Source organism: Coregonus clupeaformis, chromosome 1, assembly GCF_020615455.1.
Source record: "Coregonus clupeaformis isolate EN_2021a chromosome 1, ASM2061545v1, whole genome shotgun sequence".
Lineage (NCBI taxonomy): Eukaryota > Metazoa > Chordata > Actinopteri > Salmoniformes > Salmonidae > Coregonus > Coregonus clupeaformis.
This window is the reverse complement of record NC_059192.1, coordinates 18,122,017-18,266,195: the sequence shown is the minus strand read 5'-3', so window position 1 is coordinate 18,266,195 and position 144,179 is coordinate 18,122,017. Positions and strand designations below refer to the sequence as shown.

At 43.9% G+C, this 144,179-nt stretch overlaps 6 protein-coding genes, 1 non-coding gene and 1 pseudogene across 8 annotated transcripts in view; 2 read left to right on the top strand and 6 right to left on the bottom strand.

Moving 5' to 3' along the window:
* Positions 1-11,277, bottom strand: part of LOC121538142 (MMS19 nucleotide excision repair protein homolog) — a 24,402-nt gene extending 13,125 nt beyond the window's left edge. The window contains exons 1-10 of one of the 2 annotated variants that reach the window (XM_041846126.2): positions 11,160-11,277; positions 10,620-10,668; positions 10,405-10,505; positions 10,220-10,305; positions 10,000-10,074; positions 9,804-9,873; positions 8,111-8,239; positions 601-662; positions 256-342; positions 1-37 (exon numbers count right to left, since the gene is read on the bottom strand). The exon at positions 1-37 is cut by the window's left edge and continues 38 nt beyond it. In XM_041846126.2, coding sequence (XP_041702060.2) covers positions 1-37; positions 256-342; positions 601-662; positions 8,111-8,239; positions 9,804-9,873; positions 10,000-10,074; positions 10,220-10,305; positions 10,405-10,505; positions 10,620-10,668; positions 11,160-11,250 — 787 coding nt within the window. In that variant the 5' untranslated portion in view covers positions 11,251-11,277. Of the gene's footprint in view, positions 38-255; positions 343-600; positions 663-8,110; positions 8,240-9,803; positions 9,874-9,999; positions 10,075-10,219; positions 10,506-10,619; positions 10,669-11,159 lie in introns of both variants that reach the window. The other variant, XM_041845967.2, reaches the window with a different exon arrangement.
* A 1,794-nt stretch (positions 11,278-13,071) lies between these two features.
* Positions 13,072-21,051, top strand: LOC121538581 (ubiquitin domain-containing protein 1). Its single transcript, XM_041846765.2, has 4 exons — positions 13,072-13,165; positions 13,700-13,841; positions 20,001-20,228; positions 20,492-21,051. The coding sequence occupies exons 2-4, from the start codon at positions 13,754-13,756 to the stop codon at positions 20,872-20,874; spliced, it is 699 nt and encodes a 232-aa protein (XP_041702699.1). The 5' UTR covers positions 13,072-13,165; positions 13,700-13,753; the 3' UTR covers positions 20,875-21,051.
* Positions 21,052-56,875: 35,824 nt separating this feature from the next.
* LOC121585198 lies at positions 56,876-57,004 on the top strand. Its single transcript, XR_006003816.1, has one exon. It is a non-coding gene; the product is annotated as a small nucleolar RNA ACA64 (small nucleolar RNA).
* Positions 57,005-59,174: 2,170 nt separating this feature from the next.
* On the bottom strand, positions 59,175-85,758 carry LOC121538726 (anthrax toxin receptor 1-like). The gene is made up of 18 exons (XM_045208286.1): positions 84,926-85,758; positions 75,835-75,906; positions 74,768-74,839; positions 74,498-74,579; positions 74,357-74,387; positions 73,994-74,067; positions 73,818-73,886; positions 72,970-73,050; positions 72,733-72,793; positions 71,858-71,956; positions 71,623-71,692; positions 68,963-69,041; positions 68,193-68,288; positions 66,815-66,853; positions 66,101-66,199; positions 65,748-65,915; positions 65,463-65,543; positions 59,175-61,415 (listed from the first exon to the last, which is right to left on the bottom strand). The coding sequence occupies exons 1-18, from the start codon at positions 85,084-85,086 to the stop codon at positions 61,152-61,154; spliced, it is 1,698 nt and encodes a 565-aa protein (XP_045064221.1). The 5' UTR covers positions 85,087-85,758; the 3' UTR covers positions 59,175-61,151.
* Positions 85,759-91,297: 5,539 nt separating this feature from the next.
* On the bottom strand, positions 91,298-94,744 carry LOC121538902 (retinol-binding protein 3). Its single transcript, XM_041847094.1, has 4 exons — positions 93,468-94,744; positions 93,073-93,263; positions 92,450-92,592; positions 91,298-92,331 (listed from the first exon to the last, which is right to left on the bottom strand). Exons 1-4 carry the CDS (start codon positions 94,650-94,652, stop codon positions 92,003-92,005), a joined length of 1,848 nt encoding a protein of 615 aa, XP_041703028.1. The 5' UTR covers positions 94,653-94,744; the 3' UTR covers positions 91,298-92,002.
* Positions 94,745-95,466: 722 nt separating this feature from the next.
* On the bottom strand, positions 95,467-101,701 carry LOC121538818 (retinol-binding protein 3-like). Its single transcript, XM_045224119.1, has 2 exons — positions 100,439-101,701; positions 95,467-98,048 (listed from the first exon to the last, which is right to left on the bottom strand). Exons 1-2 carry the CDS (start codon positions 101,699-101,701, stop codon positions 96,540-96,542), a joined length of 2,772 nt encoding a protein of 923 aa, XP_045080054.1. The 3' UTR covers positions 95,467-96,539.
* A 3,507-nt stretch (positions 101,702-105,208) lies between these two features.
* On the bottom strand, positions 105,209-108,349 carry LOC121582086 (annotated as a pseudogene).
* A 2,796-nt stretch (positions 108,350-111,145) lies between these two features.
* LOC121538988 (growth/differentiation factor 10) lies at positions 111,146-115,600 on the bottom strand. The gene is made up of 3 exons (XM_041847184.2): positions 114,935-115,600; positions 113,208-114,112; positions 111,146-111,794 (listed from the first exon to the last, which is right to left on the bottom strand). Exons 1-3 carry the CDS (start codon positions 115,191-115,193, stop codon positions 111,603-111,605), a joined length of 1,356 nt encoding a protein of 451 aa, XP_041703118.2. The 5' UTR covers positions 115,194-115,600; the 3' UTR covers positions 111,146-111,602.
* Between the last annotated feature and the right edge of the window lie 28,579 nt (positions 115,601-144,179).

The following is a 144,179-nucleotide window of genomic DNA, read 5'->3' as shown; positions in this document are numbered from 1 at the left end:
CTGAGTCCAGCTTCTCAATAATCAGCGGCAGCAGGAACTGTTGAAGCGAGACAATCAACAAATCATGACTACACGCACCCAAACTCTTTCACTTTCTGTCTCTCACAAACATACAACAATACACAAAGACTATATCTGATGTCCTTTAATGTTCTATAAAGGCTATGCATTGTGTAGTCTCGCTTGCCAGACACGGCAGATGTGGGAAGAGACTATGCATTGTGTATAGTGCGCAGTACAGTACATCTTCCCCACCTCTGCAAAGCGTGGTGTTCCAGTGAGCACGGCCCTCAGGGCCAGGATCAGCTCTTCCTGGGTGATGCCATGGGGGTCATTGGGCGGCTAGGTGGGGACACACACAGAGACAGTCATGGATGTCAACCATATCAAATCACAAAAAACTGTAATAACACAAGCTGTCTGTCAAAGTGTTCTGACTCGGGGCTTAACCATTTCCTATATTCCTCTGCCAGATGGTGGTCAGTGTCACATGGCTCAGGTATCAGAGCACACAGGACAGAGAGTCACATACGCATTGCCTCCTGCGTAGGTTCATCTGGCTGGTCTAAGTCCACAGCAGCTGCACAAACAAACACTTACAGGGCTGAAGTCTATGGGGAAATAGCAGGATGTAACTTCAAACAGCTCCTCTGTGAATTTACCTGAATAAAGAAACACAGACAGGATATTACCGTCTCCGGATTGAGGAATCATTAAATAATACATGATAATAATGCATGTACTAAATCTCAACCCAACTACTGGAATGCATAAAACAGGGCTTAAACCTGTCCTCGGTGTGTGTGTGTGTGCAGGGCTCCAGATTAACTCTTTCCACTGGTACAACTAACATTTTCAGTTGTTGGCACCAGCCCACCAAAATGTTGTTGCGGCTTGGGCTGTGGAGGTCACGAAATTTCGTCAGCCAGTGATTGTCAAGCTAATAACTGTCGGTCTCATGGTAATTGACCGTTAATTAACATAAAAACATTTAGCATCTCCTGGCTTCCACATATAACCTACAAGCCACTGATGCAGACCTTTGGAACATCTACATTTTAAAAAGTCTAATAAATCCATGTAATATAGCCTACACCTTCACAATAAATCTATTATTTATTTTAGACAGTTCTAAATAAGCATGATATGAAGAAAATGTAGTCTATTTCAGAAGAACAGAATAGCATATTCTGAGTTGTCCTTATGTTAGGTCCTGATCTGGCTATGTAAATGGCTGTGGGCTACACTAGTTCATTTAGCAGACAAGATTTGCTTAGAATTCCGTGGCATTGTTTTATAGTATGAAGAATACAATTGAACAAAGCTGAATAAAATAGAAAGGATATTTTCTACAAACGATCTGAGGGAGTGCGCACACGCGGCTATTCTGTATTGAGCGGTTAACAAAGAAATAGGTATTCCTATATGCTTAATTTAGAGTTATTAATGTAACTTTAGTTGTTCTACAAACGTTGGGCTATACGTTTTGATGATTTTAAAAATATCTTGAAAGGCATGAGCTCTGCTTTGTTTTTTTGCGCAGGCTGTACACAATACATCAGTCAATCATTCACAATTTGACAAGCACTTGACAATGCCTAGAATTTCACGGCGACATCCCCTTTGTGTGGCCGTAATGCACCCTAAAAAAATCCATGCCTTTTGCGGCCAGTGGCGGTTGTGCGCTTCTCCCTAAGTGCTGCGCGCTCCATCACGTGATCGGGTCTTTCTCACAGGCTACAAGTGAGGACAGACTCATCAGGGACACAACTGCGCGTGTCCTTATCCAATTCCGAGGAGCATATTGAAGATATTAGAAGAACTGTCCACATTTACTTTTCGTCAGCCAACAATATGAGTAGGCCTAATGAACAGCAAAAGCACTAGCCTATGTCAATCTACAATGGCGCCTGAGTGGATGGCTGCCGTTTTACGGGCTCCTAACCAACTGCGCTATTTTGTTAGTTTTTTTGCGTTGTTTGTAACTTATTTTGTATATAATGTTGCTGCTACCGTCTCTTATGACCGAAAATAGCTTCTGGATATCAGAATAGCGATTACTCACCTCGAACTGGACAAATATTTTTTCTTTAACGAGTCCGACACAAAGGATATACTGCTTTCTCGAGACCAGGCCCAAATCCCCGTAATTTGGGTGAAGAAAAGACGGAGAAAAAGGGGCCGGAGGTCGGGCTGCCTTCTGAGAATTCGTAGACGAGTGAGTGAACCTCCACTACCATCCGTACTATTAGCCAACGTGCAATCATTGGAAAATAAAATGGATGATCTACGATTAAGACTATCCTACCAACGGGACATTAAAAACTGTAATATCTTCTGTTTCACCGAGTTGTGGCTGAACGACGACACGGATAATATAGAGCTGGCTGGGTTTTCCATGCATCGGCAGGACAGAGCAGCTACGTCTGGTAAGACGAGGGGCGGGGGTGTGTGTCTATTTGTCAATAACAGCTGGTGCGCGATGTCTAATATTAAAAGAAGTCTTGAGGTAGAGTACCTCATGATAAGCTGTAGACCACACTATCTACCAAGAGAGTTCTCATCTATATTATTCGTAGCCGTCTGTTTACCGCCACAAACCGATACTGGCACTAAGACCGCACTCAACGAGCTGTATAAGGTTATAAGCAAACAAGAAAATGCTCATCCAGAAGCAACGCGCCAGAGGAATAAAAACTCTAGACTACCTTTACTCCACACAAAGGGACGCATACAAAGCTCTCCCTCGCCTTCCATTTGGTAAATCTGACCATCATTTATCCTCCTGATTCCTGCTTACAAGCTAAAGCTAAAGCAGGAAGTACCAGTGACTCGCTGAATATGGAAGTGGTCAGATGACGCGGATGCTATGCTACAGGACTGTTTTTCTAGGACAGACTGGAATATGTTCCGGGATTCATCCAATGGCATTGAGGAGTATACCACCACAGTCACCAGCTTCATCAATAAGTGCATCGAGGTCATCCCCTCAGTGACCGTACGTACATATCCCAACCAGAACCCATGGATTACAGGCAACATCCGCACCGAACTAAAGGCTAGAGCTGCCACTTTCAAGGAGCGGGACACTAATCCGGACGCTTATAAGAAATCCCGCTACGCCCTCAGACAAACCATCAAGCAGGCAAAGCATCAATACAGGACTAAGATTGAATCCTACTACACCGGCTTTGATGCTCGTCGGATGTGGCAGGGCTTGCAAACTATTACGGACTACAAAGGGAAACCCAGCCGCGAGCTGCCCAGTGACGCGAGCCTACCAGACGAGCTAAATGCCTTTTATGCTCGTTTCGAGGCAAGCAACACTGAAGCATGCATGAGAGCACCAGCTGTTCTGGACGACTGTGTGATCACGTTTTCTGTAGCCGATGTGAGGAAGACCTTTAAACAGGTCAACATTCACAAAGCTGCGGGGCCAGATGGATTACCAGGACGAGTACTCAAAGCATGCGCGGACCAACTGGCAAGTGTCTTCACTGACATTTTCAACCTCTCGCTGACTGAGTCTGTAATATCTACATGTTTAAAGCAGACCACCATAGTCCCTGTGCCCAAGGAAGCGTAGGTAACCTGCCTAAATGATTACCACCCCGTAGCAGTCACGTCGGTAGCCATGAAGTGCTTTGAAAGGCTGGTCATGGCTCATATCAACACCATCATCCCGGAAACCCTAGACCAACTCCAATTCGCATACCGCCCCAACAGATCCACAGATGACAATCTCGATCACACTCCACACTGCCCTTTCCCACCTGGACAAAAGGCACACCTATGTGAGAATGCTGTTCATTGACTACAGCTCAGCGTTCAACACCATAGTGCCCACAAAGCTCATCACTAAGCTAAGGACCCTGGGATCTAAACACCTCCCTCTGCAACTGGATCCTGGACTTCCTGATGGGCCACCCGCAGGTGGTAAGGGTAGGCAACAACACATCTGCCACTCTGATCCTCAACACTGGGGTCCCTCAGGGGTGCATACTTAGTCCCCTCCTGTACTCCCTGTTCACCCACGACTGCGTGGCCAAACATGACTCCAACACCATCATTCCTTCCAGTTCTCTGCTGCAAATGACTGGAACGAACTGCAAAAATCTCTGAAGCTGGAGACATTTATCTCCCTCACTAACTTTAAGCATCAGTTGTCAGAGCAGCTTACCGATCACTGCACCTGTACACAGCCCATCTGTAATTAGCCCACCCAACTCCCTCATCCCCATATTGTTATTTACATTGTTATTTATTTTGCTCATTTACACCCCAGTATCTCTATTTGCACATCATCTTCTGCACATCTATCACTCCAGTGTTAATACTAAATTGTAATTATTTTGCACTATGGCCTATTTATTGCCTTACCTCCATAACTTACTACATTTGCACACACTGTATATAGATTTTCTACTGTGTTATTGACTGTACGTTTTGTTTATTCCATATGTAACTCTGTGTTGTTGTTGTTTTTAATCGCACTGCTTTGCTTTATCTTGGCCAGGTCGCAGTTGTAAATGAGAATTTGTTCTCAACTGGCTTACCTGGTTAAATAAAGGTTAAATGAAAAACGTAATAAAAATACAAGTTTGCTGACGACAACAGTGGTAGGCCTGATCACCGACAACGATGAGACAGCCTATAGGGAGGAGGTCAGAGACCTGGCCGTGTGGTGCCAGGACTACAACCTCTCCCTCAATATGAGCAAGACAATGGAGCTGATCGTGGACTACAGGAAAATTGCGGACAGAACACGCCCCCATTAACATCAACAGGGCTGTAGTGGAGCGGGTCGAGAGTTTCAAGTTCCTTGGTGTCCACATCACCAACAAACTATCATGGTCCAAACACACCAAGACAGTCGTGAAGAGGGCACGACAACACCTTTCCCCCCTCAGGAGACTGAAAAGATTTGGTATGGGTCCCCAGATCCTCAAAAAGTTCTACAGCTGCACCATCAAGAGCATCCTGACCGGTTGCATCACCGCCTGGTATGGCAACTGCTCGGCATCTGACCGTAAGGCGCTACAGAGGGTAGTGCATACGGCCCAGTACATCACTGGGGCCAAGCTTCCTGCCATCCAGGACCTATATACTAGGCGGTGTCAGAGGAAGGCCCAAAGAATTGTCAATGACTCCAGTCACCCAAGTCATAGACTGTTCTCTCTGCTACCGCACGGCAAGCAGTACTGGAGCGCCAAGTCTAGGACCAAAAGGCTCCTTAACAGCTTCTACCCCCAAGCCATAAGACTGCTGAACAATTAATCAAATGATCACACAGACTATTTACATTGACCCCCCCCCCCCCTTGTTTTTACACTGCTGCTACTCGCTGTTTATTATCTATGCAGTCACTTTACCCCTACCTACATGTACAAATTACCTTGACTAACCTGTACCCCCGCACATTGACTTGGTACCGGTACCCCCTGTATATAGCCTCGTTATTGTTATTTGATTGTGTAAAATTTTTTTATTAATTAATTTTGTAAATATTTCCTTAACTCTATTTCTTGAACTTCATTGTTGGTTAAGGGCTTGTAAGTAAGCATTTCACGGTAAGGTCTACACCTGTTGTATTCGGCGCATGTGACAAATAAATTGTGATTTGATTTGATCCCTCATAGTACAAAGGTCGACCTATTCTACTCTGTGCGAGAAATAACTATTCCAAACATCGTCTGGGACAGTTGTGGGATGCGATAGATCCCAAATTAATACAGCCACTAGCATCAAACAACTTTTTTTAAGCAATGAGGCTGACGCAACAGATCAGAACGTTTAGCTTAAAATGTTGATAAACTATTAGACTATTTCTTCACATTATAAGTGCAGCAATGCGCACATGGTAGTAGGCTATAAGCCCAAAGGTTCCATTAGCGGAAAACACCATTATCAAAAGTGACCGCAAATGCAATTATGCATGTAATGCTTTTATTATAAAGGTGCATTTTTATGGTTAAAATTATCTTCCCTAAACTTGAAACTCACGTGCTGCTTATGTATGTCAGTTAGGCTCTACACCCATTTACATTTTACATTTTAGTCATTTAGCAGACGCTCTTATCCAGAGCGACTTACAGTTAGTGAGTGCATACATTTGTTTTTTTTCATACTGGCCCCCTGTGGGAATCGAACCCACAACCCTGGCGTTGCAAGCGCCATGCTCTACCAACTGAGCTACACCCCTTGTAAAGCGGATGAATGTGCTTAATTTTAAGAAGTTATTTGCCCACTTTAGTTGTGATACAAACCTTATTAAACATATAGGCCTATGGGCTATGCTACATGAGGTGTGCAACTATGATTCGAAAAAGTCGCAAGAAAAGGCATTGTTTCTTATGCTGGGCATCATTCACAAGTGATAATATATAATTCACAAGTGATAGGCTAATATTGTCACCCATCAGACTATTCTTGATTTAATCTTGTCTTTACATATACTAAATAATATATGTGTGAAATTTGTTTTGATTTATTATGGACCAATATTATGCCCCTGTATCGAAACAGGGTTAGCGGGAAAAAATACATGTCATCTATGCATTTAAATAGCGAATGGAGGACGCTTTTCCACGTGGTTTATTTTCATGCCAGCCAGGTAGGCTATACTCCTGTTCTAAATATAAGCAATGTGCTTAATATTAGGAAAGTTGAGAAAAATATATAGTAGGCCTAGCCTATAGAAAGCTGATCCTCCTATTTTTAGTAGAGGCCATCACTCTGTTTTCTCGCACAATTGCATAGCCTATAGAAATGTTGCGCAACATGAGCTCTCATGAAGTGTTCGATTAGATTTTCGAAAACATTTGCATTGATGTCAGAGTGATTAGAGGGACAATAGAGTGCTGAGTACCAGGCAGTTAGCAAGTTTGGTAGGCTACTAATGACCAGCAGCAGCATCAGAGCTTGGAGAAGCCTAATTACCGTGACTAAACGGTCACGTGCAATTTGACTGCCTTCATGACTCGTGACCGCCAGTGTGGCGGTAATACGGTCACTGCAACAGCCCTAGTTGCGGCGTCACGCAATAGAAAAAAAACGCGCAATCATCTTATGAAATCATTCACAGTGCTACTGAGATGGTATGCTTCAAGACATACGTTTCATCTAACATGTCCAAGCAGAAATGCATGAACAAGATGTTTTGATGTGCAACCTAAACCAGTGACTGTCATGAATTTTGTTCCATATGGCTAGCTCTCAGGAGAGCTGTTCTCAATAATGACATGCAGGTTTTTCCATGCCTCTGCGCATCCTAATCTCTCTGCAATTTACAGATACACTTTCATTACCGGAGAACGAGACACTGGCAGTTTAAACAACAGGAGCAGCACACGCGAGACTACACCAAGTTTTTTTTAGTCATTTAGCAGACGCTCTTATCCAGAGCGACTTACAGGAGCAATTAGGGTTAAGTGCCTTCCTTAAGGGCACATTGACAGATTTTTCACCTAGCCGGCTCGGGGATTAGAACCAGCAACCTTTCGGTTAGTGGCACAACGCTCTTACCCACTAAGCTACCTGCCGCCCCGGTAGTTCCGAAACGTGATTAGTCTCTGCCCATCTGTCACACACCACAGACTAAACCAGCAGAACCCAATGCTTCATTTCGAGCAACAGGACATGATAACAAAAAAAGTCAAGCGTTCATATCATGCCCTGACACCTTGTTGCTATTGTTACCTGACACCGTGTTGCTATTGTTACCTGACACTGTTGTTACCTGACACTGTTGCTGTTGTTACCTGACACAGTGTTGCGTTTTGGTCACCTGTGTGCCGCACACTTTTAGAGGGAAAATGACAATGCCTCAAGAGGGCAATGGGTATTTTTTCCCTGCTTGTCATCATAGCACATTTTCCTAAGACACAGCTGATCAATTTCCTCAAGCAATGTCATTTCCCTGTTCCTTATTGAATACAACCTGCCTTTACCTCATTACTGAGGAAGCAACTGAATTAAGATGGATGTGTTACAAGTTCACTCAATGCCCAGTAAACCTGTGCAACACTGAAAAACATGACAACACAACTAAAAGGTACATAAAACACGTTTGTAAAGTTTGGAATAACAATGTTTGTGTGTGTGTTCTCACCCAGATCATAGCCTCCATGGAGGATTTTTCTAGCGATCTGGAAGGCCAGGAGAAGATTACGTGGGTCCCTCTCCCCATCCACTGACTGGACAAACCCAAAGACAAAGTCTGCACCCAGGCCCTTCAGCTCTACGGGATGGGAAAAGTGGGAAATCAATTTAACAACATGCAGATAAGCAACATACAGATCATGCCGATTATTTCAAAGCTATTCAGTCTCAATGTTGACCACTCTCGACAAGGATCTCTACAATCCGCTGATTTCTCCATGATAGCTACCACTCTACCTCAGTGATTTCTCCATGATAGCTACCACTCTACCTCAGTGATTTCTCCATGATAGCTACCACTCTACCTCAGTGATTTCTCCATGATAGCTACCACTCTACCTCAGTGATTTCTCCATGATAGCTACCACTCTACCTCAGTGATTTCTCCATGATAGCTACCACTCTACCTCAGTGATTTCTCCATGATAGCTACCACTCTACCTCAGTGATTTCTCCATGATAGCTACCACTCTACCTCAGTGATTTCTCCATGATAGCTACCACTCTACCTCAGTGATTTCTCCATGATAGCTACCACTCTACCTCAGTGATTTCTCCATGATAGCTACCACTCTACCTCAGTGATTTCTCCATGATAGCTACCACTCTACCTCAGTGATTTCTCCATGATAGCTACCACTCTACCTCAGTGATTTCTCCATGATAGCTACCACTCTACCTCAGTGATTTCTCCATGATAGCTACCACTCTACCTCAGTGATTTCTCCATGATAGCTACCACTCTACCTCAGTGATTTCTCCATGATAGCTACCACTCTACCTCAGTGATTTCTCCATGATAGCTACCACTCTACCTCAGTGATTTCTCCATGATAGCTACCACTCTACCTCAGTGATTTCTCCATGATAGCTACCACTCTACCTCAGTGATTTCTCCATGATAGCTACCACTCTACCTCAGTGATTTCTCCATGATAGCTACCACTCTACCTCAGTGATTTCTCCATGATAGCTACCACTCTACCTCAGTGATTTCTCCATGATAGCTACCACTCTACCTCAGTGATTTCTCCATGATAGCTACCACTCTACCTCAGTGATTTCTCCATGATAGCTACCACTCTACCTCAGTGATTTCTCCATGATAGCTACCACTCTACCTCAGTGATTTCTCCATGATAGCTACCACTCTACCTCAGTGATTTCTCCATGATAGCTACCACTCTACCTCAGTGATTTCTCCATGATAGCTACCACTCTACCTCAGTGATTTCTCCATGATAGCTACCACTCTACCTCAGTGATTTCTCCATGATAGCTACCACTCTACCTCAGTGATTTCTCCATGATAGCTACCACTCTACCTCAGTGATTTCTCCATGATAGCTACCACTCTACCTCAGTGATTTCTCCATGATAGCTACCACTCTACCTCAGTGATTTCTCCATGATAGCTACCACTCTACCTCAGTGATTTCTCCATGATAGCTACCACTCTACCTCAGTGATTTCTCCATGATAGCTACCACTCTACCTCAGTGATTTCTCCATGATAGCTACCACTCTACCTCAGTGATTTCTCCATGATAGCTACCACTCTACCTCAGTGATTTCTCCATGATAGCTACCACTCTACCTCAGTGATTTCTCCATGATAGCTACCACTCTACCTCAGCTCTTACCTGACTCTCTGGATTCCATAAACTGGATGAGAATGTTGTAAACACATGACCGCTCCGCCAGCATCAGGGACTGTAGTGACACAGAAAGCAGATAAACAGGGTGAGGGTGTTGCAGTATAATAAGCATATAGGCCCCCTCTGTATGCTAATTATTTAGGAGAGTTGACACTTGACAGGGCAGGTTGGATGTGCTCACCTGCACATGAACGTCCTGGAAGAGTGATTTCAGAATGGACACTGCAGACCCAGGCGGCAACACTGAACATTTTGTCTGAGAGGGTATTTCAAGATGTTGGTGAGGATTAGGCAAGATATACTGTATCTGTCTGTCAGTTCAATATTCGCATTTCTATCTAATATTCACGTCCAATTTAACATGCTAGAACATGACAGAGGCTACTAAGCTTGAGACTTACCAGCGCTTTCAACCCCTGTAAGACATGTGGTGTGATGACATAGTGGTCCTTCAGTCTGTTCTCATAAAACACTATAAGGACTTCCACTGAGGACAAAACACATAAGAGAAGATAATCAATATCCATGGACAGGCCATATAGCACCCACAAAGCAAACGACAAAGATGTCTTATAGTGTGGTTTACCTTCTCTCTCTGTAAGGTCTCCATGGCGCTCCTGTAGGACATTGGAGAGGAGCTGGACACCACGGGCTCGGGTCTGGGGTTGGGAGCTGGCCAGATGCAAGCTGCACAGAGACAAAGTGGTCAGCTTGTTAGTGGAGGCTGGAACTGCATGACATTGAAGTTGATGACATTGATGGCGAATGGGACAATAATGATGAATGTAACTTAAACATTACCCCAATGCTTCAACCAACTGTAGTATTGTAAACTGTCCAGCCTTGAGTCCTAATAAAAGGAAAATTCATTTATTTAGCCAGAGGAAAGTGGTCAATGAGTAGGATATATAATGCAGACACTTTTAAGGGCCGGGGAAGTAGGTCCAGAGTCTAATGTCAAAGACAGTATACTTCGTGCTTAATATGTTGTGAAAGACCCTTTTCACAGCAGGCTAGTTAGAAAGTTAGCAAGCAGCATGCAGGTTGTGGCCAAGAACATATGTTAATTCGCTTGACTTCAAAGATATTGATTGCCACTTTGTATACGTTGATAGCTACTGAACAGGCTGTTGTTGTCAGTTTTTGTAGCATGCAGTTAAACCAGTGTCGGGTTGAACACAGAAAGTAACGTTAAGAGTTTTGATGGCCTGCTGCTAGCTAGCATGCTAGCCAGATGTCATGCTGGGCCACCAGTCACGCGCGATTTCTGTATCTTTCATTGACGTTCATCTCAAAAACCATATCAGAGAGAAAGGTGGCTGAAATACGTTTTGCAGCTACCTGTTGCGGTGTCTGCGGCCTTGCTGTCCTGTTGTCCCGAAACGAATTCTTCTACCAAGCCCACTAGCAAAGCACTATCCGCAGCCATCATGAACAGCCTTGGTTCAACCAGTCAAACTGAAATGAGCATGCGTGGAAAGTTCTTGCGGTTACCCTGAGAACAGCGTCACAAAAAACGTCAAGGTACTAACCAAAAAATACATAATCTGTTTGTTGTGCATGGCTATGTGCATATTCTAAAGAGAACTTTGTATGTTGGAAATGTTATATTTCTATTTATCATTTGACCAATCATCTGCAAAAAATATCAAGTTAGTTTCAGCATGGTTGAGGGGGGGGGGGTAGAAGGATTACTTTATCCTATCCCAGGTATTCCTTAAAGAGGTGGGGTTTCAAGTGTCTCCGGAAGGTGGTGAGTGACTCCGCTGTCCTGGCGTCGTGAGGGAGCTTGTTCCACCATTGGGGTGCCAGAGCAGCGAACAGTTTTGACTGGGCTGGTGCGGGAACTGTGCTTCCGCAGAGGTAGGGGGGCCAGCAGGCCAGAGGTGGATGAACGCAATGCCCTTGTTTGGGTGTAGGGACTGATCAGAGCCTGAAGGTACGGAGGTGCCGTTCCCCTCACAGCTCCGTAGGCAAGCACCATGGTCTTGTAGCAGATGCGAGCTTCAACTGGAAGCCAGTGGAGTGTGCGGAGGAGCGGGGTGACGTGAGAGAACTTGGGAAGGTTGAACACCAGACGGGCTGCGGCATTCTGGATGAGTTGTAGGGGTTTAATGGCACAGGCAGGGAGCCCAGCCAACAGCGAGTTGCAGTAATCCAGACGGGAGATGACAAGTGCCTGGATTAGGACCTGTGCCGCTTCCTGTGTAAGGCAGGGTCGTACTCTCCGAAAGTTGTAGAGCATGAACCTACAGGATCGGGTCACCGCCTTGATGTTAGCGGAGAACGACAGGGTGTTGTCCAGGGTCACGCCAAGGCTCTTCACACTCTGGGAGGAGGACACAACGGAGTTGTCAACCGTGATGGCGAGATCATGGAACGGGCAGTCCTTCCCCGGGAGGAAGAGCAGCTCCGTCTTGCCAAGGTTCAGCTTGAGGTGGTGATCCGTCATCCACACTGATATGTCTGCCAGACATGCAGAGATGCGATTCGCCACCTGGTTATCAGAAGGGGGAAAGGAGAAGATTAGTTGTGTGTCGTCTGCGTAGCAATGATGGGAGAGGCCATGTGAGGATATGACAGAGCCAAGTGACTTGGTGTATAGCGAGAATAGGAGAGGGCCTAGAACTGAGCCCTGGGGGACACCAGTGGTGAGAGCACGTGCTTCTCGCCATGCCACTTGGTAGGAGCGACCGGTCAGGTAGGACGCAATCCAAGAGTGAGCCGCACCGGAGATGCCCAGCTCGGAGAGGGTGGAGAGGAGGATCTGATGGTTCACATGGTCTGGAGAAGAGAGGAGGGGATAGGGTCAAGCGGGTAGGTTGTTGGGCGGCCGGCCGTCACAAATCGCAAGATTTTATCTGGAGAGAGAGGGGAGAAAGAAGTCAAAGCATAGGGTAGGGCAGTGTGAGCAGGACCAGCAGTGTCATTTGACTTAACAAACGGGGATCGGATGTCGTCAACCTTCTTTTCAAAATGGTTGATGCAGTCATCCACAGAGAGGGGGAATTAAGCAGGGAGGAGAAGGTGGCAAAGAGCTTCCTAGGGTTAGAGGCAGATGCTTGGAACATTAGTTCAAAGGATGCTCCCCACCCATTTTCTTTATTTTAAAAAATATATTGTATTCATTTTTTAATTTTGGTTTATTTTGTAATTAGTATTTTTTACTTCTTCTTTGTATTAAACAAATATATATCATTATGCTCCCCACCCCTGAAGGAAATCGTGACGTCCCATAATCTGACACCCCTTGCTTTGAGCACGCGCAGTCGTAAAAAGTTACTGTTGCTACCCGCACCAGGAAGGGAAGGGGGATTTAAAAACCTGGCTGAGAAAAAATGAGAAAGGTTTGAAATTGCCCACGGTGTTAAACGGAGAATCATATCAACAATCATTTATTGTTTAAAATCCAAGCTATCTGTTTAGAATACTTATGTGGTCGTGAGTGCGTGAAAGTTTGTTTACTAATGTTAGCTAGCTAGTTAGGGCTGTCTCGCGAAACGACGGCTGGCAGTGTGCGAGCTATCAAGCCAGCGATCTAATGTGAGCTTGCTAACAAGTTGCTTAGCAAATTGTTGGCTACGAAGCTATCTAGTTGGCACACTAACTTGTCTATGTAAAATTTATAGAGGGCAGTCTAGATATAATGCAATCCATTATTGTTGACATTTATCCAGTGTGAACTTGCTAGCCAGTCAGCACGTGACTACTTATTTTGGAACGTTGGATCGCATCAAACAATAATAAAGCAGAAATAGCTAGCTAGCGCTTCCGTGCTTACAATGTAGTTGTGCGACCAGTGTTCACATTACATCTACCGTTAACCTAGCGAGTTAAGTTTGTACAGCGGATCTAGCTATATCTATTTGTTTCGGAACTAGGATGCGGTTGGCTAATAATGGGGCCCCGACATAGTTAGCCAACTGATAATAATCATGGGAGGATGTGTTGGGAGAGAACGTGAGGACACACAGGGCCACGGTTCATCCAGGAGCGGTGGAAGGGCACACCGAAAACGTGGAGGTAAGTAATGTTAATTTGGTTGTCTGAGTGCATCGAATAGAAACCTAGTTCAACACATTACATGGTAAATGTTTACCATGTAGTAATGACATGGGTAGCTATGGCACTACAACGTACTAACCCCCAGTGAAATATGGATTTCCTCCTTAGGTTCTCATTCTAACACGGGTACCCAATCTGGACTGTGCCCAAATAACTGTAGGATAAATTTGTAATTTCCCCTCCCCCATCTTGCAGGACACATGGACACGACATGAGTTACTTCCTGTTACCTCTCTACCAGTACAGAAACAAGTATGAAAAATGTATGCACTCACTACTGTAAATCGCTCTGGATAAGAGCGTCTGCTAAATTACTAAAATGTAAAATGTACCAACGATGGCTGTATAAATAGCTACCAACGCAACTAGGCTAAACCTCATTTGATCAGGGAAAACAACATTGGTTATTGAGTGTCAATAATACATCATGGTAGTTCAGTTTGACTCTCTTTACCAACAACTTTATCTTGATTTTTCATGTGCAAGTCCATTACCTTGCTGAGATCAAATATAATTTTCTGCAGAAGAAAAATAGTGACAGACTGCCATGTTTCACCTGTTATAGTTTGTTGCCATTTTAAGTGACTGATGGAATGTAGATTGCTGCTAAAGCACTTTGCATAGAGACTGAAGCTACAGGCTCCAAATAGCTTAGGTCTAATTAAACATAAATTGGAAACTTCCAAGGGACACGGAAAGCAGTAAGATCCCTCTGCACATAGGACCTATCAACACCTTGGCCTAATTTAGAAAATGCAGTCTTACACTGGAGTTTCTAAACCCAGAGGCGCAACATCGCGAGACTTCCGGGAAAGCTTGCAAAACAGACCAAACAAACCAGCCCGGAGTTTGAGAAGTCAATGAGGGAAGTGAAAAATTATTCCTTAGATTTGAGCCAATGTCTTAAGTAGTTGAACATGTTATTACTCCAACCTCATGAAAGTGACAAACATTTTCGTCCAAAACAACTTTATATCGAAGGAGTGCCTTTGATTTGACAGCCTGCAGATAAATCACAGACAGTGTCACCAGCAAAGCACCTCCACACCATAACACCACCTCCTCCATGCTTTACAGTGTGAAATAAACATGCAGAGATCATCCGTTCACCCACACCGCGTCTCACAAAGCCACGGCGGTTGGAACGAAAAATCTTCAATTTGGACTCCAGACCAAAGGACAACTTTCCACCGGTCTAATGTCCATAGCTCGTGTTTCTTGGCCCAAGCAAGTCTCTTGTTCTTATTGGTGTCCTTTAGTAGTGGTTTCTTTGCAGCAATTCGACCATGAAGGCCTGATTCACACAGTCTCCTCTGAACAGTTGATGGTGAGATGTGTCTGTTACTTGAACTCTGTGAAGCATTTATTTGTGCTGCAATTTCTGAGGCTGGTAACTCTAATGAACTTATCCTCTGCAGCAGAGGTAACTCTGGGTCTTCCATTCCTGTGGCGGTCCTCATGACAGACTGTCGTTTCTCTTTTCTTATTTGAGCTGTTCTTGCCATAATATGGACTTGGTCTTTTACCAAATAGGGCTATCTTCTGTATACCTTGTCACAACACAACTGATTGTCACAACACAACTGATTGTCTCAAACGCATTAAGAAGGAAAGAAATTCCACAAATTAACTTTTAAGAAGGCACACCTGTTAATTGAAATCCATTCCAGGTGACTACCTCATGAAGCTGGTTGAGAGAATGCCAAGCGTGTGCAAAGCTGTCATCAAGGCAAAGGGTGGCTATTTGAAAAATCTCAAATATATTTTGATTTGTTTAACACTTTTTTGGTTACTACATGATTCCATATGTTATGTTATTTCATAGTTTTAATGTCTTCACTATTATTCTACAATGCAAAAATAAAGAAAAACCCTTGAGTGAGTAGGTGTGTCCAAACTTTTGACTGGAAGTGTATATTTATAAAAGTCACCTTGTCCATCACGCCAGTGTAAGCCTACACGAAACTCAAACCTTATTTTAAGTGTTTCTGAAATTCCCTATGGGAAAAATGAAGGGTGGAAAAACGATTTGAACCATTTTCCTGTTTGACCACTAGGTTTTATGGGTATTATGACACCTCCACTGTGGGGCTCTATATACTTTGTATCTCCCAAGTGTTTCCTTTTATTTTGGCAGTTACCTGTACATTGTCTTGCACCGGGGTTATTTTGAGAACGTTCTGTCTGTTGATAGGAAACCATGAGCTTGTTCCACATCAAAGTTGTCTAGCAACCGAGACTGGGGCTAAGCCTAGTTGATAGCTGTTTTCAAACATAGCTTTTTGGATCTTCCATGGAGGTTTGGCAGGCGAGGCCGAGTTTTATCTTTAGCAGCAGAATGTCGAGGAGGACTGTGTTTTGGAAAAGGCGATAAGATTGTCAATTACAGGGGTGACTGTATGTGTTCACAGTGAATTGGTGCTGAGCCAAGCCTAGTTTTGACTTTCATAGAATTCATTCCTACATGGCTGTTCTGAACTGTCTGTGAAAGGGATACTTCCTAGTCTTGCGGATATGCTTTTCACTTCCAATGTTGGTTCAGGGCTGAAATTGGCCTACTTCAACATTGACATTGTAGGGGTGAAAGCAGGCCGTAGGCCTCTAGGATCAGATCCGCCCTATATTTAGTATTATCGGGGGAGGTGAGATGCTATGACGTAAGATTGTAACCTATTATTTTGAACCCAAGTCCCAAGATTATACTTTTTAACAGCCACATACACTTGTGATGTAGCAGTGGGCTGTATCTTCATGTCCTGAAACAATACATAATGTGATCTGCGATGCAGTCATGTCTGTAAAATGCATTTCACCAACACCCCAGTATGGCATTATCTGCCCCTTCCTAACCTCAACAAGCCCCACATGAGGAGCACACCCTGCTATTGCATCATGTCTTTGGAATGCTTCTCTAATGCTGTGGCAACATGGATTCACGATGGGTGGAGATGCTCCATGGCCCAGTGCTGCAATATCTGCACACCTGGAAATAGGCCTGCATGTTTCCAAACAATTTGCTAGATTGTGTTGCCAAATCTGATGTTGAAAAGTTAGCTGGTATTCAAGACAACACATTAGACCTAGCCTACTCATCTCTATTTGCACATAATCTCTTGCACATCTAGCATTCCAGTGTTAATACTAATTGTAATTATTTTGCACTATAGCCTATTTATTGCCTTACCTCCATAACTTGCTACATTTGCACACACTGTATATATATTTTCTGTTGTATTTTTTTTTACTTTATGTTTTTTTTACCCCATATGTAACTCTGTGTTGTTGTTTTTATTGCACTGCTTTGCTTTATCTTGGCCAGGTCGCAGTTGTAAATGAGAACTTGTTCTCAACTGGCTTACCTGGTTAAATAAAGGTGAAAAATAAAATAAAAATAAATTCTATTTTTTCCAGAGGCCTAGTCTAGGGTATATGATGACTGCAAAGTCTACAAGTCCTTTTTCCCAAGACTTAGTCTGTATGTTGAGTTGAACATACAGTATATGATGTCCCTTACAACAGCGTTTCCCAAACTCGGTCCTGGGGCCTCCCCTGGGTGCACGTTTAGGTTTTTGCCCTAGGACTACACAACTGATTCAAATAACCAACTCATCATCAAGCTTGGATTATTTGAATCAGCTGTGTAGTGCTAGGGACGGAACCCAAACAGGCCCCAGGACCGAGTTTGGGAAACCCTGCCTTACGACATCACATAGCTGTGTTTTGGTCTTGTGTGCTGCCCAATCCAACAGCTCGTAGACTAGTCCACCACTCTGCCTGAGTGCCAGTATGAAGATCATTACACTGCACTCCCTGTAAATCCTACACTGTGTGTCCTACCCGACTACACCTCGTAAGCTACCTGCACTATAAATAATTAGTTTGGAGATACTTTTTTAGATACTTGGCAACTGTCTTTGTTGCCCCTCCTTGCTGCCCTTGGTTAGCCTAGTTGTCAATGAAGGCCAGCGAGACCTCTGATCATGTTAGGACAACAATCGCCGCCTCAGCAGACTCTTCTTCTTTGACCATTCAAACGCTCACTCGTTTGCTAGCTAACTGGGCCCGTTTAGAACTTCTCCAGACGGGCAGGCCCAAACACTCCATAAATGTCTCGTGAACTGTTGTATGCGTGCTAGTGAAACGTTTGGAGATGGGAACGCCCATCACACACTGTGTGTACCCAGTGCAACAGAGATTGCCAAACACTCACTCTCTACACTATCCGGACCGTGTATGGCACGGGAGGGGGAATTTTATTGTCCAAACAACTCCCCCCTGCTCAGAATGCCTCCTTTGCTCTGTCATGCAAATGTGCAGAGCCTAGATTGGTCTTGTTTATGTTGTGTGGCTCACCTGGCTGCCTTGATTCTGGCAGAGCGGGGAGGACTTTGGTCATGATGAGGAGGAATGGTTATAGCTGGGTGTACTAGTCCTCATGGAATACCAAACACTGCAAAGGCATGCTGTGGCATAGCCAGAGCAACGTAACGTCTATCAGTTTCCTGAGTATCTCTGTAGGGCTGTTTTTTAAGGGCTCTAGTCTTCTCAGTGTCTGGTACACCTATCTTATATGCTATTATGACCTTATTGAACGTATGCAATAGACTATCCTATTATAGTGTCATCATGATATTCCAGGCGTTGACAGACGCCACAACATTGTTGCACTAGCTTCGTACATGGTTATGACTGTGTCATGATGAAGCCCCCCCCCCACATTGTCTAAGCCCCCTCAAACATTCTTTAAAGGGTGTTATTCACCCTGCTTCGGAAATCATAGGATCGTTTTTGTAGAAATGTCAATGGCTGCTGGTAAGTCTCATTAGGTAATGGGTTATCTACTATCTAGTCTATTCTACTTGAACATTTCCATTTGAGTAATTTAGCAGACACTCTCATACAGAGCGAGGTGAGACGTATCGAGTACATTTAGGGGTGGGAGGGCCAAGAGGTGGTGGAACGGGTTTGAGCATAGCCTTGAGGTAAGTCGGGGCAGTTCCCCTTGCTTCTCCGTAGGCAAGCACCAGAGTCTTCAAGATGATGCGAGCTTCAACTGGAAGCCAGTGGAGTGTGCGGAGGAGCGGGGTGACATGGGAGAATTTCGGAAGGTTGAAAACCAGGCGGCTGCTGCGTTATGGATAAGCTGCAGGGGTTTGAGGGCACAAGTGGGGAGCCCAGCCAACAGAGTTGCAGTAGTCTAGACGGGAGATGGGATTAGGACATGTGCAGCTTACTGTGTGAGAAAGTCATACTCTACAGATGTTGTAGATCATGAACCTGCAGGCACAAGTCACTGCTTTGTCGTTTGCAGAGAACGACAGGATGTTATCCAGGGTCAGGCCAAAGTTCTTTGCACTCTGGGAGGGGGACACCATGAAGTTGTCAACCATGATGGCGAGGTCTTGGAGCGGGCAGGCCTTTCCCGGGAGGAAGAGCAGCTCCGTTTTGTTGAGCTTGAGGTGGTGGGCTGACATCCAAGCTGAGATGTCTGCCAGGTATGCAGAGATGCGTGTTGCCACCTGGGTGTCAGAAGGGAGGGAAGGAGAGTAGTTGAGTGTCATCCGCATAGCAATGATAGGAGAGCGAGACCATGTGAGGATATGACAGAGCCGAGTGACTTGGAATAGAAATCGCTTTGCGGTCAACAGTTAGTTGGAGAAAGGCAATGTACCTGGATTGCAGCCTTAACAGAAGGGATGATGTGGGAGGGACTCCCCTTGCCCTATCATGTCTTCCAGAACCATCAACAGGCCAGACCTATGCAGCAGACATTCCCTATCATGTGCTAGATTATATATACCCAGATAATCCCCATACCCAGAAAATAACCTAGACTTAACATGTTTATCATGTGGATGCCCTTGCCTTGGACATGCCTAGGATCTAACTTTGGGAGGTGTTGAAAACAATTATGTATAACTTAACTATATTGTGTAACAAATAGGCTAGAATGGGTATCTGGCACTATGACATTAGCCCTTAGTGTAACCATATGGGTTTTTAGATGGCTGTAACCCAGTATATATTGCTGTGTAGCAGTATTCTGGCACATAGTCTGTAGGTTGATATTAGAAAAGCCTTCTAACAATGTCATTTTTGTTGTGTCCCTCCCTGCAGGTCGCAATGAGCCCCTAAAGAAGGACAAGCCCAAGTGGAAGAGTGACTACCCCATGACCGAGGGCCAGCTCCGCAGTAAGAGGGATGAGTTCTGGGACACGGCCCCAGCCTTTGAGGGCCGCAAGGAGATCTGGGACGCTCTGAAGGCGGCCACCGTTGCCCTGGAATGCAACGACCACGAGCTGGCCCAGGCCATAGTGGACGGAGCCAGCATCACACTGCCCCATGGTGAGGCACACACACACACACGATATGGGGAAGCTATGGTAACCTGGGGGCACATTTGGAATCTGAATAGACTTGAACTGTCGGCACATTTGGAACAAGGGTAATATTACACCATTATGTTTTTGCACAACTATTGACCTGATTATGAAATCTGATTGATGTTTCTCTGATTCATGCCTGAGTCAAGACCACTCCCTGAGCAGTTGTGAAATAAAACCCATTTAGCAACAGAACATGTTTTTTCCTCTGTGTGTGTTTTCCAGGCTCCCTGACGGAGTGTTATGATGAGCTGGGTAGCCGCTACCAGCTGCCCGTCTACTGCCTGGCCCCTCCGGTCAACCTGATCTCCGAGCGCAGCGACGAGGACCCCAGCGACAGCCCCGAGCCCACCGCCGCCCCCAAGAAGGAGTTCCAGCTCAAGGTGCGCCTCTCCACGGGCAAGGACCTGCGCCTCAGCGCCAGCATGGCCGACTCCATCGGGCAGCTGAAGAAGCAGCTTCAAGCCCAGGAGGACATCGACACGGCCCACCAGCGCTGGTTCTTCTCGGGCAAGCTGCTCACGGACAAGACCCGCCTGCAGGACACTAAGATCCAGAAGGACTTTGTCATCCAGGTCATAGTCAACCCGCAGGCCCCCATTAACTAGGTCCCAGATGAGAGGAGGAACGATGGAGGAACCCTGGAGAATAGTTTTACCGCTGATCTGTAAAACGGAGAGGTGATTTGGGGAATTATAGCTAAGAGATGAACAACAGAAGGGAGAGACTCTGAAGTGCTGCTTTTCAATGTTTTCATTGTTTACCATTAAAGAGTGTGGCTCTTTTCAGTGTGTCAGTTCTCTGTAGGACGGACGGTTGGTCAGTCGATTGATTGATTCAGACGTTTCAGACCAGACCACTCACTCTAAGAAGGGTGTTCTCTGTGTCACTCACCACACTAACTTTGAAGTAAATCACAGCAGAATTGACCCCCAGATGTGAGACTGCAGGTGTGCACCGCACCGCACGGCACGTGCAAGGTGTCTGCACGAACATTAACCAAGTGCCAATAGAATTCGCAGTCTTTTACATTGTTTGTAAAGCACATCTTTTTCTGTCCCCTGGTCTCTACTCTGGTACTCTGCCATGGAGACTTCCCATGATCCTCCCTCAAGTGATATACAAAACTATTATTTTCATTCTTTTTTGAGTTAATCTCAAACAAAGCTTTTTTGCACACTTGATTTGTACTTGCGTGGTAGTTTGTGTGCCTTCAAGGAAGCAAACAAAACAGAATCATTAGGGGGGGAAGACGCTATTTTTACTGCTAAAGCCTTCTGTCTCTAGATTCAGGAATAATAATTAAATAGATCTATACAAATCCTAAATATACTGCTGCATTTTTCGATCATCTGTCTCTATCAGTTGTTGAATTTCAAATTGAATTTCAAATTTACTGCTGGTGTTTTCATGGATGTTAGCCACATGTTGTACCTAGTGGTTGTATGCACCCCCACACTTCCACTGTTAATGTACTGTAGAGTGACTATGATTAAAGAGCCTAGCCCTTGTATGCTGTGCCACATTACAATCCTGAGGTGAAATGTGAAGCTCAAGCTAACCGTTTCAGAGCTACAGTGAAGATGATAGGAGAATGTCTCTCTGTTTTAATATATAGTCATGGAGGAGGAGCAGTGGTTTTCTGGTTGTCTTGGAGCGCCTCACTGCCCCTGAGGTGCTCCTTTAACCTTCACGTCTGTCCTTTGCTTTTCCATCTTTCTCTAGGCGCTTGCGCTTCTTTTTTGGCCTCATCAAAAGAACATGGAAACAAGATACTCGGTGGTGAATGGTTAAGCTGGAGATGGGAAGACTTGTTACCAGTCTGTTGTCATCATAGTTATGCTATCATTTAAAGGGATACTTGGGGATTTTGGTAATGAGGTCCTTTATCTACTTCCCCAGTGTCAGATGAACTCGTGGATACTATTTTTATGTCTCTGTGACCAGTATGAAGGAAGTTAAAGGTAGTTTCACAAGCCAATGCTAACTAGTGTTAGCGCAATGACTGGAAGTCTGGGTATCTTCTAGCATGCTATGCCCTTTAATGATTTTAGGTTTGTTGTCTGAATAGGTATCATTTGAACTTTATCCAACTTTAGCTCAAACAGTTGATTTATGACTGCTGGGAATATATTTGTTAACCTTTATGCAAACTTGAATAAGTATATCTCTCAACTTACAATGGATGTGCAATACAAAATAGACCTCGTACCTTTTTGATTCTCCCCATATTTCATATATACAGTAGCATTAGCTATGACTATGTAAAGGTTCTCAGAAATGCAGAACATAGGAGCTTGCTATGTTCAGATTGCTTTGTCATTGTACAATAGACCTTTGACCTTGTTCAGAGTTTCATATTGCCTTCGTCTCTGTTTGAAATGTGGTCCCATCTATAAAAGCATTCAAATGGCCACTTCTTTATTTTAATGGGATGTCCTCACTATAACAATCATGTACCTTGCGTGAATTGGCTTGGCCCTTGTCCCCCCACTTTGTGTGAAGGTTAGCACATCCATTTGGACTCAGAAAAATACCAAACTTTGCAATAGAGCCTCTTTTTACAATCTCCCACCTCTTCTGTGTAAAACAGCAGAGACCCATGTTCTGTTAGCTGGGTTGCTACATCTTGTCTCAATCCCTCCTCGCAGAATGTGGCTGAAATGTTGGCTTCATCTATGGTAATTTAGTGCTATGAGAGGTAACAAGATACGTCGGTCTATCATCAATGTACAATCCCTACATGAGAGCACAAAAATAGAAACCTCAATGTAATCTATGTGAGGGAGCTGCACGATGTTGCCAGTAAGGACAAACCTGATACCACAGAGCAATGACATCACACAAGGGCTGTAGTGAGAGAGAAAGAGAGAGAGAGACCTCTGCTGTTCCTTCAGTTTTCTGAGGCCTGTGAACCTCCCATCACTGTCTAGGAATGTTCCCTTATACAGACAATTAATCAGACACTTTCTGTTTTAGTAAGAATGTACAAGGATGTTTTGTATGCATGATACGTGTTTGATCATATGGGGGTCAGGTCAGGAGTTTCATTTGTATGTTTTCTGTAATGTTCATCCGTCATATATTAGTCATGGTACACAGGTGGACTCATTCATACAGTGGACTAAAGCTGGTAATATGGCCATGGACATTTATTTTAGTTATTTAGTGGATTACTAAAGGACACAATGTAGACTGCTTTATTTTCCTCCCGAACCTCAGATACCAATAAGCCATTGCATTTTAATCAAGCATTTTCACCGGGGTGGATCAAGAGGCCTTGCTCAAAGCAGAAACATGCAAATTGTGTTTTTGATGACGTCCACAAGGATATAGATGTGTAAAGATATGTATATTTAGTTATTTTGAAAAATATAAGTGATTATTATATATGAGATTTCTGATAATTAAATATGCTTACAACAACTTATTTTACAAGTGACGTGTACATTTATAAACTGATTTCATTTTCAACCTTGTTTTTAACTGTCACAAAAATACAATTATTGTAAAAGGAAATCTCTCTTCATTTTATCCTGTAGCTAAATCTGTATGTGGTCTTGGACCGGAATATCCTAACTAGCCTCTGTAAATGAATAACAACCAAAGTGAATTTTGTTATTAGTTTAAATGTTTGTTCTCTTGTTCCTTTTGGTGAGTTCAATACTTATTAACTTTCCTGGACTCGCCCCACACAGTACAAGTTCAGGTAATTGATTTAGATCACACTGCCATCTTGTGGATATACAGTATAATTTAGTGTATTGATTATTGACTCAGTGACATTCTCTTGTGGCGCACTAAAGAAGCATGTTCAGGACGAGGGGATGACTGAAAAACACATGGAGACATGACACTGAAACAGAGCACAGAAAGATTGGCTACTCTTGGAATATAATGCAGAAGACTGGAGAGAATTAAGTTAAGTACTATGTAGAGTCGTCGATGATGGCATATGCTCCTCATGGGTCGACTAAGCAATCTATTCTACTCCCACGAATTCAAGTATTTCCAGTCTTATTCTCAGATCCCCAGCATCCAGCTTTACTCCCCATCTGTAACAATACTGCGAGACCATGCTGTTATCCTAAAGACCATAGGTATGTCTTTGCTGAAAGCCATATAAGGCTCTGATTTCCCTGACCTCTGTGTTGCAGAGTTTACAAAACCCCTGGATTACCTCTAAGAATGTTATTTTAATATGCTCTTCTCTTACATTATGTCAGTCATTTATTTCTGTTCTGTCCCAGAACGGGAACACTTACAGTACCAGTCAAAGGTTTGGACACTACTCATTCCAGGGTTTTCTTTATTTTTTCCTATTTTCTACATTGTAGAATAAAAGTGAAGACATCAAAACTATGAAATAACACATATGGAATCATGTAGTAACCAAAATAGTGTTAAACAAATCAAAATATATTTTATATTTGAGATTCTTCAAACAGCCACCCTTTGCCTTGATGACAGCTTTGCACACTCTTGGCATTCTCTCAACCAGCTTCACCTGGAATGCTTTTCCAACAGTCTTGAAGTAGTTCACACATACACTACCGTTCAAAAGTTTGGGGTCACTTAGAAATGTCCTTATGTTCGAAAGAAAAGCATTTTTTTTGTCCATTAAAAGAACATCAAATTCATCAGAAATACAGTGTAGACATTGTTAATGTTGTAAATGGCTATTGTAGCTGGAGAAGGCAGATTTTTAATGGAATATCTTCATAGGCGTACAGAGGCCCATTATCAGCAACCATCAGTCCTGTGTTTCAATGGCACGTTGCTAATCCAAGTTTATCATTTTAAAAGGATAATTGATCATTAGAAAACCCTTTTGCAATTATGTTTGCACAGCTGAAAACTGTTGTGCTGATTAAAGAACCAATAAAACGGGCCTTCTTGAGACTAGTTGAGTATCTGGAGCAACAGCAATTGTGGGTATGATTACAGGCTCAAAATGGCCAGAAACAAAGAACTTTCTTCTGAAACTTGTCAGTCTATTTTTGTTATGAGAAATGAAGGCAATTCCATGCGAGAAATTGCCAAGAAACTGAAGATCTCGTACAACGCTGTGTACTACTCCCTTCACAGAACAGCGCAAACTGGCTCTAACTAGAATAGAAAGAGGAGTGGGAGGCCCCGGTGCACAACTGAGCAAGAGGACAAATACATTAGAGTGTCTAGTTTGAGAAACAGACGCCTCACAGGTCCTCAACTGGCAGCTTCATTAAATAGTACCCGCAAAACCAGTCTCAACGTCAACAGTGAAGAGGCGACTCCGGGATATTGACCTTCTTGGCAGACTTGCAAAGAAAAAGCCATATCTCAGACTGCCCAGCTTAATCTTTTCTTTTTATTGGCCAGTCTGAGATATGGCTTTTTCTTTGCAACAGAAAGTTATTTGTTTCTGGCCATTTTGAGCCTGTAATCGAACCCACAATTGTTGATGCTCCAGATACTCAACTAGTCTCAAGAAGGCCAGTTTTATTGCTTCTTTAATCAACATAACAGTTTTCAGCTGTGCTAACATAATTGCAAAAGGGTTTTCTAATGATCAATTAGCCTTTTAAAATGATAAACTTGGATTAGCAAACACAACGTGCCATTGGAACACAGTACTGATGGTTGCTGATAATGGGCCTCTGTACGCCTATGTACAGTTGAAGTCGGAAGTTTACATATTTGGAGGATGACTATCAGGTTGGAGTCATTAAAACTTGTTTTTCAACCTCTCCACACATTTCTTGTTAACAAACTATAGTTTTGGCAAGTCGGTTAGGACATCTACTTTGTGCATGAAACAAGTAATTATTCCAACAATTGTTTACAGACAGATTATTTCACTGATAATTCACAGTATCACAATTCCAGTGGGTCAGAAGTTTACATACACTAAGTTGACTGTGCCTTTAAACAGCTTGGAAAATTCCATAAAATGATGTCATGGCTTTAGAAGCTTCTGATAGGCTAATTGACATAATTTGAGTCAATTGGAGGTGTACCTGTGGATGTATTTCAAGGCCTACCTTCAAACTCAGTGCCTCTTTGCTTGACATCATGGGAAAATCAAAAGAAATCAGCCAATACCTCAGAAAAAACATTGTAGACCTCCACAAGTCTGGTTCATCCTTGGGAAGCAATTTCCAAATGCCTGAAGATACCACGTTCATCTGTACAAACAATAGTACGCAAGTATAAACACCATGGGACCACGCAGCCGTCATACCGCTCAGGAAGGAGACGCGTTCTGTCTCCTAGAGATGAACGTACTTTGGTGCGAAAAGTGCAAATCAATTCCAGACAAAAGCAAAGGAAGATGCTGGAGGAAACAGGTACAAAAGTATCTATATCCACAGTAAAACGAGTCCTATATCGACATAACCTGAAAGGCCGCTCAGCAAGGAAGAAGCCACTGCTCCAAAACCGCCATAAAAAAGCCAGACTACGGTTTGCAACTGCACATGGGGACAAAGATCGTACTTTTTGGAGAAATGTCCGCTGGTCTGATGAAACAAAAATAGAACCGTTTGGCCATAATGACCATCATTATGTTTGGAGGAAAAAGGGGGTCGCTTGCAAGCCGAAGAACACCATCCCAACCGTGAAGCACGGGGGTGGCAGCATCATGCTGTGGGGGTGCTTTGCTGCAGGAGGGACTGGTGCACTTCACAAAATAGATGGCATCATGAAGAAGGAAAATTATGTGGATATATTGAAGCAACATCTCAAGACATCAGTCAGGAAGTTAAAGCTTTGTCGCAAATGGGTCTTCCAAATGGACAATGACCCCAAGAATACTTCTAAAGTTGTGGCAAAATGGCTTAAGGACAACAAAGTCAAGGTATTGGAGTGGCCATCACAAAGCCCTTACCTCAATCCTATAGAACATTTGTGGGCAGAACTCAAAAAGCGTGTGCAAGCAAGGAGGCCTACAAACCTGACTCAGTTACACCAGCTCTGTCAGGAGGAATGGGCCAAAATTCACCCAACTTATTGTGGGAAGCTTGTGGAAGGCTACCCGAAACGTTTGACCCAAGTTAAACAATTTAAAGGCAATGCTACCAAATACTAATTGAGTGTATGTAAACTTCTGACCCACTGGGAATGCGATGAAATAAATAAAAGCAGAAATAAATCATTCTCTCTACTATTATTCTGACATTTCACATTCTTAAAATAAAGTGGTGATCCTAACTGACCTAAGACAGGGGCTGCAGTTTCTGAGGCTGGTAACTCTAATGAACTTGTCCTCTGCAGCAGAGGTAACTCTGGGTCTTCCATTCCTGTGGCGGTCCTCATGAGAGCAAGTTTCATCATAGCGCTTGATGGTTTTTGCGACTGCACAAGTTCTTGAAATGTTCCGTATTGACTGACCTTCATGTCTTAAAGTAATGATGGACTGTCGTTTCTCAATGCTTATTTGAGCTGTTCTTGCCATTATATGGACTTGGTCTTTTACCAAATAGGGCTATCTTCTGTATACCACCCTACCTTGTCAGAACACAACTGATTGGCTCAAACGCATCAAGAAGGAAAGAAATTCCACAAATTAACTTTTAAGAAGGCACACCTGTTAATTGAAATGCATTCCAGGTGACACCTCATGAAGCTGGTTGAGAGAATGCCAAGTTTGTGCAAAGCTGTCATCAAGGCAAAGGGTGGCTATTTGAAGAATCTTAAATATAAAATATATATTTTGATATGTTTAACACTTTTTTTGGTTACTTCATGATTCCATATGTGTTATTTCATAGTTTTGATGTCTTCACTATTATTCTACAATGTAAAAATAAAGAAAAACCCTTGAATGAGTAGGTGTGTCCAAACTTTTGACTGGTAGTGTATTTGGGATCATATCTTCAACAAATGGAACTTTAATGGGCCAAAAAGAGCGAAGGATGTTGGTGGGCTACTGGACTGTCTGGATCTAACAAGGTATGTTTGGAGTCCCTGATGAGTACAGTGAGCCTCGCCCAGTGTGAAGGTATGACTGCTGAGCAGGCTCTGGTCTGGTTGACTGGGCTCGTCTGATCCGGAAGGAAATACCACCCACGTTAGTTAACTTCTTCCTCGATCCTCCACTACGCCCAAATTTGGTTGTGCTGAGTTACAGGATATGCAGCTTTCAATCGAGGCTCCTCAGAGGAGGAAGGGGAGGACCATCCTCCTCAGTGAATTTAATATAACATTGTGAAACATTAAAGTTATCCTTTTTAGATAAAACTATACAATATATATTCACATCACCAAATAATTGATTAAAACACACTGTTTTGCAATGGTCTACAGTAGCCTCAGCAGCACTCAGTAGGGTAGCACCGTGGTGTAGTCGGAGGACAGCTAGCTTCTGTCCTCCTCTCGGTACATTAACGTCAATACAAAACCTAGGAGGCTCATGGTTCTCACCCCCTTCCATAGACTTACACAGTAATTATGACAACTTCCGGAGGACGTCCTCCAACCTATCAGCTCATGCAGCATGAACTGACAATGTTGTCCACTCAAGGGAATCCAGTACTGAAAGCATAAGCTACAGCTATCTAGCACTGCAGTGCATAAAATGTGGTGAGTAGTTAAGTCAAAGAGAGAGAAAGACAATGAACAAATTTAACAGTTATGAACAAATTAATTTATTCCCAAATTAAGGAGAATCAAGAGAGCGAGAGAGAGCTAGCTACATTTGGTTGTATTTCTTTTTTGAACTTTCACTTAGCAAGCAGATGCAGCCAGCTAGTTTAGCCTACTCAAATACCTGGCTCAAACAGAGAGGGATGCTATGTTAGCTAGCTGGCTATGGCTATCCAACACTGGAAGTCAAGGTAAGCTTTTGGTTGTATTAATTTATTGCCACCGGGGCCCGCCGGTGTAACTGCTTTCTGACTGTTCAGTGTACTGCGTGATTGTAGCGGGTTTACTAACACGTTAGTTCTAGTAGTTCTAGTTGACTATGATGTGACAGCGATGTAGGCTGTGTGTAGCGGTTAGCTGTCATGATATGGATTTGGCTTGGAAAGGTTTTTTCGCCTGGTCACAGACAGCTGATGTGTTGTGCACAAGTCCACAAGTGAAGGGAAAAGGTGAGAGGAGGAGATTGCGTAGATAGTTGCGAGAAGGAATGATATAATAAGCAATCATGCTGTTTTTATGTGGCTGATTCTGTTGAAAAATGTTTCTCAAACGGAACGAAACGGGGATAAACATTCCAGAATACAGTGCATTCGGAAAGCATTCAGACCCCTTGACTTTTTCCACATTTTCCACATTTTGTTACTTTACAGCCTTATTCTAATATTGATTAAATTGTTTTTTTCCCTCATCAATCTACACACAATACCCCATAATGACAAAGCAGAAACAGGTTTTTAGAAACTTTTGCACGTTTATTACAAATACAAAACGGAAATATCACATTTACATGTATTCAGACACTTCACTCATTACTTTGTTGAAGCACCTTTGGCAGCGATTACAGCCTCGAGTCTGCTTGGGTATGACGCTACAAGCTTGCCACAACTATATTTGGGGAGTTTCTTCCATTCCTCTCTGCAGATCCTCTCAATCTCTGTCAGGTTGGATGGGGAGCGTTGCTGCACAGCTATTTTCAGGTCTCTCCAGAGATGTTCGATCGGATTCAAGTCCGGGCTCTGGTTGGGCCACTCAAGGACATTCAGAGACTTGTCCCAAAGCCACTCCTGCGTTGTCTTGGCTGTGTGTTAGGGTCGTTGTCCTGTTGGAAGGTGAACGTTTGCCCCAGTCTGAGGTCCTGAGCGCTCTGGAGCAGGGTTTCATCATGGATCTCTCTGTACTTTGCTCCGTTCATCTTTCCCTCGATCCTGACTAGTCTCCCAGTCCCTGCCGCTGAAAAACATCCCCACAGCATGATGCTGTCACCACCATGCTTCACCATAGGGATGGTGCCAGGTTTCCTTCAGACATGACGCTTGGCATTCAGGCCAAAGAGTTCAACCTTGGTTTCATCAGACAATAGAATCTTGTTTCTCATGGTCTGAGAGTCATTTAGGTGCCTTTTGGCAAACTCCAAACTGGCTGTCATGTTACTGAGGAGTGGCTTCCGTCTGGCCACTCTACCATAAAGCCCTGATTGTGGTGTGCTGCAGAGATGGTTGTCCTTCTGGAAGGTTCTCCCATCTCCACAGAGAAACACCATGGCCCTTCTCCCCCGATTGCTCAGTTTGGCCGTGCGGCCAGCTCTAGGAAGAGTCTTGGTGGTTCCAAACTTCTTCCATTTACAAATGACGGAGGCCACTTTGTTCTTGGGGACCTTCAATGCTGCAGAAAATGTTTGGTACCCTTCCCCAGATCTGTGCCTCAACACAATCCTGTCTCAGACAATTCCTTCGACCTCATGGCTTGGTTTCTGCTCTGACATGCACTGTCAACTGTGGGACCTTATATAGACAGGTGAGTGCCTTTCCAAATCATGTACAATCAATTCAATTTACCACAGGTGGACTCCAATCAAGTTGTAGAAACATCTTAAAGATGATCAATGGAAACAGGATGCACCTGAGCTCAATTTCGAGTCTCGTAGCAAAGGGTCTGAATACTTATGTAAATAAAGTATTTCAGTTTCTTATTTTTAATACATTTGCAAACATTTCTAAAAACGTGTTTTCAATTTGTCATTATGGGGTATTATGTGTAGATTGATGAAGATAAAAAAAAGTAATCCATTTTAGAATAAGGCTGTAACGTAACATTGTGGAAAAAGTCAAGGGGTCTGAATACTTTCCAAATGCACTCTATGTCCAATAGAAACTCTAATTTGATTACACCCTAGATCAGCTAGATTCACCTAAGCGTATGCAAGGCGAAATTGAATGTGTCACTGTCTGTCACCTTGATTACTAAAAATTCTCGCGACCTGTGGACCTACGTTGTAAACTTTCATTTATAGGCTAGGGTGTAGCGACCTCATGATGGGTACAGGGTAAATTCGAGAATCATGTACTAGCCTAAACCTATCGATGTTACATTGAACTGGGTGAATGGAATATGAATGACAGTCATCCAATATGCTGTAATAGAAATAAGGCCATGCATTTTTTAAATCATCCTCCCTCATCTTAACGGCACCGACCGCCACTGGCAGCATTATGCAGTTAGTTTAAAGCACATGCTCCCACTACTACTAAATAAAGGAAACACCAACATAAAGTTTTGGAGGGATTCGACACCATTCTTCCACGAGAAATTCCATCATTTGGTGTTTTGTTGATGGTGGTGGAAAATGCTGTCTCAGGTACCTCCCCAGAATCTCCCATAAGGGGTTAAATTGGGTTGAGATCTGGTGACTAAGACGGCCATGGCATATGGTTTAGATCGTTTTCATGCTCATAAAACCATTCAGTGACCACTTGTGCCCTGTGGATGGGGTATTGTCATCCTGGGGGCATAGCCATGGTAGTTAAAATAATGGGCAACTGGGCCTGCCCAGCATTTTAATACATGACCCTAAGCATGATGAGATGTTAATTGCTTTGGAATTTCTCTGGAACCACACCTGTGTGGAAGCACCTGCTTTCAATATATTTTGGCAGTTACCTGTACATATACAATGAACAAAAATATAAACGCAACATGCAACAATTTCAGATTTTACTGAGTTACAGTTCATGTAAGAATTAGTAAATTGGAATAAATTCATTAGGCCCTAATCTATGAATTTCACATGACTGGGAATACAAATATGCATATGTTGGTCACAGATACCTTAAAACCAGTCCGTATCTGGTGTGACCAACATTTGCTTCATGCAGCGCGACACATTTCCTTCGCATCTAGTTGATCAGGCTGTTAAATGTGGCCTCTGGAATGTTGTCCCACTCCTCTTCAATAGCTTTGCGATGTTGCTGGAAACTGGCGGGAACTGGAACACGCTGTCGTACGGGTCGATCCAGAGCATCCCAAACAAGCTGAATGGGTGACATGTCTGGTGAGTATGCAGGCCATGGAAGAACTGGGACATTTTCAGCTTCCATGAATTGTGTACAGATCCTTGCGACATGGGTCGTGCATTATCATGCTGGAACATGAGGTGATTGCGGCGGATGAAAGGCACAACAATAGGCCTTGTCATGGTATCTCTTCGCATTAACATTGCCATCGATAAAATGCAATTGTGTTCGTTGTCCGTAGCTTATTTGGTATTTTATTAGGATCCCCATTAGCTGTTGCAAAAGCTGCAGCTAATCTTCCTGGGGTCCACACAGAACATGGCCCGTGTAGCTCACTTGGTAGAGCATGGCGTTTGCAATGCCAGGGTTGTGGGTTCGATTCCCACGGGGGGCCAGTATGAAAATGTATGCACTCACTAACTGTAAGTTGCTCAGGATAAGAGCGTCTGCTAAATGACTAAAATGTCAAAATGAAACATGACATAATACGGAACATTAATAGACAAGAAAAAGCTGAATGACAGAACTACATACATTTAAAAATGGCCTACATGTCAATACATACACACAAAATATCTAGGTCAAATAGGGGAGAGGAGTTGTCCCGTGAGGTGTTGCTTTATGTATTTTTTAAATCAGGTTTGCTGTTAATTTGAGCAATATGAGATGGAAGGGAGTTCCATGCAATAATGGCTCTATATAATACTGTACGCTTTCTTGATTTTGTTCTGCATTTGGGGACTATGAAAAGACCCCTGGTGGCATATCTGGTGGGTTAAGTGTGTGTGTCAGAGCTGTGTGTAAGTTGACTATGCAAACAATTTTGCAACACATTAATGTTTCTTATAAAAATAAGTGATGCAGTCAGTCTCCTCAACACTTAGCCAAGAGAGACTGGCATGCATAGTATTTATATTAGCGCTCTGATTACAATGAAGGGCAAGACGTGCCGCTCTGTTCTGGGCCAGCTGCAGCTTAACTAAGTCTTTGTTAGCAGCACTAGACCACATGGCTGGACAATAATCAAGATAAGACAAAACTAGAGCTTGCAGGACTTTGTGGAGTGTGGTGTAAAAAAAGCAGAACATCTCTTGATTATGGACAGATCTCTCCCCATCTTTACAACCATTGAATCTATATGTTTTGACCATGACAGTTTACAATCTACGGTAACACCAAGTAATCTTAGTTTTAGAGATGTTCAGGACCAGTTTATTACTGGCCACCCATTCCAAAATTGACTGCAACTCCTTGTTAAGGCTTTCAGTGACTTCATTAGCTGTGGTTGCTGACACATATATGGTTGAATCATCAGCATACATGGACACACAGGCTTTGTTTTAATGCCAGTGGCATGTCATTGGTAAAAGTAGAAAGAAGTAGAGGGCCTAGAGAGCTGCCCTGCGGTACACCACACTTTACATGTTTGACATTAGAGAAGCTTCCATTAAAGAAAACCCTAGGAGTTCTATTAGATAGCTCTGAATCCACGATATGGCAGAGGTTGAAAAGCCATAACACATACGTTTTCTCAACAACAGGTTATGGTCAATAATGTCAAAGGCTGCACTGAAATCTAACAGTTCAGCTCCCTCAATCTTCTTATCCATTTCTTTCAACCAATCATCAGTCATTTGTGTCAGTGCAGTAAATGTTGAGAGCCCTTCTCTATAAGCATGCTGAATGTCTGTTGTCAATTTGTTTACAGAGAAATAGCATTGTATTTGGTCAAACACAATTTTTTCCAACAGTTTGCTAAGAACTGGCAGCAAGCTGATTGGTCTGCTGTTAGAACAAGTAAAGGCCGCTTTCCCACTCTTAGGTAGCGGAATGACTTTTGCTTCAGGCCTGAGGACAAACACCTTCCTCTAGACTCAGATAAAAGATATGACAGATAGGAGTGGCTATAGAGTCAGCTACCATCCTCAGTAGCTTTCCATCTAAGTTGTCAATGCCAGGAGGTTTCACATTATTGATTGAAAACAATAATTCTTCCACCTGTCCCACACTAACGTTACAAAGTTCAAACTTACAATGCTTTTCTTTCATCATTTGTTTTGTTATGCATGAATACGATGGCTCACTGTTCGTTGTTGGCATTTCCTGCTTAAGTTTGGCCACTTTGCCAATGAAGTAATAATACAAATAATTGCCAACATCAAATGGTTTTGTGATGACTAAGCCATCTGATTTGATGAAAGATGTAGTTGAATTGGTCTGAGAGAGAGAGAGAGAGAGAGAGAGAGAGAGAGAGAGAGCACACCGACTCCTGCTGGTAGAACTGGGTGATGCTCTACAAAGTCACATGCACGCACACACACACAGTTTATGTTCCACCCTCCTCCTCCCTTGTCCAGTGACAGAACAGGCCAGGAGAGACAGAAAACAGAGATAGATACTGTAAGAGGGGATACTAGCTGGGGAAACTAATTGGAAGTAGGCGCAGCACTGTGCCTCAGACGGCTCTGGCTAAGCTAGACTACTGGTTATGTTGACTCAAACGGTCGTCAGACGTTTTGTCAAATGGCCGCTGCCTGCTGGGTTAGACAGACTTTTTTTTCTCTGAGAAAAACAACCATAAGACTGCAGCATTTTGCCGTGGTATGACTTTACTGAATAACTCTTAAAACACACACACACACAGTGAATCAAATGCTGTGCACAAATGTGGATACTACCCATTGGGAGTAAAGAGGTCCACTGGGGAAACCATCAATTCAATCCCTCACCATAGTATGAAAAACACAGAATGGGTGATTTTGGGGTTGAAATTAATGTGATCTGATACATTGAAATGTTGACACAAACCTACAGGTAACTGCCAAAATAAAGGAAACACTTGAGCAAATGGAGGCAAAGTATATTGAAACCAGGTGCTTCCACACAGGTGTGGTTCCTCAATTAATTAAGCAATTAATATCCCATCATGCTTAGCGTCATGTTCCAGACGCTTGTAGAATCTATGCCAAGGTGCATTGAAGCTGTTCTGGCGGCTTGTGGTAGCCCAATGCCCTATTAAGACACTTTATGTTGGTGTTTCCTTTATTTTGGCAGTTACCTGTACATTTTCCACTATCCCCATCATGCAGTCTGTGAAGAAATATTTAGGCCAGTTGCAATTATGTTGTTTCCCCCTGAAGAATGTAACCCTCTACGGGCCCATTCCATCCAATGGTCTCGCAGTATCCTGGAAACAGCAGCACATCCCCAACCACAACACTGGAGGAAAAACCTGTGTGCGTCCCAAATGGCATCCTATTCCTTAATACATAGTGCGCTACTTTTGGCCAGGCTCTGGTAAAAGGTAGTGCACTATATAGGGAATAGGGTGCCATTTGGGATGTCGATTCTACCTTAATTCTACAGAAGAATATACTGTCACCCTATTAAAAACAACCACATTAACAGATCAGCTGGCAGAGTTTTAGCAAATGAATCCAGGGAACTCAGGATTCTCATAAGCCTCTGACCGTCAATAGCTCAGAGGGTGTTTGGGTTGGTTAGGGTTGACGTCAGAGCTGGAGCTGAAACGCAGCGTCCTCATTGGTCCATGGGGCCGGGATAGAGAGTGAGGAGAAGCTTTATTTGGCCTGGGGCAAGTGTATCATCGTGGGGGATATTATTGATGTTGTTTGTGTTGTTGGGTGTTGGGAGTGTTTGGCTGGCTGGCAGATTTGGCCAGCTTGCAGGGCAGGGGGCTCAAGACTTGGACATGGGGCTCAAGGCTTGGGCGGGGCTGGTGCCACAGCCTTAAGGGGATATCTGGCTCTCAGATAGAGCTAGGCCACAGTGAACTCACCAGCTTACTACAGTTAGGTGAGATGGACACCCTGTCCTACTGTCCCCTGTAATCCAGTGAAGGGACACAATGTGTGTCAGTGAAATATATGTTAAGTTCACAGGTGGTGATTCCTGTAATTGGCTAATTGGGATTGGGTAATGACTTTTGATGGTGTGATATTGTATTTTGTTGCATAGTGAGGGTGGATGGTTTACTTTAAACCTCTGTATGCTGATTTCATTGCTAAATTCAAAGAGATCTGTGTAGAGAGGTTAGGGAGTTTAAACCCGTTTAGGACTGGGGTTTGGTCATTGGGTCCACAGTCCACTTGCTAGAAAGACAAGGTGCCCGGCGTCTGCTGTAGTCCTCCCCTGGTGTCACTGAGACCATGTGACGTCATATCAGCCCATGGTATGCTGCTTTGTGTATGCACATTGTGTTGAGGTGAGCAGCATTATGAGGTGAGCAGCGTTAGGTAAGCGTTAGGTGAACATTAGGTGAACGTTCCAGGCAACTGGCCACCAGGAGATGACAGCAGATTAGCATTAAAGCCCCCTAACTCTCCGGGCCTCCAACCCTCCAAGCCCACACACACTGACTCACATGAACTGTGTTCTTTCTGCAAGGTCTGCTGCCCTGAGAGGATTGCTTCTTCTTTTCTGGTCAGAGCTTTCTGTTATTCTGGACAAAGAGCTACCCAGTTTGCACAATATCATGTGTCTTTGGAGCACCCCCTACCCGCCCTGCCCCATAGCCCTCCGCCGCGAACAGCTGTGACCTTAAAATCCTTTTTCCCATTGACGATGCATACTGATGACATTTGCTGTAAGTCGGCCCAAGCACAGAAGGGATCTATACAAGGAGTAAAACATGAATTGGTTGTGGGCACAATAAACAGAACCTGTCCACCATTATCCATCTTTTTAGAATCACTCAAATCCTTGCTGATTGTTTTTCAACATGCCTACAAGCTATCCCACAAGATCCAGTCAGAGTTCTTTCTCAGAAACTGCATAAATGTGTATCCCACTCCCTTAGCAACGTATGTTGATACTGCTCGTTCTGAGAAGCTGAGAAATTACTCAATTTCTAATGGGGTAAATTACAGTCAAAGATGCCTATGCAGACTCCAGATTGCTCAGCTGAGCACCTCAACGTATTGAAAACTGTTTTGAGCACGTTTGGGCAGTGTTGATAGGCTCATTCTGGGTCTGTAATGGCATACAGTGTAGAATGGGCTGATTCCACTCAGGTCCTGGCAGGGCAGCCAACCACAAACACCTCGGGAAATTCCATCAGTAGGGGCTTTTTCCAGGGATTTTCAGCCGCCCTGTAGACTGTATTTGCTTTGAGATAGAGAGAGAGTACTGTGTATAGTGTGTGTATGTTTTATTGTGCATATGTACATGGGTGTCAAACATTGGAAAAAATATGAAAAAACTTCAGTTGACTTGTGAAGAAATGTACTGTATGGTGTTACAGTACAGTCTACTGAGGATTACTCAAGCATCTCTCAAAAATCTCAATGATCTCTCACGTCAGGGTCAAATACTGTCTGTTGGAGTACTTTTGGGGCTGTGTAGTGACATTATGATATTATGTGTGACAGTAAGTTGAGTGGAGGGAGCCAAGCGGCAGATCTGGGGCCAGCAGAAATCACAGACGTCCTTGGCTGACCACCTCTCAAATCAAATCACATTTTATTTGTCACATGCGTCGAATACAACAGGTATAGACCTTACAGTGAAATGCTTACTTACAAGCCCTTAACCAATAATGCAGTTCAAGAAATAGAGTTAAGAAAATATTTACTAAATAAACATATAATTTAAAAAAGTAACACAATAAAATAACAATAACGAGGCTATATACAGGGGGTACCGGTACTGAGTCAATGTGCTGAGGTACAGGTTAGTCACAGTAGTGTGTACATGTAGGTAGGGGTAAAGTGACTATGCATAGATAATAAACAGCGAGTAGCAGCAGTGTAAAAGCAAATGGAGGGGGGTCAATGTAAATAGTCTGGGTGGCCATCAGCAGTCTTATGGCTTGGGGGTAGAAGCTGTTAAGGAGCCTTTTGGTCCTAGACTTGGCGCTCCGGTACCGCTTGCCATGTGGTAGCAGAGAGAACAGTCTATGATTTGGGTGACTGGAGTCTTTGACAATATTTTGGGCCTTCCTCTGACACCGTTTAGTATATAGGTCCTGGATGGCAGGAAGCTTGGCCCCAGAGATGTACTGGGCCGAACGCACTACCCTCTGTAGCACCTTACGGTCAGATGCCGAGCAGTTGCCATACCAGGCGGTGATGCAACCGGTCAGGATGCTCTCGATGGTGCAGCTGTATAACTTTTTGAGGATCTGGGGACCCATGCCAAATCTTTTCAGTTTTCTGAGGGGGAAAAGGTGTTGTGGTGCCCTCTTCACGACTGTCTTGGTGTGTTTGGACCATGATAGTTTGTTGGTGATGTGGACACCAAGGAACTTGAAACTCTCGACCAGCTCTGGTCCTGTCCTCAGGCCGTTCCCTAACATTGACTCACTTGCACATGGAGAAACCATGGGGAGGAGTCGGTGGTTCTGAACCCTTCATACCTCTGATGATAGCCATACCATTCAGAGGTCTATTAATTCATTGTCCATCAGCCTCATGCCTCAGATATATGTTCCTTATATGTTTTATCTCCAGCGAACACTTCTAATATAAGCTCTCTCAGTTGAAGGAATATGCCTGCAGCCTAATACTGTATACCCGTATCCGAGCCAAAAGTCCTCCTTGTTCTAACATCTATCTTGTGCACACCACCATCTAGTGGTGATGATAAACTAGTGACAGTTTATGAGTCAGGCTGTCTGTTGTGCATATTGGCTATTACACTGAACAAAAATATAAAGCCAACATGTAAAGTGTTGGTTTCATGAGCTGAAATAAAAGATGCCAGAAATTTTCCACATGCACAAAAAGCTTATTTCTCTCATTTTGTGCACAAATTTGTTGACATCCCTGTTAGTGAGCATTTCTCCTTTGCCAATATAATCCATACATCTGACAGGTGTCGCATATGAAGAAGCTGATTAAACAGTATAATAAAAGACCACTCTAAAATGTGCAGTTTTATCACACAACACAATGTCACAGATGTCTCAAGTTTTGAGGAAGCGTGCAGTTGGCATGCTGACTGCAGGAATGTCCACCAGAGCTGTTGCCAGATAATTGATTGTTAATTTCTCTACCATAAGCCGCCTCCAACGTCGTTTTAGAGAATTTGGCAGTACGTCCAACAGGCCTCACAGCCACAGACCATGCCAGCCCAGGACCGCCACATCTGGCTTCTTCACCTGGGGGAGTGTCTGAGACAAGCCACCCGGACAGCTGATTAAACTGTGAGTTTACACAACCGAAGGATTTCTGCACAAACTGTCAGAAACAGTCTCAGGGAAGCTCACCTGCGTGCTCATCGTCCTCACCAGGGTCTTGACCTGACTGCAGTTCGGCGTCGTAACCGACTTCAGTGGGCAAATGCTCACCATCATGGCCACTGGCACGCTGGAGAAGTGTGCTCTTCACGGATTAATCCCAGTTTCAACTGTACCGGGCAGATGGCAGACAGCGTGTATGGCGAACGGTTTGCTGATGTCAACGTTGTGAACAGAGTGCCCCATAGTGGCGGTGGGGTTATAGTATGGGCAGGCTTAAGCACAACGTCACTTCCTGTTGTACACGGAATGAGGCAGCACTCAGTCTATTGTTTTGTAAAATTTTGAAAGTTTCTGAAAAAGTATTCTATTGGAAAAGTTTGGTTACTAGCTAGCTACCTTTTGATTTTGGTTCCCGCGACGCGTTTCGCATCAGTTGCTAGGACCATTGCTATCTGTCCAAGGATCCTGCCAACCGAGGGTCTGATGAGCTGCTTGGCATAGCAGCTAGCTTAGCGGCCACTGTTAGCTGTCTATCAAGCTAGCGGGGTTTCCTTGAGGGTTTGAATGCAGCCTGCGACGCGGTTAGCCCTTGTGGGTGACCCCGCAGATGGTCCCGAGCTTGTGGCTGTCTAGATCCCTACTGTTTGTTGCTGTTTCCATCTTTCCTGCGACCTGCCCTGTCTGGAGTTGTGGGGAGTAACAGCGTAGCCTACATTACTACTACAACAAGTACCAAAGCCGGTGAGAGTACCGTTGAGGACAGTGGTGTCTCTCTATCATAGGTGAAGGATCTTTTAAACAAACAAAAATAGTTCTACAAGCAGTTGTTACAACAAGAAAATAGCTTCAAGTGTTGTGTCCAAATACTGGTGGAGTCAACTAATAAAAAGAATGGACAACCTGACCAGAGAGGTCCAGGACCTGAAGAATAGTTTGCAGTTCTCCCAGGGTCAGCTCGATGAGTTTAAACAGGAAAACGGCAAGATGACAACAATCTTTAAGTCATTGAGAGAGTACATTAATTCTATATGTGAATCCATGATAACAATGACAGAGAAATCAGATTATCTCGAGGGACAATCAAGGCGGAACAACATTGTTGTAGATGGAATTGTAGAATCTCCACATGAGACCTGGATGGAGTCTGAGGGCAAAAGTGAGGGAAATGATCTTGGAGAAACTGAAGATGGACCACAGGAAGATTGAGTTGGAGAGCTCCCACAGGAAAACCCACCACCGGCCCAGGTGACAGGCCCAGGCCAATAGTAGCCAAGTTCCTGAGGTTCAAGGACAAGGTAGCGGTTCTGGAAAGAGCCAAGAACTTGAGGGGAACATACATCTTCCTCAACGAGGACTATCCTGAAGCTGTGCGCCAGAATAGAAAATAACTTATCCCAGCCATGAAAGCTGCCAGAAAGCGTGGGGACATTGCTTACATCCGATATAAAAGGCTCATTGTCCACCCTCCCTCCCAATTGCCTGGAAGGGAGAAGAGAGCCAAGCCTATGGGTTCGTAGCTTTAACCCCGCAGCACACGCACACTTGTTTGTTATTTTCCATATTATGTCTATCTCTGAGAAGTTACCCAGGAAAGGGCTGAAAATAGCCCATATTAATATATGTAGACTTAGAAATAAGGTTAATGAAATCAATAACTTGCTAACATCAGATAACATTCATATATTAGCCATTTCTGAGACTCACTTAGCTAATTCCTTTGATGATACAGCAGTAGCAATACAAGGATATAACATCTATAGAATAGACAGGAATGCTTATGGAAGAGGTGTTGCAATATATACACACACACTACATGACCAAAAGTATTGAACACCTGCTTGTCAAACATCTCATTCAAAAATCATCAGCATTAATATGGAGTTGGACCCCCTTTGCTGCTATAACAGCCTCCACTCTTCTGGAAAGGCTTTCCACTAGATGTTGGAACATTGCTGCGGGGACTTGCTTATATTCAGCCACAAGAGCATTAGTGAGGTCGGGCACTAATGTTGGGTGATTAGGCCTGGCTCGCAGTCAGCGTTCCAATTCATCCCAAAGGTGTTCGATTGGGTTGAGGGCAGGGCTCTGTGCAGGCCAGTCAAGTTCTTCCACACCGATCTCGAAAAACAAGTCCAATGGCGGCGAGCTTTACACCACTCCAGCCGACGCTTGTTATTGCGCATGGTGATTTTAGGCTTGTGTGCGGCTGCTCGGCCATGGAAACCCATTTCATGAAGCTCCCGTCGAACAGTTCTTGTGCTGACGTTGCTTCCAGAGGCAGTTTGGATCTCGGTAGTGAGTGTTGCAACCGAGGACAGATTATTTTTACTCGCTACGTGCTTCAGCACTCTGCGGTCCCGTTCTGTGAGCTTGTGTGGCCTACCACTTCATGGCTGAGCCATTGTTGCTCCTAGATGTTTCCACTTCACAATAACAGCACTTACAGTTGACCGGGGCAGCTCTAGCAGGGAAGACATTTGACCAACTTACTTGTTGGAAAGTTGGCATCCTATGACGGTGCCACGTTGAAAGTCACTGAGCTCTTCAGTAAGGTCATTCTACTGCCAATGTTTGTCTATGGACATTGCATGGCTGTGTGCTCGATTTTATACACCTGTCAGCAACGGGTGTGGTTGAAATAGCTGAATCCACTAATTTGATGGGGTGTCCGCATACTTTTGTATATATAGTGTATATTCAGAGCCATATGCCAGTAATTCTTTGAGAAGATCTCATGTCAAGTGTTATTGAAGTACTGCAGGTTCACCTGCCTCATCTAAAGCCTATTCCTTTGGGGTGTTGCTATAGGCCACAAAGTTCTAACAGACACTATATAAATAATGTGTGTGAAATGCTTGATAGTGTATGTGATGTAAACAGAGATGTTTACTTTCTTGGTTTTCATCAAGCTCTCTGCTCAAGAGAAAGCGTCTCACTATAATCAGTGCCTGTCATCTGGTTCAGGTTATTAATCAACCTACCAGGGTGTTTACAAACACTACATTAACAAGATCATCCACATGTATTGATTACATTTTTACTAATACTGTAGAACTCTGTTCCAATGCGGTATCCGTACCCATTGGATGCAGTGATCACAATATAGTGGCTATATCTAGGAGAACCAAGGTTCCAAAAGCTGGGCCTAAAATAGAATCATACAAAAGTTTTTGCTGTCAAAATATTTTTTGGCGTAAAAAATATTTGTCGGTCTGTCGTGATTAATAAGGAGCATCCAGACGCTGCACTTGACTAATTTATTAAATTGCTTTTTCCAATTATGGATAAACATGCACCTGTTAAGAAATGGTCTGTTATAACTGTTATGCCCCAATGGATTGATAAGGAATTGCAAAACTGTATGGTTGAAAGAGATGGGGCAAAAGGAGAGGCTAATAAGTCTGGCTGCACTAGATGTTGGAACGGTCTTTTCAACGTGGCACCGTCATAGGATGCCACCTTTCCAACAAGTAAGTTGGTAAATTGTCTTCCCTGCTAGAGCTGCCCCGGTCAACTGTAAGTGCTGTTATTGTGAAGTGGAAACATCTAGGAGCAACAATGGCTCAGCCATGAAGTGGTAGGCCACACAAGCTCACAGAACGGGACCGCCGAGTGCTGAAGCACGTAGCGAGTAAAAATAATCTGTCCTCGGTTGCAACACTCACTACCGAGATCCAAACTGCCTCTGGAAGCAACGTCAGCACAAGAACTGTTCGACGGGAGCTTCATGAAATGGGTTTCCATGGCCGAGCAGCCGCACACAAGCCTAAAATCACCATGCGCAATAACAAGCGTCGGCTGGAGTGGTGTAAAGCTCGCCGCCATTGGACTTGTTTTTCGAGATCGGTGTGGAAGAACTTGACTGGCCTGCACAGAGCCCTGCCCTCAACCCAATCGAACACCTTTGGGATGAATTGGAACGCTGACTGCGAGCCAGGCCTAATCACCCAACATTAGTGCCCGACCTCACTAATGCTCTTGTGGCTGAATATAAGCAAGTCCCCGCAGCAATGTTCCAACATCTAGTGGAAAGCCTTTCCAGAAGAGTGGAGGCTGTTATAGCAGCAAAGGGGGGTCCAACTCCATATTAATGCTGATGATTTTTGAATGAGATGTTTGACAAGCAGGTGTTCAATACTTTTGGTCATGTAGTGTGTGTGTATATATTGCAACACCTCCTCCATAAGCATTCCTGTCTATTCTATAGATGTTATATCCTTGTATTGCTACTGCTGTATCATCAAAGGAATTAGCTAAGTGAGTCTCAGAAATGGCTAATATATGAATGTTATCTGATGTTAGCAAGTTATTGATTTCATTAACCTTATTTCTAAGTCTACATATATTAATATGGGCTATTTTCAGCCCTTTCCTGGGTAACTTCTCAGAGATAGACATAATATGGAAAATAACAAACAAGTGTGCGTGTGCTGCGGGGTTAAAGCTACGAACCCATAGGCTTGGCTCTCTTCTCCCTTCCAGGCAATTGGGAGGGGAGGGTGGACAATGAGCCTTTTATATCGGATGTAAGCAATGTCCCCACGCTTTCTGGCAGCTTTCATGGCTGGGATAAGTTATTTTCTATTCTGGCGCACAGCTTCAGGATAGTCCTCGTTGAGGAAGATGTATGTTCCCCTCAAGTTCTTGGCTCTTTCCAGAACCGCTACCTTGTCCTTGAACCTCAGGAACTTGGCTACTATTGGCCTGGGCCTGTCACCTGGGCCGGTGGTGGGTTTTCCTGTGGGAGCTCTCCAACTCAATCTTCCTGTGGTCCATCTTCAGTTTCTCCAAGATCATTTCCCTCACTTTTGCCCTCAGACTCCATCCAGGTCTCATGTGGAGATTCTACAATTCCATCTACAACAATGTTGTTCCGCCTTGATTGTCCCTCGAGATAATCTGATTTCTCTGTCATTGTTATCATGGATTCACATATAGAATTAATGTACTCTCTCAATGACTTAAAGATTGTTGTCATCTTGCCGTTTTCCTGTTTAAACTCATCGAGCTGACCCTGGGAGAACTGCAAACTATTCTTCAGGTCCTGGACCTCTCTGGTCAGGTTGTCCATTCTTTTATTAGTTGACTCCACCAGTATTTGGACACAACACTTGAAGCTATTTTCTTGTTGTAACAACTGCTTGTAGAACTATTTTTGTTTGTTTAAAAGATCCTTCACCTATGATAGAGAGACACCACTGTCCTCAACGGTACTCTCACCGGCTTTGGTACTTGTTGTAGTAGTAATGTAGGCTACGCTGTTACTCCCCACAACTCCAGACAGGGCAGGTCGCAGGAAAGATGGAAACAGCAACAAACAGTAGGGATCTAGACAGCCACAAGCTCGGGACCATCTGCGGGGTCACCCACAAGGGCTAACCGCGTCGCAGGCTGCATTCAAACCCTCAAGGAAACCCCGCTAGCTTGATAGACAGCTAACAGTGGCCGCTAAGCTAGCTGCTACGCCAAGCAGCTCATCAGACCCTCGGTTGGCAGGATCCTTGGACAGATAGCAATGGTCCTAGCAACTGCTCCTGTAAGTCGCTCTGGATAAGAGCGTCTGCTAAATGACTAAAATGTAAATGTAAATGATGCGAAACGCGTCGCGGGAACCAAAATCAAAAGGTAGCTAGCTAGTAACCAAACTTTTCCAATAGAATACTTTTTCAGAAACTTTCAAAATTTTACAAAACAATAGACTGAGTGCTGCCTCATTCCGTGTACAACAGGAAGTGACGTTGTGCTTAAGCCTGCCCATACTATAACCCCACCGCCACTATGGGGCACTCTGTTCACAACGTTGACATCAGCAAACCGTTCGCCATACACGCTGTCTGCCATCTGCCCGGTACAGTTGAAACTGGGATTAATCCGTGAAGAGCACACTTCTCCAGCGTGCCAGTGGCCATGATGGTGAGCATTTGCCCACTGAAGTCGGGTTACGACGCCGAACTGCAGTCAGGTCAAGACCCTGGTGAGGACGATGAGCACGCAGGTGAGCTTCCCTGAGACTGTTTCTGACAGTTTGTGCAGAAATCCTTCGGTTGTGTAAACTCACAGTTTAATCAGCTGTCCGGGTGGCTTGTCTCAGACACTCCCCCAGGTGAAGAAGCCAGATGTGGCGGTCCTGGGCTGGCATGGTCTGTGGCTGTGAGGCCTGTTGGTACTGCCAAATTCTCTAAAACGACGTTGGAGGCGGCTTATGGTAGAGAAATTAACAATCAATTCTCTGGCAACAGCTCTGGTGGACATTCCTGCAGTCAGCATGCCAACTGCATGCTTCCTCAAAACTTGAGACATCTGTGACATTGTGTTGTGTGATAAAACTGCACATTTTAGAGTGGTCTTTTATTATACTGTTTAATCAGCTTCTTCATATGCGACACCTGTCAGATGTATGGATTATATTGGCAAAGGAGAAATGCTCACTAACAGGGATGTCAACAAATTTGTGCACAAAATGAGAGAAATAAGCTTTTTGTGCATGTGGAAAATTTCTGGCATCTTTTATTTCAGCTCATGAAACCAACACTTTACATGTTGGCTTTATATTTTTGTTCAGTGTAATAGCCAATATGCACAACAGACACAGCCTGACTCATAAACTGTCACTAGTTTATCATCACCACTAGATGGTGGTGTGCACAAGATAGATGTTAGAACAAGGAGGACTTTTGGCTCGGATACGGGTATACAGTATTAGGCTGCAGGCATATTCCTTCAACTGAGAGAGCTTATATTAGAAGTGTTCCCTGGAGATAAAACATATAAGGAACATATATCTGAGGCATGAGGCTGATGGACAATGAATTAATAGACCTCTGAATGGTATGGCTATCATCAGAGGTCTGAAGGGTTCAGAACCACCGACTCCTCCCCATGGTTTCTCCATGTGCAAGTGAGTCAATGTTAGGGAACGGCCTGAGGACAGGACCAGAGCTGGTCGAGAGTTTCAAGTTCCTTGGTGTCCACATCACCAACAAACTATCATGGTCCAAACACACCAAGACAGTCGTGAAGAGGGCACCACAACACCTTTTCCCCCTCAGGAGACTGAAAAGATTTGGCATGGGTCCCCAGATCCTCAAAAAGTTATACAGCTGCACCATCGAGAGCATCCTGACCGGTTGCATCACCGCCTGGTATGGCAACTGCTCGGCATCTGACCGTAAGGTGCTACAGAGGGTAGTGCGTTCGGCCCAGTACATCTCTGGGGCCAAGCTTCCTGCCATCCAGGACCTATATACTAAATGGTGTCAGAGGAAGGCCCAAAATATTGTCAAAGACTCCAGTCACCCAAATCATAGACTGTTCTCTCTGCTACCACATGGCAAGCGGTACCGGAGCGCCAAGTCTAGGACCAAAAGGCTCCTTAACAGCTTCTACCCCCAAGCCATAAGACTGCTGATGGCCCCCCCTCCATTTGCTTTTACACTGCTGCTACTCGCTGTTTATTATCTATGCATAGTCACTTTACCCCTACCTACATGTACACACTACTGTGACTAACCTGTACCTCAGCACATTGACTCAGTACCGGTACCCCCTGTATATAGCCTCGTTATTGTTATTTTATTGTGTTACTTTTTTAAATTATATGTTTATTTAGTAAATATTTTCTTAACTCTATTTCTTGAACTGCATTATTGGTTAAGGGCTTGTAAGTAAGCATTTCACTGTAAGGTCTATACCTGTTGTATTCGACGCATGTGACAAATAAAATGTGATTTGATTTGAGAGGTGGTCAGCCAAGGACGTCTGTGATTTCTGCTGGCCCCAGATCTGCCGCTTGGCTCCCTCCACTCAACTTACTGTCACACATAATATCATAATGTCACTACACAGCCCCAAAAGTACTCCAACAGACAGTATTTGACCCTGACGTGAGAGATCATTGAGATTTTTGAGAGATGCTTGAGTAATCCTCAGTAGACTGTACTGTAACACCATACAGTACATTTCTTCACAAGTCAACTGAAGTTTTTTCATATTTTTTCCAATGTTTGACACCCATGTACATATGCACAATAAAACATACACACACTATACACAGTACTCTCTCTCTATCTCAAAGCAAATACAGTCTACAGGGCGGCTGAAAATCCCTGGAAAAAGCCCCTACTGATGGAATTTCCCGAGGTGTTTGTGGTTGGCTGCCCTGCCAGGACCTGAGTGGAATCAGCCCATTCTACACTGTATGCCATTACAGACCCAGAATGAGCCTATCAACACTGCCCAAACGTGCTCAAAACAGTTTTCAATACGTTGAGGTGCTCAGCTGAGCAATCTGGAGTCTGCATAGGCATCTTTGACTGTAATTTACCCCATTAGAAATTGAGTAATTTCTCAGCTTCTCAGAACGAGCAGTATCAACATACGTTGCTAAGGGAGTGGGATACACATTTATGCAGTTTCTGAGAAAGAACTCTGACTGGATCTTGTGGGATAGCTTGTAGGCATGTTGAAAAACAATCAGCAAGGATTTGAGTGATTCTAAAAAGATGGATAATGGTGGACAGGTTCTGTTTATTGTGCCCACAACCAATTCATGTTTTACTCCTTGTATAGATCCCTTCTGTGCTTGGGCCGACTTACAGCAAATGTCATCAGTATGCATCGTCAATGGGAAAAAGGATTTTAAGGTCACAGCTGTTCGCGGCGGAGGGCTATGGGGCAGGGCGGGTAGGGGTGCTCCAAAGACACATGATATTGTGCAAACTGGGTAGCTCTTTGTCCAGAATAACAGAAAGCTCTGACCAGAAAAGAAGAAGCAATCCTCTCAGGGCAGCAGACCTTGCAGAAAGAACACAGTTCATGTGAGTCAGTGTGTGTGGGCTTGGAGGGTTGGAGGCCCGGAGAGTTAGGGGGGCTTTAATGCTAATCTGCTGTCATCTCCTGGTGGCCAGTTGCCTGGAACGTTCACCTAATGTTCACCTAACGCTTACCTAACGCTGCTCACCTCATAATGCTGCTCACCTCAACACAATGTGCATACACAAAGCAGCATACCATGGGCTGATATGACGTCACATGGTCTCAGTGACACCAGGGGAGGACTACAGCAGACGCCGGGCACCTTGTCTTTCTAGCAAGTGGACTGTGGACCCAATGACCAAACCCCAGTCCTAAACGGGTTTAAACTCCCTAACCTCTCTACACAGATCTCTTTGAATTTAGCAATGAAATCAGCATACAGAGGTTTAAAGTAAACCATCCACCCTCACTATGCAACAAAATACAATATCACACCATCAAAAGTCATTACCCAATCCCAATTAGCCAATTACAGGAATCACCACCTGTGAACTTAACATATATTTCACTGACACACATTGTGTCCCTTCACTGGATTACAGGGGACAGTAGGACAGGGTGTCCATCTCACCTAACTGTAGTAAGCTGGTGAGTTCACTGTGGCCTAGCTCTATCTGAGAGCCAGATATCCCCTTAAGGCTGTGGCACCAGCCCCCGCCCAAGCCTTGAGCCCCATGTCCAAGTCTTGAGCCCCCTGCCCTGCAAGCTGGCCAAATCTGCCAGCCAGCCAAACACTCCCAACACCCAACAACACAAACAACATCAATAATATCCCCCACGATGATACACTTGCCCCAGGCCAAATAAAGCTTCTCCTCACTCTCTATCCCGGCCCCATGGACCAATGAGGACGCTGCGTTTCAGCTCCAGCTCTGACGTCAACCCTAACCAACCCAAACACCCTCTGAGCTATTGACGGTCAGAGGCTTATGAGAATCCTGAGTTCCCTGGATTCATTTGCTAAAACTCTGCCAGCTGATCTGTTAATGTGGTTGTTTTTAATAGGGTGACAGTATATTCTTCTGTAGAATTAAGGTAGGTCGACATCCCAAATGGCACCCTATTCCCTATATAGTGCACTACCTTTTACCAGAGCCTGGCCAAAAGTAGCGCACTATGTATTAAGGAATAGGATGCCATTTGGGACGCACACAGGGTTTTTCCTCCAGTGTTGTGGTTGGGGATGTGCTGCTGTTTCCAGGATACTGCGAGACCATTGGATGGAATGGGCCCGTAGAGGGTTACATTCTTCAGGGGGAAACAACATAATTGCAACTGGCCTAAATATTTCTTCACAGACCGCATGATGGGGATAGTGGAAAATGTACAGGTAACTGCCAAAATAAAGGAAACACCAACATAAAGTGTCTTAATAGGGCATTGGGCAACCACAAGCCGCCAGAACAGCTTCAATGCACCTTGGCATAGATTCTACATGCGTCTGGAACATGACGCTAAGCATGATGGGATATTAATTGCTTAATTAATTGAGGAACCACACCTGTGTGGAAGCACCTGGTTTCAATATACTTTGCCTCCTTCATTTGCTCAAGTGTTTCCTTTATTTTGGCAGTTACCTGTAGGTTTGTGTCAACATTTCAATGTATCAGATCACATTGAATTGATGGTTTCCCCAGTGGACCTCTTTACTCCCAATGGGTATTATCCACATTTGTGCACAGCATTTGATTCACTGTGTGTGTGTGTTTTAAGAGTTATTCAGTAAAGTCATACCACGGCAAAATGCTTTCTGCAGTCTTATGGTTGTTTTTCTCAGAGAAAAAAAAGTCTGTCTAACCCAGCAGGCAGCGGCCATTTGACAAAACGTCTGACGACCGTTTGAGTCAACATAACAAGTAGTCTAGCTTAGCCAGAGCCGTCTGAGGCACAGTGCTGCGCCTACTTCCAATTAGTTTCCCCAGCTAGTATCCCCTCTTACAGTATCTATCTCTGTTTTCTGTCTCTCCTGGCCTGTTCTGTCACTGGACAAGGGAGGAGGAGGGTGGAACATAAACTGTGTGTGTGTGCGTGCATGTGACTTTGTAGAGCATCACCCAGTTCTACCAGCAGGAGTCGGTGTTCTCTCTCTCTTTCTTTCTTTCTTTCTCTCTCTCTCTCTCTCTCTCTCTCTCTCTCTCTCTCTCTCACTGCCCTTTTGGCAGAAAGGAGAGGGGGAGTGAGAGAGGGGGCTGGGGGCAGATGAGGCTGCCACGTTTGCATCACAGAACTGTAATACTATTCACAGCCAAGCTGGCATTTTTGCTGCCTAACTTTTAGTCTGAGAAATCCTGCTCGTTACTAAACGCTCAATGTATAATCTCACTGACCAGAAAGACTCTTATTCATTCAAGTTAAGAGAGAGAGAAAAAACATAATTCTAACATTCAATAATTCAATAATTCAATATTCAATAACATTAGGCCTAGGCCTACTAGCCATGGGAATGGAACAGTGTCTGGACTGTTGCTCACACTTTTCTATAGGACAAAACAAAAATCACCCAATAGTGTGCTTCTACTCAGAGGTGGCTGTTGTTTCAGAGAGCGAACGAGAGAAATAGTAGGAAGAGAGAGAGAGTAGGGAGAGAGTAGAAAGAGGAAGAGAGAGAGAGTCGGAAGAGAGAGAGAGTAGGAAGAGAGAGAGAGTAGGAGGAGAGAGAGAGTAGGAAGAGAGAGAGAGAGAGTATGAAGAGAGAGAGAGTAGGAAGAGAGAGAGAGTAGGAAGAGAGAGAGAGTAGGAAGAGAGTAGAAAGAGGAAGAGAGAGAGAGTCGGAAGAGAGAGAGAGTAGGAGGAGAGAGAGAGTAGGAGGAGAGAGAGAGTATGAAGAGAGAGAGAGTAGGAAGAGAGAGAGAGTAGGAAGAGAGTAGAAAGAGGAAGAGAGAGAGAGTCGGAAGAGAGAGAGAGTAGGAAGAGAGAGAGAGTAGGAGGAGAGAGAGAGTAGGAAGAGAGAGAGAGAGAGTATGAAGAGAGAGAGAGTAGGAAGAGAGAGAGAGTAGGAAGAGAGAGCGAGTAGGACGAGAGAGAGAGTAGGAAGAGAGAGAGAGTAGGAGGAGAGAGAGAATAGGAGAGAGAGAGAGTAGGAGGAGAGAGAGAGTCGGAAGAGAGAGAGAGTAGGAGGAGAGAGAGAGTCGGAAGAGAGAGAGAGTATGAAGAGAGAAAGAGTCAGAAGAGAGAGAGAGCAGGAAGCACATGGTTGATTTGGCTGTGGCTTTGAAGTATTTAGGTTTTTCCAACTGATGATGCCCAAAACCTCATGAGCAAGTCATGCTATTCTGAAGAAAAAAGGAAGAAACAATATATTTTGAGAAGAGTTGCCAGACAGTAGTGAATTCAGGGAATTCAAAACTCAAATATTCCATCATTACTCTATTCAATGAAATTCAGCTTCAATCTATTGTCCTTTCATTACACCGTCTTTGTCACGGATGCCGCCGAGGCTGCTCCTCCTCCTTGCTCGGGCAGGCTTCGGCGTTCGTCGTCCCCGGAGTACTAGCTACTGCCGCTCGATGTTTCGATGTTTGTCTTGTATTGTCTAGTTGGTACGCCTGTTTCGTATTCTGTATTGATTATGTACCATATAAGTTCCCTTGTTTTATGTTTGCCTTTGTGTGCTATTGTCCGCGTCTCTTGTATGTATGTTCGGCATTGACCATCTTGTTTATTACGCACTCCGCGTACATTTCTCCTCTTGTGTTTGGAGGCTTTTGTTTTGTGCGTATTTTACTTTGGAAAGTAAAGTAGTCGTTACTGATCCTCTGTGTCCTGCGCCTGACTTCACCGCCGCATACACCTCAGCATTGACAGTCTTACCTGCACTAAACAGCAAGACACAAACAAAAACAGTTAATTCCCAGCATATTGAAATCTTGGAAGTTTGAATTGCTTTGGCGTTAAATCAGAGTGAGGCCACATAAGTTTGGCGAAAATAAGATGTTTTGAAGAAAGATTTATTTGACGAGAATAACGACTTTAATGTAGCCTACTGCCCAAACATTTCCTTCCTCATAAGTTAAACATAGAAAATGAACACTAACTTTTGCCTTTTTAAACACTGATTTGAATGCAAAGCACACTGTGCTCTCCCACTGGTTGAATCAACCTTGTTTCCACATCATTTCAACGAAAAAATTAAATGTGATGTTGAATGAATGTGCCACAGAACTGTAATACTATTCACAGCCAAGCTGGCATTTTTGCTGCCTAACTTTTAGTCGGAGAAATCCTGCTCGTTACTAAACGCTCGGTGTATAATCTCACTGACCAGAAAGACTCTTATTCATTCAAGTTAAGAGAGAGAGAAAAAACATAATTCTAACATTTAATAACATTAGGCCTAGGCCTACTAGCCGTGGGAATGGAACAGTGTCTGCACTGTTTCTCATGCTTTTCTATAGGACAAAACAAAAATCACCCAAGAGTGTGCTTCTACTCAGAGGTGGCTGTTGTTTCAGAGAGCGAGCGAGAGAAATAGTAGGAAGAGAGAGAGAGTAGAAAGAGGAAGAGAGAGAGAGTCGGAAGATAGAGAGAGAGTAGGAAGAGAGAGAGAGTAGGAGGAGAGAGAGAGTAGGAGGAAAGAGAGAGTAGGAGGAGAGAGAGAGTAGGAGGAGAGAGAGTCGGAAGAGAGAGAGAGTAGGAGGAGAGAGAGAGTAGGAGGAGAGAGAGAGTATGAAGAGAGAGAGAGAGAGTAGGAGGAGAGAGAGAGTAGGAGGAGAGAGAGAGTCGGAAGAGAGAGAGAGTAGGAGGAGAGAGAGAGTAGGAGGAGAGAGAGAGTCGGAAGAGAGAGAGAGTAGGAGGAGAGAGAGAGTAGGAGGAGAGAGAGAGTAGGAGGAGAGAGAGAGTCGGAAGAGAGAGAGAGTATGAAGAGAGAAAGAGTCAGAAGAGAGAGAGAGCAGGAAGCACATGGTTGATTTGGCTGTGGCTTTGAAGTATTTAGGTTTTTCCAACTGATGATGCCCAAAACCTCATGAGCAAGTCATGCTATTCTGAAGAAAAAAGGAAGAAACAATATATTCTGAGAAGAGTTGCCAGACAGTAGTGAATTCAGGGAATTCAAAACTCAAAGATTCCATCATTACTATATTCAATGAAATTCAGCTTAAATCTATTGTTCTTTCATTACACCGTCTTACCTGCACTAAACAGCAAGACACAAACAAAAACAGTTAATTCCCAGCATATTGAAATCTTGGAAGTTTGAATTGCTTTGGCGTTAAATCAGAGTGAGGCCACATAACCTTGGCGAAAAGAAGATGTTTTGAAGAAAGATTTATTTGACGAGAATAACGACTTTAATGTAGCCTACTGCCCAAACATTTCCTTCCTCATAAGTTAAACATAGAAAATGAACACTAACTTTTGCCTTTTTAAACACTGATATGAATGCAAAGCACACTGTGCTCTCCCACTGGTTGAATCAACCTTGTTTCCACATAATTTCAACAAAAAAAATTTTTTTTGATGTTGAATGAATGTGGAAAACTGAATGGATTTGAAAAAAGTAATCAACGTGAGGGAAATTTGTCTTTTTTTCACCCAACTTTTAACCTAAATCCAATGACATGGTGATTCTTATTTATAAAAAATGTTTACGTTGAATTCACTTTGGTTGACCATTAAACCAAATGTAAATCAAAACTAGATGTTGAACTGACATCTGTGCCCAGTGTTGAACTGACATCTGTGCCCAGTGCGCTGCTTACAAGACAGCTTTCCTTCTTCTCTTTGCACTCTGAAGTTATCCTGGATACAAGGGCATCAAAATAGAGGGTTAATGACAACACTAGCATAGGGAAGGAGGAGGCAGGAATAAGGATTGGGTCAGGGAGGTTCAGTCTTCAGTCTGGGCTGTAATGTGAGACGCTGAAGAAAAAAACAGAATCATCAGCACATTCCTCTCAGCCTGGGGTTTAGACTGAAAAAAAGACCACTGACTGTTCATGTACGTGGTTTCTCAGCTTGGTCTCGATGCATAAACAAAAAGCCAGGGAATTTACTGGTCCAACTGTTCTGAAACCGCAGGAGAGTTTGGGGTGAGGTTGGGGGTCTGCAATCGCCAACCCTCAGGGATAATTTCCCACAGTTTCATCACCTTGTCAGGTAATTATGGTAATCCATTTAAAACACTCCGATATCAGGAATAACAGGGAATAAACAGGAAATGGGAATTGTTTTTCAAATGCAGTATTTTTCCAGACAAAGGGCAGCCAAATCCACGACAAGAAAGCTATCTCAGAAACCTTTTTGGAATACTGGGCAGCTATTCAAGGATATTTTGCCAACAGATAGCACATGATAGTTTCACAGGGTATTTGATTTTACACTGAATGCAAATATAAATACAACATGTAAAGTGTTGGTCCAATGTTTCATGAGCTGAAATAAAAGATTCAAGAAATGTTCCATATGCACAAAAAGCTTATTTCTCTCAAATTCTGTGCACACATTTGTTTACATCCCTGTTAGTGAGCATTTCTCCATTGCCAAGATAATCCATCCACCTGACAGGTGTGGCATATCAAGAAGCTGATTAAACAGCATGATCATTAGACAGGTGCACCTTGTGCTGGGGACAATAAAAGGCCACTCTAAAATGTGTAATTTTGTCACAACACAATGCCACAGATGTCTCAAGTTTTGAGGGAGCGTGCAATTGGCATGCTGACTGCAGGAATGTCCACCAGAGCTGTTGCCAGAGAATTTAATGTTAATTTCTCTACCATAAGCCGCCTCCAACATTGTTTTAGAGAATTTGTCAGTACGTCCAACCGGCCTCACAACCGCAGACTACGCCAGCCCAGGATCTCCGCATCCAGCTTCTTCACCTGCAGGATCGTCTGAGGCCAGCCACCTGGGCAGCTGATGAAACTGTGGGTTTGCACAACCAAAGAATTTCTACACAAACTGTCAGAAACAGTCTCAGAGAAGCTCATCTGCTTGCTTGTCGTCCTCACCAGGGTCTTGACCTGACTGCAGTTCGGCATCGTAACCGACTTCAATGGCCACTGGCACGCTAGAGAAATGTGTTCTTCACGGATTAATCCCAGTTTCAACTATACCGGCAGATGGCATCATGTGGGCGAGCGGTTTGCTGATGTCAATGTTGTGAACAGAGTGCCCCATGGTGGTGGTGGGTTTATGGTATGGGCAGGCATAAGCTACGGACAACGAACACTATTGCATTTTATCAATGGCAATTTGAATGCGCAGAGATACTGTGACAAGAACCTGAGGCCCACTGTCGTGCCATTCATCCGCCGCCATCACCTCATGTTTCAGCATGATAATGCATGGCCCAATGTCGCAAGGATCTGTACACAATTTCTGCAAGCTGAAAATGTCCCAGTTCTTCCATGGCCTGCATACTCCTGACATGTCACCCATTGAGCATGTTTGGGATGCTCTGGATCGACGTGTACGACAGCGTGTTCCAGTTCCCGCCAATATCCAGCAACTTCACACAGCCGTTGAAGAGGAGTGAGACAACATTCCACAGGCCACAATCAACAGCCTGATCAACTCTATGCGAAGGAGATGTGTCGCGCTGCATGAGGCAAATGGTGGTCACACCAGATACTGACTGGTTTCCTGAGCCACACCTCTACCTTTTTTTAAGGTATCTGTGACCAACAGATGCATATCTGTATTCCCAGTCATGTGAAATCCATAGATTAGGGCCTAATGAATTCATTTCAATTGACTGATTTCCTTATATGAACTGTAACTCAGTAAAATCTTTGGAATTGTTGCATGTTGCATTTATATTTTTGTTCAGTGTAATTCACATCCTAGCAGTCCTCATCAATCACGTTCCTCTTACAATATACACCCTGGCCATAATGTGTTGGCTTTCGGCTGTGAGAACAGCTTCACCACAGTGAGTAGGGCTAGGCTGTGATTTATGCTGATAAAGGCCTGGGAGTCATTAATGTTATCTGGAGAAGTGCTGCCAGCCTAGGCCAAAACCTCATCCCTTATCAGCCATGCGTTCTCTTTTCCCCGGGAAAGGAGGAGCACGGCCCTGGCCTGCACTCTCTCCCACATCCCCTGTAGTTCTGCAAGACTACAATGCAATTATACAGCTGGAACCGCTCACTGCTCAATATTCCCAAAATGGGATTTCACTTTGATGATGAATATTCCCATAGTTGTAGACCAGCATGAACCATACGTTTTCTGGTCAGAAATGTCTTCTGATCTCATGACAAATAATAATTGTGTAATTAGCTGGAAGTACAATTACACATGTACACAATGTTGCATAACTCATTGCTTGGTTAAAGTTGGGTGGAAATGATCATTATTTTTGGTATACAATTTAAGCTCTGAATGAATATGCGGTCTTTGACAAATGAGATGCTCCAAGGTTACACAAACAACCTCTTTGGCCCCTGTGAATGTCACATGTGAAGTGACCACAACTCCATATCATACTTATCTAAATTACATAGTGGATCATACAGAAGCTGCTGAAAGTGTGTGTGGCAGAAGAAGAGGGCGGGCCAGTCCCTGGGGAGGCCTGCCTCTCTTTACAGTTGTCTCTTATCCAAATGTTCTGGGTGGAGCAGCAGAGTGTGTTAAAATGGGGTCAGTGACTGCTCCTTTTACAACACAGAGCCTCTCATAATTCCCATAATATAAAGGCTTGCTACATTTCATTGTACTTTACATATAGAGTTTGGCACAGTCTGAAAATGACCTAGGGTTTATCAGTTGTCTGGGGTGAGATAACTGTGTTTACAGTATTGTGGTACGTTAAGCTTATTGCCTGCTCTATTGTGACAGTGTAATAAAAACCATGTGCTCACAATCACTGCAATAGAAGGACAATGGGAAGACAATGAAGAGTGTTAGTGGAGTAACAAGAAAATGGATGGAGTATTGTGTATTAGTAATAAAGTTCTAAATGTGTCTTCCCTCCACAGTGGTGCTCTCTCTGCTGGCCTGTCTGAGCTCCCCTGTCTGTGAGGTGAGGAGTGCAGCCACAGCCACCCTACAGACCCTGGCCCAGGTGGACATCTCTCCCTTTTACACCATCATCGACAGGCTGCTGAGGACCACCGCTCATCGCTGACCCCACTCACCGCAGACACACACCCACACAGTCCATAATTAATATACTATCATATATTGTCCATAATGTCTATACACACCATCATATACAGTGGGGAAAACAAGTATTTAGTCAGCCACCAATTGTGCAAGTTCTCCCACTTAAAAAGATGAGAGAGGCCTGTAATTTTCATCATAGGTACACGTCAACTATGACAGACAAATTGAGAAAAAAAATTCCAGAAAATCACATTGTAGGATTTTTAATGAATTTATTTGCAAATTATGGTGGAAAATAAGTATTTGGTCACCTACAAACAAGCAAGATTTCTGTCTCTCACAGACCTGTAACTTCTTCTTTAAGAGGCTCCTCTGTCCTCCACTCGTTACCTGTATTAATGGCACCTGTTTGAACTTGTTATCAGTATAAAAGACACCTGTCCACAACCTCAAACAGTCACACTCCAGACTCCACTATGGCCAAGACCAAAGAGCTGTCAAAGGACACCAGAAACAAAATTGTAGACCTGCACCAGGCTGGGAAGACTGAATCTGCAATAGGTAAGCAGCTTGGATTGAAGAAATCAACTGTGGGAGCAATTATTAGGAAATGGAAGACATACAAGACCACTGATAATCTCCCTCGATCTGGGGCTCCACGCAAGATCTCACCCTGTGGGGTCAAAATGATCACAAGAACGGTGAGCAAAAATCCCAGAACCACACGGGGGGACCTAGTGAATGACCTGCAGAGAGCTGGGACCAAAGTAACAAAGCCTACCATCAGTAACACACTATGCCACCAGGGACTCAAATCCTGCAGTGCAAGATGTGTCCCCCTGCTTAAGCCAGTACATGTGCAGGCCCGTCTGAAGTTTGCTAGAGTGCATTTGGATGATCCAGAAGAGGATTGGGAGAATGTCATATGGTCAGATGAAACCAAAATATAACTTTTTGGTAAAAACTCAACTCGTCGTGTTTGGAGGACAAATAATGCTGAGTTGCATCCAAAGAACACCATACCTACTGTGAAGCATGGGGGTGGAAACATCATGCTTTGGGGCTGTTATTCTGCAAAGGGACCAGGACGACTGATCCGTGTAAAGGAAAGAATGAATGGGGCCATGTATCGTGAGATTTTGAGTGAAAACCTCCTTCCATCAGCAAGGGCATTGAAGATGAAACGTCGCTGGGTCTTTCAGCATGACAATGATCCCAAACACACCGCCCGGGCAACGAAGGAGTGGCTTCGTAAGAAGCATTTCAAGGTCCTGGAGTGGCCTAGCCAGTCTCCAGATCTCAACCCCATAGAAAATCTTTGGAGGGGGTTGAAAGTCCGTGTTGCCCAGCGACAGCCCCAAAACATCACTGCTCTAGAGGAGATCTGCATGGAGGAATGGGCCAAAATACCAGCAACAGTGTGTGAAAACCTTGTGAAGACTTACAGAAAACATTTGACCTGTGTCATTGCCAACAATCGGTATATAACAAAGTATTGAGAAACTTTTATTGACCAAATACTTATTTTCCACCATAATTTGCAAATAAATTCATTAAAAATCCTACAATGTGATTTTCTGGATTTTTTTTTCTCATTTTGTCTGTCATAGTTGACGTGTACCTATGATGAAAATTACAGGCCTCTCCCATCTCTTTAAGTGGGAGAACTTGCACAATTGGTGGCTGACTAAATACTTTTTTCCCCCACTGTACATATATATTTATATTCCGGACTCTGACTCTACTCGTTCTAATATTTACATTTTTTGGATTTGCGTGTATTGTTCGGTAGCTATTACTGCACTGTTGGAGCTAGGAACATTAGCATTTAGCTACACCCGCGATAACTTCTGCAAAGTATGTGTACACAACCAATAACATTTTATTTGATTTTGACACACACACGTAAGAACAACCCATTAGTCACATATACAAGCTTGGAAGTCAACCTTTATTAATACTGTTAAAAGAAACATAGAAACTATGAATACGTCTTTCCATATTTGTTTCAGTACTCCCATTAATACATGAAAAACAATGGTTAACATGTAAAACAATGGTTAACATTTAGCTTCTCAGAGCTTTTTCTCAGAACACTGCTCCACAAAGGTCCTGATGGTCATTCTGAAGCATAGAGATAAAAACTACATAATAACGAGGTGTATATAATGTTGTTGCTCGCTCCTCTAACTATTGTATGCCATTACTTGAGTCGGGTGCTCTTATAAAAGCCATAAATCCAGTCAATGAAATGGAGGACGTTCACCATTGTCAAAAAGCAGAACTTGTATATTACACTTGGGTGCCTTCGAGCTTTATTTGTGTTATTGAACCAATAAAAACAAACTAAATGCATGCACCTCTTAATCATCATCCATCATCATCATCATCATCATCATCCTCCTGAACAGCTTTCAGCAGTGCTACAAAATATCAAAGGAATATTGTAACACAATGGTATTATAGAACATAATCAAATGTAAGTACATTATACAAAGAGAGTAGAAAAATCTAAGTAGAAAAATCCAGAAAGGTACTGTATGTAATAAGTTTATAATAGTGTTCCTCAACCTTTGTCTGTACCAAGGACTGGCATGCTAGTTTTCTTCCTTTGGGGACTTGATTCAATCGGTGTTGGTTCATGGAAAAATCACTCAGATTTCACCATGTGCTATAGCCTTTTGATAAAGGACAGTTGCACTAAGGAAGCAATATTCCATGACCTAGTGCCGGACTATAGACCAATGGGGTTGAGAAACACTGTCGTATGAAGTTGCGTGAATAGTTTGTTTACATGCACAGTGTCCGTCTTTGTCAGTGGACACCTTTGTCGTATTCAAGTACCCTCCTCTAGGTCTGGGGGTTAATAAATTAGAGACGCGGTGAACTGCCCTGCAGTTGCAATGTGATTGTGATCAAAAACAAAAGGTAAACGATACAATGTATCAAAGTAAAGTACAGTTTTGGGAATGTTAAAACTTTATGAGAGACAATGACCTCACTTTGGTTGTTTGATTTGAGAGGTTCATGATTCAAAAGTGATAAAAATAAACAAACGAAAGAATGAAAACTAAAATAATGCTATATCTGAACTGCATTCAATGTGCACAAATACCAATATTAACTTAGGTAAACCTGGGTTCACCCTCAGATATTGACCAACAAAGTGTTTAAAAATGTCGGATTTTGTCGATACACACATCTTCTATGCTACTTATGATTCTCAATTTACTCATTCAGGGGACGTAAAAAATATATCCACATTTTACGTGTTCAGTCCATATCAAAAGTGTCTCAGTGTCAACCTATGCTTATACGCCTATGGCTTCCGGCAACACTACCAAATGGGTTTCTCAATGGGAATATGGACTAACCCACATGGGCTAAAACTGGCTTTCTCGGTCTGTGTAAACTCATTTGGACATGAGAAAAAAACGTAATCAAGCCTGTGCCATGTATTGTTGACCCTCTATACAATTTGCACTTATGAAATATTTCAATTTACAAAAGAGAGATGTAAAAAGCTACATGTAAATATTCACAAAAGAGAGATGCAAAAAGCTAATCTAGATTGGTTTGACAGCAGGTTCGTCATCCTAGAAAAAATCCAATCCTTGTGGTTGAAAGTAAATCGACTCAGTGATGACTAAAGCCACACAAATGCCCAGTCTACTCTACTGTCACCTTGACACTTACCATCATGGGATACTCAGTAGTTGATAAACAAATTTCATCCATTGCAGTATTTTTCCTCCAATGACTACATCTTTTGCTGTCCAGCAACAAACCATTACATCTCCTGCTAATTTCACCCCATCTCCAATAAATACTATGTTTATTTTTGGTTGAGGGAGCATCTTTGGCAGTGGGACTATTGCTTTATTGGAGTGGGGTCCCTAAATCGCTCTCATGGTCTGTTGTTGGGGCACGGTGGGGGGCGTGAGGGAGGGGGGCAGGGGGGCCCTGGGGGGGTGCGGGAGGGGGGTGGCCCCGGGGGTAGCTGGCTGACGGGCGGTGCTCGCGGGGGCGGGCTGGCCTGTGCTGGCGGCGGTGTAGTGGGGCGGATCAGGGGACGATAGTCCGGAGCAGGGGGGCTATGGGCCCGAGGAGGGGCCTTCGCTGCTGCTGCCGCTGCCTCATCTTTCACCCGGGTGAAGTTGATGCATCGACCCTGGGGGAAAGAGACCGTAACATCAGATTACATGGTGATCAATGTCCTAAAAGTCAGGAGGTATACAGAACCCCATTAAGCTACAGTAAAGACATAACTCAGGTTACATTGTACCCCCCCACATGATCCAACCCACCTCCCATGTACAGTACACAGGTGTCTTACCCATCAGCCCCTGCTGTGACTCCTCTACCCTCTCCTCCCAGCCCAATGTACTGTTACCAAAGAAACTGTGGCTGCTTTCTAATAACCCCATGTTGTTTATAGCACCATATGGAGAATGAGAGAGAGAAATGTAGAGACAGAGGGGGGTAGGGGAGGGTTGCTCTGATTTGTTGAGGCAATTCAGAGCAATGCGTTCCTTTTGTAGCATAAACTTTTCCTCCCTATTCTCGTCCACTACTTCCCTACATAGTGTGAACCCCCACCACCACAGTGGCGTCTTACTGTGCACTCGCGTGGTATATGGCCTAACTCAGATTCATGCCCTTACCAGACAAACAACCCAGTGATCCTTTTTCCATTCCCCACGCAGATAGGCAGACATGGACTTACTAGGTCATACTGTAGAGGCATTTAACATATGCAAACACACACACAAACACACTTTGAGCGGCTGCATTGGCAAGACGTCACTGAAAACAACCGAGGACACATTCCATTGTAAATTACATATCAAGTAGAAAGAAATACAGAAATCCTCTGGTAAACAAACTCTTGTCTCTGACATTCATTCAAGTCAATAACAGGACGAGAGCATGAGAAGGATAATGGAATCGAATCAAATATTATTTCATTCTCAGTGCATACATTCTCTGCAGACCCTTTGAGAGAGGTTCATTTTAGCAACCTTTCCAGCGAGTGCATAACGTTGAAGCAATGTGGTCAAATCAAATCGAGCTTTATTTCTACAGGACATTTCAGACATGGAATCAGACATGAATCAAGTCTGCCAGGAGTTTTCCTAAATGTGCCAAATTGGTTTTCAAGTACATAACTATAGAGAACATACAGAAATGCTATGGTAATACAACATTTAAGTTTGCACACTCCCAGGAATGTCATGCATGATGGATCATTAGCTTCCCTACAGAAAAGACACTAACCTTCACACTTCTAGATGGCCGGGCGGGGTGGGTGTGGAGCAAGAGATCAAACTGTAGAACTCAGTTCCTACATTTGAATATAAAAATTGGTTTCCCAAACAAAACTACACTACATTTTATCTCTGGGACCCTCAAGATGACAAATCAGAGCAAGATTACTGAATGTAAGTACATTATTTACCTTCAGAGGTGAATGTACCAAACCAGTTGCCGTGATAAAAGTGTTTTGCTGTTGTACACTATCCTCAAACAATAGCATGGTATTTTTCTGCTGTAATAGCTACCGTAAATCGGACACTGCAGTTAGATTAACAAGAATTTAAGCCTTTTGCCCATATAAGACATGTCTATGTCCCGAAAAGTTGGCTGTTGTTTACAACACCATTCTAGTCACATCGCATATTGACCAGCATCCGTCCTGTATAAGGGACACTGATCCCGTAGAGGTTAAATATATCCACAGTTTCGGCCCCCCTCAGGTTCTTTGGCAGGCTGTTCCAGAGGCTGGGGGCATAATAACTAAAGGCTGCCTCTCCATGCCTCTTGGTCCAGAAGACCTGAGAGACCTACTGGGTACATAACTTAAAAGCATGTCTGACGTATTAGGGTGCACAATCATGGATTGATTTAAAAACCAATAGAAGACTCTGGTGTGAGACTTTGAACCAGAACTTACAGTACAAAGGCAAGACAAAGATGCCCCTTCGAACCTCCCTCTTCTAATGTCTACCATTAAAACTCAGAGGTCATAAAACAGACTAGTCCGCGTTACGTCAGAATAGTTTTCACTGGTTGAGACGACTCTTGCGGTCGTCTCTGCTTGCTATTAACCTCATGTCCTTCGCATTGCAAACGCTCTGTCAGGGGAGACAGTAAATCAAAGCCTCTAATTTAACCTCAGGAGTCGATCTGCTCGAGCACATGATATTCTGAGAAGTTGGAGAGTAGTTGGAGACACATAGCTGAGGTTCTATGCAGCGGTGTGAGCCAGTGAATTAGGACTAGGGCTGCACAAAGAGAGAGGGAGATGACTAAACCAGACTAAGCACAGATAATCATACCCTGTAGTACACGCAAGCGCACACACACACACTGAACTATACCACACTCAACCAAAACTAAGCAAACAGGGAGCGTGTCTGGGTGTCCTAAAAAAGCACAGAGAATCCCACAGTGGAGCTGAAGAGGAAGTTGGGGGGAGGGAGAGAGAGGAGAGAGAGGGAGAGAGAGAGACAGAGAGAGAGAGAGAGAAAGAGAGAGAGGGGAGAGAGAGAGGTTAAAGAGAGAACGAGAGAGAGAGAGAGAGAGAGAGAGGTTAAAGAGAGAACGAGAGAGAGAGAGAGAGAGAGAGGGGAGAGAGGTTAAAGAGAGAACGAGAGAGAGAGAGATAGAGAGAGAGAGGTTAAAGAGAGAGAGCGAGAGCGAGAGAGAGAGAGAGAGGTTAAAGAGAGAGAGAGAAGAGAAACAGATGCTGCCTTTCAATTTTTTCAGTAGTCATGGAGTTAGATCGATAGCTACATGAGTTGTATTCAGAGAGGATGCATTGACTAGGGGACATAGCAGATCCATTGTGAACCGTTGAAATCAAAGGAAACTAGGCTTGATAGATCAGCCTTTCTACTGTGGCTATGAGGAGCATTCAGTCGTGTTTTATGGAATTGTACTGGAAAGGCTTTTAGCCAAGGCTTTTCTCAATAGTGCCATTCAGGATACAGGCGTCGTCATAGCAATCTGCACTGTGATAAAATGCAACATAGCAACAGAATGAAATATGTCTGTCAGGAATCCAGATCTGACATTTGCCAAATGGGTCCAACGGAACACACAAGGCCTGTGAATGTTCTGTGAACACCAATATGGCCTGTGTGTGTGTGTCTGTGTGTGAGAGAGTGAAAGAGAGAGCGGGTGTGTGTCTGTGTGAGTGATAAGAGCTGTGTTAACAGCAAGCATGGCCCAGGGGACAGACATGGTGAAAAGTCAATGAGACAGGTTAATGGGTCTCCTCAGGTAACACTTTACAAGGAGAGAAAATAGCTAGTCTGCCTTGTATGTGTTTTCATTCCTCCCTGAATGCAAACAAATATTACACCAGTACAAGCAGGACTGCTTCTGAATGTTTCAGCTCCTTTGTAATCGACCGCAAATTACTTGAGTAGGCGACGCCATTACACAGAGGGATCGAAACAGTTCCTCTGGAGTAAGCTTTGCGTCACGTAACCTTTTGCATGTTGTGATCATTAAAAGCTTTCCTGGGTCAAACCCTTTGAACAAAGTATCGACATCTTTTTGTCCGGGAGAAATCTGAAATTTGAAGGATGCTAATCATCATTGTTCCTCTTTGCGGTCGATAGCTGATTTCCTGTGTCGTTGTTGAGAGCTTATCTGGCAGTACTTCACGTATTCTCAGTTCCTATTTTTGGCCGAGGGAATACTCTTTAAATGTCGAATTCCAGTTAAAAAGGGCTATTGAAGATTTTCTGCAAATAACGCATGATTTTAACTAGCACCTGGAGAGGTGCCACTTCAGCAGGCTAGCTGCTACTCTAAAAAGAAAGAAATTAGAGAATATCTATGGGATACAGTCTCTCAGATAGCCCAGCCCTCCAAAGTGCATATCTAGAGCAAAAACCAACTCCAAGCCAAACTCCAATCTCCGTTTTGATACAAAGGGTCAGCATGGCAAAGTTAAAACATGTGAAAGTAGAGATTTTGAAAGCATTAAGAGGATCTGCCTGGAGTGTGTCCACAGTCCTGGTTTATTTCCCTTTTATGGCAGCGGCTGATTTGAAGCAGGTGTTGGACTCTGCCTTATCATGAATCATGGCACTGGTGAGGTGTCGGCCACTGCAGGGGCGTTTTTTTTGGGGGGAATGAAAGGACTGTCTGATGAGGGATTGGGCTAAGGCTTGGCTCCCAGGGTGTGTTAAGCTTTAGTACTCACATGTTCTCCTGGCTGCGGCCGCATGAGAGAGACCTGGTCATAACCGCGGCGAAACAGGGCCCAAATGGCATCCAGTTTACCCTGCAGACAAGAGACAGAGAAATGACTACAGTGAATACTGTGAAAAATGCATTCTAGCTAGCAAACTGGTAAGTATGTATGGCCAATATGTTATTTCATACTACACAGTACCCTATTAGAAATGTATTGGTAACGAGGAAGAGAGTGTACACACTAGTCTGAGAAAATAAAGGAAGAAAGGAAAGAGATGCAGGGTGTTTCTACCTGTATAGGTGTGTACCACTTCCTGTCCGCGGCTGGCTTCCTGTTGTGGGCCTTCTTGGGCTTGGGCTCGTAAGGCTCAAACTCCTGCTCTGGCATTTTCACAACGGCGTTCTTGGGCATCTCCAGTTTAGCCCCCTCCTCCGTTGAACCTTTCCCTCCCCAGCGCACCTGTAGGAGTGGAACACAGATGGGTTTTATGACCTACAGTACCTGTAGAAGGGGGTCTATATACTACACATGGGCAGTGATGTAGAGTCAAGAATAAAGTTCCAACTTTGATGTGTTTGTGAGGAAATATGGAGAACGAAGATTGAAATTGCTGTAATGTCAAGAGGTGATTAGATCCGCCTCACCTCCATTCTTTTGATTCCTCCGACTCCTCTTCCTCCATAGTAGGATGCATCCACGGTGGGCCACTTCTTCTTGGGCATGCCATCTTCATCATCTGATTCCTGGCAGAGAGAAAAGATGGAAGCATGTGTTCATGTGTTACGATATAATGCATCTTTCCCATATTCTTGGCCACGATAGTAAACGTCTCCAAAAAGCAATTTATCCCACTTGTCTTGTATGAATGCTTTTTTTCATTCACCAACAATACAGCTTCACAGAAAATAAAATAAGAATTCCGCCAAATGGAAATAGAATTGAAAGAGGGTAAAATTTGGAATTAGTGAGCGCTTTAGGCCACTCATGCATCAGAGATCCATAGAATATAATGTCTCTCTGTTTCACGACCAGCTGTGTCACATCTATGGAAAATGTGACAAAGACGTATTATTTGGGATCAAGTTCTGTGGCATCATGCCTTCGAAATGCCCTGAAGAGGCCTCATAACTGCATCACTTAACATTTTGTCACTTATTCTTGATTTTTCATCTGAATACTTTTTCTTTTTCTTGGAACTTCATCCATATTGAGTATAGACCCCACTGAGCTTGATGATGCGTTCTCTGGTTCGCTAATAGTTCTGTGTTATGATTGAGACCCTGTGTGTGACTGAGTGTGTGTGTGTAGTCCTTTAATGCGTGTGTATACTTTCAGAGGAGATTTAATGGCTGACTTACTGGCTCTGGAGGAGGCGGTGGAGGAGGCTCTTTGATCACCTAGATAGGAAGTTCAGGGGAGAAAGTCACATTAATATCAATTGTTGGACCACTAGCTATGTTTCCAGTAATTTGTCCAGTGATTTCTCTTGTCGACATTGAGAAAGTTTGCATAGAAAATAGGTTAGACAATTGCCTGCTATGGTGCGTTTCCATTTAACAATCTTGTTTTCGATAAAACAGCTGGACATAATGACGTGACACCAAAAAAAAAACGAACTAGTGTTGAATAAAAATGTAGTGGTTGAAGTGTTTCCATTACCCATTTAGGCAAATTACGCGTTAATAAATTGACGACAGCCTGTATGCCCTCCAACCTATCGGTTTCATGTCTCAGGTATGCAATAACTGACTAATATTTGCCATATTCTAATAATTCTCATGTGCCTGAATGTATCGCCATGGTCCGTGCCATAGTGAAACTTGCACTCCTGTAGACCTGAAATAATTGGATGTTGAAACTTGTATCCAGCCAACCAGAAAAGCAAGGCAAAACAATTAAGCCATTCTTGAAAGTCAGGACAAGGATCCTGCAAAGAAACATTATTTTTATAGTTGAAAAATAGATTTAGCAGGCAGTAGGCATTTAGATGTGGAGTGGAACTTCATAGATATGTGTTGACATCACGTGCCCCGCGCACCTTCAAAATTATTCGGCAATCATCATTTATTTTCCAAATAAAGAATGTTCAACAAAAGAAAAACCACCCCTGTTGAAAAAACCTGGGTCAATGGAAACCTGCCTAGTGACTAGTGGACACATCAGGTGTTCATTATCATTTCCTGGTAAACAGATGCATCATTTATTTCCTGAATGAACTGCAAAACTGAAAGAAAATTGTTACAAAAGCTTAAAGTAATGTATTCTGGTAAGTAAAACCCCTTACAAACAATTACAACATAATGTTCATTACATTGAACCAGATAACTTTTTTTTACGGTAATTACATAAGTCATTCCAATGGCAATTCCTCTGCTATAGGGTCTACTCTATACAGTATACAGATGTAGGATCTTAATTTGAGCCAGTTTGCTACAGCAGGAAAATAATCCTGCAGTAACAGAAAATTTGAATTATTATGTGGATTATAATGAATGGACATTTTTGTAGGGGTTGATACATTTTCCGTAAAAATCAAGTCTGAAATTTCAAAGTGGAAATTACAAACTTCAGAAGCCTTTTCAAACCACAAATACACTACATGTTTTAAATGTCATGCATTGCAGGAAAGTTCTCCTGCAACAGGGTGATCAAATACAAATCCTACACCTGTAATATAACACGTGGCCCATAATCGGCATCATATTGAACCAACTTTTAATGGAGGGTTACACTAACCACAGTGCAGCAGAGGGGCCAGAACCACCACATGAACAGCACGGCCATCAACAGGAACAGAACCAGGAGTGTGATGAGAAGGATGGTGCCATCAAACTGCCAGGGAAGATAAAATACGACAGGGTTACGACCCCCGCCGCCACCCCTCCAAATACACAGACCAGGAAGACTATAAAGAGAGAGTTGGTAGAGCATGGCGCTTGCAACGCCAAGGGTTGTGGGCTCAATTCCCGCTGGGACCTCCCATACAACAAATGTATGCATGCATGACTGAAAGTCGCTTTGGATAAAAGCGTTCGCTAAATGGAAAATATTATACGTTGAGGAGGGGGTCTCGATCTAAATAATGGACAATATAGTTCCTATTAGCGCCTATAGAATTGTGGATAAGATGTGATGGTGTTTTTTCCTTATTTATTTTGTGGGGTGAGCGGGGCGCTGGTTAAAATTGAACTCTGACGTGGGGGTTTCGGGGGGCTTTTGAGTGGATCATTGCTGAAGCTCCTTTGGCTCTAAATACAAAAAGGAGGAAACTTACTCAAGCAAAACAAGAGCCCTCTGAACGTTTTTTGAGAAGAGGATGGCCCCGGAAAGAGATTAAGAGGAGGAAAAAGGAGGTAGAAATAAAAAACAGAAAAAGATTCAGATAGAAGAAACTAATAAAGGATTCAATGCAAAATTATGGAAATTGGATCATTGTTTCCCAACATTAGACAATTCCTAGTGAGTTTTGAGTAGTGGTTGTAAGGTGAATGGTAGAGCATACTTACACACTCTGTGGTGGTGATGTGCACAGAGCTAGTGATGAACGACAGGCCTTCATTCATGCTCACTTGTAGATAAACAACCCTGAAACACAAAAACACACACATTAGGCTAGTTAAGAGCTGCTTGGCCAAAACCACTGAATGGAAAAAGGGCACAGTTGTCCGGTGCCAAGGTGCCACACAAAGAGAGCTTTGCGCCCAACAAACAAAGCTATTATTGCGCAGACATGTTATTACATGTCTGAGACTAAGTAGGGCACTGGCATTAAAGTTGGTTAAACCCTTTGTCAGCCAAGACAGGTTTTTACCTTGCCCGATCAAAAACAATTGATGCCCATATCACATCTATTTTTCTTCATATCTCCAAAAACTACTGCAAGTACCTTTCTCTTCTGGGTGCAAAACAATTATTCACATGTGACCTCAGGTAGCCTGGAAAACTTCTCAAACCTTGGTGATAAAAAGCCTAATTTGGAATTCCCTGCATTTTTCTATCGGTGCAAAGCACGTAGAACCGATCAACAGGGTATGCGAAGTAGGTCATTTGGACTGATAAGCCTTGTTTGGTTTGGCTGAGAGAGGGCTGGAGTCTGTTGGTTAAATTAATGCGCATGCATACCTCAGTGCCAGCAAACGACTGTGTAGACTACAGTCTTATCCCTGAAAGAAGTAACAATCAGGGGGAAAATATGGGTAGTTGGACTTGGACCATGTTCACATTGTGGAGATATGTGTGTGAGGGGAGCATGATCAATTTGACCATGGGATGCTAACTGCTAGATGAGATGACTCTACAAATGAAAAGACTTGGGAAAAACAATGGGAGCGAAGGGGGAGGAGGGAGTTAACTAGAGAAACTGGCCACTGGATGTTCAGGGATAAAATACCAGACAGAGAGAAAGACAGGAAGCGCCAGTCGTGGCTGTGTGGTGTCAGACATCTGTAAAGCAAGCAGATGAAAGGGCAGGGTAGGCACTAGGCAGACGTTCTGCTGCTTTGATCAGAGCTGCTAGTGAGGGCGAGTGAGCGGCGCCTGGGGGGAACGGAGCCAGAAAGGGAGAGGGGCGTAAGTGGTTGCGGGTGATCAGCTAAGAGAGAGAGAGAGATCGAGAGAGAGAGAGAGAGAGAGATCGAGAGAGAGACAGACAGAGAGAGAGAGAGAGATCGAGAGAGACGACAGAGAGAGAGACAGACAGACAGACAGACAGAGACAGACAGACAGACAGAGAGAGAGAGAGAGAGAGAGAGAGAGAGAGAGAGAGAGAGACAGAGAGCGAGAGAGACAGAGAGCGAGAGAGAGAGCGAGAGAGAGAGAGCGAGAGAGACAGAGAGAGCGAGAGAGAGAGAGAGAGATGTTTATGTTTATTTATTTTCCCATTTGTACTTTAACTATTTGCACATTGTTACAACACTGTATATATACATAATATGACATTTGAAATGTCTTTATTCTTTTGAAACTTCTGAGTGTAATGTTTACTGTTAATATTTATTGTTTATTTCACTTTTGTTTACTATCTACTTCACTTGCTTTGGCAATGTTAACACATGTTTCCCATGCCAATAAAGCCCTTAAATTGAAAAATTGAAATTGAAATTGAATTGAGAGAGAGAGAGAGCGAGCGAGAGAGAGAGAGAGTCTTTATTATTATGGAACCTTTGTGAGTGTAATGTTCATGTTTCCTGTTCATTTGCTATTGTTTATTTCACTTTTGTTTATTATCTATTTCACTTGCTTTGGCAATGTAAACATATGTTTCCCATGCCAATAAAGCCCCTTAAATTGAAACTGAATTGAGAGAGAGAGATCAATGTGGCAGGGTGAGGGTAGAGGAGAATGCTGGCGGTAGAGAGAGGAAAGCAAGCAGGGGACAGATTAGGGGAATGGGGTGAGGGCAGGAGGGAGGAGGAGAGTTACAGGGTTTTGAGTTTGGGGGAACACACATTTTGGGTGGGAGAGAGTTTGTGGGCTGGAAAGTACGTAATGTACTTTTGTTTTCTGTCTCCCTTAACTGTCTCATCCAAGGTCAAAAGAGCCCTCAGAGTCTAAGTCGTTTACCATTGCTGTCTAATTCCTCAATTTATGACCTGATGAAATAAGTTCTTAAAAAATGGGGTTCTGAAGTGGTTTGTTGATTTTGGAGATTCTGCGGTCTACATTAGAAATGAAGCAACCTAATGATGGATGCGTCTGTTGTTGGATTATGGGGTACACAGGACGCTGCTGAGGGGAGGAGTAAATGGAATGGTATCAAACACATGGAAACCACGTGTTTGATCCCATTCCATTATTTCCATCCAGCCATTACTATGAGCCCTCCTCCCCAATTAAGGTGCCACCAGCCACCTGTGATGGGGCAACCGTAACACTGTCCTCATTATGAAAACACAGAGCTCTAACCAACGAGGCTCTAACTGAGTGAACTCATTGTCGTATAGAGAGAGAGAATAGAGGAGGAGTGGAATTTGGCCCTGGCAGGGATCGTAAAGACCACCCTAATGAATGGCAGGCTTCTTCTGGTAGTGTGTGTGTGTTTATGTGCGAGGGCTGGAGAGTGATCGGCTAGACATGTGATCAAGAGGCAACACACACTCATCCTACAGTGCTTCAAAAGAGTCATACCTCTGACCATCTTAAAACGGATTTTAAAAAAGATACTCACTGCCCAACTTCGTCTATTACCGGAGCTGTACACAGCAGGAACGTATCTTCGATAGCCACAGGCTTCTTATCTATGGAGAGAGCCAAACACTCCGTTTACTTAAATACGTTTCGTTTCTTCAATCAACTGTAGTTCTTCATGCATGTTACAGCTAGAAATACACATTACACACATTGGTATGAAACACCTGGTTAAGCCTACAGTAAATGAAGTGTAAATGTAAGTAGGTACTCACTAATGGTGAGGGTGTCATTGAGTCTAAAGCTGCACAACACCTGCTCTATATTCCTGGCGTGAAGGAAACCGTTCCCTCTCACCACCACCTGGAAGCTCTCTGGAAATAAGACACAACACCTTGAGTTTAGAAAAATAGTACATAAATGTAATGTAACCAATCATAAGCTATCAGACCTTGCACAATTATGTTATACAAGAGTAGCTAGACTGGCTTGTCAACATAGGTTAAATAAAAAACAGAAAACATCATGCTCAGGAAACAAAGGTCTTATGGGACTTGTCTCTCTCGATTAGGAAACAAGTCATTTATCAAATTGACTTCCATTTGGCAGGCCAGCATAAACTAAACATGGACATTCCATTCAGAGACCCTCTCATAACAAGATCCCCAATACACTACACTCCATTAACCCCAATGGGGATTCATTTGAGTGATCATGGTCCTATTCATTAGGCACCAAATGGAGAAAACCCCCCAGACTGAAACAGAGCGGGACTACTTGAATTTTTCCAATAAGAAACATGTTTTACATTTTAGCAGACGCTCTTATCCAGAGCGACTTACAGAAGCAAGGGTTAAGTGCCTTGCTCAAGAGCACATTGGCAGATTTTTCACCTAGTCGGCTCAGGGATTCAAACCAGTGACCTTTCGGTTACTGGCACAATGCTCTTAACCGCTAGGCTACCTGCTGTTTTCCATTTCAAAATGTTTTTCTACGTTTTACTAGTGTGCCGTAACGAATACGAGCCAGCTGAGCCCCAGTCAGAGGGAAGGGCACCGGCACCAGCCTGGCCCCTTAATGAAATGAAAACAGCACTTAGCCAATGACAGGGAACTAGCGTTGATCTGCTTTGATCTTTTAGGGACCCCACCTCCTGCGCAAACACTGGAGGGCTCTGCAGCTAGGATCTCAATACAGGACTTCTTGATGATCTGAAGAAGGAGAAGATGATTGAGTTGACTAGGTTAAATAGGCTAAAGGTGTATTGAAATAAGAGACAGGTTCCTCATTTACAACATCTCTGTCTATTTTGACTTTTTAACTTTCTCTGAAGGTACGTTTTGTGAAACAGGTCTAAGTCTCTCCTTCCTGCCCAGGGTGTATTTACCGAGTCGATCACTCCTCGCAGGGCTACGAATCCGCCCATCACAGGAAACACATGCTCGATGGTGTCTGCTATGGTGGCCAGCTATAGGGGGAAGGAGACAGCAGGTTTATTTACACAGACACAGTGCTTCCTCCTGACTCCTGTCTCAGTAACCAGAGACAGACACATATTACGTACATCATGACCCATTCACTTCAGTGAAGAGTTCAGTGTACACTTGATTTGAGATGAAATAACCATCGAATTATATTGTATCTCTATGCCTTCATCTCTCGCTACATACATGACCAGGTTAGGGGGAAAAGAACAGTACAATGATAGGGACACTAAGTACAATCAGGTACAATCCTGATGTACAATCGACATTGGACAGAGGCCTAAACAACCTTGATGGAGGTAAAAGTACAGTATGTTATAGCCAGACATTTAGTGAAAGTCAATCTGGGTGGTAGACCGATGCATAGGGTCGATCAGGTTTCAAATCCAGTTAAAACATTGCATGACTCTGAAGCTTCCTTCTTAGCTAATATGGTAATCGTTTGCATGCGAGTCAAATCGCCCAATTTCTCTGTCATTACTGCTCAGCCTGGCGTTTAAGTAGCCCTATAAACCTCACAAGCAAGCTCGGGTTCAAGATGTGTAGGTAGATGGAATTATGTGATACATAGTCTACAAATGGGCTACTAAATATAAATAGCATATATTGTAATCATTGTAGTGAAATAATATTGAATGAGTAGTATTACTGCATGTAATTACAGTATGCCATTTTCTGTTAACAACAGGTTCCTAAATGTGTTTTGACAGGGGAGCAGGAATGCATGTTTTACTGCAAACTAAACCCTTGCCTGTGTCTCGTTAAAGTCCTTTACTCCGACACAGTACACCATAGCGCCTAGAGACCGGCTTCTCTCTGCCTGTTTGTGGGAGAAAACCAAGAATCAGCACCAGAGAACATGTTATTACATTGTCTTCCCTTTACATCAACAGGAAGGTGAATGTTATATAAATCCAATTTGCCGACCTCCTGTTGTGCGGTGACGAGTTGGTGTTCATTCAACTCCCCATCAGTCAAGGCGATGATAACACTTGCTGTCCCTGTAACGGAGAGGTCAATCATATGACTTCAACATTGGCAAGTACCGAAAATCAAGTGATTTTTGATACATCTAACTTTACATTTAAGTCATTTAGCAGACGCTCTTATCCAGAGCGACTTACATGAGCAATTAGGGTTAAGTGCCTTGCTCAAGGGCACATCGACAGATTTTTCATCTAGTCGGCTCGGGGATTAGAACCAGCGACCTTTCGGTTACTGGCACAACGCTCTTAACCACTAAGCTACCTGCCGCCCTAACTCTAGTGACAGATGCCATTGGATGCTTACCAAAGTTTTCATGGTGTATCTGTTCATTTGCCTGAAAAGAGAAAACAATGTTATTCTTCTTCTTATGTTTTTTTTAAAAATATGTTAAACAGGCGAATAACGTGTGATAAAGTAAGAACCATGTCAGAAGCAGATATGTACCCTTTCCAAGCCCAGGTGCATAAAGGTGTCTCCCCCAGGTATCTCTTTCCTCAACACATTCAATCCTTTTCTTATCTCCACCCTGACAAACAACACAAATCACGTTATAAAAAAATTTCCTTGTCTGATGTCTAAATGTCATTACTGAGTAAAATAGTAATCATCACTTTCTATTTCAAAGTCCTCATACAAGACAATGGCTGTGTCCCAAATGGCACCCTATAAAGGGAATAAGGTAGCATTTGGGACGGAACCAATATTTTAGTTTACCTGTTTTCTGTCAGTTTCATGAGAGTGGTTCCTCTGGATGAGAAGACAATAAAGGACATTCTCAACATGGGGCTGTAAAACAACACAGCACACAAACAACGGTTAGATACCATGGTGGTCCTGAACCATTAGAAAAATGCATTTTGTCAAGCCTCAAAGAGGCCATACTATGTTTGAACTCAATCCATAAACAAACAAACTAAAATAGGGACCACCCACTGGACACACTCTCCAAATAATTTATTTCACGTATTTATAGTGACATGCAAGGACGTGTTTTGGCGTCAAAATGTCCCTAGCATTAGAAAAACTTTACACGGAAACATGTCCATGAATTCAAGCATAAATCAGTGAATTCTCTCATGTGGTTAGTTCCATCCTATTGTTTGTTTATGGGCCATGTTCACAAGGACTCTGGACCCAATTTGATGGATTCATATGTTGTTTTTGAGACCATTGTAATCGGGGAAAAACAATACCACCCAAACTGAGGTAGCTTTCTAGCTAATGATGTAAAGGGAATAGCTAGCTAGCTGACATTGCTGTGCACTCTGGTCATGTATGTCTTTGTCTCCCAGCTTGAAGCTCTCGAGCTGCCGTTATGTTCATGACACATGCCATTACCGCGGTGGGTTGGTAAGTGAAGGAGCACATGGCCAGTCTTTACTCCATTGGGGAAATAATGTTTTTGCTGGGGGAAAGTTATGTGTTGTCGAGTACTGTTTCTCTTAAAGCTCTCTGGATGGATCCTGCCATTACAAGCCAAGCAGCAATGAAGATACTTTTCCTATTAGTAAATACATGATTGTTACTGAATTCCCATGCCGAGGGCGATGTAGGACTATTTTCCAGCATGTGTTTGTTTATTTGTCCGGCTGGCGCCGCAGAGTCTAGCTCTCACCCATCCTCACCCTTTCTTCCCCTCACATGAGAGATTGCTATCACCTCCAGCTAGTGGCCTCAGCCAATTGGACAACCCCGATTCACCTCACCTCTGTGCACGAGCTAGCCATGCTGTCTCTCAAGGCCCTGATTGACAACAAAATATCTTTGTGATGTTCTCTTACCTGATAAACTTTTCAGCTAGATGCTCCACAAAGGAGTATATTTCTATCCAGTGGTTTTTGACACTGCCAGATCTAAGAAAGAAAGAAAACAGAGGAATACTTATATCCTACTACCTAATGTTGTTTAAAACTACACCTGACACATTTCCTAAATGTTTATCCAATGCCTCCTAGTACAGAAACTGTTTGTACTATTGCAACATATAAAGTCAACACAAAATCATCACAGAGATGTTATTAGTAAGCTGATTGGCCAAACAATATGTCATGGAAAACACAAGCCATTTGAACATTAGCAGAAGAAAATCCATTGACACAAACAAACCCCATTTAAAAGGAGGAAAGAGGGTTAGGACACATCTGAGGACCAAGTCTGTAACTTAGCAACCTGCCCAGCTAGCTAGCCTGGGTCTCTAAGCTTCCATAAGGGACCGTAGCAGTAATAGTCCCTATGAAAGCTGAATGCTCTCCACAGAGAAGAGCTTCATTTCCTCTTAGTTAGGGAAGGAGGGGACCTGGCTGGGGGTTTTGGCAGTGACTCGTTACTGAAGAATATGACACATGAACCAATCACTGTTAGCGGATGGATGAAGCAGTACCCTGAAATAGGACAATGGTGCTGACGAAGCCTCACATGGATGTGTGATGTAATAGTTGTAATCTGGGCACCAGACTTAACATGAACTTGTTTTCCCAGTTTAGTCTCAGTACTGGTTTTCTGGTGTATATTTTTGTTGTTGTTGTGTAGGATGAACAGGCATGACATACTGTGCAGATTGAGTTGAGTATATTCTTTATAAGCTTTATAAGCATTGCAGTCGTCTGAGTCAAAGCACCCTGTGAGGACAGTACTTTTCAAACTAAACAAACCTTACCCAAATAAAACTTGTGGGGGAGGCCAGCTAGCGTCACACTTGGATGTTCAACAAATGTGCTGAATAAACAGTGTTCATCTGACACGGCTTGAACACACACAGTCGGACTGCCCTGACCTGAGGGAAGAGCCAATCTGTCAGGCATGCAGTTTGTTTCATTACTAGGGGGAAAATACTGCACCTCAAAATGGCTTCTTTCATGTACAGTACAGCCATATAGGGATAGTGTTTCAGTGTTTTTCTAAGACGGGTGAAGCTAAGGACTCCCGCCTTGGAGATTTTTTTGCATCACAATGGATATTATTTGTGTTGGACAAGACTGTTTTCTGAGGTACCAGGCAGTCGTGGGACTGGGGCCTAGCTTGCAGTTTTCTCACCTGTATAAACAGCATTAGGAAAGGAAGTGGGCTATTGTCCTGTGAGATCCTTGAGGACAAATTTGTGGTACTTTTTCTTTGATACAATTTTAATAGACTGAGTCAAACCATTACAGTTCAAAGGTTTTGGAAGTTGCTATTGCAAGCTTCAACAGCTTTGTTGACTAAAATGATTGAGCTCTTGACGACAGGAGTTTGAGATTATATCATATCAAAAAGAGTGTAAGTGTTATACAATTGATATATCCTCTGACTATACGTACATGATGAACGGCATGTTGGGCCATATGAAACTCATTTTGAAACTCACGGAACTGATGGAACCCCATAGCCAAGAGAAAGAGAGAGAGAGTGATCGGGGTAACATTCGGATGACTGGGATAATTAAAACCACGTGTTGGCTCTTTAATGTCTCATCTGCTGGGGGAAGCAGAAATGATCCACCATGGATCTCCAACCACAAGTCCATTTTTTTGTCTTTCAGCCCACACAGATGCCAAAATAGATCAGCAAAATGGAACTGGAGGGACCGGTGAGGTCAGAGCTCTAACCAACCCACTGAAAACTGTCCTGGGGAATAACAGACAAATGACATAAGATGAATGACAGGCTATGGTCTCAAGGCCATAAGCAACAGCTATCTAGTTTACTACAGCGTTTGATCAGATGGTGTACTGTTTCCAAACACCTTAGGACACTCATGGAGGCAACATGCACCATTATCACCCAGCAACGCTAAGCATATCATGTCAGGACTGTGCTAGATGTCAGAGGGAGAGAATTCATTACTTTAAACACATGAAAGCCCAGAGTAATTTATATATTTTTTTTAATCAAGCCTTTCTTTCTGCTGACTGTGTGAAAACTCACCACTACAACGAGCAAAATTAAGTGAGTGAGGGAGAGAGAGAGACAAAGGGAGTGAGAGAAACAGACAGAGAGAGTGTTCAGTCCGTATAGGCCAGGGATGTCAGAAAACGTGGGAAAAAGCTCTGTCAGACCAGGTGTTCAGTAAAAGGCTCTGCTCTCACGCTTCTAAGTGTTGAGAGGAAAATCCAACACCATGAAGCTGTAGTGTCCCATTCCAGTTGGGCCTGCTGCATGTTAAGAACCACCCCAGTCTGCGACCAATGATCTTACTCCAATTTAACTGACTATGCAAAGGGATTTGTATAGAGAGACCAATAACCTACTTTTAGCTTGAGGCCTACTTGCTGTGTCTAGGCTTCCAACTGCAATCTTTCTTTACTCTCACTCACTTTTTCTCTTGGATGTTTTTCTCTCTTTCTTCTTTTCACCCTCTTTTTCTCTGGGTGCGATATTATTTTCTCTAAATAACTGACTGCCCCTTTAAAATGTCTGTCTCGCTCGGGTCCCTCAAAGCACTGGTGATTCTAGACGGTGTGATAACATTTAAAGCTGCAATATGTAACTTTTGGGGTGACCCGACCAAATTGACATAGAAATGATGAGATCTGCTGTTCTTGTTGAAAGCAAGTCTAAGAAGCCACCGAGTGGCACAGTGGTCTAAGGCACTTCATTGCAGTGCTAGCTGCGCCACTAGAGATCCTGGTTCGAATCCAGGCTCTGTCGTAGCCGGGCCGTGACCGGGAGAACCATGGGGCGGCGCACAATTGGCCCAGCGTTGTCCAGGGTAGGGGAGGGAATGGCCGGCAGGGGATGTAGCTCAGTTGGTAGAGCATGGTGTTTGCAACGCCAGGGTTGTGGGTTCGTTTCGCACGGGGGGCCAGTATGAAAAATAAGAAATAAATAAATCATGTATGCACTCACTAACTGTAAGTCGCTCTGGATAAGAGCGTCTGCTAAAATGACATAAATGTAAAAATCTGTTCTATGTGCACTATTTCTATGCTTCCCATTCTTAAGTTTTGTTTTTGCGTCTTTTACTTTCGCCGTTGTACACCAGCTTCAAACAGCTGAAAATACAATATTTTTGGTTATGGAAAATATATTTCACAGCGGTTTAGATGGTATAATGATTCTCTACACCAGGGATCATCAACTAGATTCAGCCACAAGCCAATTTTTACTTGAGCGGATGGTCAGGGGTCCGGAACATAATTACAAATAATTTGTAAACTGCAAATTGACCAAACTGATATAATATTTAACTAAAACAGAATAATTTCAAACCTTGCTTACATTTGTATATGATCACTTGTATACGATCACTGGGAATACCTTGGAACAGATTTCCAAAATAAAAATCACTTGGAGCTGATTTGCTGGCGTTTTTAGTCTTTTATGTCCAACAATAAAATGAAAATTAAATTAAAACAAATTTTGGCCCGTGGGACGCCAGTTGAGGAACCCTGTTCTATACTATACTTGCTTGTTTTGTCACAAACTGAAATTAGGTGAACTATTAGAATTTTTGCAACCAGGAAATGGCAGAGCGATTTCTTCATAGTGCACCTTTAACAAGACATTTATTCCTGCAAAACACACGTGCCAAAGGCTACTTCTGGCGCGTTATGGAGGCCAAAGCAGCACCATGGTCCTGGAGAGAGAAAAAAGCACATTCCATAGTGAGAAAGTCTTGACATGTTTACATTATTTCTAGACTCCAGCTGTAGTCTGGTTGGCTTGGACTTTATCATTAAAATGATCATGACTTAACGCCCAACTTCAATGTTGGCCTGTGAAAAGAACAACATTTCGCAATGATTAACATTCTTGTGAAGAATGATGAAGACTTGAAAAAGAAGAACAAATGGCTGCTACATGCATCCTATTGGGAAAACACAAGTGCCAAACATAATTGTTTCCTATTGTCCCATAGCTTGATCAGAAAACAATGATATAAAGGTCAAGGTGGACAAGACATACAGTATGACTGTGGGAATCTGCTAGGGCATCAGAGCTTCTAGCATTATGATCTTGTGTCTTATAAACAGTGTATGTCTCATGGGCCAGAGTTTTTACATCCTACAAGTGGTAAATGCAGGTGGCAGTAGCTAGGTTTCTATCCAAATGGTGACAGATTTTCATGCAAATATTCCAAAATCTGCATTAAGAAAAGATGCAAATTTTCCACCAGTGGTGTGTTTCCAGCGGATAGAAATCTGTGCGTGATGACGTAGTGCACATGAAATGTACCTTTTCGCTTAAGTTTTCATGTACTGAATAAAAATCGAATGTTCAATGTGTTTTCATCACTTTTTTAACTCTACCGATAATTATGTCACAAAAACTGTTGCGTTAAATAGCAAATGTGCCTAGTCTGGTCTTGGCTCTTGCCAACAGCTGGCAGATACAATGTGGGTAGGCTAGTCTACATGATGAGATTATTATGGATAAGAGCGAGAATATTTGTATTTGTCAAACGTCAGTCAAGCATCTTTCATCATGTCCCCAGAATAAGACCCTCAATATTTATTGGAAAGGAGCATCAAGCTCATCACCTTGCACTTTCACTACCCTGTGAAGTTCATCATAACTTATTTAATCTGTAGCCTAATAAACCGCATGGTTTCCCGAGTCGTAGTGTGAGGACCACATAACATGTCATTGCGTGACTCCAAGTTTACTTCGATATGATGGTTATTTTATCAATATTTGCACATAAATGCGTTTCCACCGCCATTTCTCGCATAATTCATTTTACCAACACAAAAAGATGCCACCATGTCGAACGAACAAATGATCTGTTGGCATTTATAAAATTGTACCGAAACTTCCTGTTTCCATCACAGCTGATCTGATTTTTTTTATACAGTATGACTTTACTCGCATAAAAACTGTGGATGGAAACGTGGTTACAGATAAGGAAGTAAGGGCAAGGAAGTGATGTCAGCAGACCAAAAGTAAAACTTTAGCATCTGATTAGCATTAGCTACAGTGGTAGGGAGTGCGTTTTTAGGATTTTTATTATGCAGAACATTTGGCGTCAGTACTGGTCTGCAGTGATAGAAACATGCCCTAAAACAATCAATTTTGTTGTGTTCCTTATAAAACAGCAGGATAGGGCCTACCAGTCTGATTCAGCTCAATGCCATACCCATAGAGATCTTATTCAATTACTAATTATATGGTCATACCTCAGTAGGCCTATAGAACACCACAACATAGGGATAACTTTAGCTTGGTTCTCTTTGATCCACTACCAATTTGGACCTTAACAGTAATGATTCATGATATCCACATGGTCCGTTTTCCTTTATTGGGTGACCCCTTGGCTGAGGGAGATTTTTCCATAAACTAGTCGTGTAACCTACAGGACTCATATTCAAAGAAACTCGAGACCAAGGTGTTGTAGCCTAGTTGTAGCCCTATGCAGTGTGACAAGAGCCAGACCTGGAGGAAAAACTCCTGGTCCTATGGGATGTAACTAAGGCCCAGAGTTTTTCCTGTTCAGGTCTGGTCAGGAACCCAATGGCCAAGCTAAAGTACAAAAGGCTATGTCCTTAACCTACATCTCAACCAGTATATGGTCTGTGCTAGTGTTGTAACGATACCAGTATCGCGATACTATGACACCAGAATTTTCTTGGCAAAAAAGAAAACATGAAGCAGACTCAACTCTATGGTCATTTAGTGTGTGCTGTAGCTTGCAAAATAAACAAATGTGACTCTGGGTGACAACATAAGGCAGTTTGTTCCAACATTAGGACTTCTTTCCTCAAGAAATTTAGTCTGCTTCATGTTTTGTTTCCTTTGCTTCCTTACGTCCTAGTATTGCGATACGGGTGTCGTGAAAACACTAGCCTGTGCATCTCATAAACAGCTCAGGCCTGAGGGATGAAGGGAAGTCACAAACGAGCATCCGGTTGTTTGAAGTCAGGAACCTCGCTTAGTAGCGCCAACATCCTCATCATCATCCAGGGCCACACAAGTTTGTAGACATACAGTGCATTCGGAAAGTATTCAGACCACTTGACTTTTCAACATTTTGTTACGTTAAAAAAATATAATAACCCACAGCAATCTACACACAATACCCCATAATAACAAAGCGAAAACAGGTTTTTAGAAATGTTGGCAAATTTATTCAACATAAAAAGCAGAAATACCTTATTTACATAAGTATTCAGACCCTTTGCTATGAGACTCAAAATTGAGCTCAGGTGCATCCTGTTTCCATTGATCATCCTTGAAATGTTTCTACAACTTGATTAGAGTCCACCTGTGGTAAATTCAATCGATTGGACATGATTTGGAAAGGCACACACCTGTCTACATAAGGTCCCACAGTTGACAGTGCATGTCAAGAGCAAAAACCAAGCCATGACGTCGAAGGAATTGTCTGTAGAGCTCCGAGACAGGATTGTGTCGAGGCACAGATCTGGGGAAGGGTACCAAATAATTTCTGCAGCATTGAAGGTCCCCAAGAACACAGTGGCCTCCGTCATTCTTTAATGGAAGAAGTTTGGAAACAAGAACCCGATGGTTACTCTGACAGAGCTCTAGAGTTCCTCTGTGGAGATGGGAGAAACTTCCAGAAGGACAACCATCTCTGCAGCACTCCACCAATCAGGCCTTTATGGTAGAGTGGCCAGACGGAAGCCACTCCTCAATAAAATTTACATGACAGCCCGCTTGTAGTTTGCCAAAAGGCACCTAATGACCATGAGAAACAAGATTCTCTGATCTGATGAAACCAAGATTGAATTCTTTGGCCTGAATGCCAAGCGTCACGTCTGGTGGAAACCTGGCACCATCCCTACGGTGAAGCATGGTGGTGGCGGCATCATGCTGTGGGGATGTTTTTCAGCGGCAGGGACTGGGAGATTAGTCAGGATCGAGGGAAAGATGAACGGAGCAAAGTACAGAGAGATCCATGATGAAAACCTGCTCCAGAGCGCTCAGGACCTCAGACTGGGGTGAAGGTTCACCTTCCAACAGGATAACGACCCTAAGCACACAGCAAAGACAACGCAGGAGTGGCTTCGGGACAAGTCTCTGAATGTCCTTGAGAGGCCCAGCCAGATCCCGGATTTGAACCCGATATAACATCTCTGGAGAGACCTAAAAATAGCTGAGCAGCAACGCTCCCCATCCAACCTGACAGATCTTGAGAGAATCTGCAGAGAAGAATGGGAGAAACTGCCCAAATACAGGTGTGCCAAGCTTGTAGCGTCATACCCAAGAAGACTTGAGGCTGTAATTGCTGCCAAAGGTGCTTCAACAAAGTACTGGGTAAAAGGTCTGAATACTTATGTAAATGTGATATTTCAGTTTTTTACATTTCTAAAAACCTGCTTTTGCTTTGTCATTATGGGGTATTGTGTGTAGATTAATGAGGGGAAAAAACTATTTAATCAATTTTAGAATAAGGCTGTAACATAACAAAATGTGGAAAAAGTCAAGGGGTCTGAATACTTTACGAATGTGCTGTAGAAATATATCAACAATTAATCATACATCTTCTACGAGTTGTGTTTACAGATCTTATCTAAAATATGTCAAAATCAGATCAGATGTATTACGTAAGGGGGATAGGCTATAGCAGGACAGAAAGTCTACTTTTCTCTCCCGAGACAGTGAGACAGTGAGACAGTGAGACAGTCCTGCTGCTGGTCTAGAGTAAGATGTTGGAACCACAAAGATTTTTCCTATGTGGGCGGAAAGGAGGAAATGCATGAACTGGTCACTCCATGGCTGTGTTTACACAGGCAGCCCAATTCTGATATTTTCCCCAATTTTTGGCAAAAGAGCTGATCTGATTGGACAAAAGACCAATTACTGAAGAAAGATCAGAATTGGGCTGCCTGTGTAAACGCAGTTTATGTAAAGTACACTTCTGAATGATGGTTATAGTCATGTACAGACTGTGTCTTATTCCCCCGTCTTTAAAGTGAGAAAGGAAATAGTGGACCTTGCAAAGATACCAGTGGGCATGGTGTCAGACATGCTTCCCCCATTTGTCCAGAGGAGTTACTTTTATTGTAAATAAGAATATAATGTGTTTCTAAACACTTCTACATTAATGTGGATGCTACCATGATTATGGTTAGTCCTGAATGAAATGTGAATAATGATGAGTGAGAAAGTTACAGACCCACAAATATCATACCACCAAGACATGCTGACTCCAAAATGACACAATACATTATTTATAATTAATTTCTATTGGGCACAAAATAATCTGAAACACAACCAAAACAAACAGCAAATGCATCCAACAAATGTGTAGAGTCACAAGCTTGATGTAGTCATTGCGTACTATGAATATGGAACCAAATACTTAACTTTTTACTACTGTAATACACATATAACTGCATTTCTCCCAATACTATTGGTCCCCTAAAATGGGATAACTATGTACAAAAAGTGCTGTAATTTCACCCGATATGGATGAAAATACACTCAAATGAAAGCTGACAGTCTGCACTTTAACCCCATAGTCATTGTATCATTTCAAATCCAAAGTGCTGGAGTACAGAGCCAAAACAACAAAACATGTGTCACTGTCCACTATTGTCTGTTTAGTAATGACTTAATGTTATAGAAATTCACATGACACTTAATAAGGTGAAAAATGAATTAAATCAAGTTAATTTGTGAGAACCCTATAGATTCTGGGATAAGTCTTTATCCCTGGCCTGTGCAAAAAAAAGCTACCGGTCTGACTTTACAGAAACAGATGTAACAGCTGGAATAGCGGATTTGCATTATAAACTCTCTGTACGTGCATTAACAGTTTGCAAAGTTTGAATAACAAATACAACGTTTTTTCTTTTAACTTTTTCTTTTACTTGGCCAGTGTACTCTATTAACAGATGTGTGTAACGAGGGAGGCTTGGCATCTCAATATAACGGCTCCCTGGATTTATTTAGCAGTATAATAATAAATATGCCATTTAGACAGTTACTTACTTGTCTAGCACAAAATACAAGTCGAAAGCCCCCTGACATGTACTTTCCTCTCGTTCTTCTTCTACTTCTTGCTCTGGTTCAGCATTTACAGATGCTAAAGTGAACATAAAAAATCCAAGGAAAAGTAGGGCAAGAGACATTTTTCCCCCAAACCTCGCCATCTTTTCCCCCAAAAAACGAAAATTCTTCAAAAGCTCAATGGAACTAAGTCAATGCTGTCTCACATCCCCAATGTCTTGAAATTACTTCTCTAGACAGAGATACATAACTGACAAAAAATACGGTCAATGCTGCGCGGGAGAAACCTGTTGACCTCAGTTTCCAAACATTACAGACCGCCTGCCTCCTGACAAATATTGGATGGGCGGTGAAGGCGAATCTACCATACCAAAGCTTGCAGTACTTTGTTCTCTTCTTAAAACATAGAAAATAATTTGTTCAGAGTAATTTCACTCTCCGATATAATCCTGTCATATTCGTATGATAAAACAATCGTGGCGTATTTGAGAAACAAATCTCAAATGTTTCAATGGGTTAGAATATATGTGGATAATTCACAAATAGGCAAGTTTCCTGTGAAAATGGTCAATACGAGTTTTAGTTAAAAAAGCAAAATGGAGACGGGCAATGTTAAGAACCTGGAGCTCGGGAACAAACTTGGCAGAAATGAACCAGGTTTCATATTTCTGCCTGGAGCTAAAAAATAAAAAAAGGTCGAGATTCCATCTTGCACCTCCCTCTCAAGAAGCTAACTTTGGGGAAACATATGCCTGCCTCTGCATCGACAAAGAAATGATGAGCTGCAGCATCCACTGATGTCTTCACACCAAAATCCCATCTGTCCTGAATGTTATTATTGTAGGCTTATAGAGTAGCACAGTATGAGTCATAATACCCATAAAACCTAGCGGTCAAACAAGGAAATGGTTCCAATCGTTTTTCCAATCGGGGATTTTAGAAGCACTTAAAATAAGGGCTGAGTTTCGTGTAGGCTTACCTTGGCGTGACGTTTTGATAACCGTTTGAATCTCTATAGGACAAGGTGACTTTTATCAATATATTCGCCTGTATTTACCCCCCAAAATGAAATGATAATTAGCTGCTAATGTGGCTAAAGAACTACAAACGCCATGATATGATCTGGATGAGTGTGATGCGTGATTTGAAAGAGTCAGGCGCAGGAGGGTAAATCACAGTTTATTCAGTAATACAGCGTTAACCAGTCCAGTGCGCAAAGCAGGCGCACTGGAACAAACAGGCACACAGGGAAAATACCCCGGCAATACAAAATACACTGAGCTAAACCGAGCTACTATCTCCTCACAATAAACAATCACCCACAAGGACAAGGGGGCAGAGGGAACACTTATACATGTACTAATGAGGGGATATGAACCAGGTGTGTGTAATAGACAAGACAAAACAAATGGAATGATGAGATATGGAGCGGCAGTGGCTAGAAGGCCGGTGATGACGAACGCCGAAGCCTGCCCGAACAAGGAGAGGAGGCAGCTTTGGAGGAAGTCGTGACAGTACCCCCCCTTGACGCCCAGCTCCAGCAGCGCGCCGACACCGGCCTCGGGGATGGCCAGGAGGACGCGGAGCAGGGCGAGCCGGATGGCGACAGTGGAAATCCCGCAACAGAGAGGGATCGAGGATATCCCTCACCGGGACCCAGCACCGTTCCTCCGGACCGTACCCCTCCCACTCCACGAGGTACTGAAGGCCCCCCACCCGATGCCTCAAATCCAGGATGGAACGGACGGAGTACGCCGGGGCCCCCTCGTTGTCCAGAGGAGGCGGAGGGACCTCCCGCACCTCAGACTCCTGGAGCGGACCAGCCAGCACCGGCCTGAGGAGAGACTCATGAAACGAGGGGTTAATAAGATAATCATGGGGGAGTAATAACCTATAGGTAACCTTGTTGATTCTCCTCAGGACTTTGAATGGCCCCACAAACCGCGGGCTCAGCTTCTGGCAGGGCAGGTGGAGGGGCAGATTCTGAGTCGAGAGCCAGACCCGATCACCCGGTACGAAGATCGGGGCCTCACTGTGGTGGCGGTCAGCGTTGGCCTTCTGACGATGCACGGCGCGTTGGAGGTAACGTGAGCAGCATCCCACGTCTCCTCCGCGTGCCGAAACCAGTCATCCACCGCAGGAGCCTCGGTCTGGCTCTGATGCCACGGTGCCAGAATCGGTTGGTAACCTAAAACACATTGGAATGGCGTTAGGTTAGTGGAGGAGTGACGGAGAGAGTTCTGGGCATATTCGGCCCATGGCAAGAACACCGACCACTCCCCCGGCCGGTCCTGGCAGTAGGACTGCAGGAACCTACCTACATCCTGATTTACCCATTCCACCTGCCCATTAGACTCGGGGTGGAAACCAGAGGTCAGGCTGACCGAGACCCTCAGACGTTCCATGAATGCCTTCCAGACCTTGGATGTGAACTGGGGACCTCGGTCAGACACTATATACTCTGGTACCCCGTAGTGCCGGAAGACGTGTGTAAACAGGGCCTCCGCAGTTTGCAGGGCCGTGGGGAGACCGGGCAGAGGAAGGAGGTGGCAGGCCTTGGAAAAGCGGTCACAACGACCAGGATGGTGGTGTTACCTTGAGAGAGGGGAAGATCGGTAAGGAAATCAACACTCAGGTGAGACCATGGTCGTTGTGGAACTGGTAAAGGCTGTAACTTACCCGCTGGGAGGTGCCTAGGTGCCTTACTCTGGGCGCACACCGAGCAGGAGGAGTCATACACCCTCACGTCCTTAGCCAAGGTAGGCCACCGGTATTTTCCGGTCAGGCAGCGCACTGTACGACCGATACCTGGGTGACCAGAGGAGGGTGACGTGTGTGCCCAGTAGATCAGACGGTCACGGATAAGAGCAGGCACGTACTGCAGCCCAGCTGGACACTGAGGTGGAGATGGATCTGTGCGTAACGCCTGCTCTATATCCACGTCCATCGCCCATACTACCGGCGCCACAATGCATGAGGCTGGGAGTATGGGGGTGTTGTCTCTGGGCCTCTCCTCTGTGTCGTACAGCTGTGAAAATGCGTCTGCTTTCACGTTCTTCGTACCCGGGATGTATGATAGTGTGAAATCAAACCGGGTGAAGAATAGGGCCCACCTGGCCTGGCGAGGATTCAGCCTCCACTTCACCTGACAGAGGTTGCTCTCCAGTTTTGTGATGAAACGAAGGCGTTGTTGAATTTATTCTGCCAATGTGTCGTCTTATTGTCTCGGCCTTAGGCCTATATATCACGGTCTCAAGGCATATACAAATATAAAAAATAAAAATAAATAAATATGAATTAACAGGTTATAGAGTAAACAACGCAATTATCATGTTTTATTTTTCTGGCTTGTCTTCCCCAGTGATTTTACCCACTAACCACTACTGTGCATATAACAGTGTCCTTTTCACAGCCCATCCCAGCATTAGGCTAGTCTGATTAATCAGGCTGTAATACACAATTAATTGGGAAATACAGCCTGAAACTAATGCCTGCAAAATCATGCAACTGTTCCTTACAAGCCAGAATGTTTAATACAATTACCTTTAAAGGTGCACTATGCAAAAAGCGCGCCGCCGTTTCCTGTTTGCAAAAATTCAAATAGTTTATGTGACAAAACAAGCAAGTATAGTGTGGAGAATCATTGTACCATCTAAACCGCTGTGAAATATCTTGTCCTAACCAAAAATATTGTATTTTCAGCTGTTTGAAACTGGTGTACGAAACCGAAAGTAAAAAAAGATGCTAAAACAAAACTTAAGAACGGGAAGCATAGAAATACTGCACATAGAAGAGATCTACTACTTCTTAGACATGCTTTCATTGAGAATGACAGATCTATTTTTGTATTTTATTTAACTAGGCAAGTCAGTTAAGAACACTTTCTTATTTACATTGCGGCGCACTTGTAAAGCCCCCCCCAGGCCAAACCCTCCCCTAACCCAGACGACGCTGGGCTAATTGTGCGCCACCCTATGGCACTCCCGATCACGTCTGGTTGTGATACAGCCCGTGATCGAATCCGGGTCTGTCGTGACACCTACTAGCACTGCGATGCCTTAGACCGCTGCGCCACTCGGGAGCCCAATTTATAACTCACATTTTGGTCGGGTCGCCCAAAAAGTTACATATTGCAGCTTTAAACTCTACCGGTTGTCTGTGCGGTTTGTCCTTCAGCTGCTCGAAATTTGAGACAAAATATCCACATGAAAGTATTGTTTACTCAACTTTTTAGAGAGCCGGAAGGTATAGGCTATGTTTCAGTTCGGCACCGAGATAAAGTTTGTTTTATATTGTATATTCGGTTTTCTCTCATCAATAGCTATTTCACTAAGCATGCCATGACAATAACAAATATATATTCTGGGGCTGTTATGATATTTTCCCGCTTTGTTGGGCTCACGCGAGGATGACAGGTAGCTTTAAAAAGGCCTATTGCCTAATTAGGAAATAGGCTGCCCTATCTATGATTTATAGTCCCAACCTACAGCACTAGAATAAACTTCACTTGCGTCATCCTTTTGGTATTAAAGGGATACTTCGGAATTTTGGCAATGAGGCCCTTTATCTACATCCCCAGAGTCAGATTAACTCCTGGATATAATTTTTATGTGTTCAGTATAAAGGAAGGTAGAAGGAGTTTCATGAGCAAATGCTAACTAGTGTTAGCGCAATGACTGGAAGTCTATGGGTATCTGCTACCATGCTCATTGCCATAATCCCGAAGTATCCCTTTAAGAGATAAACATGGTAATGCTTTCACTGATTGCACATAAAGGAAGATAGTTCCTACATGATAGAGTGCTTGCTTTGTTATCCAACTGATCTTGTGTCCTTTCTGTCATCCTGTGAACCCCGTTCATTGCTGCTCGCAGCTATATTTCTTGTTTCTGTATACTTCTCTAGACAAACAAAGTTAATAGATTTATTCAAGATAAAATCTCACCTCCTGTAGGTTACCACTGACTTGTAACCTACCTTAACCCTTGTTTACTGGGCTGGCCCTACCAGTTAATTACCACTCTGGAATGATGTGACTATGTAAATGTCATGTAATTAACCTACACATTTGTAATGACATGCAATTACTGGGACTGTAATGAACACCTAATATGCTGATTGGCACATTCTCATCCTCTCTCAGTAACCTAAGAGGTTGAATATTGAAGAGCCAAGCAGGTAGAAGCTGTAGTGATGTCCACAGTATTTAAGCCATAGCCAGCAAGCTGCTGCAGGTACCACATGAGTCAGCTGTAAAGCAAAGTTACGCCTCCAGAGACAAGCAAAGCAAGCATTATCAAATGAAAGTGATGACTGCAGGAAAACTGGACGTCTGTCTTAACATGTATTTCTCATTGATCATTTTCCCCATTCCACTATGTAGGTGTAAGACACAATGGAAACATACAGTACAGTGCATACAGTACTTGAAACACACACACACACACACACACACACACACACACACACACACACACACACACACACACACACACACACACACACACACACACACACACACACACACACACACATACACACACACACATACACACACACACACACACACACACAGCTAAACTTTAGCTACTGTATGTGGTCTGTGATCAGCTTCATTAGGGGTCAATCCTAACGGACGGGGCTTGGACCCCTGTCCCTTGGCTCTGCACGTGTTTATGTACGGTGGTATTCCCTGCGTACTGTATCCTGTTTAATCCTTGTGTTTTGAAAATGCAGGTCTTGCGCTTGCCAAATGCTGGCCCATTCTCTATCACTGATCAGTATCTGTATGTGCCTCTGTACTGCCATCTCATGGGTGGAATGGATTTGCATCCCAGTGGTTGAATAGAATGGTGTAGATTGAAAAGAGACAAAGGGAGTAAATTGAATTATATTGGCTGATGAATATATCCTCCAACAGAAAACGAATAAACTGTGTTTGTGTATTACAGGCCAAGTTGAAACTGCAGGAAGCAACTAGAGTGGGTAAGTAATACTTGAATTGACAGACAATGATAATTGTTCTGGGAAGGTTTTAAATTCTCATCTGATTGAATAGTTTTAGTAAAATGCTTTCGCTGCTTAGAGCTGAAATACAGTTTATCTCAGGCATAATCTTACTAATTTGTTGGTATGGATTATTACAAGAGGTTGTAACGGAAAGTTGTGTAACAATGGCTGGGATTGATTCCATTTTGTTGGTGTGTTTAATTGCCATCAGGAGAAAATCTGGTAGGATTTGTAGTTATTCCATTGTGGGGCAAAAATGTGTTTGGTGTTATATAATATAAAAAGCTGCTTGGTTTTCTTGATCAACTCCTAACCTCTGTTATAAAACAATACACAGATGTATTATTGTGTTTCCATTGCCTTTATTGTGTCCCGCCATTGGAATTGATACAACCCAAATTGCCTCACATGGCAAGTCACCATGTATGCACTTCTTCCCATACACAGCAAAAAGACCCTGCATCAAATTTAAGAGTGCTCCCCCAAAGGACAGGACAATTTGTTTGTAAAGGTCCTAACAATGGCATTTGAAATTATATTAGTATATCATAGGAAAAGCAAATATGTCATTACAAATATTTCAGCATTTGATTCAATGCTGCTTTTTAAACTAGTTTCAGCTTTCATGTACTCGCGCAATTTACAATTCACATTATTTTTGACAGCCAAAGATAGAATCTGCTTTGACAAAACATAGCCACAAAGGCTAGTGGATCAGGAACTCAAACACAATCATAGTTTATGAACCACTCCTTTAAGAGTCACATTTCAGTATACCATTTAAAATTACTCACTCTTTCTTTAATCCTTCTACAATCACAGTAGTTTTCAGAAGTAAAAACGATAAGTAAAAACAAACCACAATCTGGTTCAGAACCTCTCACATTTTCTTGCAAAACGAGAACACTACAACAGGCTACAGAAAGAAGGCTTAGGTGCAGAGGCTGGCTGCCTAGATTTGGTCAATTACATTGAACGGTACCCTACACACTTCTCTCCTCTGAGAACATCTTAAACCCCTTTGGCTGCCAACATCCTCGGTCGGAGACTTCACTTCTTTGCGCCGGCGAAGTGCTTGTTGAGGATGCCCTTGGCGGTGTCCAGGGCTGCGTCGGCTGGCACGGGGATGTGAGGGGTGACCCCGGCACCCTCCCAGGCGGGGCCCTGGGCTGTGTCTGAATGGGTGGTGGGGATGCTCAGGAACACGTTGCTCTCGCCCACGCGGAAGGTCTCAGGGGGGTGTGAGGCGCCGTTGGTGGTCTCGCCCACTACCATGGCCCGACCATGCTTCTTCATGATGTAAACGAACTCCTCGGCGGCACCGGCCGTGGTTCTGCTGATCAAGATGATCAGGCTCTTCTTGGTGCCGTACCTCGCACCTGAGAGAGAAGACGAGAGTCATTTTCATCTGCTGACAGCGCACAATTGTATTCTGCTTGATCCTAATCGAAAAAACTCATTATACAGTGCACATTATGAAACTTGGGAGTTTATTACCAGTGAGCTCAGGTAGAGTCCACAGCTCCTTAGTGGTGCCAGACGGTCTGTCGTACAGTTTGTCCAGCAGGACCTGCTTGTCTGCATCAAAGAAGTAGGAGCAGAAGCCCGCAATGGCAGTGGTAGGCCCGCCTACGTTGTTCCTGCAAAAACAATTATACAAACTCATTCAATATAAAAGATGAACATGTTGGAAGCCTTTCCCTATGGTCCAACTGTCCCCATTTAACCCAACTAAATGGTAAGCCACTCGCTAACTCTGTTAATCTTAGTGAACATAAATATGTTCCTCTAGTTGCTATGCTCGTAAATTGAGCTTTGAGTTTCACTATAAAGAGAAGTCTTACAGATGTAGGATCTTAATTTGAGCCAGTTTGCCACAGCAGGAAAATAAACATGCAGCAACAGTAAATGTGAATTATTATGGGGATTATAGTTAATGGACATTTTTGTAGGGTTTATACATTTTTCGTAAGGGAAAATCAAGTCTGAAATTTCAAAGTGGAAATTACAAACTTCAGAAGCCTTTTAAAACCTCAAATACACTACTAGTTTTACATTTCCTGCATTGCAGGAAAGTTCTTCTGCAACAGTGTGATCAAATTAAGATCCTACATCTGTACCTGAGATCAACAATCAGAGCATCAGTGTTAACAACTTTGTTCCACACATGCTCCACGATGATCTGGGCAATGGCCTGAACCTCCTCGAAGTTACCAAACATGTCAAAGCGCAGATAGCCAATGTTGTTCTCAAACAGATCCGTGTGGAAGGAGACCTTGATCAGCTCAATGAACATCTCTGGAGATGGGTTCTGAAATCAACATAAATGTCTCAAAATTGTCCCCCTAATTAATATGCAATGTTATTCTACTAGATTTCTACTGAAATTAACAGAAAATTATTTCAGGCAAATATTCATTAAAAAAAAGTTTCTCTCTGGATTCACATAAAAGTATTCTCTATAGATAAATGTATTACATAGGCTACAAATACAATACAACATAAAATATCTTACCATTGGTGGCAGGGGTGAGGTGTTGTGTGTGGTCTTCAGGCACTTGTCTCCAGACAGTGTCATGAGGTCAGCGGAGAGTTTTGTCTCCAGATCCACCTTTGAAGAAATTAAGTTGTAGTCACCGCTCGCTGCTGCTAGCTTCTCGGCAACGTCCGCTCCGACATTCTCAAAGGCGTAGTTGTTGGCCACCAGAGCGCCAGTTGCCTCGAGAATGGCAGGGATCTCGGCACGGAGGTTAATGATCTTAATGGCAGCGGCCAGGGCATCTTCAGCATCGACCTCAACATCGGGCGTCACGCCGGTGACCTCCCAAGACTTCCCTGTGATGGGGTTAATGGACTTAGCCGAGGGCACTGTGACATAGAAGTCTGTGTCCCCAATCTTGATCTTGTCAATTTTCACGGACCCGCCAGCGGTTTTCTCCCCGACGATTGTGGCCCTCTTGAGGTTCTTCAGACAGTAGGCAACGTCCTCTGCAATTCCCTTGGTGTGTGAACTAGTCAGGATGACGAGGGATTTCTTGGTTCCGTACCTCTCGCCCAGCAGTGTGGGCATGGACCACATCTCGGTGGTGGTGTCGGAGGGACGGTCGTACACGCTGTCGATGTGAATCAGAGGCTCGGCATCGGTGAAATAAGACACAATGTATGGGATGCCCGACAGATCCCCGCTGCCTGTGTAGCGGAGGTCAAAGATCAGAGCGGACGTGGGCAGAATCTTTTTCCAGACCAGCTCCAGGAGGAGGGTGCCGATCTTGTCGGCCAACTCCTCCCCGATGATGTGGTCGATCCTCAGGTAGCCGATGTTGCCCTCCAGGACCTCCAGCTTAATGGAGCTCTGGAGCACGCCGATAAGCTGGTCCGGGGGCAGGGGTGGCAGGGCAGGGGCTACCGCAGGGACGTAGTTGGGCTCATGGGAGACAACCAGTCGGGGGTCGTTGATGGTACTCTGGACCCCACCGGTCAGGACAGAGGCGAGAGTGTCGGGGTCGGGGATGCTGAGGATCTCTGTATTGCTGCTCGCAGTGTCGATGGCCTCCTGCATGCCAGTCAGCTTCTCCGGGGAGCAGTAGTTGTCCAGGAGAATTTTAGCCATGTCTACAATCAGGTTGGGTGCAAAAGCGCTGTGGATGGCAACATTGCAGAAGACCAGCACCGATGCCAACAAGAGTAGAGACTTTGCCATCTTGTCGGGTTTTCTAGATTGCAGTAAAACACAGTAGTAGCCACTCTGCTGTGGAACGTACGTCTGCAAAGAGGTCCTTGGTCAAATGAGACTGTTTCTCCTGAAAGGTTTCTGTTAACACACACACAAGGATTTTCCTCACAATAAACCTTTAATCGTATTATCCCGAGTGCTTTGGTAAGACAATAACAAGCTAACAATGTAGGTGCAACATGTTGCCCAAGATATAGATGTTAAATATATATTTCTTGCTATGCATGTGAGGTAAGGTTTGACTAGACACAAAAATCTGCTGTGATTATACTTGGTGGAAATATTCACATTACTGTATGTGCTATACATTTGTGCATATTTTTCTTTTGATTAAAAAGGCTCACTGATTGAAGATCATTGTTAACTGGATAAATATTGTTTTCAAAATTAATGTACTATTTTGTTTGTACCTTATAATTAGGCCTTATGTTGGTCAGTAAGTTGATCTGAAGTGTAATGTTACTTGTGACTGTCCTTATACCATATTTAGGATTATAATCTCTCACTCATGCTGCACATAATGCTGCCTCAATCAGCATTATCCTTAGAACATAGAAATTATACTTAGAACATAGAATGTATACTTAGAACATAGAACTTATACTTAGAACTTAGAATTTATTCTTAAAACTTAGAACTTAAAATAGTCAAGTCGTCCACCCCCTCCCCTTTCTTAATGTCCCGTTGGCTGACCCTATTTTATGGTCTGTAAATATGACATTGAGCTCTGAATAGTTTGTCTCAGGTAATTAATAACTCACAGGTTTATTCAACAGTTTAGTGTTGATTAAAAATCAAAGGAAACTTACCAGGAAGCAATAACATTTGCTCTACAGTTATATTCAACCTACTATACCAGTGTAAAATAGAAAATGGGTGTTTCCTCTATTTGGTCATGACACTATTCGTAATCTCTTGTGGACAAACTACGTAAACATAAATGGTACCGTAGATCTGTCATGAAACAATGGGATGCTCTTCGTTCCGGTTCTGATCCTTGTTCTATTGTCTTTTCTCTTAACATGTATGGACCCAGAACTTAATCAAGCATGTGACCAATTACGCGAGACTGGGTTAACCAAGATTACACTATTCACAATGAGTTAATGTGGTTATCGTTGATGCTATTACACAACAGGAGAACTGAGTACAGTAGTTCACTACAGGTTTGTATGGGAAATGCTCCCTCTACTAACTGGCTGAAGACTCTTCTACATTATGTGACTTGACAAATGACAAAAAGGAGAAATAACAAATGAATTTAAAAGCAGATTAATATAGAAGTATAAAGTATTTGCGATAAGCAAATGAAGTGCATGATAGTACAATGAAAATAAATATCAACCCTGTCTCCTCACCCATATTTAGGCCAACACAAATGTAGCCCAAAGAGTTACATCAAAGAGATTAAAAATACATTTAGATATTCATGAAATATGAATAGGAGGATTTACTACTAAATCTAATCAAATTTCTCATACAAAATGACGCACAGAGGGGTTGATCAAATTCATCGAAGGCAACTCATTTCATCCAAGTCCTGCGACAGTTATTGATCTGTATATTTTCAGGTGCAAAAATAACGCTTTCATAAGGTGCCTAAATGATTAGTAATGTGCAATCTACTATTTGAAGACTTTCAATAAGAGAACCAAAATAGCTTTCCTGTTTTCTGTCCACCTTATTGTTTTGGGGTGGTTATATTATACCACAGATACATTATGTCAGGTTACAGAAAAATAATGGTAATAAATAACATTTCTGTGAGAAATTACACAGGAAAAATAACATAATTCACAAATACAGGACAAACAAAGTAAACATTTAAAGGAAAGAGAAGTTAAAACATGACCACTATTTCCCTTTATCTCGCTTTAAAAGCCTGGCTGCAATGATTCTCTGTGCAACACTCAGAGCATCATTTGCCTGGGCAGCAACGTGTGGCTCGACCCCAGAGACACTCCACACCTTCCCAGTAACAGCACTCAGGACCACCTGGTTAGGTATGGAGGCATACAGGATACTATTCCCAATCTGGTAGGTGCCGCTGGACAGGGACCCTCCGATGGTCAGCTCCCCGATCACCATCGCCCTGTTCAGGTCCTTCATGGCCCGCGTGAATGCCTCGGCTGCTGACCCCGTCATGTGACTAGTGAGGATGTAGATATCTTTGGTGGAGCCGTACCTCTGACCCTGGATCTGAGGCAGGGTCATGACCTCGGTCATGGTGGTTGTAGAGCGGTCAAAGACGGTGTAGAGGTGTCTCAGGGGCTCAGCATCAAAGAAGTAGGTACAGAGGAGTGGTATGGCTGTGGAGTAACCACCTGTGTTGTATCTCATGTCGATGATCATTGTGTCCGTGTTCACCAGCTTGCTCCAGACCAGTTTGATCAGCTGAGGGCCGATGGCTCTCATCACTTCTATGTCTGCCATCATATCGAACCTCAGATAGCCCACGTTCCCGGGCATCACCTCGATCTTGAACAGAGTGTCAATGATGTAACCCACCTCCTGAGCTGTCGGGATTTTTGGCATATCATGCAGAGACTCGGGTTCGACGTCGCAGTAGAATATGTGCAGCCGGTGGTCGCCTGACGTCTCCTGGAGGTCAGCTGTTAGCTGGGATGCCAGAGACTCATAGTCGACCACCGATCGATACGAGCCCTCGGCCCATTTGGTGAGCAGCACTCTACTGAGCTTGTTGGCGACCTCAGGGATGGCATAGTGTACTTCCAGGAGCTTCCCCGTCCCCTCCACCAGTGAGAGAACCTCCCTGTGAAACTCTATTATCCCATGGGCGTGGTCCACGGCTTCCTCAGCAAGCACTATGGCATCGGGGACCACGCCTCCACCTAGCCAGCACTCCCCGTTGTTGTCTATGAAGTTTATGAAGGGGACGGTGATGACAATGTCCGTGTCTTCCACCTGGAATGACTTGGAGTGCATCAGGGTCCCGGATGTGATTTCCCCGATGAGGGTGCCACGGTGCAGCGACTGCATCAGATAAGCAAATTCCTCCCCTGCACTAGCGGTATAGTGACTAGTCAGGATGTACACTCCACGTTTAGACCCGTAGGGTGGGCCTGGGAGGCCGGAAAGAGTGTTAAACTCAGTGGTGGTGTTCTGGATCCTGTCGTATATGGTGAAGAAGTGGAACTGTTGTGACGGGTCTTGGAGGAAGGAGAGCAGGATGCCCATGGAAGCTGAGGACCCACCTGTGTTGTATCGCAGGTCGATGATGAGGTTCTCTGTGTCTTTGAGGGCCTCCCAGATTTTTTGGCCAATCTGCTCTCCTAATTTGACCATCACTGACACATCACCAAACTTGTCGAAGCGGAGATAACCAGTGTTTCCAGTTAGGATGTGTAACACTCTGGCTCCAGGGACTCTGATTGTTGAGCCAGGGTTGTTATTTTCATTTAGGGTGTATTTTGTTTTGTTGGGTTTTGGTTTTGTATTTCTAGGTTTGCCTTTCTGTTGGTTGTATTTCTAGGTTTGGTCTATGACTCCCAATCGGAGGTAACGAGTGTCAGCTGTCGGCTCGTTATCTCTGATTGGGAGCCATATTTATTCTGAATGTTTTCCTGTGGGAATTGTGGGTTTTTGTTTCCGTTTCAGTCGTGTCACTGAGGACTTCATGATCGTGGTTTATTGTTTTTATCGTGGTTTCTTTAATAATAAAGTCTACGATGTTCGCTCAACACGCTGCGCTTTGGTCTGCTCCTTTCTACGATCGTGACAGAAAAACCCACCAAAGAAAGACCAAGCAGCGTGTCCAGGAGCAAGGAGACTGGACATGGGAGGAGGCGCCGGGCAAGGAGATGGAGAGGCTGGCGATGGCCCAGGTGGGCACATCGTGGTCCTGGGAGGACATGCTCGGAGGCAAGGGACCTTGGGGAAGGATCAAGGCCCTGGCGAGAGAGGAGCAACGGCGGCAGCAGGGCCATCGTCGGAGGGTCGTGAGTCAACCCCAGAAAATTTTTAGGGGGGGGCACACGGCATGGACGACGGGGCTGACGGAGGAGAAAAGGGGGAGTATCCAGGAGGCCACCAGGCCAGGGGTACACCGCCCTGTACGTCCTGTGCTGATGCCTCACACAGAGTGTGTGAGGGTAGGCATTCAGCCAGGACGGGTGGTGGCCGCTGTTCACTCCAGGCCTCCTGTCCGTCTCCACAGCCCGGTCCGGCCTGTTCCTGCCACCCGCACCAAGACTACGGTGCGCGTCGCCAGCCCGACCCGGCCTGTTCCTGCCACCCGCACCAAGACTACGGTGCGCGTCGCCAGCCCGGTCCGGCCTGTTCCTGCCACCCGCACCAAGTCTACGGTGCGCGTCGCCAGCCCGACCCGGCCTGTTCCTGCCACCCGCACCAAGACTACGGTGCGCGTCGCCAGCCCGGTCCGGCCTGTTCCTGCCACCCGCACCAAGTCTACGGTGCGGCGTCGCCAGCCCGACCCGGCCTGTTCCTGCCACCCGCACCAAGACTACGGTGCGCCGTCGCCAGCCCGGTCCGGCCTGTTCAGGCCACCCGCACCAAGACTACGGTGCGCGTCGCCAGCCCGACCCGGCCTGTTCCTGCCACCCGCACCAAGTCTACGGTGCGCGTCGCCAGCCCGGTCCGGCCTGTTCCGGCCACCCGCACCAAGACTACGGTGCGCGTCGCCAGCCCGGTCAGGCCTGTTCCGCCACCCGCACCAAGTCTACGGTGCGCCTCAGACGGCCAGAGTCTGCCGTCTGCCCAACGGGGCCGGAACTGCCCGTCTGCCCAAAGCCTGCAAAGCCGCCCGTCTGCCATGAGCCATCAGAGCCGTCCGCCAGACCAGAGCCGCTAGAGCCTTCCGCCAGACAGGATCAGCCAGAGCCTTCCGCCAGACAGGATCAGCCAGAGCCTCCTGCCAGACAGGATCAGCCAGAGCCTCCTGCCAGACAGGATCAGCCAGAGCCTTCTGCCAGACAGGATCAGCCAGAGCCTTCTGCCAGACAGGATCAGCCAGAGCCTTCCGCCAGCCATGAGCAGCCAGATCCGTCGGCCAGCCATGAGCAGCCAGATCCGTCGGCCAGCCATGAGCAGCCAGATCCGTCGGCCAGCCATGAGCAGCCAGATCCGTCAGCCAGCCATGAGCAGCCAGATCCTTCAGCCTGCCATGAGCCGTCCAGCCAGGTGCTGTCCCTTAGCCCGGTGCTGCCCCTAAATCCAGGTGGAGTAAGTTGGAGGGTGGTCATGTGGAGGAGGCTAGGGAAGCGGGTGGTGACTAAGGTGGGGTGGGGACCACGACCAGGGCCAGAACCGCCACCGTGGACAGACGCCCACCCAGACCCTCCCCTAGACTGTATGCTGGTGCGCCCGGAGTGCGCACCTTTAGGGGGGGGTACTGTAACACTCTGGCTCCAGGGACTCTGATTGTTGAGCCAGGGTTGTTATTTTCATTTAGGGTGTATTTTGTTTTGTTGGGTTTTGGTTTTGTATTTCTAGGTTTGCCTTTCTGTTGGTTGTATTTCTAGGTTTGGTCTATGACTCCCAATCGGAGGTAACGAGTGTCAGCTGTCGGCTCGTTATCTCTGATTGGGAGCCATATTTATTCTGAATGTTTTCCTGTGGGAATTGTGGGTTTTTGTTTCCGTTTCAGTCGTGTCACTGAGGACTTCATGATCGTGGTTTATTGTTTTTATCGTGGTTTCTTTAATAATAAAGTCTACGATGTTCGCTCAACACGCTGCGCTTTGGTCTGCTCCTTTCTACGATCGTGACAGGATGCTTACTTTGAAGATTGTATCCACCAGGTTCCTGAGAAATGCTGGATCGCCTGGTATGTTCTCAGGTTCAAAGTCTTCCTCAATAATAACTGGGTGATCTTGGGTCAGTTTGATCATCAGACGAGGGTCCTCTGACACAGACTGCAGTTCATTGTTGAGTTTATTCGCCAGGTCCTCCTCTGAAATGACAGAGAAGAAATCAGTGGATTCCAGATGTTGAAGGAAAGCCGGTACTCTGTCTGTGAATGAGTAGTACTGCCTGATGATGTCAGAGACGCTCTGGACGGCCCTTGGAATGGCACTCCTGACAGACAGTAGATTTTGGGCATTAGCAACAGCCTCCTTGGCATTGATATGTACAGAGGGAGATACTCCACTCACTTCCCAGCTTTGGCCTGTTATTGGGTTCACTGACCTGGCCACTGGAATCGTGATGTAGAAACCAGAATCTCCAATTCTTATCTTCTCAACTTTCACTGACCCCCCGGCTGACCTCTCTCCAACAATGATCGCCCTCTTCAAATGCTTCAGAGTGTAGGCGACTGCCTCAGCCGCTCCTATAGTACGCTTACTGGTTAATATGATGAGGTCCTTTTGCTTTCCATACCTCTCTCCCATGATAGATGACATAGTCCACAGCTCCTTAGTGGTGTTAGAGGGTCGATCGAACACTGTGTCAATGTGAATGAGAGGTTCTGGGTCGGAAAAGAAGGAGATGATGAAAGGGACTCCAGACAGCTCCCCAGCTGTGCTGTAGCGCAGATCAAAAATTAACGAGGAGGTGTGGGCGACCTTGTTCCAGATGTTATCCTGGAGCAGAGGGCCAAGCTTGGCGGCCGTCTCCTCCCCTATAATCTGGTCGATCCTCAGGTAGCCCACGTTGTTTTCAAGGACCTCCAGCTTCACAGAGTTCCTTACCAGACGGATGAGCTGCTCAGTGGGGAGAGAAGGGAGGGCGGGCGGCATCACTGGGACAAAGTTTGGCTCGAAGGACACAGTTAGCCGAGGGTCATTGAGTGCACCCTGCACGCCAACCGTCAGCACAGATGCCAAGGTCTTGCGGTCAGATATTTTGAGGATTTCTCCACTGTTGATGGCTTGCTGAATGGCCTCCTGCATGCCGAGCAGATTCTCAGGGAAGCAGTAGTTGTCTAGTAGAATTTTTGCCATGTCCAGCACCAGAGCCGGCTGGAAGGAAGAGCTGCCAGAGAGAACATGGCAAAGAAGCACCAGCAGTGCTGGTGAGAACTGACCTCCTGCCATTATTGCGGAGAATGTTATATTTTATCTGCGTTATCCTGCTTTTTGGTCCATTCATTCAGAGGGACAGTCCTTTGTTAAGAGAGAATGTTTTAACCACCAGGTTTCGGACAACAACAATTACGTAAGAGGCTTTTGTTCCCAATAAACCTTTAATCGTATTATCTGCGGTGCATCCGCCAGCCAGTAACAGATCACATATTTTTAATTGGAGATGTTACATCAAAGGTATTATAATGTACGTATTTAGGGATGCCACAGGATTATTGGAGTTTCCCTTTTCCACTTGCTTTATTTCATTTGTTTTATTACTGTGAAGGCTTCTGTGTGGATGTACAGTATTTAGTTTTATGCATCATATACAAAACCTTCGCATTCCATATTCTTTTTTTGAATTTCTATGATATGCACTACCATGTCATGCACAGACTTGAAAAAAAGGGATGAGATATGAAAAGAGATTAGATTAAAGAGGTAAAAGTCTACCGGATTAGTATGAAAGCCCCATGTGAAAGTCACAATCACTTATGAAAGCGTTGTGGTTCGGTGGAGAATAGGGCGTGTGAGGTCATGTCTGGGGCGCAGAGTGGATGACATGATTACGCAGTTTGTGATCACGTATGTACGCCGCCTTAAACACAGAATGCAGGATGGAAACGGAAGATTCAACAGCAATGATTATAAAATGAACATGAACTACCATTTGTTTGAAAGTACTTATATATTCACTATTTACATTGCATGTTTGCATCCAGATTTTCACTTACTGAGTTTAGTGACATCTCCCCTGTGTTCATTTATCAACGGTGAATATAATTTAGGGTTGAGTGAGTTCAATACAAGTCTTTCAACACTGGGAATTTTTACAACACAGAATTACGCAACTACATATCGTCTAATGCTGCAGCACGGTGTGTACCGTTAATCTCGCCTTAACTTCTAATACCCATTCTTACATAAGCCCGTCTGGCGATTCCTCATGACCAATCAGGACCGGGAATCTCATTTTAAGACTCCGGTACATTGTTCACTGTGTCATTTGGGAGGGTTAGTGTTATCCGTGATCCTTGGGATGTCCCTATCCTAAACCCTAACCTTAATCCCTACCCTAACCCTAACCTTACCCATAACCATTACCTAAGTCTAACCTTAACCCTAACCATTTTAATGGGGTAGGGACGTCCCAAGGATCCAGAAAAAGCAAGGACCCATTTGTGAGGGCATGTTTGGCACTAAAATGGATAGCGAGGAAGTCATCAGTGGGAGGAACTAATTTAGGCAATTGTGGTCTCTGTTAATTAGGCTAAAATCAGATGTCACGTCATGTTTTAATGGAAAGGTGATACACTACGTAGCCATCTAACATCTCATTCCAAAATCATGGGCATTAATATGGAATTGTTCTCCCTTTTGCTGCTATTACAGCCTCCACTCTTCTGGGAAGGCTTTCCACTAGATGTTGGAACATTGCTGCGGGGACTTGCTTCCATTCAGCCACAAGAGCATTAGTGAGGTTAGGCACTGATGTTGGGCGATTAGGCCTGGCTCGCAGTCGGCGTTCCAATTCATCCCAAAGGTGTTCGATGGGGTTGAGGTCAGGGCTCTGTGCAGGCCAGTCAAGTTCTTCCACACCGATCTCGACAAACCATTTCTGTATGGACCTCACTTTGTGCACGTGGGCATTGTCATGCTGAAAAAGGAAAGGGCCTTCCCCAAACTGTTACCACAAGGCTGGAAGCACAGAATTGTCTAGAATGTCATTGTATGCTGTAGCGTTAAGATTTCCCTTCACTGGAACTAAGGGGCCTAGCCAAAACCATGAAAAACAGCCCCATCCGCCAAAATCAGATTCGTCCGTCGGACTGCCAGATGGTGAAGCGTGATTCATAATTCCAGAGAACGCGTTTCCACTGCTCCAGAATCCAATTGCGGCGAGCTTTAAACCACTCCAGCCAACGCTTGGCATTGCGCATGGTGATCTTAGGCTTGTGTGTGGCTGCTTGGCCATGGAAACCCATTTCATGAAGCTCCCGACGAACAGTTCTTGTGCTGACTTCCCGAGGCGATAGTGGTCCTCTGTAGCTCAATTGGTAGAGCATGGCGCTTGTAACGCCAGGGTAGTGGGTTCGATCCCCGGGACCACCCATACGTAAAAATGTATGCGCACATGACTGTAAGTCGCTTTGGATAAAAGCGTCTGCTAATTGGCATATTATTATTGATAGTGAGTGTTGCAACCGAGGGCAGACGATTTATACACGCTACGCACTTCAGCACTCGGCGGTCCCATTCTGTGAGATTGTGTGGCCCACCACTTCGCGGCTGAGCCGTTGTTGCTCCTAGATGTTTCCACTTCACTATAACAGCACTTACAGTTGACCGGGGCAGCTCTAGCAGGGCAGAAATTGACTAACTGACTTGTTGGAAAGGTGGCTTCCTATGATGGTGCCACGTTGAAAGTCACTGAGTTCTTCAGTAAGACCATTCTACTGCCAATGTTTGTCTATGGAGATTGCATGGCGGTGTGCTCGATTTTATACACCCGTCAGCAACGGGTGTGGCTGAAATAGCCGAATCCACTAATTTGAAGGGGTGTCCACATACCTTTGTATGTATAGTGTATATTAAGACTGAGCTATATTTGTTTTTACTGTGAAGCGGTGATGTAAGTGTCTACGGCTTTCTCATCCCTTGACAAACATTTGCTTAATTGGGAGGGGAACCATCACCTCTGATTAGAATACATTGATGTGTATTGACTACTTTGTGTTGACTAATGTTCACAGCTGAAGTATGTCGGGATCAACATGTACTTAATATTTAGATGTATGTGCAGTATTTTAGTTGAATAATTACAAAAACAGTCAAAATAAAATGCAAGGAAGGAATGAAGGAGTAAGGAATATACATAAAAATACTGTTTATTGTCCACCTGTAGAGTGCGCTCTTTACACATTATTCAAAGAAGAACTTCTTTCAATTAATGTTAATTCATACAGTAGTACAACTTCAGTGGAGAAATACACTGTTATGTTATAGCGTGGTCTCTGACTCTAATACAAAACTAATGAGAACACCACATATTTAATTAAAAGCAATAATTTAGAAGTCAGAATCAGAAATGCCCTCTTATAAAAAATACTTTCAAAATCTACTGTCATTAAACATGTAGAGCAAGATAGTCCTCATAGTCAACTGATAAATAAACAACACTATGTACAAACTCTTTCAATATTATGATCATTTTGTTATCGATATCAAACAATTAATGCACACTGACTTCATAATAGATCCAATTGATGATCTCTTTTGTTTTCTAAAACCATAATAATAATGATAAAGGCTAATAAATCATAAAAAAATATTGTATTATAGGTTTTATTGATATTCTATACTGACTGAGTTTTCTGAGCATAATACTAAATAAAAGAACTCCAACACATCTTACAACAGGAATGTACAGATTTACAGAAAAGAGTTAAAGGGGACCACCATGGATGTTACCTCTCACTACCTACAGCCACACTCTGCCACCTTCATCTCCTCGTACATATGTCGCACAGTGATGACACCATTCTCCTGGTACATGACCGTGATGGGGGCCAGTTTTGTGGGAACGCAACATGCCATGTTGGCTTTTTTGGGGTTCTTGAAATTGACCAGGGTTTGGATGAGGGTGTGTTTGGAAGGGGTCATGTCGTCAGTCAGGGGGTAATAACATACCCCTCTACACTCAAAGGCATCATACTCAGGGGGCGCTACGATCCACTGGTCCCAGCCGATATCTTTGAATTTGACGCGCATGGAGGTCCGTCGGCAGTAGCTGGTGTCCCCCTGCCTCTTCCACCTGTGGTGTAAGTCCACGGGGATCTCATTGAAGTCGGGCCCTTGCCAGTCGCTCCCTGAGAAGAGCGTCTCTTCCTCATAGACTATCTCCTCCCTCAGCTCCTTCTTGGCTTCTCTCTTCCTGATCCCCAGGTCATCAGAGAAAACGATCAAAGCAGCTGACTGGTTATCCCCCACACCCATGCTCACGTCCAAACCTCCGCCTTTGAAAGGCCCTCAGTCCCACCTGTCGACCACCACCTCAAACTCACTGGCCTCACGGCCCGATTTGACCCAACTCTGGATGGCGGTGGTCACATCGAAAGCTTCCCAAGAGTGATGGGCCCCAATGACCTCTTTCCCATTCACAAGGTGGGCTGTGACCTTGTTTCCTTTGTACTCCACTTCATAGACATTTATGGAAGCCCCGATCCCATTGGTGGTTGAGGTCACACTATTATCCAGCAGGGTGAACAGCCTGAGTTCCGCCATGGTGACCTCTTCGTGATTTGGGACAGTTACATTGAACAGCAGTCTGTGTTTTGACTTGGTGCCATTTTTTGCAGAGTGACTGACATCTGTGAAAGTAGGCAACAGGCAAATGTAGTTTCATATTTGATATCACTTATTTGTTTCAATAGCCTTAGAAGCACACAGGCATACAGTACTAACATAATGCCTTCAGAAAGTATTCACACCCATTTACATTTTAGTCATTTAGCAGACACTCTTCTCCAGAGCGACTGGCCCCCCGTGGGAATCGAACCCACAACCCTGCCGTTGCAAGCGCCATTCTCTTCCAACTGAGCTACACGAGGCCAACACCCCTTAACTTTTTCCACATTTTGTTGTGTTACAGCCTGAATTTTTTATTGTTTATATTGAGATGTTGTGTCACTGATCTACACACAATACCCCATAATGTCAAAGTGGAATTTTGTTTGTAGAAAAAAATAGAAATTTTGGGGAAATTAAAAACTGAAATGTCTTGAGTCAATAAGCATTAAACCCCTTTGTTATGGCAAGCCTAAATAAGTTCAGGAGTACAAATATGCTTAACAAATCACATAATACGTTGTATGGACTCATTCTGTGTTCAATAATAGTGGTTAACATGATTTTTGAATGACTACCCCATCTCTGTACCCCACACATACAATTATATGTAAGGATCCTCAATCAAGTGGTGAATTTCAAGCAAAGATTCAACCACAAAGACCATGGAGGTTTTTCAAAGAAGGGCACCGATTGGTAAATGTGTAAAAATAAAAAGAACTGACGCTGAATATCCCTTTGAGTATGGTGAAGTTATTAATTAGGCTTTGGATAGTTATCAATACACCCAGTCACTACAAAGATACAGGCGTCCTTCCTAACTCAGTTGCCGGAGAGAAAGGAAACTGCTCAGGGATTTCACCATGAGCCAATGGTGATTTTAAAACAGTTACAGAGTTTGATGGTTGTGATACTGTATGAGAAAACTGAGGATGGATCAACAACATTGTAGTTATTCCACAATACTAACTTAAATAACAGAGTGAAAAGAAGGAAGCTTGTACAGAATAAAAAATATTCCAAAACATGCATCCTGTTTGCAACAAGGCACATAAGTAATACTGTAAAAAATGTAGCAGAGAACATATACTTTTTCTCCTGAATACAAAGGGTTATGTTTTGGGCAAATCCAACACAACACATCACTGAGTACCACTCTTCATATTTTCAAGCATGGTGGTGGCTGCATCATGTTATGGGTATGCTTGTCATCGGCAAAGACTAGGGAGTTTTTCAGGATAAAAATAAACGGAATACAGATATAAGCACAGGCAAAATCCCAGAGGAAAACCTGCTTCAGTCTTCTTTCCAACAGACACTGGGAGGCAAATGAACCAACAACCTAAAACACAAGGCCAAATCTACACTGGAGTTGCTTACCAAGATGACATTGAATTGTCCTGAGTGGCTTAGTTACAGTTTTGACTTAAATAGGCTTGAAAATCTATGGCAAGACTTGAAAATGGCTTTCTAACAATGATCAATAACCAATTTGACAGAGATTGAAGAATAATAAGCAAATATTGTACAAAACAGGTGTGCAAAGCTCTTAGAGACTTATTCAAAAAGACTCACAGCTGTAATCGCTGCCAAAGGTGTTTCTAACATGTATTGTCTCAGGGGGGTGAATACTTATCTAATCAAGATATATTAGCGTTTTATTTTTCATAAATATTTCATAAATGTTCGAATTTTTCTTCCACGTTAACATTACAGAGTATTTTGTGTAGATCGTTGACCAAAAATGACAATTAAATCCATTTGAATCCCACTTTGTAACACAACAAAATGTGGAAAAAGTCAAGGGTTGTGAATACTTTCTGAAGGCACTGTACGTACGTAAATGTTGTGTTAACTTATAAAAAACCCGGTAACGTAAGTCTTGCCCCCAAAATTCATTTTTGACTTGCTTATGTACATACCTTGAACGGTGAAGATGCGAATGACATCAGAACGAGGCATAGCGGACTTGTCAAAGGCATACTTGTTGTACAGTTCAATCATGAACGGCGGTGGGTATATCTTGCTGTGGTCTTGTGGGACATCTGATAAGTTGAGTTTCCTCAGAAACCCTTCCTTCATGTTTCCCAGAAAGCTCTGCAACCTGGAGTCCATGTCCTCCTCTTCGACCAGGTCCTGCTCGGAAGTCCCAGAGAAGCCCTCAGGATCTTCACTTTGGAGGACATTGTTCAGTGGTTTGCACCTACAGGACCCCGTGGACACCAGCAAACACAATCACATCTGGAAGAGGAAACGCCTTGAGCACTGCATCTTTAGATCAGATCCTTCCCAATCAACACACTTTACCTTCCCAGTTCACACTATGTATTTAACACAGATTTTGGGTGACAATCTGTTGAAATTGAGATTATTCTATGCTAGAGCTGGGGTCCGCTCCCATGCTCTAGAGTAAACAGTAGCCTCATTTCAACCAAAATAGTAGCACAGACATTCTTATCATTGACCGTTGATACTGTATCTTCATTTGGGCCTTGCTGTCATTAGGACCTTGCTGTCATTAGGGCCTTGCTGTCATTAGGGCACTTGCTGTCATTTGGGCCTTGCTGTCATTAGGGCCTTGCTGTCATTAGGGCCTTGCTGTCATTAGGGTGCTTGCTGTCATTAGGGCCTTGCTGTCATTAGGGTGCTTGCTGTCATTAGGGCCTTGCTGTCATTAGGGTGCTTGCTGTCATTAGGGCCTTGCTGTCATTAGGGCGCTTGCTGTCATTAGGGCGCTTGCTGTCATTTACATTTTAGTCATTTAGCAGACGCTCTTATCCAGAGCGACTTACAGTTAGTGAGTGCATACATCATTCTTTTTTTATATATATATATTTTTTTTTACTGGCCCCCCGTGGGAATTGAACCCACAACCCTGGCGTAGCAAACGCCATGCTCAACCAACTGAGCTACATCCCTGCCGGCCATTCCCTCCCCTATCCTGGATGACACTGGGCCAATTGTGCGCCGCCCCATGGGTCTCCCGGTCACGGCCGGCTACGACAGAGCCTGGATTCGAACCAGGATCTCTAATGGCACAGCTAGCACTGCAATACAGTGCCTTAGACCACTGCGCCACTCGGGAGACTAGGGAGTCATTAGGGCCTTGCTGTCATTAGGGCCTTGCTGTCATTAGGGCCTTGCTGTCATTAGGGCCTTGCTGTCATTAGGGCGCTTGCTGTCATTAGGGCCTTACTGTCATTAGGGCCTTGCTGTCATTAGGGCCTTGCTGTCATTAGGGCGCTTGCGGTTAATGAAGATTCTGTAAACATTTGACTGACACACTGCTATAATGAGAGAGGGGCTGGAAATTGCGAGACTGCTGACAAACACTTTACTCAATTCTTCCCACTTGCTTCCCACTCGCGGGTCATAGCTAAGGCCGACGGAAATCACCGTAAGTTAGGAGAGGCAGTAAAATACATAGTGAGAACCTTCCCTTATTGATACAGGGCATGTTTTCTTCAGAGTCTTTCAGATACATAAGCAATAACGATATCATATTTGTTCAACATAAAAAAACAGTAACACATTTACTTTGACATTTTAGTTACAGATTAAATTGGCAGCACTCAATAATAATAAAAATACAAAAAACCTCTTCATCACCAGTATACACAGTGGCTAGGATCCAGTGACATCCGAGGCAAATGTGTCTGGGGACTTTGGCCTGAGTCCTGGCACTTTCCAACAGTGTGTTTTGTCTCTCTCACACATCCAGGCAGACCCCCAGCCCCCCCATCTGTGGGATATCTTTATGAGTGAAGGCCAGTTAAATATCCTCTGACATGCATTTTCCGTAGAGAGGAATGCACCAGATAAACAAGTGATTTGGAAATTAAGGTACTTTCTTTATTTGAGTCTGAAATGAGTAACGCATTCCTTTAATTCTAATATTAGCCGCTTGACTAATACTGTAAATATGTAGGATGCTCTTTGTGTCATAAAACAATGATCCTCTTAGGCTGCATTTACACAGCGAGCCCAATTCTGATATTTTTTCCACTAATTGTTTTTTTGACCAATCATATCAGAGCTTTTCATATCAGCTCTTTTTCAGAGCTGACCTGATTGGTCAAAAGACCAATTAGTGAGAAAAAATATCAGAATTGGGCTGCCTGTGTAAACGCAGCCTATAAGGACTCAGGACAACGTCATCATAAAATGATTACAACCCCACACAATCTCCCAGGATTTTCATTATACATGTACACTTTATGTAGCATTCAGTTCATTTCCATTTAAGTTTAGCGTCAATCAAGGCCATATTTGGGCAATTAAAGCACAAATGATCAAAACCGGACAAAGCCTAAACAAAGGATAAATGCACAATTCACAATGTTGGAATAGTTACATAGCACAATATTCTCAACACTTTTGTGGTAGTTTGACGTTAATCAACTACAGTATGATGCTGAACATTTTGGATGTAATGACTTTGCACTAGTGGTCTATAAGTAACCAGAAATTAAGCTCTCTTTCCATCAATAACATCAAAACAATCAATCTCAGGTCTATGTCTTCAAATGGCAATTTTTTAAAAACTATTTTCTATTTCAAAACAGCATGTGGAATGTGCTACCTATCTCCTTTTTCTTCTCTAAATATGATGACAATAGATCCCTGATTCAAACTTATGCAAACATGACATTTTATCTTCCACATGGAGTCCTTCTAAGATCATCACAGTGTGCATGCAGTCAGAAAACAACATGGAATTATTTATTAAAATATTACATTCTCTCATGTATTAACTATTTATTTTGAAAGATTAATTAAAACTGCACAACTAGTAAACACTACAGGCAAAACATAGTTTAAGATCCCAGCAATTATTTACAGAAATAAGTCTTATTTAGTTGTATTAGTTACATTATTATTTACAGAGGTTCAGCTTTTGAGTCTTGTACTGTATGAAGACATCATATCTAAAGCTCACCTGAGTCCAATAGTCTAAGTGCACTGCAGTGGAGGCTGGTGGGAGGAGCGATATGAGGACGGGCTCATTGCAATGGCTGAAATGGAGCAAATGGAACTGAGTCGAACATGTTGTTTCCATGTGTTTGATACAGTTCCATTTATTCCATTCCAGCAATTACAATGAGCCCGTCCTCCTGTAGCTCCTCCCACCAGCTTCCACCGAAGTCCAGTACATGGCAACAGGGTCCATTATTTGAGTTACTTTGGAATCCGAGTATACATCAGGAGCTCTGGATGGCTGAAGACTTGGAACTGACAGTTATACAGGCCCAAATTCACCTAGAGTTGAGCTGCTGAATGACAAAGAAATGTCTGTGTAAATCACACTATTCTGATAGTCAGACATAGTGTTCTCTGCATCTCGCCACCCGAAACCCTTATCTATAATCCAGATCTCCCTCCATGGTGAGTTCATCCATCGCAGCCTCATCAAAAGATGTCTGTCTTTTTTACTGTGTTGACTGAATTTATCTTCTGCTCCACTCTGTCTGATTCATTGTACTCTGTCTCATGCATTATGCATTGAGGCTCCTTCCGGGTGGTTCTACTGGCAGGCGCAGGTCTCAACAGACATGTTGGGGTAAACCTTCAACACCATGTTCCGGCTGGGGTCCAGGAAGAGAACACTCAGAGAGCTCATCCTGTCCGGAACACAGCAGGGCTCCGGAATGCCGGGAACGATTCCCACCGCCCTCACAATGCTTTGGATGGTGGCATGGTTAGAGGGCCGGGCAACCTGGGAGCCAGAGAGGGAAAGAAGCTGGAGTTAAGAGGGATTCTCTTTCACAAGGGAGTATGATGATGACATCACATTTGGCTAGCATGTACACTATATACACAAAAGTATGTGGACACCCCTTCAAATTAGTGGATTTGGCTATTTCAGCCACAACCATTGCTGACAGGTGTATAAAATCTAGCACACAGCTATGCAATCTCCATAAACAAACATTGGCAGTAGAATGGCCTTACTGAAGAGCTCAGTGACTTTCAACGTGGCACCGTCATAGGATGCCACCTTTCCAACAAGTCAGTTCATCACATTTCTGCCCTGCTAGAGCTGCCCCGGTCAACTGTAAGTGCTGTTATTGTGAAGTGGAAACGTCTAGGAGCAACAACAGCTTAGCCGCGAAGTGGTAGGCCACACAAGCTCATAGAATGGGACCGCCGAGTGCTGAAGCGCATAAAAATCGTCTGTCCTCGGTTGCAACACTCATTATCAAGTTCCAAACTGCCTCTGGAAGCAACGTCAGCACAAGAACTCTTTGTCGGGAGCTTCATAAAATGGGTTTCCATGGCCGAGCAGCCGCACACAAGCCTAAGATCACCATGCGCAATGCCAAGCGTCGGCTGGAGTGGTGTAAAGCTCGCCGCCATTGGAATCTGGAGCAGTGGAAACGCGTTCTCTGGAGTGATGAATCACACTTCACCATCTGGCAGTCCGACGGACAAATCTGGGTTTGGTGGATGCCAGGAGAATGCTACCTTCCCCAATGCATATTGCCAACTGTAAAGTTTGGTGGAGGAGGAAAAATGGGATTGGGCTGTTTTTCATGGTTCGGGCTAGGCCCCTTAGTGAAGGGAAATCTTAACAATACAGCATACAATGACATTGTAGATGATTCTGTACTTCCAACTTTGTGGCAATAGTTTGGGGAAAGCCCTTTCCTGTTTCAGTATGACAATGCCCCTGTGCACAAAGCGAGGTCCATACAGAAATGGTTTGTCGAGATCGGTGTGGAAGAACTTGACTGGCCTGCACAGAGCCCTGACCTCAACCCCATCGAACATCTTTGGGATGAGTTGGAACGCATACTGCAAGCCAGGCCTAATCGCCCAACATCAGTGCCCGACCTCACTAATGCTCTTGTGGCTGAATGGAAGCAAGTCCCCACAGCAATGTTCCAACGTCTAGTGAAAAGCCTTCCCAGAAGAGTGTAGGCTATTATAGCAGTGAAGGGGGGACCAACTCCATATTAATGCCCATGATTTTCGGAATGAGATGCAGGTGTCCACATACTTTTGGTCATGTAGTGTATTTAATCCAGCATGCTCTTCATCATCTGATCAATTAAAGCAATTTCAAGCATCTTTATTTACTAAATAAATACTACATGACACACTGAAGTGAAACCGTACGCTAACCTACCTTAGGAATAGGAAATCCGCATGTGCCTGCACAGTAGTAGGCATCAAAAGCTTTCGGGGCTAACACCCACTCGCTCCAGCCGATGTCTGCAAAGTCCACTCTCAGGTAGCGTCGAGCGCAGACCCTGGGCTCACTCCACTGTCTCCTGCGAGCCTTCTTCATGGTCCTCTCATCAAAGCTCAGCACCTGGGGCTTATTCAACCCCTCACTGCTCTCCTGGCCATGCTTTCGCCCATCTGTCATTGAGGGCTTGATCTTGGGAGCAAAATAAGTGCTCTCCCATAGCTCATGGCTCTTCAAGGTGTTGAACTGGACCTCAGGCAGGTCATTGTCCTGTATTTGGTCCAGGGGGGACAATGCTTCTCTTTTCAGCCTGGAGGCTGGAGGAGATTCGTTGGCCGACCGGGTGGGCTCCTCGCCCGAAGGGAAAGGCCCGTACCTCTGCAGGGTCATGGCCACGCTGTTGGGCTCAGATATGGCCATGTCGTTGGCATATGCTAGGACGTACGGTAGGCTGGCTGGAGAATGGCGCTCCTGGTTCCTCTGGGGCCTCACCCCAAAGTCAAACTCTGCGGTGATGAGGAGCTCTCCCAGGATGCGGGCCTCTTTGACCACAGTGGAGACGTCCCTTGTCTGCCAGGACCCTCTCCTGGGAGGGGGCAGAGTGACGTTGCCCAGTGGGGAGCCGAAGGCAGAGTTTGGGGACGTTCCTCGGAAGAGGAGCTGGGACGGGGGATGCTGCTGGAGGTGCTGGATGCGACAGGAAGTGCTTCGGGAGCGCCGGCAGATCCAGGGTCGGTGGCGGGGACGCTGGTCCAGGAAGTGGAATGTGGCGGACAGGATGACCTCCGACTCCTGGATGGACGACAGGTTGAAATGGAACCACACACTGTTCTTGGATACTCCTGCAAAGAAAATAAAGACAAGACAATGGAAAGACGTGTGTGGTCGACAGCATTTTCAATTCTAAACATTATTTTTCAATGTAGCCTACTTTCAACAGTTTTTCTGCAAACTATAATGTCATAAAAACCATGAATGATTAGCTGTGGGTGAAATATTATCACATACAACAGGTTACAGTGCAACCATATGGTATGATAACAATCTGATTGCAATACACAACATTTGGATTACAATAAACAATCATCTTAATTTCATCCCTTGACTCCCACTGCTGTTTGAAAGATAAACATTGCCCCTGAAAAGGTCTTAGACATATGGAAATGCTTAGGAGCGCACCAGAAGAGTTTTCCATGTGCCTCTAATGGCGTCTGAGTCAGTGTCATAATCGGCTTTTGTCTAATATGTCATGGATATTAACAGTAGCCTATACTCTCTGATCACATTGAGCTTGAATCAAGTAGTGACAGGGCATGGGGTTGCTTATATTAAACACATTCAATAGCTCAACTTTATTTATTATTCACGTTTTGCTCTTGCAAAATGATGTTTATGTCACTTTGTACGGTTCCAACTGATATAGGCTACTGTATCTGCTGCATTCTACCTACAGCAGCCTGCCACTTCATATTAGGTTATGTGATATTATAGTGTCATGCAGTAACATATACACCTATAATAATAATAATAATACATTTTATGTAGCTGACGGCATTCGGGACACTCAAGGACATCTTACATTAAAAAGGCCTACATAAAATCTAGTGCAGTACATACAATCATAAAATCAAGCGCATCAATCTATAGGGCAGGAGAACACTCACCTGGAATAGCCTTAAAACTTCTAACGGTATTTCCGTCTCGATGGCGTTGGGGCTCCTTACTGTACTTTTCATAGACTTTAAACATATTGATGGAGAGCATGTCCCGCCGTGCGCTTTCGCGCGAGGATGTGCCATCGGTAGTTCCGTGGATATCGCTGTCCTGCTGCGTAATTTCGGGTGGCTCCTCTGATAAAACTTCCACGATACCGGAATTTAAAAATAATAACAAATGCACCAGATGTAATAATATCTTCGCCATATTTTCTATTCAAAACGAGTTATTCCATCAAGTACCGTCTTTCTTTAGTGTTTGAATGTGCCAAAATGTGAGAAAAGTCCTCCACAGCTCTCGGCAGTGTAATTCCAGGATTCGCTTGATTAGTTGTTTTTCTTTTTACTCATATGTAGATTGGGGTTCAAAGTTTAAAAAGTTAAGTCGTATGACAAGCACACTTCACAACTTATAGCTCCACACTTTCTTCTTACTACCAGAGAGACCAGGGGGTAGTCTACTGCTTTAGCAGTGACAGATGGTGACGCTTTGCAGCGCACAGCCAACGAGAGAGAGAGTCAAGCCCGCAGATCTCCCCCATTGTAGAATAACTGTATGTGCTGGCAGCTGTGAAATTTTAAGTGCTATAGATATTGCAAGTATGAAAACAGGAATTATATTATATTATTATTAAAGGTTTCCATACATCATTTTATAAAAACATTTACACTCTAAACCTAATTCATGAAATGAATTTTGACTGTGTAAACTATTAAGTCTATTTTGTTCCCTTCTAGATAACCATAGGCATGATGATCACATAATGACTGGGGCACAGGGCACTCCCTTGTAGTGCAGAGTTGCATGAAGAATTGATGTTTCGGTGACATGCCGATATGTAAAGACATGTCTCCCTTCCTGGTCTCTCCAGCCAACCATGCTCTTGTTTTTCTTCCATTTCATTCTTTTGTGGCCCCTCGGTCGGAGGACCCTGCTGGAGCCTCCTGGGTTTCTGGGGTCTTGATGTCAAGTTAACAGCAGTACAATGCAGACCCTGTGAGAGAGGTGGTGACAGCCTGGCTACTGGGGTCAGTGAGCCATTAAAATACCTTCTACTGGCCTGATGGGAATCACTGGGGCCTTTCACACCATGCTTTACATGTCCTGCAACAGTACTAAAGGCCCCTGCTCCTGAAGCACTCACTAAAGCAAGGATTGTCTTAAGGTTATCACTACATAGCCTAAGCACGATCATATCAGCCTCAGCTGTCATCATGTGTCAAGATCATGGTAGACCCTTCCCATCAGAGCCACCCATAATTGCCTTTGTAACAATGAGGTTGGAATAATGCTGTGAAATTGTACAAAATTATGATAATGCCCTTTTAGTGTAAGAGCTGTTTTAAAAGACCGCCTGAAATGTCAGCCTATTTTGGTGGGATTAAGTTTTGACCTGCCTGGTGACATCACCAGGCGGTAAATTAGTTAACAGACCAATAAGAAAGAGAGTTCCAAACCTCTCTTCCAATAACAGCTAGTTTTCAGTTTCCCCCTACCCACTCAGACCACTCCCAGACAGTCCTAGCAAAATTCTTGCTTGAGAAACTATTTTAGTTTCTTTTTGACCATTTTAATTGAAAACAATCACAGTAAGGTACTTAATTGTTACCCAGAAATGATTTGATATTGAGATAAAAATGGCTGCATTGGACCTTTAACTGTTCATAATTTCAGACATAGCCTATAAACAGAGGCAGAACATTTTTTTAATCGGTACAGCAGACACTGGCCAAGACAATGACCCCTCACACATAAGACCATTAAAAAAATGTCATCCCATATGACATCATGCGTGTATGAATCACCTCTGGTAGAGAGATGAAGTAGAGGGACAGAAGAAATATGGTTTGATTCACAGAATATCTGCCTGGGGCGCTCATCAAGGAGTGAAAGACAGCGAGTCCGCCATGTTGCTTTTGGCCGGACACCAATCTCCCCTCGACTTGTTTTCTTACTGCTGGCTAGGACTAAATGACCACTCTGACTGATTTGGTCATGGATGTCCGAGGGCCATGAAAACCCCTCCATTACTCATCTGATCCCTGCCAAGATGACCATGTGTGATCACACAGACCCTCACCAGACTGGGTCCTCTGCCATACCTCCCTCATGGACACTCAGAGAGAAGAGTTCACATCAATGTCCTCCTTCTGAGAAAAACAGACAGGAAGACAGACAGCCTTCCTCTCCCAGAGAGATATCCGGAACAGCTCCTGCATTTGCATAGCAGCGCATTTAGCCATCAATGCCAACAGAAGATGGAATGCCTCCTGGAAAGGAAATGTTATGACAAATTTACGGCCCAAATCTCAGCAAATTGCAGGGTTTACGGGTAGAAATGACATCCGAGTGGGACTGGGGTAGTTTATCCCCCCACACACCACCTGGGCTGCTTTCTGACAGAATGATCACATCAGGGTTTATTTCTGCAGGCCTTGTCTCGTCCAGCAGCGCCACTCGGACGTCTGATTTCTGAATAGAGGCCTGACCCAGTGCCACGGCCTGTCGGAGCTCCACATGAAAAGTGAGTGATTTATCATTGGGGTTCAGACATTTGGGTTGAGTAACAAAGGTAAAGAGCTGCTCTCAGCAGTGCGAGCAGCGCTAGCCGAGCGGTGCAGCTCCTCTCCTGAGACCCACTACATCTGCAGAAACTCAACCCACGGACGGAGCCAGCAATCAACAAGATGGATTTCACCTCAGACGTTCGCCTCAAGTGACCCAATTAGAAAAATACTTTTGTGTGTTATTATTACTGCAAGAAATCATTATAGATACAAAATTAGACTTGAGATATATTCTCGGACCACTTATGAATACTACCAAAGTTATCTTTGCCTCAGTAAGGAGCGCTGGAGTTTTTTTCTCCCTCTGCTGTAGATGGGGGAAATCCCTTAGCACTAAGGCAGAGAAAGAAACCATATACTCTTGAATCAAAGTTACATCCACTCATTAGATGCTTTTATTTCTTCAGCTCATTTTCTTCAAATCCCAAAGTAAACCTTTAAGCCTCTGTATACAGTCTGCAGTATATCTGCCAAGACACTTACAACTAATACAATAAAACACAAACACTTACACAATTGACCCTATGAACTCTTACCATTGCACTCATGCACACAATCAACTGAGATGGACTGTTCTCGATTTCTTATGACGCTATGTCAAGTTATTATCAATTGATGATCACTTTCCTGAACGTGAACTCATTGCTTTGATTACTTAAAGCAAGTTTTAATTGACTTGTTGGTAATTCCTCATGCGAGATGCCTATCTGAAAACAAGCAAGCCAGATGTGTTTGGGCACTGTTGAGAAATGGACAATGCTATTGAGTTACAACCATTATTCACTTTTGGAGGCTTCTGTTTGGACGACATGGTGAGTTTGACTGAGAAACAGCTGCATCTGCTTCAGGCAGGGGGAATGAGCCACGCCAACGGCCGAGTCGCTCTATGGCCCCTCTTTTGTTTATGCCTACGATGAGTTGCGGAAAGCGTGATTGGTCATAGAGCGTTGTATTCTATCCACATGGTTATCAATCACTTCAAGGGCTCCCAAACAGGGAGGCCATTTTCCCATAATCATTCAGTCAGTGAGACCATTGCGCTCCACTTTAATGCACCAAATGGACTGACGACTGGCACAGCTCTCTCCCCTCCCGTCCACACCGTTTCGTTCAACTGTCTATAAATCACTCCGTAATGCTGTGACTTTGGCCCTGCGCAACTGTGATTGATGAGATTTGCCCTTAAGCCCTTTTTTCATCTAGTCTACGTGTCATATATCAGTGCTCAGACGCAAATTATTCGTATGAAGTGTGTAACTTACCAGCCAGATTTGAAGTTGTGCCCCTCCACCCCCTTTTTTCATGAGAGAGAATGGAATTAGCTTGGTGTATTTCAGACAGACTTTTCTGGCCAAGCATATTGTTTTCCTTGGCCTCACACAGTAAGTCTGCCATTGTGGGCCTTTTTTCATGTCTATAAATATATATTTTTAATTGATCCATGTGGGAACACTTGATTTTAACCAGGATTTAAGAGGATGCTATACTGTGTTAGGGGCCCGGATTTGCTACCCGTATTCTCATAGTGCTTTGATGAAATACGCAGTAAGATCGATAATCACGTTATTTGCCAAATTGCTCATTAAAGAAACTCCAAAGCTCTAGAGAAAGTAACACTTAGTTGAAGTCTAGTGACAAACAGCACAGGAGAGATGAGAAAAGGTTAGCGTGGGGTGTAGATCTACTTTTTGAGAGAGAGAGAGAGAGAGAGAGAGAGAGAGAGAGAGAGAGAGAGAGAGAGAGAGAGAGAGAGAGAGAGAGAGAGAGAGACAGTGAGAAAGAGAGAGAGAGAGAGAGAGACAGTGAGAGAGAGCCAGTGAGAGAGAGACAGTGAGAGAGAGAGAGAGAGAGAGAGAGAGAGAGAGAGAGAGAGAGAGAGAGAGAGAGAGAGAGAGAAACACAGAGAGAGAGACAGAGAGAGAGAGAGAGAGAGAGAGAGAGAATAAGAGTGAGAAAGAGAGAGAGAGAGAGAATAAGAGTGAGAAAGAGAGATAGATAAAGTTGAAGAGAGACAGAGAAAGTATAACATAGAATGAATCTGAGGGAAGGAATAAGAGAACACCCATCTGTCACCCACACCAACCAGCCAGTCATCTATCACCCACACCAACCAGCCAGTCATCTATCACCCACACCAACCAGCCAGTCATCTATCACCCACACCAACCAGCCAGTCATCTATCACCCACACCAACCAGCCAGTCATCTATCACCCACACCAACCAACCAGTCATCTATCACCCACACCAACCAGCCAGTCATCTATCACCCACACCAACCAGCCAGTCATCTATCACAGACACCAACCAGCCAGTCATCTATCACCCACACCAACCAGCCAGTCATCTAGCATCCACACCAACCAACCAGTCATCTATCACCCACACCAACCAGCCAGTCATCTATCACCCACACCAACCAGCCAGTAATCTATCACCCACATCAACCAGCCAGTCATCTAGCATCCACACCAACCAACCAGTCATCTATCACCCACACCAACCAACCAGTCATCTATCACCCACACCAACCAGCCAGTCATCTATCACCCACACAAACCAACCAGTCATCTATCACCCACACCAACCAGACAGTCATCTATCACCCACACCAACCAGCCAGTAATATATCACCCACACCAACCAGCTAGTCATCTATCACCCACACCAACCAGCCAGTAATATATCACCCACACCAACCAGCCAGTCATCTATCACCCACACCAACCAGCCAGTAATATATCACCCACACCAACCAGCTAGTCATCTATCACCCACACCAACCAGCCAGTTATCTATCACCCACACCAACCAGCCAGTCATCTATCACCCACACCAACCAGCCAGTCATCTATCACCCACCAACCAGCCAGTAATCTATCACCCACACCAACCAGCCAGTAATCTATCACCCACACCAACCAGCCAGTCATCTATCACCCACACCAACCAGCCAGTAATATATCACCCACACCAACCAGCCAGTCATCTATCACCCACACCAACCAGCCAGTCATTCATCACCCACACCAACCAGCTAGTCATCTATCACCCACACCAACCAGCCAGTAATATATCACCCACACCAACCAGCCAGTCATCTATCACCCACACCAACCAGCCAGTCATCTATCACCCACACCAACCAGCTAGTCATCTATCACCCACACCAACCAGTCATCACCCACACCAACCAGCCAGTCATCTATCACCCACACCAACCAGCCAGTCATCTATCACCCACACCAACCAGCCAGTCATCTATCACCCACACCAACCAGCCAGTCATCTATCACCCACACCAACCAACCAGTCATCTATCACCCACACCAACCAGCCAGTCATCTATCACCCACACCAACCAGCCAGTCATCTATCACAGACACCAACCAGCCAGTCATCTATCACCCACACCAACCAGCCAGTCATCTAGCATCCACACCAACCAACCAGTCATCTATCACCCACACCAACCAGCCAGTCATCTATCACCCACACCAACCAGCCAGTAATCTATCACCCACATCAACCAGCCAGTCATCTAGCATCCACACCAACCAACCAGTCATCTATCACCCACACCAACCAACCAGTCATCTATCACCCACACCAACCAGCCAGTCATCTATCACCCACACAAACCAACCAGTCATCTATCACCCACACCAACCAGACAGTCATCTATCACCCACACCAACCAGCCAGTAATATATCACCCACACCAACCAGCTAGTCATCTATCACCCACACCAACCAGCCAGTAATATATCACCCACACCAACCAGCTAGTCATCTATCACCCACACCAACCAGCCAGTAATATATCACCCACACCAACCAGCCAGTCATCTATCACCCACACCAACCAGCCAGTAATATATCACCCACACCAACCAGCTAGTCATCTATCACCCACACCAACCAGCCAGTTATCTATCACCCACACCAACCAGCCAGTCATCTATCACCCACACCAACCAGCCAGTCATCTATCACCCACACCAACCAGCCAGTAATCTATCACCCACACCAACCAGCCAGTAATCTATCACCCACACCAACCAGCCAGTCATCTATCACCCACACCAACCAGCCAGTAATATATCACCCACACCAACCAGCCAGTCATCTATCACCCACACCAACCAGCCAGTCATTCATCACCCACACCAACCAGCTAGTCATCTATCACCCACACCAACCAGCCAGTAATATATCACCCACACCAACCAGCCAGTCATCTATCACCCACACCAACCAGCCAGTCATCTATCACCCACACCAACCAGCTAGTCATCTATCACCCACACCAACCAGCCAGTTATCTATCACCCACACCAACCAGCCAGTCATCTATCACCCACACCAACCAGCCAGTCATCTATCACCCACACCAACCAGCCAGTAATCTATCACCCACACCAACCAGCCAGTCATCTATCACCCACACCAACCAGCCAGTCATCTATCACCCACACCAACCAACCAGTCATCTATCACCCACACCAACCAGCCAGTCATCTATCACCCACACCAACCAGCCAGTCATCTATCACCCACACCAACCAACCAGTCATCTATCACCCACACCAACCAGCCAGTCATCTATCACCCACACCAACCAGCCAGTCATCTATCACCCACACCAACCAGCCAGTAATATATCACCCACACCAACCAGCCAGTAATATATCACCCACACCAACCAGCCAGTAATATATCACCCACACCAACCAGCCAGTAATATATCACCCACACCAACCAGCCAGTAATATATCACCCACACCAACCAGCCAGTCATCTATCACCCACACCAACCAGCCAGTCATCTAGCATCCACGCCAACCAGCCAGTCATCTATCACCCACACCAACCAGCCAGTCATCTATCACCCACACCAACCAGCCAGTCATCTATCACCCACACCAACCAACCAGTAATCTATCACCCACACCAACCAACCAGTCATCTATCACCCACACCAACCAGCCAGTCATCTATCACCCACACCAACCAGCCAGACATCTATCACCCACACCAACCAGCCAGTCATCTATCACAGACACCAACCAGCCAGTCATCTAGCATCCACACCAACCAGCCAGTCATCTATCACCCACACCAACCAGCCAGTCATCTATCACCCACACCAACCAGCCAGTCATCTATCACCCACACCAACCAGCCAGTCATCTATCACCCACACCAACCAGCCAGTCATCTATCACCCACACCAACCAGCCAGTCATCTAGCATCCACATCAACCAGCCAGTCATCTAGCATCCACACCAACCAACCAGTCATCTATCACCCACACCAACCAGCCAGTCATCTATCACCCACACCAGTCAACCAGCAATCTAGCAGCCAGCCAGCCACACCAGCCAGCCAGTTAACTAACATCCACATCAACAAGCCTGTTAACTAACACCCTCACCAACCAGCCATTTAACTAACACCCACATCAACAAGCCTGTTAACTAACACCCATACCAACCAGCCAGTTAACTAACACCCTCACCAAGCAGCCAGTCATCCAGCAGCCAGCCAGCCAGCCAGTCAGCCAGCCAGCTGCAGCCCTGCTCTGCTCTGCTCTGTGTGCCTGTTACTGACGTGATTTCCCCTCTGACAGCTGTGAATGCTGGGCCCCCTGCACCAAGGCAGCTTTGATCTCTTCGTCTCTGTCACTCAACATTAGTTACCCCTCAGAATGGAGACACTCTCTTTCCCTCTCTCCCTCTGCCTCCAAATCTTTCTCTATGCTTCCAACTCTCCCTCTGCCTCTCTCTCTCTCTCTCTCTCTCTCTCTCTCTCTCTCTCTCTCTCTCTCTCTCTCTCGCTCTCTCTCTCTCTCCCTCTCTCCCTCCAACTCTCTCTCTCTCTCTGCTCCAAACTCTCTCCCTCTCCCTCTCCCTCTCCCTCTCCCTCTCCCTCTGCCTCTGCCTCTGCCTCTGCCTCTGCCTCTGCCTCTGCCTCTGTCTCTCTCTCTCTCTCTCTCTCTCTCTCTCTCTCTCTCTCTCTCTCTCTCTCTCTCTCTCTCTCTCTCTCTCTCTCTCTCTCTCTCTCTCTCTCTCTCTCTCTCTCTCTCTCTCTCTCTCTCTCTCTCTCTCTCTCTCTCTCTCTCTCTCTCTCTCTCTCTCTCTCTCTCTCTCTCTCTCTCTCTCTCTCTGCCTCCAACCCTCTCTCTCGCCTCCTCCAACACACTGAGCATGCTGCAGCCAGATTCGGCTATTGCTGCAAGTCAATGTTGTTGATACCACTGAAATTGTTTATGTGATTTGAGTATTGAGGCGAGAGACATGTAGTTTTTGGACATGTAGTTTTTAACTGTATTCTATCTGATGTGACCTAGTAAGTGACTCTTTGCAACATGTTTCTTTAATCTGTCATGAAGTTCTGATTGTGTGTTAGGAACCTAATATTTGGGTGCACATTTGTGAGTTGGTTGTCAAGGTACACTAAAAAGCTGTGTTTTGCATTGGCCATTGGAACTGATGTCTTCACTTCTAAAGGAACCAATTAACTCTCAGTCTCAGTGACTCTACCCAACCTCACATATCTACACAAAACCACACACACTCTTGTCAACGTGCCCAAATTGACTGTACAGGGGCTAATTTCAGGTTTCGTCTGACTTATTTCTCTAATTACAGCTTCCACAGGGCATGCTCTCGCTACAGGCCTTTTCACATTGTCTGGAACTATGATCTAATCCCAGTATAAACCTTTGACATCAAATATCTTGAACATATAATGAGCAGAGTCTAAAGGTTGTCTGCTGCATTCAACAGAAAATCCCACACCTCACAAACCACTTTCTTTTAAGTTCCCTGTCTCTCTTTTGGTTTATGTTGAAGAGTGAAGTCAGTCAGAAAGACGGAGCCAAACACCGCTCACTCAGATATTCAATACCACTTCATGAAATTGCCTTGGGAGGTAGGGGACTCAATTTCAATGTGTAATCCCAATTAATTTCAATGTCTATCATGTCACAAGCAGGAAATAAAAAAGTGGGTTAAACGGTTGGCTTCCATTGAAAAACATTTAACTGGACGTCTACTGTACACTATATGATTTAACCATCAACATATGTTTACTTCTTCCGCCGTAACTGAAGAATGTGTTTTTCAGCTCAACCGTCAAATGTAACCCTCTCGTGTGAAAAGCACCTCACAAAAAGGACATAGTGCTTTGCCAGCATTGGGGCGGGTGGTTGGGTGTTAGGGGGGGCTATAGATTGTATGGGCGGCAGTAATCCCATTGGCTCTGCGACTCAGCAGGGGAAGCATTGCCTGGCTTATAAACGCTGTGGAGAACGTAAGAAAAGGTCATCTAGAAAAAATATTGTTAGAGAAGGCCCTGTGTGAGACAATAGGCCTGTATTGTGTGGCCTCCTCCCACCCATGTCACACGGTATACCTCTGGTGTGACATCATTCACCCTGGGTTGTCCCTTTAGTCCAGGCTCAGACAAAATAAGATAACAGATTTAGTTAAGAATCAGTTGAATATACTTATATACTTATGCGATCCAGGGTGATGATCTTGATTGTATTCATTTTGTTTATTCATTCATGTGTGGTCTTTGTTGGGGCTGAAAGACCCTTAGACTCAAGTGGTTGTGGTTACTAAAGACAGCATCAGATCTGAAAAGATAGGATAGTGTTTACTAGAAGTTTGAAAAAGTGTCAGGCAATACAAATGAATGAACATGTGGACTTTTACAATACATAGTACTGCATTTTGTTTTCAAGCATGTTCCAATATTTACTCGATAACTGATGTTATTATAAACTGTACCGTACACTCCCAAGTAGCCCGGTATCATAAAGACAATCTGTTCCTGCTTAGATTCAAAGCCCAGCCTCAGAGCTTGGTAGTAGCGAATGGCATTACATTCATCAGTAGACTGGTCCATGATGACACACGCTGTGTGACTCCACAGCACATCTCTCAACAGCGGTCACCTCCAGTGTCTAGACACATTCACCACATTCTCCTTCTACCTGCCTGAACTTCAATGAGGCCTTTTGAATCCAGGGCCAATAAAAGCCAGGTTGGGGAGAGGATAAACGGGAGGTTGGGGGATCTGGAAGGGGGTTGTGGGGGTTGAACTCTACAGCCTCTGGTTGTTTATATCCAGATTCATTAGGTCAGTAAAATACAGTCCTCAGCAGGATAAGTGGAGCCTCAACAGTTGATATGTTTGATTATCACTACCGGGGGGGATACACCCTGACAACGGGTTCAATGTCAGTGTTTGTAATTCATACTGCTTGACTCCTGATGAAGTATGTCTGGACTGTTTCCACATGGAGGATTTGTCTTTTTATTTCTGAATGTCGATTTAATGTTGATATGTGATATTTGTATTATGCTGTTTTGAGGAACAACAGGGGACCGTCCTATACCAAACAATAACTGACGGTTTTAGCAGTGTCGTTTTATCACTGAGATTAGTGTGAGTGGCCTGTTCGCACACTATGCAGCCGGTCAAGTTCATTGACGATACGAGCTAAGCCGAGCAAATCGTCCATCCCCAGAACGAACCACGCACTGCTTTATTTCATCATGAAAGTTTTATGCCTGGAAAAATAACAAGCTGGAAACCCAAGAGCTCAATGTAGAAAAAAAACAAAACAAAAGGCTTCTGTTGTTACTAAATCAACGTTAATTTGCGACTTGGCAGCCCCTGCTTTAAGGAAGCCTGTGGTAAAAAGGGTTTTCTTTCACATTGCTATCTGATGTTCTGGGTGTATTTTGTGTGATCATCTGGCATGATCTTGTAGATCTGAAATCAAGCCGGAACGACTTTCTTGAAAAGACGTCATCGCATATGTCTAACAGTAGATTTCTGTGTATCCAATTGCAAAGATAACAGTGAAGCATAGTTAAACCTTTGTCTAGGAGTTACTACATCCTCTAAATCTAAATCTAAGCACAGCTGAGAGAGAGAGAGAGAGAGAGAGAGAGAGAGAGAGAGAGAGAGAGAGAGAGAGAGAGAGAGAGAGAGAGAGAGAGAATGGCATGCTTCAAAAGAAAGGCACATTTATGAAGGGGGGAAGCATTCCTGCATATTCTCTCAGCTTCTAAAATGAAATGAAAAATGTTATTCTAAGACTTGCAGTGTTAAGCTGCTTTATGTTTGTCTCTGTGGCAACAGGCCCATTTCAGGATGTAAGGCTAAGATATTAGAAACAGGTGAAGAGCAAGAAACCAGGCCCGTTTATGGTTTGGAGTGAATACATCATGCAGGTTCGTCTGACATGGTGTTTGTTGACTCCACGTGACTTGTCAACTGGCCCTGAGCAACCTGAACGTCACCTGAGCACTAGTACAGCTATTACTGTAACTGGGCCTACATGAAACCAGGCCTCGACTTGATACAATGAGCAATCTGAGAGGCACCACATTTGTCATCATTTGGTCGGAGATTAATATGTGTCTAGATGCATCACTGACATGTGTTCCCTGTCTGAACTCTGACCCTGTCTGAACCCCGGCCCTGTTTGAACCACGACCCTGTCTGTGTAGTGTACAATTACTGTATCTTTATGTGTTTTGTGTGTGTGTGTGTGTGTGTGTGTGTGAAGAGAGAGAGAGTAGACTGAGATAAGAGAGAGGTGATATTACAGTACGTGCTAGTATAGGTCAGAGAGTAGTCAAACAGACCTGACAATAGCCCAGGGTCATATTTGTTTACACTCCACTTCAGAGAGAGCAGGCAGCTATGATTTTCTTACAACCAAACTGCCTTTGCCAGAAGGAGGAAATAAGACATTTCTGGCACGTCAGAGAATCAATCAATCAATCAATCAATCAATCAATCAATTGTATTTTATATAGCCCTTCTTACATCAGCTAATATCTCGAAGTGCTGTACAGAAACCCAGCCTAAAACCCCAAACAGCTAGTAATGCAGGTGTAAAAGCACGGTGGCTAGGAAAAACTCCCTAGAAAGGCGAAAACCTAGGAAGAAACCTAGAGAGGAACCAGGCTATGAGGGGTGGCCAGTCCTCTTCTGGCTGTGCCGGGTGAAGATTATAACAGAACCATGCCAAGATGTTCAAAAATGTTCATAAGTGACAAGCATGGTCAAATAATAATCAGGAATAAATCTCAGTTGGCTTTTCATAGCCGATCATTAAGAGTTGAAAACAGCAGGTCTGGGACAGGTAGGGGTTCCATAACCGCAGGCAGAACAGTTGAAACTGGAATAGCAGCAAGGCCAGGCGGACTGGGGACAGCAAGGAGTCACCACGGCCGGTAGTCCCGACGTATGGTCCTAGGGCTCAGGTCTCTCAGTTGGCTTTTCATAGCCGATCATTAAGAGTTGAGAACAGCAGGTCTGGGACAGGTAGGGGTTTCGTAGCCGCAGGCAGAACAGTTGAAACTGGAATAGCAGCAAGGCCAGGCGGACTGGGGACAGCAAGGTGTCATCATGCCCGGTAGTCCTGACGTATGGTCCTAGGGCTCAGGTTCTCAGAGAGAAAGAGAGAACGAGAGAATTAGAGAGAGCATACTTAAATTCACACAGGACACTAGATAAGACAGGAGAAGTACTCCAGGTATAACCAACTAACCCCAGCCCCCGACACATAAACTACTGCAGCATAAATACTGGAGGCTGAGACAGGAGCGGTCCGGAGACACTGTGGCCCCATCCGAAGAAACCCCGGACAGGGCCAAACAGGAAGGATATAACCCCACCCACTCTGCCAAAGCACAGCCCCCCGCACCACTAGAGGGATATCCTCAACCACCAACTTACAATCCTGAGACAAGGCCGAGTATAGCCCACAGAGGTCTCCACCACAGCACAAACCAAGGGGGGCGCCAACCCAGACAGGAAGATCACGTCAGTAACTCAACCCACTCAAGTGACGCACCCCTCCCAGGGACGGCATGAAAGAGCACCAGCAAGCCAGTGACTCAGCCCCTGCAACAGGGTTAGAGGCAGAGAACCCCAGTGGAGAGGGGAACCGGCCCGGCAGAGACAGCAAGGGCTGTTCGTTACTCCAGAGCCTTTCCGTTCACCTTCACACTCCTGGGCCAGACTACACTCAATCATATGACCTACTGAAGAGATAAGTCTTCAGTAAAGACTTAAAGGTTGAGACCGAGTCTGCGTCTCTCACATGGGTAGGCAGACTGTTCCATAAAAATGGAGATCTATAGGAGAAAGCCCTGCCTCCCGCTGTTTGCTTAGAAATTCTAGGGACAATTAGGAGGCCTGCGTCTTGCGACCGTAGCGTACGTATTGGTATGTACGGCAGGACCAACTCGGAAAGATAGGTAGGAGCAAGCCCATGTAACGCTTTATAGGTTAACAGTAAAACCTTGAAATCAGCCCTTGCCTTAACAGGAAGCCAGTGTAGGGAAGCTAGCACTGGAGTAATATGATCAAATTTCTTGGTTCTAGTCAGGATTCTAGCAGCCGTATTTAGCACTAACTGAAGTTTATTTAGTGCTTTATCCGGGTAGCCGGAAAATAGAGCATTGCAGTAGTCTAACCTAGAAGTAACAAATGCATGGATTAATTTTTCTGCATCATTTTTGGACAGAAAATTTCTAATTTTTGCAATGTTACGTAGATGGAAAAAAGCTGTCCTTGAAACAGTCTTGATATGTTCGTCAAAAGAGAGATCAGGGTCAAGAGTAACGCCGAGGTCCTTCACAGTTTTATTTGAGACGACTTTACAACCATCAAGATGAATTGTCAGATTTAACAGAAGATCTCTTTGTTTCTTGGGACCTAGAACAAGCATCTCTGTTTTGTCCGAGTTTAAAAGTAAAAAGTTTTCAGCCATCCACTTCCTTATGTCTGAAACACAGGCTTCTAGCGAGGGCAATTTTGGGGCTTCACCATGTTTAATTGAAATGTACAGCTGTGTGTCATCCGCATAGCAGTGAAAGTTAACATTATGTTTTCGAATAACATCCCCAAGAGGTAAAATATATAGTGAAAACAATAGTGGTCCTAAAACGGAACCTTGAGGAACACCGAAATGTACAGTTGATTTGTCGGAGGACAGACCATTTACAGAGACAAACTGATATCTTTCCGACAGGTAAGATCTAAACCAGGCCAGAACTTGTCCGTGTAGACCAATTTGGGTTTCCAGTCTCTCCAAAAGAATGTGGTGATCGATGGTGTCAAAGGCAGCACTAAGGTCTAGTAGCACGAGGACAGATGCAGAGCCTCGGTCTGACGCCATTAAAAGGTCATTTACCACCTTCACAAGTGCAGTCTCAGTGCTATGATGGGGTCTAAAACCAGACTGAAGCATTTCGTATACAAGAATCAACTTATTACGGAGGTATGTCTTGCAACTCAAGATAAACTAAAATACTGCTCCCTTAAATTGTATCAGCATGACATCATTGCGAAGGCCCTAACTTAAAATCAAGAACATTTGTATTGAAAGTGTTTTCTTGGGAACTAGATAGTGTTATTGTTCCATTAGGGCGGCCTTTTATTTCGAAATCGAACCAGTCTTGTCCAGTTAGTGTAAATGTGAACATTCTGAAATGTGTTCAAATCGACTCAACAACACACATCATAGCTTATTAGCCTTCCTTCATCAGGTGGTTTCAAACGGTTTTATAGAAGTCAGGATGAAGCCGAAGCGAACTCATGGCTTGTACAATATGAGCTATATGTGTGCGTGTGTATGTTTGATGTGCATTTGTGCTTGTAGTTATTTAAAAAGATAACATTTTCTGGCTCTAGACCTGCATTTAATCAAACAATCAACATGACTGATAAGTGAAACCAAGACAAAATAAATTAGCAGGAATTCATAGGATAAAGAAACCTCTCTAAATAAATTAAACCTGCACTTGATTACATCAAGTAATGAGATGTTTTTTGTCAACCGTATTTTTACGAGTAACTGGTAGCTGAATAAATAGCTCTCTCAGAGGGAAGGCTAGCTACATGGGCCAACCTCTGGCATAGTGAAATCTGAATCATTGCAGTAGATACATTATTTTGGGCAATCAGCAATGGAAGATTATTTCCCTTTTGGTTGGACTCTCTGAGACTTCACCTCTATCTGGGGGAAGGTGAGGGCCACACAAGGTTCATAATGTAAATGTACTTTACTTCATAAAGTAAACAAAAACAAACCGTTTTTACAACTCAGCTCATTATGTTTTTCTCTCACTAGAGAACTAGAGGGTAAACAAGCCAGCCAATTCTAAAGCTTCACAGTTAACTACTTATCTCATGTCCATTACTCTGTCGACACAACTTTCCACAACAGTATTTTCCACTTTGTGATAACCACAGAAAGAAACCACCAACATACATGCATATAATTGACGGTAATAGAAAAACTGTGTTGATTAGCTTTGCAGCAGTGCAGTAGTGAGTGTTTTTGTTATAGTTTTTGGCTGTATAGTTGGAACAGTGGGTCTTTGTCTGCAGACAGAATGGTGCTCCCTATGGGTTCACCACAGGATCCCAGCTCTCACAGGCACAGGGAAACTATACATTGGAATTCTTGACCTCCTATGAATGTTTTATTAGCTAGGGGAGTGAGTAAAAAAAAACACACAAAAAACGCCCCTAACACACACACACACACACACAAACACACTGTCTTCAAACTTAATGAGTAGTGCCAGAATGCAGCATCTACAGTAATGCTCTAGTTGACTTGTGATGGTGAGGGAAGGCGTGCGGGAATTGGATAGGGAGAGGTGTGAATCATGCTTACCTCAGGCCCACCACTCTTCATTCATTGACTTAGCTATGTCATTTATGTCAATGGAGGAAATCATTTGCTCTCACCATGGAAATACATACAGATGTAGGATCTTAATTTGATCACCCTTTTGTTGCTGAGAATTTTCCTACACAGCAGGAAATGCAAACTTGTAGTGTTTAAGAAGGCTTCTAAAGTGTGTAATTTCCACTTTAAAATGTCAGACTTTATTTGCCCTAAAACAAAATGTATCAATACTTACAAAAAAATGTCCTTTAATTATAACCCACATAACAATTCACATTTACTGTTGCTGCAGGATTATTTTCATGCTGTAGCAAACTGGCTCAAATTAAGATCCTACATCTGTAGTGCTCTCACTGCTATGGAAATACAGTTTATCAAAATGAATTGAGCAGAGCTTTTTTTCTTCTTCTCTAAACAGAGATTTCAAATCCAAGTAATATCCCAGATGCAAGGTTAAGAACTGGGATCTCTTCACTCATTGGCTTCTGTGCTATGAAGTATGGCTCTTGAGCTGTACAGCTTTATGTCTTGAGATCTTAATAAAGTGTAAGAATTACTTTCCCAAGTGCTCATTCAAGTAAAACATTATATTCCCTTTTATGGTTTGAAATGGAGCTCATTCGTGCACAGGGGATATGTTTGAAGAGCTCTGCTCTTGTGATAGGGGATTTTCCCTCCAATGGATCACTGTCTGTCTTCTAGCGTGTAGGTCTTAGTGGGATTTTGGTCTTCACTTTGAGGTGGTGTGTTATTCGTTTGAGGGGTGAAAACTTAGATTACTACTGAATCACCCGCTGAGGATTCACTTACGGCTGCCCATTTATCCAGTGCCCCAGAGCTGTCATAGCTTGGACCACAGTGCTGAGATACAGGAGTTTGAGCCAACTTCCTTCCCCCTTCCAGAATCTTCTCCTCTCCCATGACAGCACCTACCTCCATTGTGCACAAATAGACTTACAGGTTCTGCTTCAAGGATATGGAAGTCTTCATGCAGAGAACTGAACCGTCTTCTTGACAGACTTACGCAAATAAAGTCTGCAAAAGCGTTTGCAAATATTCTGCCTCACATCTTCCTTTCAAATGCGCTCTGCAGACGTCGTTAACAATTCATAACCCCGGGCCTTGCTCCGGAGTTGTCCCAGCACCTGTTTGAAGTGTTTGATAGCCAGTCTGTGTTTTGTCGGGGGGCTGCCTTACTCAAATCAAATCAAATCAAATTGTATTTGCCACATGCGCCGAATACAACAGGTGTAGACATTACAGTGAAATGCTTACTTACAAGCCCTTAACCAACAATGCAGTTGAAGAAAAAAATTAAAAGAGCAAATAATTAAAGAGCAGCAGTAAAATAAAATGAACAGTAGGGAGGTTATATACAGGGGGTACCGGTACAGAGTCAATGTGTCAATGTACAGAGTTCATGTATTTTAGTCATGTCTATCACATTAACCTTAATTAGCTGCACCCACACACACAAAAAATAACTTTGAGAGGTGCTGTTGAGACAGATAAGTCCTATGGGGAGAGCAAATAAACAGAAAATGGAGCAAAAAATAGATGTGTTCTGAAGCTGCGGGTTATATGACAAGGTTTTGTGAGCTGTCTCTGCAGAGTGTTGCATGTCCAGGAGCTCAACCACCCAACCGGCTACCACGTGTATGACTTATTTTATTTTATTAGGATCCCCATTGGCCGACTTCCTGGGGTCCGACACATAGCAAAAAAGACATTACAGACTAAAATACTTTACAATTTACATACATTTAAAACATGAACATAGATATTACAGACTTACATACACTGAGTGCATAAAACATTAAGAACACCTTGCTAATATTGACTTGCACCCTCCCCCCCCACACACACACACTTTTGCCCTCAGAACAGCCTCAATTCATCAGGGCATGGATTTTACAAGGAGTTGACAGCATTCCACAGGGATGCTGGCCCATGTTGACTCTAATGCGTCCCACAGTTGTGTCAAGTTGGCTGGATGTCCTTTGGGTGGTGGACCATTCTTGATACACACAGTTGTTGACACAAACCGGTGTGCCTGGCACCTACTACCATACCCCATTCAAAGGCACTTAAATCTTTTGTCTTGCCCATTCACCCTCTGAATGGCACACATGCACAATCCATGTCTCAATTGTCTCAAGGCTTAAAATTCCTTCTTTAACCTGTCTCCTCCCCTTCATCTACACTGATTGAAATGGATTTAACAAGTGACATCAATAAGGGATCATAGCTTTCACCTGGATTCTCCTGGTCAGTCTATGTCATGGAAAGAGTCTATGTCATGTTCATAATGTTTTGTACACTCAGTGTATATAAAAAATACACAATAAATAAATCAATAAATAATAATAATACAACTAAAGAATTGTGCAAGATGGAGGGAGTCAAACTAAATTTTGCCATGGGGGCAGACCAGAGGAGGCTGGTGGGAGAAGCTATAGGAGGACAGGGTCATTGTAATGGCTGGAATGGAATGAATGGAACTGAGCCAAACATGTGATTTCTATATGTTTGATGTGTTTGATACCGTTACATTAATTCCATTCCAGCCATTACAATGAGCTCCTCCTATAGCTCCTATAGCTCATCCCACCAGCCTCCTCTGGGGCAGACATGTCGTCATAATCACCAATGGCATTCAAGTCAGCACCCACAACGACCTGCGGTCAATATACAGTATTTGCATATTCAGGAGCTATAAAAAATCCCACTAAGATCTTTTGGAAACTTGAAAATGTCACTGTGCATTACCCTATGAACTGTAAGTGTATACTCTTTGTGTGTGTATTGCATGTATATATGAGTGTGTTTATTTGTGTACTTGTGTACGATGAGTGTGTGTATGTGTGCAAATGTGGAAATATGTTTGTTGTGTTCTGTACAGTGCAGTTGTCTGGACAGTGAGATCTCTGTTGCTCAGACAAAGGCGCGTCTCGCCCGCTGAGGAGTTGTCTAGGCAAGAGCAGGAATTTGTCCTGGATCACGCTGTCATGCTGTCACACTTCAGACTCAAAACAACTGTACTGTGAACAATTGTTCAGAAAATGTTATAGAAAGGTATGTACAGTAGGTCTGCTAAATGACTAAAATGTAAATGTATTACTTATCATATGGGGACTAAAGTAAACCACTAAACGGTGTGTGTATCCCATCTTAAGATAGCAGATACAAGTTTTGGAAGCTTAGAAGTCTTAAATGACCTTGATGAAAGACCTCAGGCAGCCAACAAGCATGCGAGCACTCACACACGCACGCACGCACACGCACACACCACGCACGCACGCACGCACACACACACACACACACACACACACACACACACCAAGCTCTTATTTTACAACCTTTAACTAAACAACTGCAAAGTCGAGGTGACATTTTCTACAAGTTCTTCCAACAAGGGAAGCATGCTAATTTCAGCTAATTTACTTGTATTCCGCCATTTTCACACTTTATAGAGCTGAATGTAGTGGAAAACGGTTCTTTTGACAGCTTTGGAACCGACGCAACACAATTGATTTAACTTTATTCTCTACCGTTCTAGTTTGTTAGGAGGAATAACTAGCAGACGTATAAAGTTGCGAACCCAGGCTATAGAACAGGGTTTCCCAAACTCGGTCCTGGGGCCCCCCCTGGGTACACATTTTGCATTTTTGATGGTGAGTTGGTTATTTGAATCAGCTGTGTAGTGGTAGGGCAAAAACCAAAATGTGTACCCAGGGGGGACCCAGGACCGAGTTTGGGAAACCCTGCTATACATCTTTCAGTTATTTTCAGGGTATAGTTGAACAGCTATCCTATAAAACCAACCTCTTCCTCACTTTGCATTTTTTTGTCTTCTCATCTGTCTATAAAGATATCCTTTAACCAGACTCCTCATCCTTACAGTGAGGGAAAAAAGTATTTGATCCCCTGCTGATTTTGAATGTTTGCCCACTGACAAAGAAATGATCAGTCTATAATTTTTATGGTAGGTTTATTTGAACAGTGAGACAGATTAACAACAAAAAAATCCAGAAAAACGCATGTAAAAAATGTTATAAATTGATTTGCAATTTAATGAGGGAAATAAGTATTTGACCCCCTCTCAATCAGAAAGATTTCTGGCTCCCAGGTGTCTTTTATACAGGTAACAAGCTGAGATTAGGAGCACACTCTTAAAGGGAGTGCTCCTAATCTCAGTTTGTCAATGATCTCAAGGCAGCTGGGACCATAGTCACCAAGAAAACAATTGGTAATACACTACGCCGTGAAGGACTGAAATCCTGCAGCGCCCGCAAGGTCCCTCTGCTCAAGAAAGCACATATAAAGGGGCGTCTGAAGTTTGCCAATGAACATCTGAATGATTCAGAGGAGAACTGGGTGAAAGTGTTGTGGTCAGATGAGACCAAAATGTAGCTCTTTGGCATCAACTCAACTCGCCGTGTTTGGAGGAGGAGGAATGCTGCCTATGACCCCAAGAACACCATCCCCACCGTCAAACATGGAGGTGGAAACATTAAGCTTTGGGGGTGTTTTTCTGCTAAGGGGACAGGACAACTTCACCGCATCAAAGGGACGATGGACGGGACCATCTACCGTCAAATCTTGGGTGAGAACCTCCTTCACTCAGCCAGGGCATTGAAAATGGGTCGTGGATGGGTATTCCAGCATGACAATGACCCAAAACACACGGCCAAGGCAACAAAGGAGTGGCTCAAGAAGAAGCACATTAAGGTCCTGGAGTGGCCTAGCCAGTCTCCAGACCTTAATCCCATAGAAGATCTGTGGAGGGAGCTGAATGTTCGAGTTGCCAAATGTCAGCCTCGAAACCTTAATGACTTGGAGAAGATCTACAAAGAGGAGTGGGACAAAATCCCTCCTGAGATGTGTGCAAACCTGGTGGCCAACTACAAGAAACGGCTGACCTCTGTGATTGCCAACAAGGGTTTTGCCACCAAGTACTAAGTAATGTTTTGCAGAGGGGTCAAATACTTATTTCCCTCATTAAAATGCAAATCAATTTATAACATTTTTGACATGCGTTTTTCTGGATTTTGTTGTTGTTATTCTGTCTCTCACTGTTCAAATAAACCTACCATTAAAATTATAGACTGATCATGTCTTTGTCAGTGGGCAAACGTACAAAATCAGCAGGGGATCAAATACTTTTTTCCCTCACTGTATATATACCGGTGGAATTCTCTGCTACAAGAACACTTCAAGCACGGCTGAGCATTAACACAAAAGCTATGGATGTATGGCTGGGGCCATGAGTGTTTCCTAACCACATGGCCTGGCCCGGAAAAACTCAGGGCCCTAAGTATTTACGGCCAATTTCTTTCCTGTCGTGATCTTATCACTGCTATATCCTACAGGAGCGTCTCAACCTGGCTCCAAGAGCAAATTAGCCCAATGAAGCAGACCCGCCCGTCTTCCATAAGCTTGATATTCACCAGGCTGTTTGGACTTTGGCTCCTCCAACATTAACCATGTAAAATGGAACCAATACGCAATTGTGGAAGTATTTCTGTCCGTATTATCTACCAATGGAGGAAAGCATAATATGTCAGGATTTACTGATGTTGTCAATCCAGAGTGGACGTGGTTTGTTGCTACTGGCAACAGATGTCCCTCTGTGAGTGCAAAGAGTCACGTTGGAGCTCCCTTTACCCAAATAATTGGCCATGACTACTGGTGGGGGATTGGTCAACTCACCAAATAACATCCAAGAGGCCAAATCCTTCAGCAAGGAGTTTCCACTTGGATTCAATATTTCTGTCAAAAATTGAAGTGGTTCTCATAATTCGAACCTTTCCTATTTTCGGGCCAGCCGTTAGGGTGGGTGGGTGCTTAACATTGGGACCTTTAAAGATGGCTGTATGGAACTGGCTGTGCATAAAGCCGTCCTTCATAAGGGATACTGCAGTACACCCAAACAAATGCACCGATCAATATGACATTTGTTACCAAGCCACCAAAGGACAGCTTATGGAATGGGAGTATGTAATCGGAAGACAAAAACGATTTGGAACAGTTTTTGTCGAGCAGCGGGGGTGTGTCTGTGTTGTGGGAGGTGTGCCAATGACCACGGTGTAGTGGGCCCATGACCACCCATGCTCTGGGAGAGAGAAAGTGTGTGTGTGTGTGTCTGTGGTGTGTGTGTGTGTGTGTGTTGCCTGAATAACAACAGCACACAAAGCCCTGTCCTCTCCTGCTGTGCCGCCTGTGAAAGTCAGCTGCTAATGGCCCCATATTGAACATATAAATACCATTACATAAATTATTAGCCACACCAGCTAATGAATGGTTGTGGTTTCCTCCATAGGAAGAAGGTGTAGCCAAACAATAAACAACATGGTGTTTTATGAACGTCCCCTCGTTGAATCGATTCTACAACAGCAAAATGCTGGCTATAGCATTGTAATGGTCGGGCTGAAGTGTGTATTTTTCCTTTTGTTCGACTGAACGGATGAAAACATTTACTGTAACTCTCTCTCTTTCTCACACAACCCCCTTAACCTCGCCATGCTGGATGTGTCCAAAATGTTGCTTGGAGCCATGAAAATCTTTATTCAAAACCAATGTTGAAAAGAGTTCAGCCAAATAGACAACAATACTGACCATAAATGCTGGAAACCCAGAATGACTTGGAAACCCCTCGGATCATAATCGCGTGTGGTTAATATATTACTATTGACCTTTGGGTTGGACTGAGTAATATCTATTCAATATTTATCCTCCTCCACCATTTTCACAGTGAGAGAAACCACAAGCCTCTGTGATTCATTCTATTTCCCTTAAGAAAATAAGGTATGGCGATAGATTAGTGCCAGAATTCTTGTAAATACACAGCATACAAGTCAATGTGTACCATGATCCATAAAATAAAATAAATAAAGGCCTATCCTTTGACCAACATCGATATGTATTTTCTATAGCTCAAATGTTCTATCTCTTCACTGGTTATTGGTTTGGGAGCAAAGTCTCAGACTGAAATCCAAATATTCCTTAAAGTACTGTTTCTGTGGAAACCAAATATGATAAACCGTGCCCCCACAACAGGAAAAATACATTTGTCTGAGGTCTGATTAACAAAATGATGATGAAACTCCACACACGGGCACCTGGAGAAGGCACGAAATTCATCATCATGAGAAAAGAACTTGACACATTTCTCCTGAAATGTTGGCAGAATCAGCATTTCCAGAGTCATTTTTCTCTTGGCAAGGAGACATCACCCTAAAAGTGAAGCGGAGTTGCAACTGTCATCAAAGTCAGAGGATGGAATCTAGTTAGTGAGAATAATGGTGCTATTAGCATTGGCAGATGGAAGAGAGAGACTGACCAATGGAAGTTATACTCATAACCTCGGCTCCACGGTCGTTGTCACAGGAGCAGTCATGGAAATATAATATTTTATTATCGGGAACTTCACACGAGGTTCAGAGGACAGCGAGAGTTTGTAATTATTGTGAGCGTTCAAGCCAAGCACTTTGCTCTTCAAAGTAGGACACATTTTACATGCTAGCAGATGGAGGAAATAGGGTTCCTAGTGTAAAACGGACAGATACTGCAGTCTCTCAGCATTCTGTCCTCTTGATGCTATTATTTGTGTTGTTCTTGGACTTCTGGAAACCACTGGAGGCCCAGGAATAATCTCCATCTTTGGATAGAAACATGATTTTGACGTGATTATTCATCAACAAAAACCTTTTTTCTGCAACTCTCTCCAAATGAGTTGGTCATAGAAATTCTCTCAGAACCATTCCTGTGGAAGAAGAGCTACAGTGGGGGAAAAAAGTATTTAGTCAGCCACCAATTGTGCAAGTTATCCCACTTAAAAAGATGAGAGAGGCCTGTAATTTTCTTCATAGGTACACGTCAACTATGACAGACAAAATGAGAAAAACAAATCCAGAAAATCACATTGTAGGATTTTTAATGAATTTATTTGCAAATTATGGTGGAAAATAAGTATTTGGTCAATAACAAAAGTTTCTCAATACTTTGTTATATACCCTTTGTTGGCAATGACACAGGTCAAACATTTTCTGTAAGTCTTCACAAGGTTTTCACACACTGTTGCTGGTATTTTGGCCCACTCCTCCATAGCAGTGATGTTTTGGGGCTGTCGCTGGGCAACACAGACTTTCAACTCCCTCCAAAGATTTTCTATGGGGTTGAGATCTGGAGACTGGTTAGGCCACTCCAGGACCTTGAAATGCTTCTTACGAAGCCACTCCTTCGTTGCCCGGGCGGTGTGTTTGGGATCATTGTCATGCTGAAAGACCCAGCCACGTTTCATCTTCAATGCCCTTGCTGATGGAAGGAGGTTTTCACTCAAAATCTCATGATACATGGCCCCATTCATTCTTTCCTTTACACGGATCAGTCGTCCTGGTCCCTTTGCAGAAAAACAGCCCCAAAGCATGATGTTTCCACCCCCATGCTTCACAGTAGGTATGGTGTTCTTTGGATGCAACTCAGCATTCTTTGTCCTCCAAACACGACGAGTTGAGTTTTTACCAAAAAAGTTCTATTTTGGTTTCATCTGACCATATGACATTCTCCCAATCCTCTTCTGGATCATCCAAATGGACTCTAGCAAACTTCAGACGGGCCTGGACATGTACTGGCTTAAGCAGGGGGACACGTCTGGCACTGCAGGATTTGAGTCCCTGGCGGCGTAGTGTGTTACTGATGGTAGGCTTTGTTACTTTGGTCCCAGCTCTCTGCAGGTCATTCACTAGGTCCCCCCGTGTGGTTCTGGGATTTTTGCTCACCGTTCTTGTGATCAGCTTGACCCCACAGGGTGAGATCTTGCGTGGAGCCCCAGATCGAGGGAGATTATCAGTGGTCTTGTATGTCTTCCATTTCCTAATAATTGCTCCCACAGTTGATTTTTTAAAACCAAGCTGCTTACCTATTGCAAATTCAGTCTTCCCAGCCTGGTGCAGGTCTACAATTTTGTTTCTGGTGTCCTTTGACAGCTCTTTGGTCTTGGCCATAGTGGAGTTTGGAGTGTGACTGTTTGAGGTTGTGGACAGGTGTCTTTTATACTGATAACAAGTTCAAACAGGTGCCATTAATACAGGTAATGAGTGGAGGACAGAGGAGCCTCTTAAAGAAGAATTTACAGGTCTGTGAGAGCCAGAAATCTTGCTTGTTTGTAGGTGACCAAATACTTATTTTCCACCATAATTTGCAAATAAATTCATGAAAAATCCTACAATGTGATTTTCTGGATTTTTTTCTTCTCAATTTGTCTGTCATAGTTGACGTGTACCTATGATGAAAATTACAGGCCTCTCTCATCTTTTTAAGTGGGAGAACTTGCACAATTGGTGGCTGACTAAATACTTTCTTTCCCCACTGTATGAAGATTTGTTCACGTCTTCACATGTAGGTCTGCAGTATGTACAACAATTGCAAACAAGTGTAAAATAATCTTGCTTTAATCAATGCGAAAGAGTTGCCCTCCTCACCGGACTACAGTTGAAGTTGGAAGTTTACACACACATAGGTTGGAGCCATTAAAACTCGTTTTTCAACCACTCCACAATTTTCTTGTTAACAAACAATCGGTTAGGACATCTACTTTGTGCATGACACAAGGAATTTTTCCAACAATTGTTTACAGACAGATTATTTCACTTATAATTCACTGTATCACAATTCCAGTGGGTCAGAAGTTTACATACACTAAGTTGACTGTGCCTTTAAACAGCTTGGCCAATTCCAGAAAGTTATGTCATGCTTTAGAAGCTTCTGATAGGCTAATTGAAATAATTTGAGTCAATTGGAGGTGTACCTGTGGGTGTATTTCAAGGCCTACCTTCAAACTCAGTGCCTCTTTGTTTGACATCATGGGAAAATCAAAAGAAATCAGCCAAGACCTCTGAAGAAAAATTGGAGACCTCCACAAGCCTGGTTCATCCTTGGGAGCAATTTCTGAATGCCTGAAGGTACCACGTTCATCTGTACAAACAACAATACGCAAGTATAAACACCATGTGACCATGCAGCCATCATACCGCTCAGGAAGGAGACACGTTCTGTCTCCTAGAGATGAACGTACTTTGGTGCGAAAAGTGCAAATCAATCCCAGAACAACAGCAAAGGACCTTGTGAAGATACAAAAGTATCTATATCCACAGTAAAACGAGTCCTATATCGACATAACCTGAAAGGCCGCTCAGCAAGGAGAAGCCACTGCTCCAAAACCGCCATAAAAAAATCCAGACTACGGTTTGCAACTGCACATGGGGACAAAGATCGTACTTTTTGGAGAAATGTCCTTTTGTCTGATGAAACAGAAATATAACTGTTTGGCTATAATGACCATCGTTATGTTTGGAGGAAAAAGGGGGTCGCTTGCAAGCCGAAGAACACCATCCCAACCGTGAAGCACGGGGATGGCAGCATCATGCTGTGGGGGTGCTTTGCTGCAGGAGAGACTGGTGCACTTCACAAAATAAATGGCATCATGAGGAAGGAAAATTATGTGGATATATTGAAGCAACATCTCTAGACATCAGACAGGAAGTTAAAGCTTGGTCGCAAATGGGTCTTCCAAATGGACAATGACCCCAAGCATACTTCCAAAGTTGTGGCAAAATGGCTTAAGGACAACAAAGTCAAGGTATTGGAGTGGCCATCACAACGCCCTGACCTCAATCCTATAGAAAATTTGTGGGCAGAACTGAAAAAGCATGTGCGAGCAAGGAGGCCTACAAACCTGACTCAGTTATACCAGCTCTGTCAGGAGGAATGGGCCAACATTCACCCAACTTATTGTGGGAAGCTTGTGGAAGGCTACCCGAAACGTTTGACCCAAGTTAAACAATTTAACGGCAATGCTATCAAATACTAATTGAATGTATGTAAACTTCTGACCCACTGGAAATGTGATGAAAGAAATAAAAGCTGAAATAAATCATTCTCTCTACTATTATTCTGACATTTCACATTCTTAAAATAAAGTGGTGATCCTAAATGACCTAAGACAGGGAATTATTACTAGGATTAATTGTCAGGAATTGTGAAAAACTGAGTTTAAATGTATTTGGCTAAGGTGTATGTAAACTTTCGTCTTGAACTGTATATGATCAAACCCTGGTGCACAATTACTGTATGTGATTGCACATGACAGGTATATTTCTACCACAGTGTCCAGCCCAGGGGAGAAATTAGTTGATAATGTATGTTCAATCAGTAAGTCTGAATGGCTTGCTTCTTAAAGGGCCAATCTGCAGATGCTACATTCATTTTTGACTTAATAAATTCATGATAAGTACCTATTGATTCTTGAAGAATATAACTTAAACTCTTGAGCTTAGTTCAACTGTCATACCCCATGAGAACCCAAAATATGAAGTTGTTTTACTCCATTGTTTGTAAACAAAGTAAATGTAAACAAATCCTGCATAGCCTCAAAACATGGCAAAAATGATAAATGATAATTGAGAGTGGTTACATTTCTACAGCCCCATCCCTCAGCCCCATCCCCATTCTACAGCCCCACCACCAAAACAGTGGTGTGGAGAACGCTTTGTTATTGTTTCAACTGCGGATTGACCCTTTAACTTCATCCAGTAAGGATAATATATTAACACTGCTTTCTCTTCTATTGTAATGGTGGGAATGTACACTGAACAAAAATATAAACGCAACATACAACGTGCAGCGCGACACATCTCCTTCACATAGAGTTGATCAGGCTGTTGATTGCGGCCTGTGGGATGTTGTCCCACTCCTCTTCAATGACTGTTCGAAGTTGCTGGATATTGGCGGGAACTGGAACACACTGTAGTACACATCGATCCAGAGCATCCCAAACATGCTCAATGGGTGACATGTCTGGTGAGTATGCAGGCCATGGAAGAGCTGGGACATTTTCAGCTTCCAGGAATTGTGTACAGATCCTTGCAACATGGGGCCGTGCATTATCATGCTGAAACATGAGGTGATGGCGGCGGATGAATGGCACAAGAATAGGCCTCAGGATCTCATCACGGTATCTCTGTGCATTCAAATTGCCATCGATAAAATGCATTTGTGTTCGTTGCCCGTTGCTTATGTCTGCCCATACCATAACCCCACCGCCACCATGGGACACTCTGTTCATAACGTTGACATCAGCTAACCACTTGCCCACACGACACCATACACGCTGTCTGCCATCTGCCCAGTACAGTTTAATTCATCTGTGAATGGCACACTTCTCCAGCGTGCCAGTAGCCATCGAAGGTGAGCATTTGCCCACTGAAGTCGGTTACGACGCCGAACTGCAGTCAGGTGAAGACCCTGGTGAGGACGACGAGCATGCAGATGAGCTCCCTGAGACGGTTTCTGACAGTTTGTGCAGAAATTCTTTGGGTGTGCAAACCCACAGTTTCATCAGCTATCCTGGTGGCTTGTCTCAGACCATCCGGATAAGAAGCCAGGTGTGGAGGTCCTGGGCTGGCGTGGTTACAGGTGGTCTGTGGTTGTGAGGCCGGTTGGACGTACTGCCAAATTATCTAAAAGACGTTGGAGGCGGCTTATGGTAGAGAAATGAACATTAAATTCTCTGGCAACAGCTCTGGTGGACATTCCTGCAGTCAGCATGCCATTTACACACTCCCTCAAAACCTGAGACATCAACACTCTTAGAAAAAAAGGTGCTATCTAGAACCTAAAATGGTTATTCGGCTGTCCCCATAGGAGAACCCTTTGCAGAACCCTTTTTGGTTCTAGGTAGAACCCTTTTGGGTTTCATGAAGAACCCTTTCCACAGAGGGATCTACATAGAACCCAAAAGGGTTATACCTGGAACCAAAAAGGGATCTCCTATGGGGACAGCTGAATAACCTTTTTGGAACCCTTTTTACTAAGAGTGTATGGCATTGT

Coding starts and splice junctions, on each gene's coding strand:
- LOC121538581 (XM_041846765.2), top strand. CDS start 13,754: ATGGGAGGATGTGTTGGGAGAGAACGTGAGGACACACAGGGCCACGGT. Junction 13,842..20,000: donor GGCACACCGAAAACGTGGAG/GTAAGTAATGTT, acceptor CCCTCCCTGCAG/GTCGCAATGAGCCCCTAAAG. Junction 20,229..20,491: donor CAGCATCACACTGCCCCATG/GTGAGGCACACA, acceptor TGTGTTTTCCAG/GCTCCCTGACGGAGTGTTAT.
- LOC121538726 (XM_045208286.1), bottom strand. CDS start 85,086: ATGGCGAGGTTTGGGGGAAAAATGTCTCTTGCCCTACTTTTCCTTGGA. Junction 69,042..71,622: donor GTAATAGACGAAGTTGGGCA/GTGAGTATCTTT, acceptor TTTGTGTTTCAG/GGTTGTTTATCTACAAGTGA. Junction 61,416..65,462: donor GGCCGCAGCCAGGAGAACAT/GTGAGTACTAAA, acceptor TCTTTCCCCCAG/GGTCGATGCATCAACTTCAC.
- LOC121538902 (XM_041847094.1), bottom strand. CDS start 94,652: ATGGCAAAGTCTCTACTCTTGTTGGCATCGGTGCTGGTCTTCTGCAAT. Junction 93,264..93,467: donor CCTCACCCCTGCCACCAATG/GTAAGATATTTT, acceptor TGTTGATTTCAG/AACCCATCTCCAGAGATGTT. Junction 92,593..93,072: donor GCTCTGATTGTTGATCTCAG/GTACAGATGTAG, acceptor TTGTTTTTGCAG/GAACAACGTAGGCGGGCCTA.
- LOC121538818 (XM_045224119.1), bottom strand. CDS start 101,701: ATGGCAGGAGGTCAGTTCTCACCAGCACTGCTGGTGCTTCTTTGCCAT. Junction 98,049..100,438: donor ATACAATCTTCAAAGTAAGC/ATCCTGTCACGA, acceptor AGAGTGTTACAC/ATCCTAACTGGAAACACTGG.
- LOC121538988 (XM_041847184.2), bottom strand. CDS start 115,193: ATGGCGAAGATATTATTACATCTGGTGCATTTGTTATTATTTTTAAAT. Junction 114,113..114,934: donor AAGTTTTAAGGCTATTCCAG/GTGAGTGTTCTC, acceptor TTTTCTTTGCAG/GAGTATCCAAGAACAGTGTG. Junction 111,795..113,207: donor GCGGATTTCCTATTCCTAAG/GTAGGTTAGCGT, acceptor TCTGGCTCCCAG/GTTGCCCGGCCCTCTAACCA.